Genomic DNA, 119,687 nt, shown 5'->3' on the forward strand with positions numbered 1-119,687 from the left:
TTATAAAAGTAAGCCGATAAAAAAATCAGTAGTAACACAGAAAAACAGACAGATGATAGACAGGTACATGAGAGAGAGAATATGTTTTTATTTGCAAAAATCCCCTATATGCAACTTTGCATTTGATCTGTAAAGCATGACAAGTATTATTATTATCCTGACCTTACATACATGACAATAGAAGCTTAGAGAGTCAAGATTTGACTAGAGTTCCCATACCTGGTCTCAGGATTATCCAGCCATCTCGCCTTAAGGAGGGACTCCTCATAGAACACAAGAGAAAACTTTGCAGCTTCTTCAGAAATATAAAAAGAAAGGACCATCTCATCAAAGCAATGGAAAGAAAGACATGGTTATAAAAATAATCATTTCGTGATTATATGACTATATCCCATATATTTATACCTACACATAAATTCCTCTTGTCGTAGTTTACTGATGATTAAATAATAAGAATTAAAAATTACTTCAACAGAATAAACAACAATGCTGTCACGGTAAGTCAAATTCTGCCAGTGTCTTAAAGTGTTTCGATGCTTTAAATTTTAATTGTAAAACATATTGCTCTCAGAATCCAAAAACAAAACATTGCTATAAGGAAGAAATCCCTTTAGCTGTTCTCCTGACTTTAAAAGTTCTTTAATATTGCTTGAGCAAATTGGACTTATATTTGCATGTCACAGTGAGTTAATTATCAAAAGGTTGCGGGGTAAAATTATCTTCTTATGACAAACATAGTTTACCATTTTAGGTCAGCTAACATAGCTCTTTAAAAATTTATTCTTTTTAGTTATACATGACAGTGAAATGTATTTTGGCAAATTATACATACATAGAGTATAACTTATTCTATTTAGAATCCCATTCTTGTAGTTGTGCATAATGTGGAGTTACCCTGCTGGTGTATTCAAATACAAGGCTAGGAAAGTTATGTCTGACTAATTCTACTGTCTTTCCTATTCCCCTCCTCCCTCCCTTGCCTTATTCCCCTTTGTCTAATCCAATGGATTTCTACTCTTTGCCTCCCCTTCCTCCCTTGTTTTGGATTAGCATCCACATATAAGAGAGAATATTCAGCTTTTGATATTTTGGGATTGGCTTATTTCACTTAGCCTGATATTCTCCAGTTCCATCCATTTACCAGCAAATGCCAATATTTCATTCTTCTTTATGGCTGAGTAATATTCCATTGTGTATGTATACCACGTTTTCCTTATCTATTCATCTGTTGAAGGATGCCTATGTTGGTTCCATAGCTTAGCTATTATGAATTGAGCTGCTATAAACATTGATGTGCCTACATCACTGTAGTATTCTGCTTTTAAGTCCTTTGTGTATAGACCAAGGAGCAGGATAAACGGTAGATCCATTCTAAATTTTTTGAGAAGTCTCCATACTGCTTTCCATAGTGGTTGCACTGATTTGCAGTACCACCAACAATGTGAGAATATTTCTCCCCACATCCTCGCCAACATTTATTGTTGTATGTGTTCTTTATAATTGCCATTCTGACTGGAGGCTAACACAGCTTTTTACAAATAATAACAAGAACAACAATATTTAAAAGTGTTCACATTTAACATGCATACTTTTTTCATAAAAAATATTTATAGCTTCAAGGTTAAAAGTCAACAGTTTTGGGAACTATTAAAACACATTTTTCAATATTGCAGGAAGTTGATTTGCTTGTCTTAACAAAGAGACATGGAGATATTAAACATCAGGTGAGAATGCAGAGTATTTGTTGATATTCCTTAAATTTTATGTAAAATGTGCTAATCTGTTTCTGTCTTCCTGCAAGATGTGAGGGCTAGCTGAGGACATCTGACCTTCTCAAACGTGCCTGAAGACATCTTTGATATCTTTTCAAAGCACCTCAATCAACAGGCTCTTATTTCTTCAAGACTTCTTTTGAACTGCCAAATGGAGACCTTTATTTCCATCGTCAATGATTATTTTTTGCTAGTGATGAATTAGAGATGATGAGGCTTAAAATGTTCTGATTTCATAACAGCTAACACACTTAGTGCACTGTGCCAAGTGTTTTATCTCCATTGTGTCCTTCAGTGGTCACACTGTTACAGTGGAGGAAGTGACAGAGGTTGTCAAAAGTTAAGTAATGTGGTCAGAGCTACAGGATAATAAATTTCAACAGTAAAACTAGAAACTTTAAGATCCATGTGAATCCAGAGCGCGACTCTTCCTCAGAAAACATGAAAATGAACACCTAAGTGTGGAATCTAATTTTTGAAAAGTAGTAATTCACATGTTTAACTTTGTGTTTTCTTCATCAGCATTCTAAGAAATATTTATTGTGTCCATCATGCTCTAGGAAATAACCTCGCTGCTCATCAAAAATGGTAGCAAACCAGATCTCTTAGACTTTGGTCCTAGAAAGAAGGGCAGACAATAAATTTACAGACAAGAATACAGACAAATAAAAGATATATTGGACAAGGGCTCTGTAGAGCACTAAGGAGGGTGAGGAGGAATTCTAGTTATTTGACTTGCTTGTTCTCTTTTTTTTAATTTACATATAACAGCGGAACGCATTACAATTCTTATTACGTATATAGAGCTCAATTTCTCATATCTCTGGTTGTATACATAGTATACTCACACCAATTTGTGTCTTCATACCTGTACTTTGGATAATAATGATAATCACATTCCACCATCATTAATTACCCCATGCCCCTCCCTTCCCCTCTCACTCCTCTGCCCTATCTAGAGTTCATCTGTTCTTCCCATGCTCCCTCTCCCTACCCCACTATGAATCAGCCTCCTTATTATCAAGGAAAACACTCGGCATTTGTTTTTTTGAGATTGGTTAACTTCACTTAGCATTATCTTCTCTGACTGCATCCATTTACCTGCAAATGCCATGATTTTATTCTCTTTTTATTGCTGAGTAATATTCCATTGTGTATATATGCCACATTTTTTTTATCCATTCATCTACTGAGGGACATCTAGGTTGGTTCCACATTTTAGCTATTGTGAATTGTGCTGCTATAAACATTGATGTGTTCTCATTTCTCTTCTGGGTTGTGAGCTTTCTGAAAATAGGAATACCTTTTGTATTCTCTGTTTTGTCTTAAATGATTTTCACGTAAGAGGATCAACATATCAGTGACACACTATGTAAAGAGCGAAGTATACTGCTCATTTGAATATAAATCATGGTCTTTTGGAAATTACAGGCATTTGTAGCTTTAGTTTATTTTACCTCGATTTAAAGGTGGGATGCAGGATTTTCCTTTTTTATTCTGTAGGGTGAAAGAGTGCAGACCATCTTCATTGTAGTAAGAATGTTTGGAAAACCCTGGAGTACTCTACATGGGAAGCTGTCCCTACAGGGGAAATTTTTTTTTAGTATAATTTGGTGAAGATATTTGTGTTTTTAAAATCTGAACTTCTGTCTTGTTTTTCAAAACTATTTCAAAAGACAAATCTCTAGCTGGATTCAGTCATTCAATGAGCCACAAGTGCATCATTTGTTAAATAATTGATGCTTTGGAGTAAATGGGGCCTTTGAAGGTAGTATTTATCTTCCAAAGGACTCTTTGAAGTTCTTTCCTAGAAATCATCAGACACTGAAAAATATAGTTGCACATTACTCAATATGTGGGCCTCAAAAGTTACATTTCTTTTTTTTTATTGTACTTATTTTTAGGGATCCAGACCATGGGTCAGGCACTGAGGCAGGATGGAGACACAATGGTGAGCTAAACTGGACCTACATTTGACTTCATGGAGTTTACCATGAATTCTCAGTTCTCTGAATTCTACCCTGTGTTATGTGAATCATAATTCTTAGGGGCGTGATTCTCAATCTTTAGTGCATATCAAAATCACAGATTGCTAGGTCTTATGCCTGGAGTTTCTGATTCAGTAGGTTGGGGATGGGACTGGATGATTTGCACTTCCCCCCACCCCCAGTTTCTTTTCTTTTCTTTTTTTGGCAGTACTGAATTAAAGAAGGGCCTCATGCATGCAAGGCAAGAGCTGTACCACTGAGCCATATCCCCAACAATAATTTGCATTTCTAACAAATTCACAAGTGATGCTGATGCTGGTGGTCTGGGGACCACACTTGGAGAACTGCTGGATGAGGACACAAAACTCAAGTGCCTGCAGGTGATTCTGATGTGCGTCTAGGGCTGAAGGCCACTGAAGCACCATGTGCCAATCACTGTGCTGGTTGCAGGTGAAGCAGAAAATTACAAAATAAGCACAACTCCAGAGCTTGCTTCCAAGGAAGTTACATTGAGGTAGTTCAGTGGAGACCAGAAAGCTGTGGAGTTTTAGAAAGTGAGCAGTCTTTGGACACGTTGTAGGAAAAAAGAAAGTTACCAGGGAAGATTAGCATAGAGTTTCTTTCTTTCTAATACAGTGTGGGCAACAAACTCAAGTACTAGCAGTATCTGTGATCCTGTCACTAAATTAGTTAGGGTTCTCCAGAGAAAAAGAATCAATAAGACATCAGAGAGAGAGAGTTGGCTGGGTTTTATAATCTTTATCCATGGACAAAGTCTTTTTGATGGCAAACTTTTGCTTATAGGTCCCGAGTAACTCAATCAACATCACAGTATTCAATTGAAGACAGTTCCCTGAAGTCTAATTCTCTTATTTCACCTAACTTAATTTATTTTTCTAAGTGCCAACTTAGATCAATTACTTTAGTAAGACCTTAGTGGAGAGGAGCTATCTAAACATGCAGTTACCCCATAATGAATCTGAGTCATTCAAGAAATACAGGTAGCTCTGCCATTCCTGTCCTTCTCCTAACTGCACAAGGCACTTTTTGTGAAGCACTTGCAAGTATTATTCAGCTTTTCGTTACTGTAACACATACTTGAGATAATCACCTGATTATGAGAAAAGGTTTGCTTTGGCTCAGTTTTGCACATTTCAGCCCCATGATCTGTTCTCCTTATCATTTGGGGGCCTGTGGTGAGGCCGCACGTTAAGCACATTCACTTCATGACAGGGGAGTGAAGGAAGAAAAGAGGAAGGGGCAAAGTCTCACTGTTCCTTTAGAGGGCAAGCCCCCAGTGACTGAAAGATCTCCCAGTAACATTAACTCTTAAAGGTTCCACCACATCCCAGTAGCACCATGTCGAGGGGAACATTTCAGATTCAAAATATGGTAGCATACATAGACACACGTGGCACCCACACATACACATCCAGGCATTTGATTTTCAATCCATTAGTTTTTCACATAATTTCTGCTTTGAAAAAAATTTCAGGATTGATTAACTAATATTTTCCCTCGAGGATATGCTATGTCTTTGGGGGTTTCAATGATTATTTATTTTCTTTTTGCTCAAAGAACATAGGGCTTGAGCCTCCCACAGAAAAATCAAAACAAAGCAAGATTGCCTATGTTCATTGATGGTTTATAAAAGGGAAAAGGAATTAGAAAAATCCTTGAAACCTGTTGCCAAGTTTTTAAGATGGTTCAGAAGAGTGACTGGGACTTAGCTTTTGGCTTTTTGAAGCTCGGCCTTTGGCTGTCTTCCAGTACATATCTAATCTCAGCTTTTGCTGAGGAATAGTGCTGTGGATGACATTGCCATCCTTTCCTTCAGGGAAAAAAAAAAAAAAAAAACTTCCATAAGACCTAAAAATACTCCTGTGCCTTGGAGTGCAGCCTTGTTTTCATCAGCTCCACTCCACTGGACCAGTTGCCTGACTCGAGACAAGCCAAAGCCACAAAGAAAAAGAAGCAGTTTTGAGAAAGATGATCCATATGTGAGTCTCCTTAAAATGTCCAGGTCACAGAAAGAACAAAAGTCCCCACCCCCAACTCACACTCCTTTTTTCTTTTCTTTTTTTTTGGGGAGGGGGGCATATAGATTTGGTTTTATTCCTTGTCTTGGGGGATATGATCTTGGCAGGATAAAATAAAAATTATTTTAATTGAGTTTTATTCTTGCAACTGAGATAAAAAATTGGGTTACTTAAAAACTTTTTCCAGTCCTCAAAACTGACTTTAAAAATTTCATCATAACAGTGATGTAGTCCCATCAATATTTATAGCAGCACAGTTCACAATAGCTAAGCTATGTGTCTAAGCTTGGTGTGCTCCAACAGATGAATGGATAAAGAAAATGTGGTATATATGCACCAGTGATTATTATTCAGCCACAAATAAGAATGATTTTGTGATATTTGCTGGGTAATGGATGGATGAATATGAAGACTATCATGCTAAGTAAAATAAACTAATCCCCCCAAAATCAAAGGTCGAGTGTTTGCTATGTGGAAGCTAACCCACAATAAGGATGGGGGAAGAACAGAGGTTCGGTGGAGTAGGCAAAGGGGAATGAAGGGAAGGGAGGGAGTTGGGACAAGGAAAGACAGCAGAATGAATCTGACAAACTTTCCTATGTACATATGTGAGTATACCACAGTGAATCTCAACATTGTGTATATCCACAAAAATTAATTGAACAATAATAATTGCAGGTAAATGGCAGAAAGATCGATAAAGAGAGGGGAATGGGTGGTAGGGAGAGGGAATGGGGTCTGAATTAAAACAAGATATATTCCATGCTTTTATAATTACATTAAAATAAAATCTATTGTCATGTATAACTAAAAGAAATAATTAAAAATTTAAAAAATCTCATCAGTCAATAAAAAATTTCTCAAATAAATATTAGGTTTTATTTTAAACCATTAAATTATTTCAGAGCTCAATGGTATACCATTCTAAATTTATGGCAGTGCTACTTTAGGATTAAATATGCTATTTAAGTCAAACTCTGTGTCTAGCATTCAAGGCCCTTTGTGGTCACCTTCTGTGAGTGGGATTGGCAGAGTCATATAGAAAATGGATAGAAGTTATGGTTATTTCTGTTTTCAGAAGCATCAGTGGAAGGAAGGATATTGGTCAAGGAAGAGGGTAAAGGGGTAGTTGCCCTGACAGAACAATCAAGTGTGGTTGAGAGAGGAAGTGAATAAGGGCAGAAGAAAAGTCCAATAAGGGGAGGCCTTTGTGCCTAGTGCACATCTAGAGGATGTAAAACCAACCTGAGAGTGCAGCACCAAGGGAAAAGTAAAGAACAGGTGGGGGCATAGTAGTCAGTGGTCTGAGGACAAAGGCAAAAAGCAGGTGCTCTGGTCAGCCTTGTGTCACTCTGGGATAGACATTTGTTCTTAATGAGTTAGTCATAGCAATAGCTTCTGACACATCTCAGCCTAATCTGTCCTTGGACTTCTCCCTTTTACTTTTGTTAGACTCTGAGTCAGACAAGACTGCTTCCTTTTCCTTAAACATACTTTTCTTCCTTTCACCTCTGTTCTTTCTGCTTCCATTCTTGCACCTAGGCCTTCTTTTTTCCTGAATCTCCATCTATCAAATCCTACCCATTCCTTCATGGGCCACCCTAGATTGATCCTTCAACAGATGCTACCTCTTCATTAAGGAAATCTGTATATATTGTCACAATGTACTGATTTTGAAAATACTGAGCAAATGGGGTAGCAAAAGGCTGGTGGGGAGTGGTTATTCCATCCCATCTCCTTTAAAACTTGACATTTAAAATCTTCTGCATTCCAGAATGACTATTGGTATACTTATTATCTTACCTTCCCCACAATATTGTAAGATTGCTAATTTATAATGTAATAGTCAACCTAAAGGAGTTAGAGCAATTATGAAATAAACACTAGTCCAAGTTACATCAAATAGGCATTAAAAGCAATGGAGAGTAGAGCAGGAAATCTTTGAGTTCCACTCTGATTAGGCATGCCATTTGATACTCTTCTGGATCATGGTTTTTGTCAAGGAAAAAGTGAGAATTCATCTGTTCTATCCATATCTCAGAGCTGTTGAAAGAAAAAGTGATTCCTAGAAGATATTTACAGTCTATAAAATGCTATGTAAATACTGGCATTATCAAAATAATGTTCATTTATGTTTTGGCCATTCAACCAACATGTATTAATGCCTACTATTTGATAGGCATGAGGATAATATAAACCATACACATACTGATTCTATCTCTTAATTGCATAATCAAATTAACCTAATATAAGCCAGTAAGTGAATACCTAGATCTGCAGAAGTGAATGCATTTTTTCCTATATTTACTATTAAGAAATAACTTGATCATACTGGAATGTAGCTTGGTGGTAAAGTATCTACCTAGCATACATGAAGCCCTGGGTTAGATTCCCAGCACTGGAAACACACAATCACACACACACACACACACACACACACACACACAAAGAAAAAAAAACCAAAAAAACCCCCAACTTCTTATCCTTACTTTCACTCTTTTGTTGTTTTCCCCCCCAAACTTCTAGAATATCTATATACCTATATTACTTTTATAGTAAGGAAAAAACTAACAAACATTGGTTTAGTCTTAAGGGGAATTAGCTTTTCTTTTCCACAATTAGTTTGTGTTTTTTTTTCACAGAGTTCTAACCTTCCTTAATTACATCCAGATTATGTGTTTTGTGCTGGCGAACTGCTGAGTGTGATGTCCTACGTAAGGTCCATTTTCCTTTCTCCTAAACATTTCACAGGATGATTTACATGCAAGCCTTTGGATTTTTGTAGGATTTGAATAGAGCACTTCTAGCAATTTTCTGTACAATTTTATTCATGAGTGCTCATGGATACAAACTTTCCCTCTTCCATACCTATTTCAAATTAGGACTAAATAATGTATTCTTTGAAAACTAAATCTGGAACTATTACAAAGTCATGTCATATATTATAAAACCAAATTATAAATGGTTTTTTAATGATCCCCATAATATCTCTTTAAATTTTGAATATTTACATAGTCCTCTTGCTACCTTTTTTTTTCTTTATAAGTCAAATCCTTAAAAAATTCTATGACTGGACAATTGGAAGCATAGATTTCTATTGGTGGTATTTTATATGTGTGGATTGCTGATGCAAAGGGACACAATTTGAATCAGAAAACCATCATATTTCCTAGAAAACAATATCAGACCACATGTGGACTGACAATGGAGCTAGGGTCTAGTTAATGGAAGACAGAAAAATGGCCACTGGAAAACTCACATCTTGAGTCCTGAATCCTCTAGGGCTTAATCTCACATCTCTTTAATTGTATGGTTACATTTCTTTCAGTCCCATCTGTTCTATTCTTTCGATTTGTAGAAGTGTCCATGTTTTGATGATTCATTACCTTTTATTTTTTAAAGTAATTATATATGCACCTAGCACAAAAAGTACAAAAAGGTATAGTAAGAAATGTCAGCCTGGGACTGGGGTTGTGGCTCAGTAGTGGGGCGCTTGCCTTGCATGTGTGGGGCACTGGGTTTAATCTTAAGCATCACATGAAAATAAACAAACAAAATAAAGGCATTGTGTCCAGCTACAGATAAGAAATTATATATATAATAATTGCTTATATATAACTAAGTATTCTAATATAATAAAAAATTTTATGTATAAGTTTTATATATATATAAGAAATGTCAGCTTCTCTTCCACCTTGTAATCAAGCATTCAGTTCCCTTCTTCAGAGATCACCAGTTAATCAATTTTCCATCACCCTTTCTTTTCCATTTCCACCACAAACTCCCTAAAATCAAGTACTAATTTCTTCACAGAATATATTCAAGTAACAGCTGAAACAAGTTTGTGTTTCTTTCTGGGTCAAACTAGCTTTCTTCTACCAGGTAGAATAACCCCAAATACAAAAATGTCTGGGAGAGAGAAGGGAAGTGCTGGAAAGTGACACTGGCCAAATTATATTGTTATATTGTGCTCATGTATCAATATGTAACAACAAATCCACCATTATGCACAACTATAATGCACCAAAAAATGTGGGAAAATGTCTGGGTAAGATCTGAAGTGGATTTAATGTACATAAGACAATTATAGAAAGATATTACATAATGTCAGTGGAAAGCTTATCTGAAGCCAACTATATAGCATAATATTCCGTAAATTTTTATTAAGTCATCGAAATGGTCAGTGAACAAACATGTCACATTGTAGGGATCAGAAAGGAAAATAGTTTCGTTGCAAAACAGAGTTCAGAATAAGAACTAACGAAATATGGGGGCCATAGTAATCCCACAATTGTTAATATCAAGTGAATAAGAAATATATGCCAGGTGTTGTCATAAACTTCTAAGTACTTTTATTATTTATTTCTCAATAACTCCTAAGAGGTAGCATTTTCTTATTTTATACAGCAGGAAACTGTATCTTGGGAAAGATTATAAATTTCCAAGGATATCCAGCTTATGTGTAGTCAAAAGTTAAATCCAGTTTCATCGTTGCGAACAAAGATAAAGAAATCTGAAGCATTTTGGAACTTGTAAACTAGAATTTGGGGGTGCTAACAATATGGTAGCACCATCCAAGGTGTTAATGAGGATCAAAGAAATGTATTAAATATGGCTCCTTCCCTGAAAAGGATTTATTTGCACACAATAGTTTTTCAAACTTGTTATCATTTTGTTTTGAAGGTGACTTGAGCCTTTTTATTAGTGCTTTCTTGATTTCTCATATTATAACCCTCCTGAAGTACACAGGTCAGTTGCTGCTATTTCCTTTGAATCTTCTTCCATAGACTAAGATTAACTCTTGAATTTTCTCTATTTCTGAATTATCACCAGTCTTAAATGTGACAGATATCCTAGGAGCGAGCAATGGAAAGTATAAGTCCCTGACTCATTAGAATAGTGGTAAAAATATTAGTAAAATCAAGAAAAAGTGAAAGCATATCTTTGACCTGTTTGCAGAATGGGAAAGTACATTATTCTGACTGATGTAGTCCTTGATCCCCAGTTCTTGGAAAACATTTACCAGTCACAAGTCATGAGCCAACTGGCATAAGGAAAAATTAAGGTGTGTCTCTCAACCACTAGAAATGAGACTTCACCTTTTCTTCTTTACATTCGAAAATAATACAATGAACTATTTCATCCTCTAGACTACAGTATTCCCTAAAGTAGTTTATAAACTGAAGAAACAGAATATATAACCAAGAGAGGATTTAAAAATGAATATAATTTCATAAACAACATAAAATAGGAATATTTAATAAAGCATAAGGAAAATTCTTGCAGGGAGCAGGCATGAATCAAGAGAATATAAAAAAAAATATCAGACTGGGCTCTAAAAAGGACTATTTTGTGGGGAAATAGCACCAGCGTTCACATCAAAAAACAGTTACAGATGTGCCACAAAATGATGATCCCTTTAATCTCAGAATGACTGGATAGGGCTGGATTCGGGGCAGAGCCTTATCTCCAGGTATGAGAAGGTTGAACAAGGGATTCCTCCAAGTGTAGTTTGGCCTATGTACCAAACTGCCCTTGACAGTTTATCTTCTAATCATCAAAAGAGGCAAGCACAATGGTGGCATTTGGCATGTGCTAAGTGGAACCAAGAAGGACTTCAGCAGCCAGCTGAGTGTGGTGCTGCTTTCTGTAGCCAAGAGACCCCTGGAGTTGCTAGGAAGGTGATGTTCCAGGATGCCTGGGGCTGGGCATGAAGCCCGGAGTGCAGCCAGCCAGAGGAAAGGTGCTGGACGGCTGAATAGTATGTCCCAGTGAAGGCAGCTCTGAGTGATAGCTCCAAATCTTGGACTTTGAATATTTCAAGCACTTCCGCATATCTGTGACTGATGTGCCCTCTGACCAACTTAGCAACTAGACTCTTTTTAGCACATGGATTTTTTGAAGATTAGACCTTCATCCTCTTTTGAAATATTTGGTATAAAAGTGTTCAAATAAATGGGTTAAAATTCTATTCTTATTACCCTAAAAAAAAAACAATATTATATTTTGTCAGTGAAGGAAACAGAAGAGCCAGCAAATTTTTGAAATATAATTTCAAATTATAAAAAAATGTCCTTTTACGTTTTTAGCAGCTTCTTGGGCAAAGATTGCCAGGATAATTATCAGTGATTATCAAAAATACAGATACTATATTATTAAAAACATTTGGATCTGGAAATATGTGTCATATTTCAAGTATAAAACCAGATATAAACAAGTTTAATTGTGGAATCTAGCTCCGGTTTCTCCCCAAAAGTTTCAAAAAGATATTACTTGGAAGTTTAAGATACATTCTGTATTTAACATTTTCCTTAATGCTGTGTATATATTTGCTATTTTGTGTTACACAAAGAAAAGTAAGAAAATGTAAAAGAAAAAAAACAACTCACCAAGTCATCTATATATACAGCCAAATCTCTAGAGTTCCATGTTCCTCTAGCATGCTATATTAATATTTGCATTATTTTCTTTGTGTGCAATGACATAAAAATACTGGGAAGTATTCTAAAAAAATCACCTTTTATTACTAGAAAATATTCAACCTTTCCTATTGCAGGCAATCCAATGAGGAAGGGAGAGGAAATGATGTGCTGCATGGAGGCAATAGACAAAAGCTGTTGTAATAAAAAACAAAAACAAAAACAAAACCCTGCTTTTTCACAAGAGCCAGGAAATTCCCAGAACTATAATAATACTGTGGAAAAAAAAAGAGGACTTTCTCTTTTTAAATTGTGGAAGGCACATAGCTTAATTTTGAGCTGTTGGGAAAAAAAAGATTAACAAGTGAAAAAGTAAGCCTCGTATAATTAAAATAAATATGTGTATTTTATTTGTATTATTTAACATGTGAGATATGCAAAAGTGATGCAAGGCAATGCTGAATGGTATGCCCAGTAAGGCCAAAAATCGGTTATGAGAGAAGCCAGGTAACCTGGCTGCCCAGCCAATGCTGTTATCCACGAGCCTGAATCTTCCTTTCAGATCATCTTCTCAAATTATCCATAGGAGATTTATCCACATACTCAATAAGAAAAATATTTCTAATTATATCCAACCATTCTTAATATGAATGAGAATTATGCAGGGACGCCAGATTGCCAAGAGGGTTTTTGCCAAACAATTCCTTTTGACTTAAGAAAGAAGAGGCAGCTGCATTGTTTCCATAACTATCCATATAAAAGAGCCCTCGGAATGAAGCTGACTCGTCCTGCTTTAAAAAGCTCCAAGGTAAGTGGGAGCAGGACTTTCAAGAGGGACACTGGGGACACTGACCACATCGCCTGAGCTTTGGCTGCTGGTTCTGGTGCTGCTGCCTTGCTACTTGGCCTTTTACACTTATGAATTCTGTTGCTTTCTGCTTATAATAGCAAGCAATTCAAATAGGACCCCCATCCCTCTTTGATTAACTAAGTGTTTTTCCTTTTTATTTTACAGAACTGCCTTACTTTCGGTTACATCTTCTCACTTGCTAATAAGGTAAGATTTGGACTAACCATTTCTTAGAGGTGAATGCAAAAGGCTCTTGGATGGGTTTGTGTCACTTAGCAACCTTTTGAGGAAATGCTTACCTCAGTAAATACCTTCCAGCAACAGTAAAGGGATGGAGAGGGAGAGAGAAGGAGGGCTTTCAAACTCTTGTTTATGACTCAGGTACTGGTGAGGTGACATTTGAGCTAGAGAATCATTTATAATAGAAGATTATTTTACCTCTGAAGAAGAAGAACACAGCACTCAAATTCCCTTGCTAAAATGCTCAGATTTGATTAAAATGTATCCTGCTACTAGCATTCATTCAGTAATCATGATGCCCAAGAAATAAGAAAAAAAGTATTCAGGAAGATGCTCCTTTAAACTTCTTTAAAGCCCTTATAAAAAGTTACTCTGTGCAATGCTGAGTGCTATATAAAATGAAAAAAAAAAAACTGTAGAATTTTAGTTTTCAGTAATAAAGGCATTAAGCGGCCCCATTACTACACTCTGCATTTCTAAAGAGAGAGACTGGAATAGCAGATTAAAATGATTTCAAGTAATTTGATCATGCAATGACTGTAGTGGCATTCTTTGCCAAACCAAGCATTCTACTGATGCCACTGGCAACCTGCAGACAGCACAGTCTAAAGCAACTAAGGCCTGCATTCTTTAGAAGGAAATTCATAACAGCAAGGAGAGCAGTGCTTTCGGTTTTATCATTAACTAGTTTAACTGGGTTAAACTGATTGACTGGATTTGCTATGCAAGGAAATTTTGTTAGAGTGACTCTATTAAGACTCCACTAAAATGGAAAACAAAGGTAAATAAAACTATAATCCCCCCAAATCCACTTTGAGCAAGTTTATCTATACATCTAAAGGAAAAAAATAAAGTTTTCTTTGTATGGTTAGACGTGGCATTTTTAGTGACATTATAGTAAATTGACATTTTATATGTCAATGGTAGCCTAAGCTATTTCAAATTACTACTTGTTCAGTAGTAACTTGTTTTTTCAAAGTATCATCATGATATCTCATGGGCTGTGAATTAAGAAAGAGATATTATAATCCCTAAAGACAATGAGATCAAGTGACTTATCCAAGGACACAAGCAACTTAGCAGCAGTTTTGAGACAATAACCCAGTTTCTTGATTGGAATGTGAGCCTTGGAGTATGAAAGAAGATAATGGATGTCAAGCTCTAAATACAGTATTGCATGCATAGAGATCTTTGATGCATTTCAGTTTTGGTGATTACGTTTGTTTCAATAACTCGCTGGTGTACAGTAGAACTGCCTAGTGGAAATTCCAAGTGGGCCCGTGGAATACAACCAATATGAATATCTACTGGTATAAGAGCCCTTCAGAGTCTACAGTGTGAAATGTTTTATCCCTTTAGGACCTCTGAGATCAGCAGCCATGAGTTCAGACTCAGAAATGGCTGTTTTTGGGGAGGCTGCTCCTTTCCTCCGAAAGTCTGAAAAGGAGCGCATTGAGGCCCAGAACAGGCCCTTTGATGCCAAGACCTCAGTGTTTGTGGCAGAGCCCAAGGAATCCTTTGTCAAAGGAACAATTCAGAGCCGAGAAGCTGGGAAAGTGACAGTAAAAACTGAGGCAGGGGCGGTGAGTAGAGACCCAGGAGCCTGCCATATTTCATTGAATTTGGGGAGGGAGGGTTTGGTCACTCCATTGATGTTAATGGTTATCCTTCTTATTTACTAGACTCTGACAGTGAAGGAAGATCAGGTTTTTCCCATGAACCCTCCCAAATACGACAAGATAGAGGACATGGCCATGATGACCCACCTGCATGAGCCTGCTGTGCTGTATAACCTCAAAGAGCGTTACGCAGCCTGGATGATCTATGTGAGTGTCCCCTACCAGGGGTCTTTATTACCATCACTGCGTACCTTATCAGCCCATGGCCTCCACTGCAGCATAAAGAGTCCCAAGTAGTGACATATTTTCATTTTCACTATTAGCATAACTAATTAAGTGTTTATACTATTATAATGAACTATATAATGAATATTACACTTTAGTAAGGCACAATGCAAACACCAGCACATCTTTTCATTCAAAGCCAAGGAAGGACATTATCTTTGTTGACTAGATTGACCACAGATCTATAATTAAATATTTGAGCAGTTACTGATTATATCTCAACTATCTGCCTACATCTTCCCCACCCCCCTCTCCACATTCCAGTTGCAGAATCATTCCAAGGAGGGAAAATATAAACTTATATTTTATCACTTAAAAATGATTTTTAGGGACAAATTTCACTCATTTTCACTCTGCCCAAATAACAGTAATTTGCATCTATGTGTTCTGGTTCCTTCTATTTGGAATGCCACCTCTTCTGTGAAACCTTTCCAACTTCCCCAGGCAGAGTCTGGTGGTGTGTCCCATTGTTTCGGTCCCTGCAATCATATTGGCCATGTTTTTCCTGCATCATTCATTATATCACTGTCTCCTGCGTTGACTGGGAATTCCTCAAGGGACACAATCTCATTTATGTTTTATTTCTACTGCCTGGCAGGGACCTGGAACATAATTCACTTTCCAATAAATATTTTAAATTCAATATATTATGTTACATTCATACTTTTTTTAACCAGTGCTGATATTTAGCTGGGCGACACCTATACAGGCGTATCTGGTGTTTGTGGTCAACTCTGTTTTAACTGGTTGTTCTGTTCTGGACTAGTTGTCAAATGTTTTAAAATTACTCGGTTGTAATCATAATATATTTACATCATTTTTTCTTGTTTCTTTATAATTTAAAATAGTTTGAAAAATATATTCCCAGTGTTGTTATATACTGTCACGTTTACCTTTTTTTTTAAAGGTTAAAAAAATAAAAAACAAAAACATGTTTTATGTTGCCTTAAGATTTACTACAGTTCACCTAATCACTTCCTCATTGTTAAACATTTAGCTAATATCTAAATTTATGTTGTTATAAATTTGAATTATCTTAATTCTGCAAAGGAAGTATATGACTTTCTTTAAAAGAGTACAAATGTCTCATAGAACACATTTAAAAACAAGCAAATAGACAAACATGTTTTTACAGTTCCTGCCACGTAAAAAAGCACTGTGACAATTTCTGAGGGGAGAAATAAGAATTCTGAATTATGGTCCCTTCCCTCAAGGATGTTGCTATCACATTGCTGAATCCACCAACTAGTTTTCATGTTGATGCCTTAAAGAAATGTAGAACATTCACTTTAATTCCTCCTTTTTGTTAAAACCCAATTAATATGGAACTGAGCAAATAACAGAAAAGGCCTTTGGGTAGTAATTCTTTCTTTCCTTGCAAAGACCTACTCAGGACTCTTCTGTGTCACTGTCAACCCCTACAAGTGGCTGCCAGTGTATAACCCTGAGGTGGTGGCTGCCTACAGAGGCAAAAAGCGCCAGGAGGCCCCACCCCACATCTTCTCCATCTCTGACAACGCCTATCAGTTCATGCTGACTGGTGAGTTGGTCAGATGTTTTGTGTGTACATAGTATTTCTAGAGTAGAACCATAGAGGAGAGGGTGGGGGAGAGAGGGAGAGAGAGAGATTCTATAACCAAACCAATTTCAACATACTTCAAAACTATCCCCTCGAGGTGATACAGGTATATTTATGAGATATTATATAATGGCTAATGATTTCTTAAATGTTTAAACTTCAGTAAAGGTTGTCCATGATTAAATAATTTACTTTTGAATGACTCAGAAATTCAAATAAATTTGAACAAAAATACAAACATATCTGTGTACATGTACACACATGCACATTTAGACACAGAATCACACATACAAACTTTGGATCTCCACTTATCCTAAGCCAAAAAACAGGAGAGTAAACCTTGCCTCTAGGGTTTTATTCTCAATAACATAAATTGTGACCAATGAACATAAATTAAACATGCCACAAATGCTATTTCTCTTTCCCCGGTGCCAATTTGAACAGTCCTAAAATTTTAAAGTATATAAGGTATTAAGACAGTTATGTTAATCTGTTTTTTACAATATTGTCTCAGATAGACTTATTGTAAGTACCAGAACTCCTCTGGAAAGAGCTTGAAGAATTCCTTGTTAGAATAAAACATCGAAACAAACTTTTATCCTCCCCTGAAAAATATGACTAAACCCATGAGTACTTTCACAGCAACCTCCTTTTACTATTTTTCTTACTTTTCCACATGCTAAAAATATCTCCAACATCCATTTTTCATTACTTCTTTCATCCACAAAAAATATGTAACTAACTAAAGTTGTCATCAATACTCAAATCATAATGTCAAGTCCGCTTTTGTTATTTATTTAATGGTAGAGTATTAAAAAGAAAGTCTGACGTTTCAGGAAAATAGAGCCATGTGATTATCAATTATACTCTGGCTTTCAAACATTTTCTTTCATCCCAGAATCTTCTCCTCAAATGAAATATTTCTTGAAAGACTTGAACATAAGACAGATAAAAGTGGCAGTGTTAATTTTAAATGGGTGCATGTGTGCAAAAGCAGGGGAGAGAGTAGAAAAGAGAGGTACTAGAAAGATGGTAGACCCAGTACCCACAAAGCCCAAAGGATTGCAAAACCCAGGCTTAAAAATATTAAGTTAATTCCATTTTATTTTGTCATTTACAAATGTATAAGAAAACAGTACTAAATGTCCACATTTTCTCTTTTGTAGACCGGGAGAATCAGTCAATCCTGATCACGTAAGTAGATTTTATGCTTTCTTTTCATGAATGTGATAGCTGCTAGCTTTGGGACCTCATTTGATTTTGTTGTGATTTGACAGTGGAGAATCTGGTGCAGGGAAGACTGTGAACACGAAACGTGTCATCCAGTACTTTGCAACAATTGCAGTTACTGGGGAGAAGAAGAAGGAGGAGGCAACCTCTGGCAAAATGCAGGTGGGTCTGATTGTCAGGATCAGAATCCAGGCTCTGTTAGGGTTCTCAGGTAAGAAATTCCTAAGCCTCAGATGTGAGGACTGCGCTCTCCTTTGCAGGGGACTCTGGAAGATCAAATCATCAGTGCCAACCCCCTACTGGAGGCCTTTGGCAATGCCAAGACCGTGAGGAATGACAACTCCTCTCGCTTTGTAAGTCTCTTGGACGCTATGATTGGCTCTGTTCACAGGTCAAAATTGATGGGATGCTTGTGAATACATTCTTTGAATCTTTTATTAACATTATATTACACTGACTTTTTTCTTCTGAACATGGATCAAAAATCCTGTCTTAAAAGATATGTGCCCTTTTCTGAGTTCATTCTTATCTGTCATTATATTATTATTCACAATTAAATTTTTCATTTATTTTCAATTGATGATAATTGATTACCTTTATGAGGCAGACAATGATGTTTTAATATATTTATACAGTATGAAATCAAACTAACGTATCACCTAGCATATGTATCAAATGTACAAATTTTAAAATAAAAGAAAATTCTTTCACTTACAAAATAGGAGGGTTTTTTTTGTTTTTTTTTTTTTTTTTTTTTAGTTCTAGACACAAATCGTCTCTAAATTGATTTAGTATTAAAGCCTTACCATCTCAAGTGTTTTGGAGTTTGCAAAGATTTGATATTATTGAAAAATAAGGGAATAATATTAGTTTTCCTTTCAAGGGTAAATTCATCAGAATCCACTTTGGCACTACAGGAAAACTGGCTTCAGCTGATATTGAAACATGTAAGTGCTCAAATATCCTCGAAAATAATTTCTGTTCCTCATGAGCTATAAAATTAACCAAAAATCAAATTTGTAAATCACAGGAATTTTTATACTTTACCCGTGTATTGTTTGTTTTCTTCTAGATCTGTTAGAGAAGTCTAGAGTTACCTTTCAGCTTAAGGCTGAAAGAAGTTACCATATTTTTTATCAGATCACATCAAACAAGAAACCAGAACTAATTGGTAAGAAATATCATATTTCCTTTTCAAAATTCCTATAATATTACCTCTGAATTTATGTCTGAATTTTGTTGAATTTATACATACTTTATTTTAATTTTTGTGATACTAGGATTGAACCCAGAACATTCTGCCACTGAGCTACATCCCCAGCCCTTTTTATGTTTTTATTTTGAGATAGGATCTCACCAATTTACCCAGGCTGGCCTCAGATTTGTGGTTCTTTTGCCTCAGTATCCTGAGTAGCTAGCTGGATAAAAAGCATGTGCCACTCCACCCAACTTGTTATTTAATTTTTAAAAGAACTTTGCAGGCTAAGGGTATAACTCCATGGTAGAATGCTTCCCTACTATATGCAAGGACCTGGGTTGGATTCTCAGCATGGCATAAATAGCTTGTAACTTTGTTAAAATGTGTATGTGCTCACTAAAAGAACTCATAAGAAAGAAAAAGGAAAACTGAAATAACACTTCCAATTTCTATCACTATAGTACTAAAATATTATTCTAGTCATTTTCAATACATAAATCATAACATGGATACACACATACAACTTACATAACTGAAATAATAGTTACATTCCCTTTTGTAATTTTTTTCTGAACCTATCATGGTTTTCTCTATGTCAATAAATATAGATTCACATTATTACTTTTAATGGTTGCATAGTGTTCCACTCTAGAAATAAGCATAATTTACTTAATCATATCATACCTTTTAATGATATTTAGGTTGTTTTCAAAATTAAATTGTAAATAGTCAACACTGTTATTACTACTTATAGATACAACTTTTTTCATATGTAATGATTTTTGGATTATAATGGTGTTTAAAAATAGGGAATGATAGGAGATACCCTGACAACAACTTTAAGGGATTTGAGATGGTGTTAAATATCCTTTAAGAGTCCCTTCACTGCCCATCAAGCATCTTTTAACCAAGCATCATAAAGTGATCTTAGAATTTGTCTAGAAATCTCTTGCTTTGATGAAGAAGATTATTATGCTTATCTTTGCTCTTTTCTATGTATTTAGAAATGCTTCTGATTACCACAAACCCATATGATTACCCATTTGTCAGTCAAGGGGAAATCAGTGTAGCCAGCATTGATGACCAGGAAGAGCTGATGGCCACAGATGTAAGTAGAACACACAAAAACTGGAATTACTACATTGGGTCAGAGCAATGGTCCATTTAGATAAATATTTAGTATCCCATGGAAATAGCAAAGACTGAAGTGTTAGGAGCATATGCATGCCTCCTGGAGTCTATGAAAATGTTAAGATCTGCCTCTACAACATTTTAATTTACCTTAATAGTCTAAAAATTTATTATTTTGGGATTTAAGCAATTTAACTATTTTTATATCTATTTTCTATGGACCAAACCACCTCTCAAAATAACAAGGGCCTTAAATTTACTATCCTTGTTCCCTAAGTTTACTTTTTGAACCCTCAGATGATACACACCTAAAATTAGATTGCTCTGTGCTGGTTTTTGGTTGACCAAACCTTTTATGCCCAATCTAAGGAATTTCTTGCCCCCTATTCATACTGGTAGTTTCAGTTTGACCAATAAGTCAGGAGTGGGAATGTGAACTATAAATAGCAAGTGTGTGGACTATAACCTAACAGTTACATTATTGATTATTTGACAGAGTGCTATTGATATTTTGGGCTTCACTAATGAAGAAAAGGTATCTATTTATAAGCTCACGGGGGGTGTGATGCATTATGGGAACATGAAATTCAAGCAAAAGCAGCGTGAAGAGCAAGCTGAGCCAGATGGCACTGAAGGTATCAGCTGAGTTGATGTCATATTTGTTTGACTCACATTTTTAACCTGTTTCCTGTGAGTTTTCCTAGAGAAGACAAATTCACTTTTAAGAATTGAGTGTTAATTTATACCAAAATAATATATTGTGTGAAACATGGGCATTAGATAGTTTCTATCATTTCCAAATTTCTTTAGGGCAAACTACCCATTACCAACGTCTTTAACTTAATGAAAAAATGGACAAGAAAGTTCAAAAAGTGATACATAAAAAACTGTACAAAACACACGTAGCTTAAAAAATTTAAGGAAGTGGGTATCTTTGGGCCATAATAAAATTGTTCTACCTTGTTTTCCTTTTAGTTGCTGACAAGGCAGCCTATCTCCAGGGTCTGAATTCTGCTGATCTGCTCAAAGCCCTCTGCAACCCCAGGGTCAAGGTCGGCAATGAGTATGTTACCAAAGGCCAGACTGTAGAGCAGGTAGGTACATAATTCAAATTCATCACCAGGACAAAGAACATTTTTATAGCTCTTACATAACTTTGAGAGCTCTGTCTTTGTCTTTCAAGGTGACCAACGCAGTGGGTGCTCTGGCCAAAGCAGTGTATGAGAAAATGTTCCTGTGGATGGTCGCCCGCATCAACCAGCAACTGGACACCAAGCAACCCAGACAGTACTTCATTGGGGTCTTGGACATTGCTGGCTTTGAGATTTTTGATGTGAGTATGTAGCTGGCTGGTGAAGAGATTTTTATAGTAGGACATGGGAATAGTAACAAGAAAGATTTTATGAATATCATGACCTTTTCTTACAACTGTCAGTTATATTAAGACTTAGATTTATTTGGCAGCTACAAATCATTTATTGTAGTGGCAATTCCACTTCTATGAGAAACAAAATGCTTAATGACGACCTGAATTGCTAAGTGATCCAAAGGGAGTCATGAATTAATCTGGTGTTGTGGAGGGAGGAGGATTCTAAAAATCCCACAAAACAAAATGAAGCTAATGTGAAAATATCAAAGTAAACCTTGTGATTAAGTATGCTCTGAAAATATAGTGGAGGAATCATTTGGAAATACTTAAACAGATAATAAAAGCTGAGAAAAATTTTATAATTTAGATTCAGTATTCATAAATGAAATTAGCTTTTAATGCTCATTAATGTGATATCATGAAATAAAAGTTCATATTTGATCATGAGATACATTTTTCCTGCTTATAGTTTTTAAGAAGTTTATCTTCTTCCTAATTATTAAAGTAAGATTTGGACATTACATAAAATATAAAAAAATCAAGGGAAAATATTCCACATAATTGGACTTTATATCTAGTTAATGTTAATGTTAACATTTTGGTGGAGTTTTAAAATATAAGTGTATGTTCTCATACTGCACGTGATTTTGGTATTATGATTTTTTTTCATTTCATATTAAAGAATAGAAGTGGTAATTATTGCTCACTTGAAGTGCTGACCAAAGTGAATTCCTCATAATGTAGACTCCTAGATAATTTCTCAGGGGTTGCAAGTTGGCTCATAAGTCCACTGAAAACTAGGAGCCCTCTAAAAGATGTAGAAGATAATGGGAATAAATATGGGATGATTAAGTAGGAACTCAATAAAACACCTGAGTAAACTTTAGCAAATGCAGGGGAAAATAATACTAATAGGATTTTCTATAAAATGGTAGTAGGAGAAATAGTAGATTCCACACATCTTCAAACCTTCCATACATTTTACTTTTTATTTCAAAGTAATCTCTTTGGTCCAGTGATTTTCACATCTGTCATCTAAAGGCTATTGGACAAAAAGTTTTAAATTTAAAAATACTGTATTTTTTTAAATGCTCAATTTTTTAAGAGAGAAGTAAACACATCTATTTATTTAGTTCAACAGCCTGGAGCAGCTGTGCATAAACTTCACCAATGAGAAACTGCAACAGTTCTTCAACCACCACATGTTCGTGCTAGAGCAGGAGGAGTACAAGAAGGAAGGCATCGAGTGGACCTTCATTGACTTTGGGATGGACCTGGCTGCCTGCATTGAGCTCATTGAGAAGGTAACCTCCTCTGTCTACTTGGTCTCTACTGCCCATGTATCTGCTTTTCACATTTACCCACATGCCTTTTACCTCGTCTTAAATTCAGCCTATGGGCATCTTCTCCATCCTGGAAGAAGAGTGCATGTTTCCCAAGGCAACAGACACCTCCTTCAAGAACAAGCTGTATGAGCAGCATCTTGGAAAGTCTGCCAACTTCCAGAAGCCTAAGGTGGTCAAAGGCAAGGCTGAGGCTCACTTCTCCCTGATCCATTATGCTGGTACTGTGGACTACAACATCACTGGCTGGCTGGACAAGAACAAGGACCCCCTGAATGAGACTGTGGTTGGACTGTACCAGAAGTCTTCATTGAAAACTCTAGCTCTCCTCTTCTCTGGGGCTCAAACTGCTGAAGCAGGTAATGCCCAAAAGTCTAACATTTTCTGTAGATATTACAAAATGTGATGTTAGATTGAGGCTGGAAAACTCATAGTCCTGGCAGAATGTTTGCTGGCCAAACCCATTATTCCCCTAAGCATTGAGTAGGCAGGCTGGTCTATAATTATACATGTGTGGCTCGAGTCACTACAAATAGGGGTCCTACTTGCAAAGAGTGAGAGAGGAGGAACTATCATACTCTCAACCAATGAAAAGCCTCAGCTTCTATGATTGCTTCTGCTTCTTCCACTACACTGAATATCTGGAGATATTTAAGATAATGTAGTTACCAACTTCTGCCTCTCTATACTTGCTTTATTGATGATTTCTGAAGTTAGTATATCCTAAATGTCCAAATATCGGGGTGTCCATTTCTATATGATAAAGGGAATGGCCTTCACATTATTTCCCAATGAAGAATGAATCACAGAAAAGTGGATGCAAACTTAGTTAAAAATACAATTCAAACAGAGGCACCAAGAGAGTGAGGAAATGCTCCATTTGATGAACACAGAAAAGCACAGACATCTGCAAATTGGCAAGGATAGCCCTGTTGATTCAGAACCACATTGAAATGATACTTCTTTTTCTCCAGAGGCAAGTGGAGCTGCCAAGAAAGGTGGCAAGAAGAAGGGCTCCTCTTTCCAGACTGTGTCTGCCCTTTTCAGGGTAAGGAAGAAATTGTTCTGGGAAATTACATTTCCCAGTTACTTTGGGAATTTTTTTTCTGGTACTAGGGAATGAATGCAGGGCCTTGCATGTGCTAGACACTGAGCTAAACCCCTAGCCCATAAATTCGTTTTCAGAAACATAAGATCTTCTTTTCAAGAGACATTAGGAAAGAACTGACATTAGCTAATGACTTCTATTGATTTAAATTTGGAGAAAAAGGATTTAAATTACTCAGAAATGGTTATCTCACCTTTCATGCTAAGTCAAATAGTGAAGAATATGTGATAGGAAATTTCATAAAACTTAATGCTCTATATTCATAATCTAGTGAGTCTGACAAGGAACAATGACATGTACACAGAGAGACTAACAGACATTGGCAAGACTAATGACATCTAGCAGATAACCTACAACAAAGCTCACATGGTGTCCTTGCTCTTAAATTAATTCTCAATTATAACTGGTAGATATGCTTACTTATAGATAATCTTATGTCCTAAAATTTTACAGAGCTGGAAAGAGGGAGCTGTATTTATGAGAAAAAGTTCAATTGTGTGCAGGCTTGCATTTTTGTTTTGAAGAACTATAGAGTTTAGTAGAAGAGAGTGTGATCATCTAGTATGGGTAGCAGTGGCCTTGTAAGTGTCTGTGGGTGGCCAAGAATGTAGGTAGAAAGAAGGACAGTGCTGGTATAAACTGAAAAGAAGCACATTTGGTTGCTGTGAGTAACTCCTGCCAACCTAAATTCAGAAAAAATGTACTGAGGAAGAAACTAATCTCAGGAGAAACATTTGAGTTATTCCTTTAAATGAAAACAGTCCATTCAGGTCATTTAACCCAGCCATAAAGACTGGCTTTATAAACACTGCCAACTGTTCATTACCATGTCCACAGTCTGAGATGACAGGATTTTTCCTGGTTTTACAGGAGAATTTGAACAAACTGATGACCAACCTCAGGAGCACCCACCCTCATTTTGTAAGGTGTATCATTCCCAATGAAACTAAAACTCCAGGTAAGAAGTTCTAGAATGAAAGAAGAAGACATGATTGCCACACCCCCTTATTCAGAACTCTGCAGTGAAATATATATGTATTTTTTAGGTGCCATGGAGCATGAACTTGTCCTGCACCAGCTGAGGTGTAATGGTGTGCTGGAAGGCATCCGCATCTGTAGGAAAGGATTCCCAAGCAGAATCCTTTATGCAGATTTCAAGCAGAGGTCAGACTGTCCTAATTATGGCATATCTTGAAGTTTTATACAAATAAATTTAGTACAAGCAGAACAATTTAGTGAAAAAATTTTAATTAGCCAAAAAAGAAAAACGTGTACACCTCAAAAATACCTTTAAGGTATTTAATAGGTATATTATATTTTAACTACTGTGTAGAATTTTCATTGAATTTACCAAGCTCCCAACTAGTTTACAGATGTGTGTGCATTAATTTCAATTTAGTTTTGAGAACTATCTTTTTGAATACTTAGTATGTTTGGATTATCTAATTTAATCATTATAAAAATATAGTATAGGTAGGCACTAACATGACTTCATTTTATAGATGAATAACCTGAGGTTTAGAGAGATAAGTTATTTGCCCAAAGCCAGACATTTAATAAGTGGCTGAGTTGGTAACTCTCCCATGCATGTACAACTTCAAATAATTCCTGTTCTGTTGCTTCCTTTAATTGTATCTATCTTCATTTTTCTCTCATACATAAGCTTCCAAGTGTTTTGCAGAAACAGAGGGGACATGTCACAATTCCTTAGATCCTTTTTCTCCTTCCTAGATAAGCCTGTCTTGTAAATCCAAGAATAAGCTTGGGTGGCAACTGCAGGGAGCAGGTCTCCTAAGTCTAGGCCTGGTGGAGTTGGACAGAGAGCTTCAGTGCTCAAGACTCGATGCACCCCTAAGTTTGATTTTAAGTGTTTAGGGCAGTTCTCCATACCTGAAGTATCTTCTACCAGATTTTTCAATAAAAAGCACTCTTGGACTCGGGATTTTAAACAGCAAATTCATCAAGCAGGGATAACGTTATATTTTATAGGTCATCTATAGCTTAATGTGAACAAGATTATAAAGTTCTTTTCTGAGAACAGGGTCTGATGAGGCAGAAAAGAAAATTGCAACTCTTTAAGAGATGGTAAAATGGAGTACAACTTGATAGCCAATAGGTTGACCATCCATGTAAGCAATGTCATCCCTCTTTGAACAAAGAATAATATTTTTAAGAACTTTTATTTTTAAATAAATCACTTAATATTTAGATATTATTTGTTTTATTAGTAAACCAAGCATTATTTTATTTTTTTAAACTGCATTTGCTTTACAGATATAAGGTACTAAACGCAAGTGCTATCCCTGAAGGACAGTATATCGACAGCAAGAAGGCTTCTGAGAAGCTCCTTGCGTCCATTGACATTGACCACACCCAGTATAAATTTGGTCACACTAAGGTAACATTCTCTAAATCCAATCTGATACTATTCCTGTTCTTTTGAATTTTATGCAACATTTCTAATCTGGAACACTGCCCCCACACAGGTCTTTTTCAAAGCTGGTCTTCTGGGGCTCCTAGAGGAGATGCGAGATGACAAGCTGGCCCAACTGATTACCCGCACCCAGGCCATGTGCAGAGGGTTCTTGGCAAGAGTGGAGTACCAGAAGATGGTGGAGAGACGGTATGAAAATGTACTGTTTATTCATGTCTTTCATCCTCAAAAACACCCTTGAGGTGACTTACAGTTAAGACTCAACTGTGCTGAGGACACTGAAGGAATGGTAAGAGTCCCATAGAGAAATGAAGGAAAACTTAAAGGATCATCACCATGAAATATATTCTGAGTGTTTGGGTAAAAAACTGAGAAGCATGAAGTGTTCATAGTTTTCATCTAACAAGAGAAAATACATCAGTGAGAAAGCAGAGACAATTTTTTACTGTAGCACTTGGTTCTAATATGATTTATTAGGCAGATGATTAAAGAGAGGACATTGAAATGTATAGCATTTTCAAGAATGGTTTTATACAGGATATAATCCTGTATTATCCTTCCTCCATCTGATCATTTCTATTATTGAACTATCATGATTTAAAATATTAAGGGCATTTGTCTATGAAAGACTTGTTGTAGTAAATTAATACAATGTCATCAAGGGATATGGCTTCCTGGTGATCTAATTTGTTGAAGGGACAGAATTCAAAGACTATAGTGCTAGGCTTCTCAGGCTGCAGGATATACATGACCAGGACCTATAGTGATATATGCATTTTACATTGCCATTCTATGTATATCCACACATATGTGTAAATATATAAACAATTTACATAAAACAAATTTTATTTTTACTATTTGAAATTATGCTTAAACTTCTGTGGCATTCTATTTTACTAAAAATAATAAATTTGGGTCCTAAATGCACACACACACACACACATATGTAAATAATTGTCTATATATGAGGGTAAATAATTTATTCAAATAACCTAAATTAAAGCAAATGTGATATTATAGAGTTAATGCAAAATTCACACCACATTAAAATATAATACTAGAGATTGTCAAATAAATTCTAGCATCTTTAATCAGATACCCCACAATCTTTAAAGGTCATGTTCACCTCCTGCTTCCCTTATGGTATTTTAGTAAGAATGTTTGAGAGGCACTGAGGCACAGCAGTACTTCTCAAAGTGTAGTCCTTGATTTGCATTATCACCATCCCTTGTTAACCTGTTAAAAGTGCACAATTTCAGGTCCCACCCCAAATCCTCTGAATCTGACTCTTTGGAGGTGGAGTTCAGGAATCAGTGTTTTATCAATCCCGTCAGGTCATTTTTATTCATTCCGAAGTTTGAGAAGCAATGAGGTAGAGGAATGAGTAGAGGAATGGCAAATCCTCAACTATCACCCCCAAAATATCACTTGCTTAATCTGTGCATTTCAAAGAAGGTGAGGATTAGAGTGGGGACAGAACCTCCAACTCTTGCTGCCTAAATTTCATCTCATTTCATCATCCACACAATACCTAATTTGCAGCCATTGAATTTTAGGGAGTCCATCTTCTGTATCCAATACAACATACGAGCCTTCATGAATGTCAAGCACTGGCCCTGGATGAAACTGTTCTTTAAGATCAAACCTCTGCTAAAGAGTGCAGAAACTGAGAAGGAGATGGCCACCATGAAGGAAGAATTCCAGAAAACCAAAGATGAACTTGCCAAGTCAGAGGCAAAAAGGAAGGAATTAGAAGAAAAGATGGTGTCACTGCTAAAAGAAAAAAATGACTTGCAGCTCCAAGTTCAGTCTGTAAGTTGGGGTAGCATGTTGGGTATTGCTAATCAGAATGCAGGTGCTAGAACTCTGACCATTATGGGCAATGGGCTGGATAGTCAGCAGAGCAGACAAGCATTGGAGAGAGAAAGTTGAAGCCCTCCATGTATCCCTTCATTGCCTGTTGAATCCCTTCCATACAGCACCACAACAATTAGGTAGAAATGTCCATCATCTTTCATTCTACAATTTTATTAAACTCCAGGATTTATGTCTTTTCCTTTTGAAGAAAGTCCTTGAAAGTGATTTTAAAATGAAGTAATCCCAGATAAAATATTAAGGGGAGGACATCACAGAGGGAGATTTTTTTCCTGAAGCTTCTTTGAACACTTTTTTAATGTCCATGAGTCTTAAATTACAATATTGACAGCTGGAAAATGGCAGCATTCAACACCAAATTTTATTGAATTATTGTTAATTATTGATATAAAAAATTCTTATCCACTCTTTACAATCTATCGCCATAGTCAGTACCCTATTACATCCACACCTAGATTGCTTCATCAGTATCTAAATTGCTCTGCCTACTTACAATTCTCTCCTATTCTGTCCAAGCTACTCACTGCTCGCTCTTGGGCCAATCATTTTAGAACTGCTTCCATCAACTTGGAAATGTAATTTATAGGACTGTTTTTCATTTAGAAAGAATTGAATTGGTCTGGTATAATTTACTCATCACAAAATCATATATTTTTTTCTGGTAAGATTAGTCTCTGCTGTCAAGTTTGGGCAGTATAATAACTCCTTCAAGATTACAGTAGGAAAAAAGAGCCTCCCCTTGCATTGTTTTTTCTTTATTGCCTCTACCCCCTTCAAATCTATTCCAAATTTTTTTCTGTTCTCCCCAAAGATTTACTCAGAATCTGTTCTACACCACTACATTCACTACATAGCTATACAGAGAATATATTCTTCTGTGTATTCAAAAGTTGATATGGAGGATCACTGGTGAATACAAATTTCATGTTTCTCTCATTTTCTGCCTGCTCTGTTCCCATTAATTGGAAACAGTGGGTTGCCAGGAATTTTTTGATTACTTTTTGCCTCAACTTGAATTTAAAGCATCATAACCAGGGTCATCTTTCAGTACTACAAAGAAATGTATTTCAATAGCAGTTGCAGGTGGAAATTTTCTGGCAGGAATGCTTCCCCATCCCCCACCATGATTTTCTTCCTAATAAGTTGATTTCTGCAAACCCAAATACTATCCATCTCTCAAGACTTAACTCAAATACCAATTCTTATATTAAGCCAAACTTGGCCCAACTTCTCTGTTCTCTGATGTCATTAATTGCTTTCTACATTAACGGTAGCCTTTGAGAGAGAGGTTTTCTAATCTATTGTGGAATATACTCTTCTAAAGGAACAGGTCAACTACCAATACTTTTTGGTTTTTCTACATATGAAAATGTACTGCTCTTTAGTAAGTGGTCATGAAACAAAATCTGTGAAGACATAAACAAGTGAATACAGGAAATCCAAGAAAAAAAACTGTAAACATTTATACTTTTATCAGTGTAAAGTATTTATTCTTTCTTCTCAATTGTAATTTCAAGGAAGCTGAAGGGTTGGCTGATGCAGAGGAAAGATGTGACCAGCTGATCAAAACCAAAATCCAGCTTGAGGCCAAGATCAAAGAGGTGACCGAGAGAGCTGAGGATGAGGAAGAGATCAACGCTGAGCTGACTGCCAAGAAGAGGAAACTGGAAGATGAATGCTCAGAACTGAAGAAAGACATTGATGACCTTGAGCTGACACTGGCCAAGGTTGAAAAGGAGAAGCATGCCACAGAGAACAAGGTATGAAACATACTCTGTTGTACTGTATCCAGGTTCTTCTCAGTCAGTAGCAGAGGTCACCTCTTTCTTAACCCCTATAGGTGAAAAACCTCACAGAAGAGATGGCAGGCCTGGATGAAACCATTGCTAAGCTGACCAAGGAGAAGAAGGCCCTCCAAGAGGCCCACCAGCAGACCCTGGATGACCTGCAGGCAGAGGAGGACAAAGTCAACACCCTGACCAAAGCTAAAATTAAGCTTGAACAGCAAGTGGATGATGTAAGTCCAGCATTATCAAGGAAATTATTTCTTCTAAAGGAAACTGGGAATTCCTAGTTCCTACTCAACATAATTTATATTTAGCTTGAAGGGTCCTTGGAGCAAGAAAAGAAACTTCGTATGGACCTAGAAAGGGCTAAGAGGAAACTTGAAGGTGACTTGAAGTTGGCCCAAGAGTCTATAATGGACATTGAAAATGAGAAACAGCAACTTGATGAAAAGCTCAAAAAGTAAGTATGAAAGAATAGCTCAGGAATTTGCTTCCACTGCTGGGTATGAACTAAATTATTGCCATTTGCTGCTTTTCCAAAAGGAAAGAGTTTGAAATGAGCAATCTGCAAAGCAAGATTGAAGATGAACAGGCACTTGGTATTCAATTGCAGAAGAAGATCAAGGAGTTACAGGTAAGTACATGATCTCCATCACTTTAATTCAACAAGAAAAATAAATGACTGGCACAAGAAACTGAGTTTGTATTTTCCACCATTTCCAGGCTCGCATTGAGGAGCTGGAGGAGGAAATTGAGGCAGAGCGGGCTTCCAGGGCCAAAGCAGAGAAGCAGCGCTCTGACCTCTCTCGGGAACTGGAGGAGATCAGTGAGCGGCTGGAAGAAGCTGGAGGAGCCACTTCAGCCCAGATTGAGATGAACAAGAAGCGGGAGGCTGAATTCCAGAAAATGCGCAGGGACCTGGAGGAGGCCACCCTGCAACATGAAGCCACAGCTGCCACCCTGAGGAAGAAGCATGCAGACAGTGTGGCTGAACTTGGGGAACAGATTGACAACCTGCAGCGGGTCAAGCAGAAGCTGGAGAAAGAGAAGAGTGAGATGAAGATGGAGATTGATGACCTTGCTAGTAATGTAGAGACCATCTCTAAAGCTAAGGTACAACAGATATGGGAAAACTGACATTAATGACACTAACCCATATGGACACATCATAGTTCAAAAAGGACACATTATACACATTAAGTCATTTATTATTTGCAGTTATCCAGGAAGGTAAGCATAAAATAAATAAAGCCTTTTTAATTATTTTCATTTAACATATAAATAAACAGAAAACCAAAGCACAGCAGAGTATCACCCCATTTATAATAACAGTGCTAGCTTTGGAAAATAGGTCATTTGTGTTCTTCAGTCCCCCAACTTGAGAGTACAACTCTCCCATGTTTTCAATTATCCAATAGCAAGGTTTCAGTGTATACAAAGGCAATGCAGTAGTTTTTAATATGCCTTTAGAGTATGTACCATATAATTCTTGTGGAATCTTAAAATTGAAACCTACTATTTAACTTTTATATTAATACTGCACATAGCTTCATGACTAGCTTTTGTAAAATAAAAATAAACAAATTCTTCTATATCACAGTGCATATTAGATAATTTGACTTATGAATCAAAACAATTATTAGATATTTCATTTGGGGAGAATTCTTAGCTGCTGCAAAGATCACTATCTTGAAGGGTCTCCACTTCCTTCTTTCGCTTTTTATCCTGTAGGGAAACCTAGAGAAAATGTGCCGCACTCTAGAGGACCAAGTGAGTGAACTGAAATCCAAAGAAGAAGAGCAGCAGCGGCTCATCAATGACCTGACAACCCAGAGGGGACGCCTGCAGACTGAATCTGGTAAACCTCCCCTCTTGTTTGGTGCCTAAGAGTGGTGGTGATGATGATATGGTTAAGAACAAATGATTTAGGGCTGGGGATGTGGCTCAAGCGGTAGCGCGCTCGCCTGGCATGCGTGCGGCCTGGGTTCGATCCTCAGCACCACATACAAAGATGTTGTGTCCGCCAAAAAAAAAAACTTAAAATATTAAAAAAATTCTCTCTCTCTCTCTCTCTCTCTCTCTAAAAAAAAAAAAAAAAAAAAAAAAGAACAAATGATTTGGTGGCAGTCTAATAAAAGCAACTGAGATCATGTGTGATTCATTGAAAGGCTCAGACTCTTCATCTAAGTGCAAGGTCATTTGGGGACAACTCTGGAATAAATATTTTCATATAACTAAACTAAGCTCTGCTCCAGAAAGGCCTTGAATATTTATTTTTCACAAAGGGGATGTTGGAATAGAGGTCATTCCAGCATGGGTTCAGGACTTCTTTGTCAAGACACATTTTTTAAAAAAAGTTTGTATCAACATTAAATTAACGACTAGGGTAATGGATAGGCCTATCTCTCAAAAGTCTATGGAAGTGGAACTATGTAGAATTGGACATTTTATCTCCCTTTTTGACAGCCTTCAAAAGGTTTTGCAACATATAAAAGGCTAAAATAATTAGTTATGGAGAGGACAAAAAATTTGAGCTATATTTATTCATATGGATTGATATGGAAGTTCCACCATAAATACCCAAATTTAGCGTTGACTATGAAGATGCCAATATAGAATTCAATAATCTGAGTATTCATTTTGGGGGGATAAGGATAAAATTTATTTTTAACATGGGTTTGCAGAATATTTTCTTCATTTAAAAAACAATGTGCTATTTCTTTGTCTAGGTGAATTTTCACGCCAGCTTGATGAAAAAGAAGCTCTGGTGTCTCAGTTATCAAGGGGAAAACAAGCATTTACTCAACAGATTGAGGAATTAAAGAGGCAGCTTGAAGAAGAAGTAAAGGTAACAATTATTCTGAGTTGACCATAAACAGATACAGTTATACCAACTTTTAGACGGTTTTGAATTGAAACTTAAAAATTAAACAATTAAACATCCAATAAAATGAAGGCATAACTATCTCCACAGGCCAAGAATGCCCTGGCCCACGCCCTGCAGTCCTCCCGCCATGACTGTGACCTGCTGCGGGAGCAGTATGAGGAGGAGCAAGAATCCAAGGCGGAGCTGCAGAGGGCGCTGTCCAAGGCCAACAGTGAGGTTGCCCAGTGGAGGACCAAGTATGAGACCGATGCCATCCAGCGCACAGAGGAGCTGGAGGAGGCTAAGTATGTGCACAGCACTGAAAGAATGTGCTGAAAACTTGGCACAGTCAGTGAATTAGTTTGACAATGCTTAATTAACTAGTTTCTATTTGCCAGTCACTACCAAGTCCTGAGAATGATTCATGAATATAGCAAACAGTAGTCCCTACTGCACAAGACTAAAATCCAGTTAAGAAATCAAAAATGGCAAATGATTACTAATTACAGAGCTTAAGCCATATGCCAAGCACACCAAGCTCATCACTGCTTTAGGGTTTTGTGCAGTTCCCTCTGTTTAGAATACATTCCATACTGGTCTCCCTCTAGCTCATTGTGACTTCTTTCAGATGTTGTGACTTGACTCAGATGTTATCTCCCAAGGGAGGCCTTTCCTGAATACCTGAAGTAGTTGCCCATAATGTACCCTACTTTACTTCTCTTTGTCATACTTATATCTGAAAGTGTGGTCATGGATTTTTCTGACTTGCTTATTGTTTATCTCTCCCACTAGTTTGTAAGCTTTATGGCAGGGAACATTTTTGTCTTATTCATTGTTGTCTCAATGACTGGTTTATAAAAAAAGCTTGCTGGTGTTTGTTGATTGAACTAATAGATCACGTTAGTGTGAAGTTTCCAATATGCTTCAGTATGCTAACAATTTGTGATTGTTATTATGTTTATTTCTCCCTAAAATTTTATATAATTTTTCAGGAAGAAGCTGGCTCAGAGGTTACAGGCTGCTGAGGAACACGTGGAAGCTGTGAATGCCAAATGTGCATCCTTGGAGAAGACAAAGCAGAGGCTGCAGAATGAGGTTGAGGACCTCATGCTTGATGTGGAGAGGACCAATGCTGCCTGTGCAGCCCTAGACAAGAAGCAAAGGAACTTTGATAAGGTGATGTCTGTAGCATTCACTGCTCTCTGTCACTTTTTTCTGCCCTATACAGCAGGTAACCACTCTGGATTTTTCAGATCCTGGCTGAATGGAAGCAGAAATATGAGGAAACACATGCTGAGCTGGAAGCATCCCAGAAGGAGGCCCGCTCCCTTGGTACTGAGCTGTTCAAGATGAAGAATGCCTATGAGGAATCCTTGGATCAGCTAGAAACCCTGAAGCGAGAGAACAAAAACTTGCAGCGTGAGTCCCTTTCACTTTCAATAATATTCATGACTTGGAGGAATCTCTCTCTCATGCATGTGTTTGACCAAGTCCTTACCTGTCTTTTACCCAAACAACAGAGGAGATTTCTGACCTCACGGAGCAGATTGCAGAGGGAGGAAAACGTATCCATGAACTGGAGAAAATAAAGAAACAAGTAGAACAAGAGAAGTGTGAACTTCAGGCTGCTTTAGAAGAAGCTGAGGTACAGATTGAATTGTATCTTATACACAAACAAATCAGAAAAAATTAAATACATCTTTGTAGGTTGTAAAAAGATAGACAGAATAAAATTAATGCCTTGCAGAAAAACTTCAAAATGCTTCTTGCTAATGTCATCTTTTGTGGTCTTTAAGGCATCTCTTGAACATGAAGAGGGGAAAATCCTGCGCATCCAGCTTGAACTGAACCAAGTCAAGTCTGAAATTGACAGGAAAATTGCTGAGAAGGATGAGGAAATTGACCAGCTGAAGAGAAACCACATTAGAATCGTGGAGTCAATGCAGAGCACACTGGATGCTGAGATCAGGAGCAGGAATGATGCCATCAGGATCAAGAAGAAGATGGAGGGAGACCTCAATGAAATGGAAATCCAGCTGAACCATGCCAACCGCATGGCTGCTGAGGCCCTGAGGAACTATAGGAACACTCAAGGCATACTCAAGGTAAATGGCTTCAAAAGATGGACCCGGGGGGCTGGGGATATAGCTCAGTTGGTAGAGTGCTTGTCTTGCATGCACAGACCCTGGGTTCAATCCCCAGCGCTGCCAAAAAACAAAAAGATGATTCCAGGACAATTGGAATGACTGCAGCCTGAGAACATGATATCTCAATGATCTCTCATTGCACAGGATACCCAGCTGCACCTGGATGATGCTCTCCGGGGCCAGGAGGACCTGAAGGAACAGCTGGCCATGGTTGAGCGCAGAGCCAACCTGCTTCAGGCTGAGATTGAGGAGCTGCGGGCCACACTGGAGCAGACCGAGAGGAGCAGGAAAATCGCAGAACAGGAGCTCCTGGATGCCAGTGAGCGTGTCCAGCTCCTCCACACCCAGGTGGGATTTAGAACAAAGAACTCCCCTGTTGGTTGATGTTTACATGCCCAGAATATACAGGCCTGAATTTTTTATATGACGGCCAGGTTTTATACTTTCATCATTTTTTTTACTGTATTATTGAGAAAACTTCCACTATTTTATGTTAAACAAATATTATTGACTCACTTCCTATAATAATCTAAGGCTAACTCATTGTCTATTATTTTTTAAGTTTTACTGACTCTTCTTATTAATATTGACATTTTATTGTGCAGAAATCGAATCTTGTGAACATTATTATTTTATCCCTGTGAATGGTTTCACTGGCAAATGATAATTTTAATATTATACAGCTATTTCGTCTGCTTATGAAGTATGTTCTTGAAGATGTTCAATATTCTATAACATTTCTATTTTATTTATTTGCACTACATAACAAGATTCCTTAATACTGAAAGCATTTCTTGTATTTTTTAACCTAATTTTTTTTTCAAAAAATGGTACTTTAATAGCATAATAAGAAGATGTATATGTTATTTTAAAATAGAACACTAGCCTGATCAACGCCAAGAAGAAGCTGGAAACAGATATTTCCCAAATGCAAGGAGAGATGGAGGACATCATCCAGGAAGCCCGCAATGCAGAAGAGAAGGCCAAGAAGGCCATAACTGATGTGAGTAGCAGGCATAGTTCTCCATTAATTTAGCAGTACGACTGCCTACAGCAATAGTTTTCTTGATTTTTTTTGGTTTATTTGCCAACAAGGCTGCCATGATGGCTGAGGAGCTGAAGAAGGAGCAGGACACCAGCGCCCACCTGGAGCGGATGAAGAAGAACATGGAGCAGACAGTGAAGGACCTGCAGCTCCGTCTGGATGAGGCTGAGCAGCTGGCATTGAAGGGTGGCAAGAAGCAGATCCAGAAGCTGGAGGCCAGGGTGGGTCTCCCAATATCTATTTCCTTCTGCTTCCAGTGCCTGATTTGATTAAAGTTCTTTCTAAGAGCCTACCTATTTGCAGGTGCGTGAGCTGGAAGGGGAGGTTGAGAGCGAGCAAAAGCGTAATGTTGAAGCTGTCAAAGGTCTGCGCAAACATGAGAGGCGAGTGAAGGAACTCACTTACCAGGTACAGCATTAACTTTTATCACCTAAGCATTCTTCCAAATCAATGTGAAATGCTCATATACAATGATACAATAGCGCTTTAGAAATAAGGTCCTATGGTTTTTATGATCTTTCAGACGGAAGAAGATCGGAAAAATATTCTCAGGCTTCAGGATTTGGTAGATAAACTTCAGGCAAAAGTGAAATCTTACAAGAGACAAGCAGAAGAGGCTGTAAGTATCTTTAAAGTAGAAGGGAAGAATGAAGTCCTTGGGTTAAGAAAAGCTAATAGGTATTTACATTCATTATCCTGTTCATTTTTGTAGTTTTATTTCTTATCATTTGTAATATCAAAAGCTTGGTTTTAAAAGTTAACTTTCACTTAACAAAGAAACAAAAATTTAAAAGCAGAAATAACACAGGCCATAATCTCTGGTCATTGTCTGCTAAAATTGCCAAGTGATGAGAAAATATAAACAAAAATCCCTATATTTAAATGCTAAAGAAGAAACTTTCCTTTATATTTCTTTGGATAAATTTAAAATAAAAATCATAATTACTGAATAATTAATTATAAATAAAACTACAAGGAAGATGCTACTTTTACAAACCTACATAATGAAGTCAAAGCTATTGACTGAAAGTTACTTCATTGTATGTGCTTTCATTATGAGTTAAAAATAAAAATAAATTAATAAGTGGACAGTGTAATCCAGAAATTATGAATAACAAAACAATGGAAATAAGAAGCACTATTAAAAAAGGTAGAAATTGATAAATTGATTAACTAGAGTGTAATATTTTCTAATTTGACTATTTTAGTTATATCTAATAACTTTGGGGAATTGATATACTTTTGAGTAGTTTAATCAAGGGGAAAGTGAGAGAAAATATAAACTCACAACATTATAAATAAGAAAAGAAATAAACCATGGACATAAAAAAATTTTGGTGTAATTACTATGTAAACCTACCAAAAAAATTGAAATCCTGAGGAAATTTATGATTTTTCTAGGAGAATATACATTACCAATTTGGCTGGATAAGTTATTTCAGAATTACTTCTGAAAATGGACCCAGGACCGGACAGGTCTTTCAAAATTTCAAGGGACAGATAATCCCCCAGCTATGTAAGCTGTTCAAGATCATGGGAAAAGACAGAGAGCTTTCTAATTCATGTTAAGAAGCCTGCATAACCCTCATACCAGAACCTGTCCAAGAGAGAACAGGGGGAAGAAAATACAGGCCATTTTATTCATGAGTGTAGTTGTAGCATGGGTAAATTACTAAGTTGTAAGACCCTTACTTTATTAAAGAAAATTTCTATTGGTATTTAAATAGGCTTAGTTCCTACAATGTAAGGATTACTTTATAAATAGGGAGTCTGTCAGTACAATTTTTACATCCAAAGCAGGAAGAAAAAAGTGAATGTATTGTGCCAAAACATTCATAGTAAAATACATCATTTATTTCAATTTTAAAAACTATTATTAAATTCATCCTTAATATGATAAAGAATACTTAATTTTAGGGAACAGTCATCATCTAACATCAAGTATTAACAACTTTGACTTTAATATTCTTTCCTTCTCCTCTGATCTTAACATTTTTTATTGTTCTATTTGTGGTACACATCTTTTAATATGCTTTGGTTTAAAAATTAAGTTTGTGATTATTTATGAGGCACCAAGCCCCAGTTAAATCACAATATTAATTTCAATGATAAGCAAAATCTTGGAGATGGTAAGATTCTGCTTATCTATAGATGCCAAATCCTTTCATCCCTTAAGTCTTTAGTCTAGAAAGATGTGCAGTATGGGCTTCTTACAATTCCATTTTTATTCTCAGGAGGAACAATCCAACACAAATCTATCTAAATTCCGCAAGATCCAGCATGAATTGGAGGAAGCAGAGGAAAGGGCTGACATTGCAGAGTCTCAGGTCAACAAATTGCGGGTAAAGAGTCGGGAAGTTCATACAAAAATTATAAGTGAAGAGTGATCAAGTCCGGATGCAATGGAATGACTGAAGAGAGGCACAAAATGTGAAGTCTTTGGTCATTTTCCTCTGTAATTTTGTCTATTCTACCCTATTGTGAAGGAAATAAAAAGTACAGAATATTTTGCAAACCATATCCTTAGGCTTTGTTTGTTTTCTCTCCTAAAATGATGTGAAAGTTTAAATAATCTCAAGCCTCTTGAGCAATCACATTTAACCTGCCACTATGATAATACTTGAAAACTATGAAGCTGTCACTTATCAGAGAAGCCAGTTCTGGTGAACAGAAATCTGGATATAATTTTTCTTTCTAACCTTTCCTGATATTTGGGGTATAGTAAAATCCTAGAAAGTTCCTGCTTCCTCTAATTTTTCAGGTCTACGCAAAGAATGGCACTAGCTGTATTTTCACATGGGCAATTCAGACGGAACCACATCATTAATTCTCCTTGCTTAATAACTGATAAAGAACACAAATGAAAAGTATTAATTAGTTGGTACATGAAGATTTCCAATATTAATACTAATATGCTATGCACATAGTGTGGGTACGGTTTGATATGATGAATGAGATGTGACCTTTCTCCCTACGAAAGACACAGGGTAGCAATCAAGACTGGAGCCATAGAGATTATTACTTTATATATTATAATATTTCCAGACTTCATGGCCTCCTAGATAATCATGTAAAGAATCAAAATCAACTACAAGAATATCAATAAAATGTATACACACATAGTGATGAACATGAATTTGGTACAAAAAGTAGATATGGTAGCTATCTAAATTACTGAGAGAAAAATTCTTGGAAGATTAAGATTTTTAAACTAGATACAGCTGAGATACATAAGCCAAAAATATAAACTTCCTGGACAGTATGAAAGAAAAGCTAAATGCTAACTTCCTGTAAAAATAGAAAGCAAGAATATCTTGGCTTCAAAGGCACAATGTGAGAATGATTTAAATTAGACCCGTGGAGGCAATTTAACAGGTAAGTTGGATTCATGCTATAACACCAGATTTAGGAAGGGTGTGGGATTGCTCTTCTCACTGTATCCGTCCCTTTTTCACTTTGTTCCTATATCACCTGTGAATGCTGAAGTGCCTCTTAACTTGGCAGTAATTACCAAAAAAAAAAAAATAATAATAAAATAAAATAAAGTCTTGCTTTCCATTTACTGAATAGTTTTTCTAAAGTAGAACAAAAGTCTGTCTAAAATTCCCATCAAATCCTACTGAGAGCATTATTAAAATGTTCTCTCTTCCTGAGAATTATTACCTACATTTTACAGATGCCTAATAAAGAAACAGACATTTAATAAAACAAAATGATGTACCTGTAGTAACAAAGCGAGTTAACAGTTGACTACAAAAGCCCCTCTTGGACCCACATCCTTTGCAAGACTCTTCCTGATGGCTTTAATTGACTCCAGATAGAAGAATTTCACCAGGAAGTGTTTGGGACTGCAAGTCAGATGACTGGGGTCTGGACTGCTGTGTGATTTGTAGAAAGTTTCTTCTATTTTTTGAATTTCAATTGCTTTATTAGTAAAATGACTAGATGGTATCTTAAAATAATAAAATAAAATGAGGATTACTACCAGCATCTCCAGAAATCTTTTTCACAAGGCAATCCACCTACTTCCATTACAACAATTTTAGTATAAGGACAATAGTACAGATATGGGTGCAAACGGGATACAGTGGGTCTCAGGACCAGTCAAACAATGTTGACAGAGATGCAAAGTCACAGATACAATAAAACAAACATGTTTTAAAATCAAAAGTTAAAATAGAAAGCAATGTCAAGATATTATTTTCAAGCAAAATGTTAAATATATATTTTAGGTATCTGATGGAAAAGAATTCATACACACTCATATTTACAGGGAGAAATGCTCCGTTTTAAATATTTTTCCTATGTTCAGTTTCATAGAGGAAAAAGGATTTAACAAACAATTTGCATTTTTAAATATGAGAAAAACAGGACATTTCTGCTCAGTAAGGCAGTTCAATTTTGGAACAAGTCTGAAGTGGGAATGGAATGATTTCACGATGAATAAAAGGTGAATGACTGGAGGAAACAAAAAAGCTGTCTATCTTTGGCTGCTCCTTGTGAAGCAAGTTTTAAAATAAGTTCTGAGGCATAATTGGAAAAGCACAATGCATTGCAAACAAAAAAAAAAAAAGTCTTCTTGGGAGGAAACAGCAAACTCCTTCTGATATTCTGCTAAAGAGCAGAAACTTTCCTCCCTGGTCTAATATTACAATTGTAAGGCAGTTGAAAAGACTTTACTCAGGCTGCTCAGTGAAATAGAAGAGCAGTAGGCAACAAAGTCCAGGCATTCCAGAACTTGGCTGTCTTTGAAACAACACCTTACATTATTCCAAGGGCAGATCACTTTCAGATTGCCAACAACTCAAATTATTTATAGGAGATTGGTTCATATACTTAACCCAATATGAGAGGAAATATTTCTAATTATATCCAGACATCTTTAATATGAGGGGAATTAGACTTGGAGACCTTCTTTGCCAAAAACATGTTTTGCCAAATATGTTTTAAGAAAGAGGAGGAGGTTACATGTTTTCCATATTTGAGCCTATAAAAGTACTCTTGGAATGAGTTGACATGTCTTTCCTCATAAAGCTTCAAGGTAAGAGTGTGTGAGGACAGAGCCGTGTCTGGAGGACGTGAAGGGATGCTGGCTGCTTGCATGCATGCCACACATCCTGGTTCCCACTGTCCCTGGCAGCCTTGCCAGTGAAGCATCAACCTACCCCACAGCAATTTTAATTAGATGTTGTAGTCTTCCCAGTAACTTCCTGGTTCCAAATTAAGAATTATAATAATATTATTAGTAATTATTAGAATTTAATCAGAAGAATTTTATTCTTTTTCTTACAGTTCTGACCCAGTTCAAGGTTGCATATCTAAAGGTAAGAGCCTTCCCCCCCCCCCCATTCCTCACAGAGTGCAAAAGATTTTCTGCAATGGTTTGGATGGGGCATGGAGTGGGTGCTAAAAAATGAAAGTGTTTCAGTTTCATGACTGATCATGCTTCTTTTGAAAAACTCTAAGGGGGACTTTATAAATCATTTCTAATTAACTCAGATCCTTTGCAATATATGAAAATGTTTTTTCAGTCTTTGAGAGTTTCATGTAGAGTTTTTTTTCTATTTCTAGCATTGTAGTTTGTCTTTTAAATGATTATACCATGCAATGCAATACTTCAGAGGGGTATTAATTTATAGGGAAAATGTGAACTTTCCATGCTACAGTTTTTACTCAGAACTATATGATATAAAAACTGAGATAATATCTAAATGGGTGCGCAGAATGGTCTAAATCCTTGCCTTGGAAAAGCTGCTTAACTCCATGTTGTTTCACAATGTGTAAAATGGAAATTTTAAAAAATATAGTATTAAAATGGTTTTCAGCAAGAAAAATCATTTTAATGTGTTAGCTGAGTCATTAAAATTTGAATGAAAAAATGTGAAATAGTTTATTCAAGTGAGCTTTCCTGGAAAAGGTATCTTTGTTATTACAAAATATATATGATGATCAAGGACAGTATTTATTAATGTTAGTTAAAGCAGCAAAAGATGAATTTGAAAGGAAAATGTTTGTAAAATTTTTACGAGAATATTAGTAATAAGGTAAGAAAACATGTGTAATATATTTTATAATAAATCTGAGAAAATACTAAAGACTGATGAAGAAGCTGGGTTTGTCAGAATTAAGGGGACAAGATAAATTGATGTATAATAATTTTTTTCCCCAACAGAACAATGTGAAGCATAGCTCTTCACAATTCCACTTTCTTATATATTAATCTTTGTAACTCCCAACTTTATAATAATAACATTTTTACTATGTACAAAATAGTTCCTAAAATTTTGCAACATATACTTCTCATTCTTTTACCTCAGAAAGCCAGCCCTGAGCCCTTCTCTGCATCCAGCATGTATTTTTAGAGGTACAAAGGATGTATAAAGAGAAGAATGCTCCCTGCCTGCAAATTGCTTATAATCCAATAGGGAAAATAAAAATCATGCCTGAAAGACCCCACAGCATCCTGCTCTCATCTTGGCTTTGGGTTCTGCATAAACCAGTGATAGGCAGCTTATAAATATCAATATATAACAAATGAAACACAGACAGCAGTCAGGATAGATCTCCCAGTAGGTGAGCCAGAAACAAGCGTCTCTTTCCAAATGCATGATTGAGTAGCTGTCAGCACTGGCGCAGAACAAGGAGACTGATATTCCACCTACAACCAAGCCAGGGAGGTGGTGATACCCAATGCAGTGCTAAGCATCCCACGGTCAGTGAATTTAAAACAAACAAAAAAACTCTTTTAAAATGTGATGAATCTAATGGTCTAGTTTATGAATTTCTATAATTTCCTTTCTTCCTTTGCCAGGAGGCAGGGTCCTTAATTGGGCTGCCATCAATAACCTGCAGCCATGAGTTCCGACGCTGAGATGGCCATTTTTGGGGAGGCTGCTCCTTACCTCCGAAAGTCTGAAAAGGAGCGCATTGAAGCCCAGAACAAACCTTTCGATGCCAAGACATCAGTCTTTGTGGCGGACCCTAAGGAGTCCTTTGTAAAAGCAATAGTGCAGAGCAGGGAAGGCGGGAAGGTGACAGCAAAGACCGAAGCTGGAGCTGTGAGTAAAACATCTGCAGTTGATTAGACTGTTTGAACTACGCCTTATTTGGGGTTAGGTTAGCTGACCATTATTTTCTCATCTGGTTTCTCCTGTTTTACTGGGTAGACTGTAACAGTGAAAGATGACCAAGTCTTTCCCATGAACCCTCCCAAATATGACAAGATCGAGGACATGGCCATGATGACCCACCTGCACGAGCCTGCTGTGCTGTACAACCTCAAAGAGCGTTATGCAGCCTGGATGATCTACGTGAGTTCTTATGGCCTTCTACTTATAGGGAGCTAATATATATATTTTTTTAAAGAATAAATGATTAAAGTTCTTGACAAATAATTATACTTCTTTAAAATATGTATTTTCTTTACTTTTTTGGTGCAGACCTACTCAGGCCTATTCTGTGTCACTGTCAACCCCTACAAGTGGTTGCCAGTGTATAATGCAGAGGTGGTAACAGCCTACCGAGGCAAAAAGCGCCAGGAGGCCCCGCCCCACATCTTCTCCATCTCTGACAATGCCTATCAGTTCATGCTGACTGGTGAGTGGCTCGATTGGTTTTCATGTAAATTATTTTATCACAAAATGTTAGTGTTAAGAAGACATTTAGAAATAATCCAACCCAATCCTCTGATTGTTAAGAAGAGGTGACCAAAGCCCAGAGAGGTATATGCTATCAACACTGGGACTAAATCTCAACTATCTATTCCCATGAATTTACCAGAACTTGCTAATGCTTCATCCCTGTTTCATTTGTTTATAGGCTTCTTGCTTAGAAACTAACAGATTTTATATATTTAAATAACAAGAGCAAGTCTAAGTAATATCTGAATCATATCCTGTCTGAATAGAAAAGCAAAATACATTTTAAATCCTTTTATTCCCTTTTTTATTGTTGATTATCAATTATATACTTTTAGAAGTATTAATTATCTTTTAAAAGCCATCAGAGTATATCTCAGGGGTGATAGCCTCTCCTTGAATGAAGATGATGTTTTGGGGTCACATGCATACACACAGAAGTTGTTCTATTCCCTCATAAAAAGATTTCTTTTTGATTGAGACACCCTTTCTCACCTGATCTTTCTTTAACACAATGGTACACTTTTGGGAAGGCCAATCATATTAAGGTTCTAATCTGTGCCATAAGGGAAAAAAAAAAAGGTTTTTCTTTGTGAGGCCAATTGACCCATTTAGAAACTAAATCTCAACACTGGCTTGAAGAATGCTATTTCAGCCTGTCAGATCATAGTTCAAACCCATAATATAAAATGAATTTTTCAGTATCATGCATTAATCAATAGACAGCAGGCCATTGAAATCTACAGATGGCAACTCTGGTAGTGTCTGGCTTTGGGGTATGGGGCTCTTAATATTAAATCAACAGGATATACTTCTTGTATTGACTTAAAGAATCTAAGATATGACAACATTTTATGTTTCTCTTTCCCAACTTAATTGGCTTAAGAGTAATATCATGTATAACATGACAATAACATTTTGGAAATACCATTGAAAATATGACACTTATATACTCACATGCCATGTTTCCCTATAGAAAATTTTATTTATGTAACTAATACATATGCTGATTGCTCACTATTTTTCTTTTAGATCGGGAAAATCAGTCTATCTTAATCACGTACGTATTCCTATTCTGAGACTTATTGGTATTTTTTTCTCACTAGAAAAATGACAAAAAAATAGTGAATACCCTCATACTAAAGCAATGGCAGGATCAGTAAGAAACTAGATATCAGTTTAGCTTTATTGTAGGATGTAGACTGAGTCCAAATGTAAAATAAAAATGTTCCAAATTATCTCATTTGCTAGTTTAGTCCTGAAAATCCCACAGGACTTCCCTGGAAGTTGGATATATAAATTACCTTCTATGATCTTGACTAGATCCTAATACAGGGCAGAGAAGAGCCCACAGCCTTATGGGAGGAAGAGTTGTTTGGAAATATACCAGTGACACATTTGCAAGTCCTACTTAGGGAAAATCTGTCTCTTCAAAGATATAACTTTCACTTCATCTGTAGTCTAAGGAAGCTGAAGAACACATGCACATTCCATACAGTTTTTTACTTAATGTTTTATTTACTATGTAGTTGTTGAGTGGCTGCTTTGTGTATCCCTCATAACCAGATCTAAACACCTAGAAATGAATAAGGAACATTTTTAAGCACTCAAGCAATATGTGTTAAAATGAATAATGAATGGATTTCTCTATTTGTCAGTGCAAAGCAAGAGAAATAATACGAGCTATTTGTAGGCTGCAAAAAGATCTATAAGATTCTCTGACAGAAACATAAAAACATCTAGATGCATGAGGTAGTAAATGCTAATGGTAGAAATTATTTCATTTGTCACAATGCATATTTTCTCATGTATGTTGGTCCTTGTGGACAGTGGAGAATCTGGTGCAGGGAAGACTGTGAACACCAAGCGTGTCATCCAGTACTTTGCAACAATTGCAGTTACTGGGGAGAAGAAGAAGGAGGAGGCAACCTCTGGAAAAATGCAGGTGGGTCTGGCTGCCATGGTCAGAATCCAGGCTCTGTTAGGCCTCTCAGGTATGAAATTCTTGAGCCCCAGATGCAAGAACTGCTCTCTCCTTTGCAGGGGACTCTGGAAGATCAAATCATCAGTGCCAACCCCCTACTGGAGGCCTTTGGCAATGCCAAGACCGTGAGGAATGACAACTCCTCTCGCTTTGTAAGTCTTTTGGTCATAGAAGGGTATTCTCTGTCTTTAGATACCAGAGGAAGCATATTTAATTTATTTAAAACACATTTCTCTTGTCTACCTCCAAGTTTAGTATATAACATCATCTTTTTTTAACTTACAAGGGTAAATTCATCAGGATCCACTTTGGCACTACAGGGAAACTGGCTTCTGCTGATATTGAAACATGTGAGTAACAGGACCTTCTAAACAGAATTCAAGAATGATAAATGATGATTTGGAAGAACACTGCAGCTCCTGCTGAGAGTAAAGCCTATAAAACCCTAGTCTTCTGCCAAACATGCCTGTGATTAGTGCCAGTCTTATCTTGAGCCCACATGTACTTTACCCACTCCAGGCATGAGCTAATGATTCTGTTGAAATCATTGGGAACTAATGGGATTGTCTAAAGTATCCTGTTATCAAACTATTTTCAGATTTTGCCAGGAAAAAAAGTAACATTAAGGGTAAACGAATTGCCTATGGGTGGAAGACAGGTTATTTTTTCCTCATCTGAGCCTTGATTACTACTGCTCTTAGTAGCCCCTCTGGCACAGAATGACAAGAGACCTTGGGGAAGGAGCAGTCTTGAGACTCAGTTCATTCCAAATGTCAAGGTTCTTCTGTATGAGAAGTGAATGATGTCTTCTGCCAAGTATGTATCACTGCCTTTCTGGAGATGATAGGAGAAACTGCAGTGGTATTTGTAGAGACATTGTATGTGGTACCTCATGGGAACACTCAGCTGAAATCTTAAGGGGCCAATAAGATTTAACTGATGACCTCAAGCTCTAAAAATCACTCCAGAGCACTTTTTAATTTTCCCCAAATTCAATGTTTATTATCCATTGCAGATCTTCTAGAAAAGTCCAGAGTTACTTTTCAGCTAAAGGCAGAAAGAAGCTACCATATTTTTTATCAAATCATGTCTAATAAGAAGCCAGATCTAATTGGTAAGAAAAAACTTAAATATATAGCCTAGAAGTTAATTGTTGTACTAATATTATCTAAAATAAAACTTATATCCTCAATTCTGTGTGCTCAGAAATGCTCCTGATCACTACCAACCCATATGACTATGCCTTCGTCAGTCAGGGGGAGATCACAGTGCCCAGCATAGATGATCAAGAAGAGTTGATAGCCACAGATGTAAGTTACACATTATGTATAAGAATGACAATAATATCCCACTGTAGGTGTGGTTAAGAATAAAATTCTCCTAAATAAGTTAGTGTCTTTCTAACTTTTATCCTTTCATCTCTCCTGGTAGAGTGCCATTGACATTCTGGGTTTCACTTCTGAGGAAAGAGTATCCATCTATAAGCTCACAGGGGGTGTCATGCATTATGGGAACATGAAATTCAAGCAAAAGCAGCGTGAGGAACAAGCTGAGCCAGATGGCACTGAAGGTACCAAACCAACCTCCATCTGAGTTTAATGAAAGAATATAGGGCAAAAAGCTGAATCCAAACTTGTCTCCTTTACAGATGATCTTTGGATGAACATATACAAATTTACCCTCACACAGACCTTTTATAATACAATATACTCACTACTCTCTCCCTATGAATTGTGGGGCCCAAGAGTAGGTCATATTTGGTACCTGAATTATGTTTCTGCAGTTGCTGACAAGGCAGCCTATCTCCAGAGTCTGAACTCTGCTGACCTGCTCAAAGCCCTCTGCTACCCCAGGGTCAAGGTCGGCAATGAATATGTCACCAAAGGCCAGACTGTGCAACAGGTAAGTGCATGATCTCAATGAATCACACCCATCCCAGGCCTCCGTGACATGTTTTTGATAATATTAACAAACATTACTGTTTGTGAAGGTGTACAATGCAGTGGGTGCTCTCGCTAAAGCTGTCTATGAGAAGATGTTCTTATGGATGGTCACCCGAATCAACCAGCAGTTGGACACCAAGCAGCCCAGGCAGTACTTCATTGGGGTCTTGGACATCGCTGGCTTTGAAATCTTTGATGTGAGTTAGCAGAAAGTTTGTAGCAGAAAAGTTTACAAATTTTGTTGCTGTAGTCATACATGGAAAAGATCTATAAAAAATATCTGCACTATAAACTTAATTCACACATGAAAAAGGTTCAAAAGATCATAAAAGAGCAAAAACTTTGAAATAATACAGAACTAAATTTAAACTCCAACTCTGCAATTCCTAACTATGTGATAAGGGGAATGGTATTTAATTGATCACTGAGCAATTTCAGTGAAGACTCATAGGTAAAGCATCTTGCATTTCAGATAATACATTCATTTCTGAGATCTTTTTGCCAGTAACATGATTTCTGAATTTAAAGCTACTAGACAGTCCCAAGCACATAGTGTTTAAGATGATTGTGATTGAGAAGATGGTGAAGGCAAAGATGGCATCAAAGAGATGGTAGAAACACAATGAAAAAATTCAAAGAAAGACTTTAAGATTCCTATCTGACTAATTAAGGGAAGTGATGTTTAAATACCAAGGTATAGAGAATGGAAATGGCATCGTAAATAAATTCAAATTTGTCTGCCTAGGAAAGAATACTACATAGCATAGGAAATAAGGCTACTCTTTGTCCTCTACCTGACATCAGTATTTTCTAAGGTACTATCTCATCTAGAGGACACATTTCTAAACTTTTTCTATATGTGGACTGATAGAAACTGGATGAAATTTCAGTCAGGGCTTACCACAGGAGGACAAAACCTATCACCCTAAGAGGGAAGTCAGCCTACTCAACTGAGAAAGCCCCTTTCAAAGATAAAACTTTTGTTATAAATTTAACTTTAATTTGTTTTTTCCACTTACTTAGTTCAACAGCCTGGAGCAGCTGTGCATCAACTTCACCAATGAGAAACTGCAACAGTTCTTCAACCACCACATGTTCGTGCTGGAGCAGGAGGAGTACAAGAAGGAAGGCATCGAGTGGGAGTTCATTGACTTTGGGATGGACCTGGCTGCCTGCATTGAGCTCATCGAGAAGGTTCGTTTGCTTTTTTTTCAGACCACAGATTATACCACTGTACAGTGTGTAAAAGAAACTCATAAAAACTTGGTATGTTCTATGATAAAATATTTTTCTTTGTACCATGCTAAAATATTTTTATTGGATTCTGATAAAGCTAATTTTCAAGTCATGCTTGGACAAATATTGTTCTAAGGCCCTTGGCATAAAGACACAAACTCCCCCAAAGCACAGCCCTCATCTCTCTTATTCTGTCATGTTCCAAAACCTGATATAACACCTTATTCTTCATAGACACTCAATAAATATTTGTTAAATTAGTGACATCTGACCAAAGAGATAAGAGTTCATTAACTCTGTGGAATTAAAGAATGAATTAGTCAAATGGATTATTAATGTCCCATGTTGTTTCTCTAAGCACACAGAATTCATGCGGCATTTGTTTCTTTTCATTCTCCCAGCCCATGGGCATCTTCTCCATCCTAGAAGAGGAGTGCATGTTCCCCAAGGCAACAGACACCTCCTTTAAGAACAAGCTGTATGAACAGCACCTGGGCAAGTCTGCCAACTTCCAGAAGCCCAAGCCTGCCAAGGGGAAGGTTGAGGCCCACTTCTCACTGGTGCACTATGCAGGCACTGTGGACTACAACATTGCTGGCTGGCTGGATAAGAACAAGGACCCCCTGAATGAGACTGTGGTTGGGTTGTATCAGAAGTCTTCAATGAAAACTCTAGCTTATCTCTTTTCTGGAGCTGCAGCTGCTGCTGAAGCAGGTAATTTTCAATAAGTCAATCTTTTACATAAAACATAAGCAAAGAAAATGTGTATTATGATTGCTTGTGCTTTCTTTGCCCCACAGAGGCTGGTGGAAAGAAAGCTGGCAAGAAGAAGGGTTCTTCTTTCCAGACCGTGTCTGCTCTCTTCAGGGTAAAAACTTCATTTTCTCTCTAACTGAATATAGGACATTAAATTTTACTCTTCTGTGTGGAGAAAGGGATATAAATCTTGCAAGAATTTTAGAACTGAGTATGACTCAGGGAAGCTGGTCAGTCAACAGTGGTAGAACTGAGTTTTAGGGAGCATCTGGATAGTTTGGAAGAGAAGCCTCAATAAATAAGAAAGGAGAGCCAAGAAGTGATGCAAGCAAATGACAAAAATATCAGGTGGCAAAATTCAACTTTGGGGTTTGGGAAGGTCCCCAAGGGAATAGGATTTAGTGTAGCATGAGACTTGCTTGAGCCTCTGGGAGCCTCCAAGTGATTCAGGTACTTAAGCTTATATTAGGATAGCACTGAAATGAATAGATTTTGAAAGCCAAAGACAGATGAATAGTGATGGGAACTGGAAGGTGAGTCAAAAGAAAGAAATAAAATAAAACAGACATGATAAGAAATGGCTCTTTAGGGAAACTTTACTCTTCTTTTGGCAATTCCATCCCAAATAACTGAAGCTCTGTTATTCCAACTGGAGGATTTCTATAGAATGGAAAACTTTTTACCCTGGGTAACATGGCCTTTGGTTTTCTGTCAATTCCCAGAATGAGATATTAAAAAGGCTACTTTCTACAGAACCAATAGGGGGACACAACTCTGTATCTACAACATAATATATGATAAAGGAATAAACATGTGATAGAGAGGTAGACAAAACTGAAAGCTGGGTAAAGAGAGAAATGGGAGAGCTGGAGGAAGACAATGAATTATTATTAAAACCAGACCATATATCTAGGCAGAAGACTAGGTGGAGTATATTTCCATATGTTTAAAATGTCATACTAAATTTACAGCATAAGCTAGAAAATTCAACGGCATTGAACAACCACTTCGAAAGCTAATAGGAAACATATATAATGTACAAAAGTACCAAATCAGATCACATGTTGGGAAAGTGGAAATTCCAGAGATAACTCTTTTGAAAACTCTAATCTAAACACTATTCATTAGAACTGAACCAATGCCAAGAATGGGATCATTATGTCTGTACATATAAAGGTACAAAACACTGCATTTTAAAATCAAATATTCATGACTCTACAGGAGAATTTAAATAAGCTGATGACCAATCTGAGGAGTACTCACCCCCACTTTGTAAGGTGCATCATCCCCAATGAAACCAAAACTCCTGGTAAGAGATTTCCAATATCTATCCAGACAAGCTCCAACATGTTTGCTGTAGTCCATGAGATATGGCACATGCATTCTTTCTTTTAGGTGCCATGGAGCATGAACTTGTCTTGCACCAGCTGAGGTGTAATGGTGTGCTGGAAGGCATCCGCATCTGTAGAAAAGGATTCCCAAGCAGAATCGTCTATGCAGACTTCAAACAGAGGTCAGATGTTTTCATGTGAATAATTTAAGAAATTTCTTTAATTTTTCAATGAAGAATCCTTTTTGCCTTCTATTAAAATTGAATAGAAGAGAAAAACTAAGACTATTTATGGACATATAAAAAGTATAAAATCCTTTGAATATACAGAGAATAGATATAAAAGTAGATATGATTTCTTGTTTAAGTTAGACCACCCAATGGCTATGTTGTTCCTATGCTAGGAAGATTTCTTGTTGGTGACAACAGCTATCATATATTTGATATTATTTATTTATTTGGATTAAACAGATACAAGGTATTGAATGCAAGTGCTATCCCTGAAGGACAATTCATTGATAGCAAGAAGGCTTCTGAGAAGCTCCTTGGGTCCATTGACATTGACCACACCCAGTATAAATTTGGTCACACTAAGGTAACATTCTCTAAATCCAATCTGATACTATTCCTGTTCTTTTGAATTTTATGCAACATTTCTAATCTGGAACACTGCCCCCACACAGGTCTTTTTCAAAGCTGGTCTTCTGGGGCTCCTAGAGGAGATGCGAGATGACAAGCTGGCCCAACTGATTACCCGCACCCAGGCCATGTGCAGAGGGTTCTTGGCAAGAGTGGAATACCAGAAGATGGTGGAGAGACGGTATTAGCAAAGATAATGTTACCTAACCTATCATCCTAGCATTTTAAATTCTGATTCATGTTATAATCTAATTTTGAACATTTCTTTTCCTATCATAGAGAGTCTATCTTCTGTATCCAGTACAATGTCCGTGCTTTCATGAATGTCAAGCACTGGCCCTGGATGAAGCTATATTTCAAGATCAAGCCCCTTCTCAAGAGTGCAGAGACAGAGAAGGAGATGGCCAACATGAAAGAGGAATTTGAAAAAACTAAAGAAAGCCTCGCAAAGGCTGAGGCCAAAAGAAAAGAACTAGAAGAAAAAATGGTTGCTCTGATGCAAGAGAAAAATGACCTGCAACTCCAGGTTCAATCTGTGAGTATCAGAACTCATTTTCCCCCAATATCATGCTAAAATTTCAGTTCAGTGATCACTAAGGAAAGATCTAGATTCCACATAGCAGAGTGACTTGTTATCAGTCTTTTCTAACTCACAATTTCTTTGAATGTTCTATAAGATTTCATGTACAACATTGCTAAAAATCAATGTGGTAGGATTCCTTGTTGTTCAGGAAGCAAAAATAAACAAAAAAAATCTTTCCTTTCCTCTAGTTGTCCTTCCTGGAAGAATCCTGGATAGGAAATAAAATCTTGGCTACCTAAAATTTTCCCTACTGAAAAAAATGCAAATAAAACAGAAAAATTGACCAATATAGTCAATGAAGAGAATTTGTAATGAAAACACATGAACTTGAAAACAGTGTTCTGAGCTTTTATATCTCCTGTCCCCTACAAACTTTCTGCTCAGTTTTATTTTTAGAAACTTTTTACTGCCTGAAAGAGTAGGAGTGTATCAAGGATAATGGCAAGGCTTTCTAGAGATAATGTCAATTTTTATACAAAGCATGAGACACAGAGCTGATAGTCTCTTTCTAAAGACCCAATAAATATTCAGAGGCTTGAGGAAAAATATTTGATGAAGGGCCATTGTCTAATCTACTATTAGGCCCCAAACTGGCATCAAAATCAATAAGAGAAACATTAAAGTTTACACCCCAGTTCTCTGAATTCAGAAGAGGAATCTATTGGGCCCTTGGGTCTATAGATTTTCTACACATAGTTTAAAAATTGAAAGAAAGATGAATTACAAAACAACTAGGTTGGTCTATAATTTTCTTGCACTTTGAATAAACTAGAATTTTCTAAATTGAGAAGAGGGTCATCATACTTTCAAGAATCAAGAGATAATTAAAGGGAATATGTAAGTGTGATTCATGTATTCTCTTCTTCTTTGGGTACAGTATGACCTCTTTTCAACAATACTCCATCAAATACCAATTCAGTAAATATTTTATGTATTAAAAATACTAGGGATACAACTTTGAGCAAGAAATATTTTCCATGATGTCACAGATTTTATTTTTAAACTCTTCTTTTTTCTCTTGAGCAGCACACCTATTACTTACCAAATATCACCTTTGAACATGTCCCCTTCTCCTTCGTTCTTCCATGTGTTCTCTTTAATTCCAAACTATTCTGTCACTGGAGGACAAATCTTCTCTTTAAGTCACTTTTCTGTTATCACCCTTTCCTCTCAGCTACTTCCTAAATACTCAAGCCTTTTGTTTACTGGTTCTTCATATTCTAAAGTTTCTTAAAATAAACATTAAACAAAGAAAACTGATCTGAAATTATATGCCCCACATTAAACATATGTCATAGCAAATATAACAATATCAAAATTTAATCAGGAACCATGATTTAAATTTCTTTTTAATCTCCAATTAATAATTAATGGCCAATTAGTGTTTTCTTAATGGTGAAAAGCTAAAAAACAATGCAATGCCTTAAAACATAATTTGCTTATTTGGGTTTATCTAAGAAACCCAAATCTAAAAGTGTCTATTGTCTCTCCATAGGAAGCAGATAGCTTGGCTGATGCAGAGGAAAGATGTGACCAGCTGATCAAAACCAAAATCCAGCTTGAGGCCAAGATCAAAGAGGTGACCGAGAGAGCTGAGGATGAGGAAGAGATCAACGCTGAGCTGACTGCCAAGAAGAGGAAACTGGAAGATGAATGCTCAGAACTGAAGAAAGACATTGATGACCTTGAGTTGACACTGGCCAAGGTTGAAAAGGAGAAGCATGCCACAGAGAACAAGGTATGAAACATACTCTGTTGTACTGTATCCAGGTTCTTCTCAGTCAGTAGCAGAGGTCACCTCTTTCTTAACCCCTATAGGTGAAAAACCTCACAGAAGAGATGGCAGGCCTGGATGAAACCATTGCTAAGCTGACCAAGGAGAAGAAGGCCCTCCAAGAGGCCCACCAGCAGACCCTGGATGACCTGCAGGCAGAGGAGGACAAAGTCAACACCCTGACGAAAGCTAAAACCAAGCTTGAACAGCAAGTGGATGATGTAAGCCTAGCAGCATGTAAAAATAATTTTTCATTTTATAACTAAGCACACATGAATTTTCATTCTTATGATTCAATGAGTACTCACCAAGTGCTTCCTATGAATAAGAAGTATAGAACATAATCCTCACTGCAAGGGCCAAGATATACACTCAAGTAATTTTACAAAGTCAGTAACGATACTTAGCTATGAGTAACATATAATATGGTTAAAAAGAGTTAAGGGGAAGAAAGGTTAGTATGTTCATCAAGAAAATCTGTACAAACAAAAACAGATATTTGGCTAAGATTTAAAGGCTAATGACTATGGGAGGATAAGGAACAGGATTGTATTCTAAGCAGGGAACACAGTAAAGAAGAAATAATGGTCATTAAAGTTTAGACTATTAAGAACAAAGGGAACTCTAAATAAGGAATTTGGAAGATAAATTTGGCTTTAAGTGTGATCTGATATCTAATAAAGAACCAATTGAAAAGGCATGAGTAAGGGAAACATTAACAAGAATCACTGTTTGAAATATATTGTCATGGTCTCCATCCCATGTGGTGAGGTATTGATTACAAGGGATTCGAATGGGGAGAGAGATACAGAAGACATGATGTCTCACTAGTAGTTTGTTGTATAGTTCAGCACATTTCACCTTTTAAATGCTGAATCCTTGGACTAGGTAAATATCAACAAGCATGGAATTTATGGGATAATTTTCCTAATTCATATAACAACCAAAATAATTTGCTGATAAGATATGAATTAATATTTAAAAGTTCAACCTGAGACAAAAAGTGATGTATTCTAGGAACTATATTCATATATTACTAACTTTTAGCTTGAAGGCTCTTTGGAACAAGAAAAGAAAATCCGGATGGACCTAGAAAGGGCAAAGAGAAAACTGGAGGGAGACCTAAAATTGGCCCAAGAATCCACAATGGATATAGAAAACGACAAGCAACAACTAGATGAAAAGCTTAAAAAGTAAGAAGCAAGTGACAAAAGTTTCAGGAGCTGAAATTACTATTAGTATTTCTGTGATTGACATAAAGTGTTCTTCTAATAGGAAAGAGTTTGAAATGAGCAATCTGCAAAGCAAGATTGAAGATGAACAGGCACTTGGTATGCAGCTGCAGAAGAAGATCAAGGAGTTACAGGTAAGTACATGATCTCCATCACTTTAATTCAACAAGAAAAATAAATGACTGGCACAAGAAACTGAGTTTGTATTTTCCACCATTTCCAGGCTCGCATTGAGGAGCTGGAGGAGGAAATTGAGGCAGAGCGGGCTTCCAGGGCCAAAGCAGAGAAGCAGCGCTCTGACCTCTCTCGGGAACTGGAGGAGATCAGTGAGCGGCTGGAAGAAGCTGGAGGAGCCACTTCAGCCCAGATTGAGATGAACAAGAAGCGGGAGGCTGAATTCCAGAAAATGCGCAGGGACCTGGAGGAGGCCACCCTGCAACATGAAGCCACAGCTGCCACCCTGAGGAAGAAGCATGCAGACAGTGTGGCTGAACTTGGGGAGCAGATTGACAACCTGCAGCGGGTCAAGCAGAAGCTAGAGAAAGAAAAGAGTGAGATGAAGATGGAGATTGATGACCTTGCTAGTAACATGGAGACAATCTCCAAATCCAAGGTATAATTATGATTTAAGTCTCAAGGAGGTTTTTGTAGGACAGAAACTTTCAATAATTGGCAAGAAGAGACTTGGGTGTTAAACTTTCAATAATTGGCAAGAAGAGACTCGAGTAATACAAGCTGGGGCACTTGGAGTAGGGAATTAACCCCAGCTTGCTCACTCTTTACTCAACAGTAGACATACCCAAATAATATGGAGGCTGAAAACTTAGCCTATTTCAAATAAAAAAAAAATACATCCAACTTGAGATTTTTAAAACCCTTCATATTGATTACTGAGCTTTTATTTTCCCCTTAGACACAATATAATTTGCTATTCACAAACATCTCATGAGCTGACTTAGTTGTTATTAATCTCATATCAGTGAATACAATTTACTAAAGATGTTAAATTCTTTTTTAAATTTTTTAAATACTTTTTTGGTTGTAGATGGACATAATACCTTTATTTTATTTATTTTTATGTGGTACTAAGGATCCAGCCCTGTGCCTCACATGTGCTAGGCAAGTGCTCTACCAGTGAGCCACAACCCCAACTCAAGATGTTAAATTCTCAAAGCAATGTTTCCCCTCCTCCTCCTCCTCCTCCTCCTCCTTCTCCTCCATCTCCTCCATCTAAGGTCCTTGTTGTTTTATTTGTTTATAACAATAGTTTATTCTCAAAGTAAATGATTATTGCAGCTATGTAAGTTTCAGATTACTGAAATTTTCTTGGGGGCAAATACTTGCTTGAGATGCCTTCTACTACTTTTTGAATGCAGGGAAACCTTGAAAAGATGTGCCGTACATTAGAAGATCAAGTCAGTGAGCTCAAGACTAAGGAAGAGGAGCAACAGAGGCTGATCAATGAGCTGACGGCACAGAGGGCACGCTTGCAAACAGAATCAGGTGGGCCATTTACTGTTGCTTATCTAGAATGCAGATTTACCCTGGCTATGTTACTCTAGATCATATATTACTGCTCCTGGAGGTATTTACTAACATAAACAAATTATTGACCACTGGCATGTAGCTGCTTTCTTTCATAGATTGATGAATCAATTGATGGTTCAATCATTTCAGGTCCTTTGGTTTGGGAACATTTTAAAGCAGATTTGGTTTTAATCAAAAAGTTATCAAATACCAAATATCAAATACCAAATATCAAAAAGTTATCAAATACCAAATATCAAAAAGTTATCAAATACCAAATATCAAATACCAAAATACCAAATACCAAATATCAAAAAGTTATCAAATACCAAATATCAAATATCACCTTTTCAAAATGCTTTCACAAACTACTTGTTTGTTTTCCGATGAGCCGATGAGCCACATCCTCAGTCCTATTTTGTATTTTATTTAGAGACAGGGTCTCACTGAGTTGCTTATCGCCTCACTTTTACTAAGGCTGGCATTGAACTTGTGATCCTCCTGCCTCAGCCTCCCAAGCTGCGGGGACTATCATGCCCGTCTTAAATGTTTTTTATAACAAGATTCAAAGTAAAGTTTTTAGTTATAAAGGCAGGAAGTACATTTCCTGAAAATAAAAACTATATTCTCAAAGAGTCAAAAAGCTCCTTGTGTTTTTTTCATTCTTATACATGTTTATTCCTAGTAATAATTAATTGCTTATTAGTAAGTCAATACTATGAAAGAAATAAAACTTGTGATTCTTATTAAAGTCAAATGAGATGTTTTCCAAGTAACTAGGTTAAAAAAAAATGGTGCTGAAGGTTTTCCTCCTCTTCTAATATAATCTAGTGTATATTCTGAATTACAGCATTTAAAGAATTGAAGACAAATTTAAATGCCATTTCATTTAGGAACTGATTAGTTATTCAGAACTAACTCATCCTGGGCTTAGGAGGACCACTAATCATTTATTAATATAAAAATGCTTCCAAACTTTTCTTTTGAGCATCACTTCTACTTATAGAATCAATTGTTTAGAGCCTCCTACATTTCATAGAATAATTTTTGTTTGTTTGTTTCAATAAACTTTCAGTGGTCAGAAAACCAACACCACTGCCTCAGGTAAAAAGCACTGAATGTTTCGTTGGTTTGATTTACATTTCTTTTCACAGGTTTCTTCATCACTTTCTACTGTGATCATATAATCTTAAATGTCATCTGAAATCTTTGGGGTTGTTCATAAGCATGTAATATACTTTGAAGGTCTCCATACTTCTTATTTTTCCATAGATTTGCTCATCAGGGTTGAAGCAGATATTGGTGTTTTTTGTATTCAGTCTCTCCAGCATGTAAGTCAGGTTGAGTTTTCTGGATCTTGGTGTTCACAGGTGAATATTCACGTCAGCTGGATGAAAAGGACTCATTAGTTTCTCAACTCTCAAGGGGCAAACAAGCATTCACACAGCAGATTGAGGAACTGAAAAGGCAGCTTGAAGAGGAAGTAAAGGTAAATCCTACTTGTCATCAGTATAGTTGTTTTTTGGTTGTTTTTAACTTACTTTCACAAATTTTTCTACTGGTGATCTATAGGAGCTTGGGGAATAAACACTACTTTAAAGATATAAAATTAGGTTGCCAATCTGTATATTCTCAGGCAAAGAGTGCCCTGGCTCACGCTCTCCAGTCCTCCCGTCATGACTGTGACCTGCTTCGGGAACAGTATGAAGAGGAGCAGGAAGCCAAGGCTGAGCTGCAGAGGGCCATGTCCAAGGCCAACAGTGAGGTTGCTCAGTGGAGGACTAAATATGAGACTGATGCCATCCAGCGCACAGAGGAGCTGGAGGAGGCCAAGTATGTTCTAGATTTAATTAAAATGGAAATACTTCTGTTAACAAAGTACATCTGTTATGAGTTCTAAATGGGCAAAGAGGATCCCTGCTCCCTCCCACCAAAACTAAAAAAGTAGGGGAAAAAACATAAATACAACCCTAAGCAAGAAATACAAGCGCCCTTGGATAGGGAAAGAAATGACAGTAGCGATTTGGAAGAGAAAAGGATAAAAGACAAGAGGAAGCTGAATAATTCATTTTTAAAGGGGGAACTTTGGACCTCATTTCACCTACACAGGGACTAATTGAATACAAGTTACTTGCATTCTGCCAATTCTCTTCCCTCTCAACCACTAATGGAATAATTGGTCCAGGGTAATGGGTGTAAAACTTTAAAGCTCAGTTCTTTCTTTTTAGATGTAAAAATGTGATTATATGTACATTTATTTTTTGTAGGGGAAAAGTAGAGATATGTTGTTAAAGACCAAAATGTATAAGAAAATTCTATAATAAGAAAGAAAATACAGTATTTAAAAAGGAGTAAATATTCAAAATAATTAAAAACTAAATTGTAGTAAGAAGAATATGGACAAGAAAGGACCAACAGATTTGACAAAAGTTTAAGATGACATTGAGTCATTTTTTCTTCTGGAATGAATGTTTTGGTAAATGCTTAGGAGAGATTCTGAGATGAGTTTTCAAAGCAAAATATATATTGAGTTGGGAAAGCTTCTTTTAATTAGTGGATTAATAAAAAGCCAGTAAAAAATAAGGGATATAATTAAACATACAAAATCGAGTGTATTTCATTTGAATTCAATATACCCAACACTTGAGTCCTTAATATATATGACAGCTCACAAGAATACAAAGATTGGTATGATACAGACTCCACCTGCTTGGGATTAAAATTAAGTAGAGGCAGGCATGAATAACATTAATTCAAGGTAGATGTGAATATTCTACAAAGGAAGAATAAACCAGCTACCTTGAAGATGCCTCAGACTTGTCATGGATAGCCTTAATGGCAGACTCTGTGTCCAACAAAATTGAAATTTGAAAGTTTTCAGTATTTGTTGTAGGGTAGTAGCAATGGGTTAATATAGAAGTGGAAGCACAAACCAAGCCTGAGAAGTGAAGTGTTAAAGAGGTCTGCCCATGGGAGTTGCTCACTTGTCCCCACTTGAAACACCCAAATCTGTTGGTAGTGAATCACTATCAATAGTGATTCACTTCTATCATTTGTATTTCACTGTTTAGGAAGAAGCTGGCTCAGCGTCTGCAGGATGCTGAGGAACACGTGGAAGCTGTGAATGCCAAATGTGCTTCCCTGGAGAAGACAAAGCAGCGGCTGCAGAATGAGGTGGAGGACCTCATGATTGATGTGGAGAGAACAAATGCTGCCTGTGCAGCCCTGGACAAGAAGCAAAGGAACTTCGATAAGGTATTCTATCCCATCTCTGCTTCCATATTCAACACATGATTAACCAGAGCCTGTGACCTTCCGTGTGCCTCATTCAAACCACCTGAGGGTTGTTCTCAGTAGCTTGCTTCTCTGGTAGGTGGGTGTGAAGGAGATGTTCCTGTGCTTCCTATTCTTCTCGGTCACAATTAGTTTTCAGTCCCAGATCACTTCAACTCTGGCTGGGAGCTGCCAGAATAGATGGCTTTCATTCCATCAAACTTTCTCCTTAAGTTTCTGGACCATTTCTTGCCCTTTAGATCCTGGCAGAATGGAAACAGAAGTATGAAGAAACTCATGCTGAACTGGAAGCTTCTCAAAAGGAGTCCCGTTCCCTCAGCACAGAACTGTTCAAGATTAAGAATGCTTATGAGGAATCCTTAGACCAACTTGAAACCTTGAAGCGGGAAAATAAGAATTTGCAACGTGAGCATATTTTACCTGTTCTTTAATAAAAGATTTGAAAGAATGTTTCCCCTCTCAACGAAATTCTCTATTTGTTCACCAACAGAGGAGATTTCTGATCTCACTGAACAGATTGCAGAAGGAGGGAAACGTATCCATGAACTGGAAAAAATAAAGAAGCAAATTGAGCAAGAAAAGACTGAACTTCAGGCTGCTTTAGAGGAGGCAGAGGTAGACATTTTATTTTACGCTCTAAAAGGAGTTAATTCATTTCTTTTACACTCTAAAACAATTACAAGAGGAATTAACGTCTAGTGAATGCAAGGGTTATTGAATCATGAGAAATGAAAAATGATTTTTACTCTGTGTACTATAAAGATGAAGATGAAGAATTAAATATGTATAAGAATAAAATAACTATACATTAAGAACTGTGCTAGAGAATGAGAAAACAAAGATAAGTAAGTTAAGTAATGGTCCTGCACTCAAGGGCATGATCTAGCTGTGGAGATAGAGGCATACAAAACAATAACACATTTGTAGACATTTCTTGAACAATGGAATAAAGATGTATCATGGCAGCACAAATATAGGAAACTAATTCCTATTTCTAGAATGTTACACACTTCTATACCCCTGCTAATGTTACTTTTTGCGGACTTTAAGGCATCTCTTGAACATGAAGAGGGAAAGATCCTGCGCATCCAGCTTGAACTGAACCAAGTCAAGTCTGAAATTGACAGGAAAATTGCTGAGAAGGATGAGGAAATTGACCAGCTGAAGAGAAACCACATTAGAGTCGTGGAGTCAATGCAGAGCACACTGGATGCTGAGATCAGGAGCAGGAATGATGCTATCAGGATCAAGAAGAAGATGGAGGGAGACCTCAATGAAATGGAAATCCAGCTGAACCATGCCAACCGCATGGCTGCTGAGGCCCTGAGGAACTATAGGAACACTCAAGGCATACTCAAGGTAAATGGCTTCAAAAGATGGTCCTAGGACAATTGGAATGACTGCAGCCTGAGAACATGATATCTCAATGATCTCTCATTGCACAGGATACCCAGCTACACCTGGATGATGCTCTCCGGGGCCAGGAGGACCTGAAGGAACAGCTGGCCATGGTTGAGCGCAGAGCCAACCTGCTTCAGGCTGAGATTGAGGAGCTGCGGGCCACACTGGAGCAGACCGAGAGGAGCAGGAAAATCGCAGAACAGGAGCTCCTGGATGCCAGTGAGCGTGTCCAGCTCCTCCACACCCAGGTGATTATAATACTAGAATGGTAAATAAAGTACAAAGGAGGGGCTTAGGGTATAGCCCAGTGGTAGAGCACTTGTCTAGCATGCATGAGGCCCTTGATTCCATCCCCAGCACCACCAAACAAAAAATAAAGGAATGAAGATGAAATTCTTGCTCAGATCTTAGTGCTACTTAGAAATTCATTCATAATGTGTTATGGAGAATTAAATTTAAAACTTTCAATATTTTTGCATAACAATATTTTTGCTAATCTGAACTAAGACATACAGAATTATCTTTTAAAAATATATTTAAAAATTATCTTTTAAAAATATATCAGATCCTTTATGGAACAACAAAGGATACTAGTTAACTAAGAGTTCATTAGAGCACTGGACATGCTAATTTTGCTCTCATGTACTTAATATTTCTAAATTTGATATTTTAACCAGAACACTAGCCTGATCAACACCAAGAAGAAACTGGAGACAGACATTTCCCAAATCCAGGGAGAGATGGAGGACATTGTCCAGGAAGCCCGAAATGCAGAAGAGAAGGCCAAGAAGGCCATCACTGATGTGAGCAGAGGACAACACATTGGTGGGTAAACTTGAATCCCACTGTGCTCTCTCAGCTATTAACTGATTCTGTTTTACTACTAACCAGGCCGCCATGATGGCTGAGGAGCTGAAGAAGGAGCAGGACACCAGCGCCCATCTGGAGCGGATGAAGAAGAATCTGGAACAGACAGTGAAGGACCTGCAGCACCGGCTGGATGAGGCTGAGCAACTGGCACTGAAGGGTGGCAAGAAGCAGATTCAGAAACTTGAAGCCAGGGTAGGTCTTTTCAACATGTATTCCTATCACATTCCCAACCAGCTTATAACTCTGAATAACTAGTATTGCTAGATGATGAGGGCATCCTAAGATAAAGGAGAGCTATTCCCTACAGTCTGAGAGCTCATAATGGGGCAGTTGGATGAGGACATCAAAATCTGCACATGAAGGTGATAAAAGAAATATGTGGATCATTTGAAGAAGTAGAAATTCATTGAGTATATGGATGATAGTAAGTTTTTCTTTTCTTTTTTTTTTTAATGTCCACTTTCTTTCAGGTACGTGAACTTGAAGGAGAAGTTGAAAATGAACAGAAACGCAATGTTGAGGCTGTCAAGGGCCTGCGCAAACATGAGAGAAGAGTGAAGGAACTCACTTACCAAGTAAGGAAAATGGCCTATCTCGGTTCTTACCCAACTACAATAGATTAAAAACTGTGTACAACAAAAGGTGATGATATTGATACTTTCAAGAAATTCACTCCTTAAAATATTATTTCAGACTGAGGAAGACCGCAAGAATGTTCTCAGACTCCAGGACCTTGTAGACAAACTACAAGCAAAGGTGAAAGCGTACAAGAGACAAGCTGAGGAAGCGGTGAGTTTAGAAGCCCTGAGCAAGAGTGACTGGGCAGCCTCTAGTTCTCAGATGTTACCAGGCTGATTTAGTCAAAGGATAAAATAAAGGATGAGTAAAATGAGGGAAAAAAAAATCAAAGAAAAATGATTGAGTGAAGGCCTGACAATGAGATGAAACCAAACATTTGACAAGTCAGAGAAAATGTTCTATGGAATATGTAACTCAGTGGTGGAGTGTGGGCTTGACACATGGGAGGCCCCAAGTTCTATTCCAAGTATATGCAAGGACCCATACACATATGCACAGAACATTTCTAGGAAGGGGAAAGAGCAAATGCAAAACTTTTTTTTTTTTTTTGTACCAGGTATTGAACTCAGGGGCACTCAGCCACTGAGTCACATCCCCAGCCCTATTTTATATTTTATTTAGAGACAGGGTCTAACTGAGTTGCTTAGTGCCTCACTTTTGCTGAGGCTGGCTTTGAACTCGCAATCCTCCTGCCTCAAGCCGCTGGGATTACAGGTGTGCACCACCACACATCAAATTCTTTTGAATGTAAAAGAGTTTGATTCAAGAAGCAGAAAGATAAGGAAGAGAGCAGCCTTAGAGGGGGCTGGAGAACTAGGCAGAAGGCAGATCACAGTGTCTTCCAGACCATAGCAAGACATCTGGATTTTATTCTAAGTACAGTGGGGTACTGGTTTTCACCTGGGTCAGTCATGACTTGATTTATATTTTTTTGAAGAATATGTGGAGAATGCCACATATCCTTGAGTAACATCAGTGGGCACAGGGAGACATATCAGGAGGTTTTCCAGGTGGTTTTGTGGCTTGGATAATATAGTAATAGAGCAGAAAGAAAGAAGTAGAAAGATTCAAAATATGTTCTGGAGGAAACACAACACAAGATATGGTAACATGTTGCACTTGTGATGGTGAAAGAAAGGCAATCGAGGGAACTCATCAAGTTTACAGTATAAGTAACCAGGTGGATAGCGTTAACAATGGCTAAAATGAGGAACTAGGGAAAACCAGATTTGCAGGGCAAGAAGGAAACATGAATTCTGTTTTAGATACATTAAATGTGAAATGCCATTATATATTCAAGTCATGCCAACTATAGAGTTGAATGTAAGAGTCTGGAGCTCAGAGGTCTCAGTTATGTTCAAACCAGTAGATTCTTGGGGCTCCACCTTCTCTCATTTTCCCATCCCATAATTAATCTAAAATAATAATTAAATAATGCCAATTTCCTAAATACAAATATACATATCTATATATCACAAATGAGTTCTTCTGGTTGTTGATTGTTTTTATTTTTTTTCCCTGGCCTCTAATGTCTGAGAGAAGAGAGAGGGTGGGGAAGTGTGTGTGGTGGGGAGACAGGAAGGGAGAGAGAATAAAGAAAGACCCACGTGTGCACATTCACACTCATACCTTGGACAAATTGCTTAATTTTTAGTTCCTCTTTCCTCATCTGTAAAAGGATGATTGAGGTGTTGTGGTTTTTTTTTTTTTAAGGTATGCTATTTAGTGATTCTAAGTTTTATGAATGTTCCAAATCTGAATGTCACATCTGGGGAGGATTCTTAAAGAGACTTTTAGAAAAACAATGAATTATGGAGAATAAACTAGAAGTGGTCTTCTCAAATTCTCTGCTATATACTTAAGCATAATCAGAGACCACTCAGACTTTTTAAGGAAATTATATACTTGTTTAATTTGTAAACCTAATTAAGTGGCAACAATTTATATTCAAGACTAGTATTTTGGTTTAAAATAGATTGCCTTCGTGCAATCTATTAAATCTTTTTAAAAGGTTTGGTGTTCCATTCTCAAGATCCTGGGGAAAAAGAAAGAAAGAAAAAGATTGAAAACCTGGCATATTTAGTTATAGTTCTAACATGTTTAGCTTTTCTTAAAGTTCAGAGAAAAAATATCATTTGCCTTTCCATATTATCTGAGTTTAGGAGCATAAAAGTAACTAATACAACAAAAAAAATAAAAAGCATTTCTCTAGATTTCTTTAAAAATTTTACTAGTGAATCACTTTTAAGTAAAAAGAAGTTCAAATCACATTGACCTAAAAATCTAGAAATTTGAACATTTCTTCCTCATAAATGCATTCCCATTCACAGGAGGAACAATCCAATGTCAACCTTGCGAAATATCGCAAGATCCAGCACGAGCTGGAGGAGGCCGAGGAACGGGCTGACATTGCTGAGTCCCAGGTCAACAAACTACGGGTGAAGAGCCGGGAAGTTCACACAAAAATCATAAGTGAAGAGTAATTCATTCAAATGGTGTAAGTGACCAAAGAGGCACAAAATGTGAAAATCTTTGTCACTCTGTTTTGTACTTATTACTTTTGGAGATAAAAAATTTATCTGCCAAGAACTTGTGAGTCAGTCTCTCTCTCTCTCTCTCTCTCTCTTTTTACTTCCTGTCAATTATCTTTTTTTGTGACCTATTTTTTAAAATTTATTTATTTATTCTAATTAGGTATGTATAACAGTAGAATGCATTTTGATGCATTATACACAAGTGCAGCACAAATTTTCCTTTCTCTGATTGTACACAATGTAGCGTTACACCACATGTGCAGTCATACATATGCCTAGGGTAATAATGTCCATCTCATTCTACCATCTTTCCTGCTTCCATACCCCCTCCCCTCCCCTTCCTCCACTTTGCCAAATCAAATTTCCTCCATTTTTTCCCATGCTCCACCCCCTATTATGGAGCAGTATCCACTTATCAGAGAGAACATTTGGCCTGTGGTTTTTTGGGGGATTGGCTTCCTTAGCTTAGCATGATATTCTCCAACTTCATCCATTTACCTGCAGATGCCATATTTATTCTCTTTTAATGCTGAGTAATATTCCATTTGTGTATGTGTGTGTGTGTGTATATATATATATATATATATATATATATATATATATATATGACAGTTTTCTTTATCCATTCATCTATTGAAGGGCATCTAGGTTGCCTCCAGTTTAGAAATTATGAAATGACCTTCTATAAACATTGATGTGGCTGCATTACTATAATATGCTGGTTTTTAAGTCCTTTGGGTATAGATTGAGGAGTAGGATAGCTGGGTCAAATGGTAGTTCCATTCCAGATTTTCTAAGGAATCTCGATACTGCTTTCCAGAGTGGTTGCACCAATTTTCAGTCCCACCAGCAATGTATGAGTGTGCCTTTCCCCAGACATCCTTGCCAACACTTATTGTTGTTTGTATTCTTGATAGCTGCCATTCTGACTGGCATGAGCTGAAATTTTAGTCAATTATTTTTTTATACACCAAGAAAAGAAAAAAAATATTTTGCTTAAATTTTATGGAAAAGTGCTTAAGTAAAACATGATAGAGAGTGGTTATGCCAAGCCCAGTAATTATCACCATGACAGTATTAAGTACTGTTAAAATATTTAAAACTCCGCACTATAACTACATGAATTATTAAGCTAAAATTAGGATTCCTGGAGAGGGACCATGCTCTGAATATTTACTGGTTCTCTTTAAATACACTAGACTTGAGGGGTTTTGTTAACTACAGATGTTCAATTGTTTTATTGCATCTTCTCCCTAGTTATCATGTTAGAATAGTAAAGAGGGAATAAGAATGAATGTTCCTAATATTAATTGTTCTCTTTAGAAATTTCTATATTTTATAAGTTTTTTCCTAGTAGTTTTGATAGCAACAGGTTAATTAACATATATATGTAATATATAAAGCATGTATTTTTGAAATTCAGTCCCATACTCTCATTATATTTAGAGTTTGATATTGTGCTTTTCTAGAGTTCAATGACAATTATTATCATCATTATTGTAACTACTACAGGTTTATATGTGCTATGGTTAGCACAGGCCTTCTATTTTTGTCAACTTTAATAGATAATATAAAAATTACAGGTATGATACCTATTAGAAATATAACAAAGGTCTTGTGAGAATAATAACCTATTGAAAGGAACCATATATAATTAAATATTTTTTATATTACCATCCAGTAGGTTAAACTATTCAGACCTCCTCTCCTATGGAAAATTCCCCTCTGGTTGTTATGTGCTTCATATCATTTCTGTTAATCACTGAAGTCAACTAATTATTATAATGCTATATCTTTTTTTTTTTTTTCATGATGCTGGGGATTGAACCCAGGTCCTCGTGCATGCAAGGCAACCACTCTACCAACTGAGCTATATCCCTAGCCCTGGAATGCTATATCTTGAGCTAGATTTTAAAATAATTTACAAATCAATTTTTTGACAGTTTTTAATATCCTATTTTCTACCAAAGGTTTCTACCTAAAAATTCCAATTCCACATTGCCATTTCATTTAGTTGTTGACTTAATGAGTACAATGGATATATAAATGGACAAATGTTAGGTAAAGAGGCAGGAAGAGAAGGACCTGATTATGGTAGCAATTCTTAGCTGTATCTTCTCTTATTATTGACCTTCGTGGAAAACACAAGATCCCTGTGTCCCTGAGAACACCTACCCAAGCCCTTGGTTTAAATTGAAATCTGCCTCCCCTGATTACAATGCTTACCTCTTAGGAGAGACCATTATCCTCTCATGTTTTAAGAACTCCTCAGTTCTTATCAGAAATAACCTCTCTCTCAATCCCACTACTGCTTATCCTCTGGTAGAAAGATCTTCCTTCTTTGAGGTTTATGCTAGTTAGCTCTTCCACATAATTATTTTTGCTATCTACTGAATTTTTATTCATTAAAGATTTTAGCACCTGCCTCCCCTCTCCACCCAACGCTTAGCACATTCCTAGCAGATTTCAATGTCCACATGCATGATTCATCCAATGCACTGACTCCCACCTCCATCACCTTCTCTTCTACTCTATCTCACCCTCAATAGTTCTCTATAAAATATCCTCAAAACTGCCCAACCTCCAAAGTCACAAAAATAAATATCTCTGTCCTGATTTTCTAGCTTTCTTTTTGGACTACTCCCAACATAAAACTTCTTCAACTCCGCTGGCACCTCCAACAGAATTGGACTCTCTTGCTTCTTCTATATTTATCAACCCTTATTTTCTTTTTCTTTCCAATTAAGCAAAAATTCATAGCCTAGCTTTATGGCCACTTTCTTGATAAATCCTTAAATTTCTTTGTCACTCTCTACCCTCTTGTCTCACCTAAGTGGAAATTGTACAATTATTGGTTCCCATTTATTCCCACTTATTAAACCTACTGGTTTCTCAGGGATAAAGTTATATAATCAAGTATCTTAGTCACTCTTTTTATTTCTATTTTAATTTTTCTCCACTCTCTTTAAAACTTATTCCCCTTTTGGTCTCAGCAAATGATCTCACATCCTGCCTAAAAGAAAAACAGATCAGCAAGTTGGTGGAATAGAAAGTCCCCCAGTCTTATCTCTCCACAGCAATAATAATTCTGCAGCCATCTATGGATAAAAGTGTCTTTTTGAGAGCTGTGGGACTCAGGTAGGAGAATGTGAAACCCTGGTTAACCCAAGACTTGGGAGGGGGTTTTGAGAAGCCAGACTCACATTCAGGAAGCAGACTCACTGATCATGGTCCCAGCTGCAGACTTGTGAACTGGTATATGGTCCCATGTGGCTGTGACACTGCTACCAGAACCATCTGCCAAAGGACTCAGGAGGGATAGACTCACCAATCTCATGGATCCTTAAATAGAACTGCAATTTGGCTTCATTAGCTCTCAGCTATAGTCTAAGAGTTGTCCTGCCTATCCAGTGACTCATCTATAGATGTCTGAAGACCTCAAGCTCTGTTGTAGAATCCAAAGTAGCCTGTGACTCAGTTCTAGCTCTTCTTAACCACTATCCAGAGCCAGCACTGAATGTTCAGGGAACCTCACAGTGACCCAGCAGGAGTACTTACAAGAACTCAAAGAAAGCCATATTTGTCCACATACCTGGTAACAGGCCCATTATTTGTGAACCCTGCAGTAGACCTTCATCCCAGTACTAGCCTGGCTTACCAAGGATCCCAGAGGCAATCAGTCTATCCAGGGACTAGATAGACCCATGCTGCTTGAAACCCTCATAACAGACTCTCCAACCACAGATCCCACTGCAGACCTTAATGCAGTCTTGTTATCAGTTCCAACCCCACTCAACCACAAACCCAGAGGTAACCCCATGAACTTGGGAAGCCCAACAGGTGAAGGTTTTTACTTGCTGAAGTGCATCTATAAAGACTGGAAGATGTATTTGCCCCTTCATATGCATAGATACCAATGTGAAGCTACAAAGATAACAAAGAATAATATAAAAACAAAAAGAAACTAATAAAGCTTCAGTAATGACCCCCTTCCCCAAATACAGATGAATGAATTGTCTGAAAAAGAATTCAAAGTAATTTTTATAGGAATTCAATGAGATGCAGGAAAACAGAGATAAATGACTACACAAAATTAGGAAAATAATATATAAACAAAACGAGAAGTCAACAAAAAAAGTAGAAACCATGAAAAAGAACAAAATAGAAACACTGGAGATGAACAGTACAGTGACAGAATTGAAAAATTCATGGGAGAACTTCAACAGCAAACTCAATCATACAAAAGAATTAGTGAACTCAAAGGTTTGTCATTTAAAATTATTTACTGAGGAATGAAAAGAAAAAAGAATGAAGATGACATAGATACTATGGGAGACCACCAAGCATACAAACACATGAATTATGAGAATGCTAGAAGTAGAGAGAAAGTGGAACCAAAAGCTTATTTAAAGAAATGATGGCTGCACGGAAGATGGAAGGAGACCCTCATCGTTATACAAAATTACATATAAGAGGATGTGAGGGAAAAGGGGGAAAAAAGAGAGAGATAGAAATGAGTTACAGTAGATGGGGTAGAGAGAGATGATGGGAGGGGAGGGGGGATAGGAAAGGGATAGGAAAGGCAGCAGAATACAACAGACACTAGTATGGCAGTATGTATAAACGTGGCTGTATAACCAGTGTGATCCTACAATCTGTACACGTGGTAAAAATAAGAATTCATACCCCATGTGAATCAAATGTATGATATATGATATGTCATAGTTAATTGTAATGTTTTGAGCAACCAATAAAAAAAAAAAAAGAAATAATGGCTGAATTTTTTTCAAATCCTGGAAAGCATATGGACATCCAAATTCTTGAAGGATCCCAAGAAATATTAGACCAAAGAGTAATACTTCAAAATATATTATAAGCAGATTGCCAAAAGTTAAAGATAAGGCAATGACTGTGAAAGAAGCAAGAGAAACGTCATTTGACACATAAGGGAACATACATAAGGCTAATACTGGATCTCACAATAGAAACCAGCAATGACATCCTTCAGAAATGAAGAAGAGAGAAAGGCATTTCCAGACCTACAAAAGCTCAGAGAGTTAATCACTATACAAGCTAGCTACCATACAGGAAGTGCTAAAGAGAATTCTTCAGGTTGAAATTAAAGGACTCTAAATAACAGAGTGAAAGCATATGGCAGTATAAACTTACTGTTTCATTTCCAACCCAAATGGTAAGAAACTAGAAATAAATAATAGGGAATTTTGAAAAATTCACAAATATGTGGAATATTAAACAACACATTCCAGAATAACCAATGTGTCCAAGAAGAAAACTTTAAAGAGTGTCTTGATAATGAAATGATAATGAAAACATAACATAAAAAACATGGGATGCAGTAAAAGCAGTTCTAAAAGGGCAATTTATAGCAACAAATATTTATAATTAGAAAAAATAAATGATTTCATATATGCTACACCTCAATGAGTTAGCCCAAAGTCATAATAAATAAGTAAATAATAAAGATTAGAGAAAAATAAATGAAAGAGCTAGAAAGACAATAGAATAGATTGACAAAACTAAGAGCTTTTATTTTTGGAAAATATAAACAACACTGACAAATCTTTAGCTGGATTAACCAAAGAATAAAAGGACTCAAATACTTAAAATTATAAATGAAGGATATCACAGAAATAAAAAAAGGACTTCTATGAGCAATTATACACAAACTGAATAATCCAGGAGAAACAGGTAATTTCCTAAACATATACAACTTCCCAAGACTTAATCATGAAAAAAAAAATAGAAAATCTGAACAGACACATTTGTGACAACATAGAGGAACCTGGAGGATATTGTGTTAAATGAAATAAGTCAGGCACAGAGAAAAAAACACCATATGTAATTTATGTGTGAAATTAAAAAAAAAATAGAACTCATAGAAGCAGAGAGTAGAGTGGTAGTTACCAAAGGCTGGTGAGAGGTGGAGTAGACAGAGAAAAGGGAGACCTTTGACAAAAGGTACAACATTTCATTTAGATAGGAAAATGGTGACTACAGTTAATAACAATTTGTTACATGTTTCAAAACAGCTAAAAGAAAGGAATTTTTTCACCACAAAGAAATGACAAAAACTTGAGGTAATTAATGAATGTGCTAACTAGTTTGATTTGATCATTCCACAGTGCATACATAGAAATGGCCACCAGGTATATAAAATAGTGCTCAACACCATTATTATTCAGAAAACGCAAATTAAAATCACAATGAGAGATCACTTCATGAATGTTAAGATGGTTATTATAAAAAAGACAAGAAGAAACACGTGTTTACAAGGATGTGAAGAAAAGGGAATTCTTGTACACAGTTGGTAGGAATATAAATTGGTATACTCATTATTGAAAACAATATTGAGATTCCTCAAAAAATTAAAAACAGTACTACTACACAATTCAGTAATATCACTTCAGGGTATATATCCAAAAGAAATAAAATCAGTACCTTGAACATATATTTGCACCCCCATGTTTACTGCAGAATAACTCACAATGGACAAGATATTAAAATAACCCATGTCCATTAAAGGATAAGTTAATAAAGAAAGTGTGAACACACCCAATTGAATATTATTAAAAAGGAGATCCTATTATTTGTAACAACATGGTTAAACATAGAGGACATTATTCTAAGTAAAACAAGACAGACCCATAAAGACAAATATCACGTGATTTCACCTAACGTGGAATCTAAAAAAGTCCAACTCATAGAAGCAGAGAGCATAATGGTGGTTGCCAGGAGCTGAGATTTGGAAGAAATGAGGAGATGTTAGTCAAAGGATATAAACTTTCACTTATGAGATAAATAAATCTAGTGTGCCATATATGTGGTGATAAATGTGTTAACCTGATTGTGTTAATCATTAGAGAATGATATGTATATATAGCAGATAATCATGCTGTATACTTTGAATATATGCAATTTTTTATTTGTAAATTAACTTTGTTAAAATTTAAGAGAAAGATATAAGTACTCAAATGGAAATGGCCTCACATTTTTACCAAGCAAACTTCTTTCCAGTGAGGAGGCAACTATCTCTATTTTAGGGCCACCTCTTCTGCTTGGCATTAAATCTCATCCCTTCCAACCTTCTTGGAAAGTCATACAATGGAGTATCTTTCTCTTTCATTTACATTTCTGATCTCTCCCATCCTAACTAGATCCTTTATTAAACTCTCCCTTGATCTTATTTTCTCCAGCTATTATCTTTTTCTTGACTTTCCTTTATAACTGTATATAAACATATACACATACTGTCTCCATTTCCTCATCGCCCAACTCTTCTCTCACTATAATCTGTTTTTTCTCCCTCTACTCCCCTTAAATGGATCTCACTATGATCCTCTGATTTCTTTGTTGCTAAATAAAATGGACATTTCTTGATCTTTAATTAACTTCCCCCTGCATATTATAATCTGACCATCTTTCTTTTTGGAAATGTTTTTTTTTTTTTTCTTGATTTCCAGAACTCTGCCCTTCCCTGACTCTCCATTCTTTTCTTTCTCCTTTATCAGTTAATTTTCAATTGGTGACTTCCCCTACTTTTCTCAAAATCTATGTATATTCTGATCCTGTTTCCTATCATAGTGGATGGCAACACTATCCACTCAGTTGCTCAAGCCAAAAATCTAGAATCTGCCTTGTCATCTACATATTCTTTATTCCCCCATATCCAGTCCATCATTAAGTTCCTTTCTTACTACTCCTAAACATCTTTCAAAACCACCAACTTCTCTCTTATTTTTTCTGCTATCTTTCTCATCCAAACTACCATCATTGTCTGGTCTCTCACATACCTATGCTTCCATCCCACACCTAAGACATTCTTAGCTACAGCCAGAAAGAACTAAAAACATTCTCTAGCCAAAATTCCAAAGATGACCCTTGCTCACTCTATAAGCTTCACCTTGTGAAACTGTCCTCTTTCCTCTATTTTGTTTGAGCTGCACTTGGCCTCCTTTCAGTTATATGAATCAGAGACATAGCATGTGATAGTCCCTCAGCCTCAAGATCTCTGCTTCACCTCTTACCTCCATATCTTGATTAGCTAAGGCCTGTTCTTCCTCCATACCTCATTTTAAATTACACTTCTTTAAGAAGTATAATTTTCAGTAACTACATACTCCAATAAGTATGAAGTATATAGACAGTATGTATATTTTCCTCATCCCCACCCCCAACTCTTCATCTCACTATAATCCGGTTTTTGTTCCTTCCACTCCCCTTAAATGGATTTCATTATGCTCCTCACTGATTTCTTTGCTGTTAAGTCAAATGGACACTTCTTAATCCTTAATTAACTCTACCTTACAACTGTATACTATACATCTAAACATATTCCTAGACCCTTCAGAATAGCTCAGGTTTCCCTGTGATCTGTTCTCTTCACCTATCACTTACCATAACTACAATAAATCATTTTTTCCCTCATTAAAGTGTAAACTACATGAATACAGGTTTGGGATCTTGTTTATTCTTCCCTATAGAAAGAAAAACCTTTCTAGAACAATTACCTGATATTTTCTCCTGTCTTATCTTTCTGGTTTAATTACTCCATCCTGATTATCTCTTCCATTCAGTAACTGCTTCCTGTCTTAACTTTACAGTTCTGATATTGCATTATTATCTTATCTCTCAGTTTTATTTATTGTATCCAGTCTTATCTCCCATGTTCAGTTTTCTATTCTGTCTTATATTTCCCTACATTTATTCCATTTCACCTTATCTCTCTCATTCATTTTTATCCTGTCGTATCTTGCCTGCTCATTCATCATATCCTCTTTTATCTCTGTAGTTCAGTTATCCCATCCTGTCCTGCCTCTCATGTTCATTTAGCTCATCCTGTGTTACCTCTTCTTCTTGTTTTTTACATTGTCTCCTCCTCTCCCCCTCCCCTGCCCCTCTCTCTCTCATATCTTTTCTTATCATTCATCCTCAATCACTGCATCTTGACTTCTCTGTTTCACTCAAGTGAAATGCTCTTTTCTCTCCTGTCAATTATTCCATACTGTCTCATGTTTTACCTTCAGTTATTGCAGCCCACCTTACTTCTCCTCTTTGATTACTGCATCCTGTCTGACCTCTCCTGTTACTCAAGGCAAGTCCAGATTCTAGGCCAATGTTTGTTTTACTTGCTTAAAGAAAAACAGCTGTATTTATTCAAATTTTTCCTCTGAATTTTCCACAACCACAACATATATTTAAGAAAATTTTTATTTTTCCTGTCTTTTAATTTTAATGCCTTCAAAATCAAGAGGCTATGTTTAAACAGCAAATTTATAGAAATACAAAGTACCCACAAAGAATTTGTAGATTAAAAATGAAAAATATTTATTTTCCATCACAGCTGCCTCTTACGTCTTTATAGTCACCTCTTTTTGATATCCTGCCATTGGGAAGATCATGTATTCTCCTACTTCTAGTTTCAATACTGTAGGAGATGTTAGCTGTCAACAGAGACAGCAGCAATTTTCCAGATTTCTTTTCTAGATTAAAGATACATTAGTTTAGCCACTCTATTTCGTTCTTCAGAGTCTCATTGAATAGGCCTATATCTATTAAAGGAATTAAAAAATGATTAATCATTTTCTAATAAAAAATCAGGCTCACAATATTTCACTGGTAAATTCTTCCAAACATTTAATAAAGAAACTATACGGATTCTTCAAGATATCTTCAAGAAAACGGAAGCAGAGAGAACATTTTCTAACTCATTCTATGAGCATGACCCTATACCAAAACCCAAGTAAAAGACATTACAAGAGAAAAGAAAACTACATATCAATATCTCTCATGAACACAGATTTTTTAAATCCTTAACAAAATAGCAAATCAAATACAACAGAATGTAGGAATTACACACCACAACGGAGTGGCATTTATGTTAATCATTCTCTATCCAATACTTCCTCTTCTTACAGCTTGCAGACTCAAAATTTCCTAAATTGTGGTTCTTTGACAACATCAAGAACTTCTATCGATTGACCTCCAGGATTTCCTCATTTTTCTTATATGCCCATTCTCTTTATTCTCACCTCCTTAAAACTTCATGGTCCAATATATAATTATCACTTTGTCTTAGTTATATTGCATTTGGCTAACAAAATTGTACCTCTGTTAAAACCCAACTATTCCCCTTTTCTGTGGCCATACCTAAGCAATTAAAATTGATTGAGAAAAACACAACTTTGCCAAACTGATTTCACTATAACTTCATGATTTTGACTCAGTATTTTGGACAGGTGTGGGACACATCTTTCTCTGCAAAATGAACGCTTTACATCTTCTCTCTGTGTATACACTACATCCACTCCATCAATGATCTTACCCCATACTTCAAGGAGAAAACAGAAGCAAGCAAATAGGGACTCATGCATCCTCTTTCCATCAAATCTGCCTACTATCCTGAGTCTTGCCTTCGCTCTCAGTCTTCTTTTCTAAAACACAAAATGTCCCTGCCCTCATTACAGTCCAATTCTTCCATTTGGCCTCTGAATTCCATCCCTTTTGCCTTGTCTTCCACAATTTGCCCTCCCTATCTCATGTCTTCAATTAAATCTAACTATAGGATCCTTGTCATTAATAATAACACACCTTGTCTCACTCTTCTTTCAACAATATGTCTGGTCTCTACCATCTTGATTCCTTATCTGCCTCCAGATACCACTTCATTTATTGGCTTCCCTTCTCAACAATTTTTTTTTCTCTGACCTTTCTTAAGGGACAAAGTATTTGCTGCTAGCTGTTTAATCACTCCTAGGTTTTGGGTTTTCAGGATCCTCAGATATTCCAGAACCAGGATTGCTGTGGTTTTTGTTTTATTCAGATTCCAAATTCCTAACTCACAGAATCCAGGTACATAATAAAATGATGGTTTTTAGTCAGTATATTTGAGATATGTGGTTACATGTCACAGTAACTGAAACATGGTCCAAGCCATCATTACATTCCATAAGCACTGTTGCAATATCTACCTTCCCTAACCCTGCTACCTACCCTGGGCCTAGCCTTGCTGCCTACAATCTACACTCAACACCAAGATCAGAGTGGTTCTTTTTAACCTTCAGATTACATTGCTCCTTTCCTAAAACTTCACTGGCTCCCCACATCACTCAGATTAAAAGCCCAAGTCCCTACATTATCCCATAAGGTCCTACATTAATCTGGTCCTCCACTTCATCTTTTGCTACTAACTGCTTAGTAGTAGATCATGGGGTACAATATGATGTTTTAAAATATTCATACATTTTGAAATGGCTAAATCAAGCTAACTAACATATATGTTACCTTTTTTGTGGTAAGAATACTTAAAATTTACTCTTTTGGTAACTTCAAAATATATAACACATTGTTATTAACTAGCAGCCATGTTGTATAATAAATCTCTTGAACTTATTCCTCTTAACTGAAATTTCATATCCTTTGACTAATATTTATTCAAGCTCCACGCCCACCTCTCAACCCTTGGAAAACACCATTGTATTCTGTGCTTCTATGAGTTCAACATTTTTAGATTCCACTATAAAAATGATAACATGAATTATTTGTCTATCTATTCCTGGTTTATTTCACTTAACATCATGTCATCCAATTTCACTCATATTGTCACAAGTTGAACATATTGAGTGTATTCTTATTTCTGGACCTCTGCACTTCCTATTCCCTCTATCTTAAATATTCTTCTAGACTTCCATGTGGCTTGCTCCTTCACTTCTATGAAACTTCTGCTCAACTGCCACCTTAATATAGAAGTCCTCAGATCTTCCACTCAGTGTAATTTCATTTCCTTTCCCTCTTACTCTACTTTTTTTCCCTTTTAGTGCTTAATACTCTCTGATATACTATAAATTTACTTATTCATTCATTTATATATGTCCACCCCCATTGACTATTATTGCCAGGAGGGCATGAACTTTGCCAGTATGCCCTATGCTACAACAGTACCTGACACACAGTGGACAGTTGATAAATATGTTTTAAAAGACAAATGAGTGAATAAGCTCCCCACAAGATGTAAGGAGAGATATGTAGAACACAACAAATAGTTGACTTGAAAATGAATCTACAATATCTTTTCAGTAGTGATGACTCTTTGGAACTCAGAGAAATTTAAAATAAAAGAGCAGTTTGGTTCACTGAATGTCAGGGGTTTTATTGATATTCTGTGTTGCTGGACATCATAGAAGTTAGAACATGAATATCTCCTGCCTGCATCCCAATTTTAATTTCTTAACAAAAATTATATAAATAAAAAAGTAACAAACAACCAAAATAATCTTGTTCCTTGGATATTTCCCAACCATCACCTAACTTCAGCCTTTTACTATCACTTTAACTCCTTGGGAGAAGGGGAGAAGTAGCATTCCATTGTGATCTTTCACAATTATTAAGAAGTGCTTACCTTGGCGCCCCCTGGTGATACTGTCTAAGCAATTTACACATAAATGTGTGTATGAATAAAATAAGATTATATATAAAATCCCATACATATTATAGTAATCTAAAATATATATAATATCATTCAATTCATACAATCATGTAATATTAAAGTATATTATATTTCTACCAGATTTATACTTTTGATAGAAAAAGAAGTTCAAGATCACAGAAACCTGTATTTCCTAATTTGTGAGGACAATAGGGGGGAAATGCCAGAGAGAAACTTTTATACAGACTGCTTAAATATAGTATTCATAATAACTCTCCTAATCTCGATGAATGTTGTTCTTCCCTCTCATATCTAATCATAAAGTACCACACAAATACAAGAAAGCTTATTACTCATTTCCTGTATTTTCTACTTAGACAACCCTAAGAGAAGCAAATATAAGGGAATTGTCTCCTTCCTCATTCAGTGTTACTTCTCTTCTTTCATCTAAAGCTCTGCAAGGTTCTCTGATAAGCTCCTGGTGGTCCACACTAGTTGCCACTAGAACGTCATTGTCTTGTTTCAGACTTTTAAGATCTGAACGATTGGTCTATGTGCATCTCATCAAAGATCTGACTTTCAGGTAGAGAATCCTTGTTAGCTATATTTCTGTAATTCACCCTTTGGGTCTTGGTCTCATTCAAATATTCCTCTTTCATCTTTCAGTACAAATGTAGTATATTTAGTAAACAGTCATGTCTATGACTATATATCAAGTTCCAAAAGAAGTAAAAATAAATGAATTATGAAAATCTTAGCAAAAATCTAAACAATTTTCTTTAGGGAAGTCAATAGATTTATGTGAGTCATTTCCATGAAGATTTTAAAAAAAATAGGCTGACCACCTCTTTCACAATATTGTATCAAAAGAAACTTAAAGAACATAAAAGATTCAATCTATCAATGTGTTAAAGAGAAATCCTAAGTCAATAAGACTATAAAATCAGTGATCTCATTAATCAGTAATTTAAGCTAGCAGATGATATCACGCCAGACCTCAGGGACACACTTAAGAGTATGTAGATTTCCTGTCATATTCAGCAAGACTGTCAAAACTATCAAACCCAATTTATGAGTATTGTGGGCATATGTGATGATCCACCCATTCTCTCAGTCCACAGGAAGTTTTGTGGAGAGCATGTTCTTCCCCCAACCAAATAAAAATATGCAGTACCCACCTCATTAGAGCTACATTTAGTCAAGAGGGTTTGCCCATGACCTAGGAATGCATGTTTGGGTCTCCCTCCATTATGCAGTAGAAACACACATGGAACTTCACACCGCATCCAGTTATCCCTTCAGTGAAAACAAACGAGCTGGAAATATCCATGGTAAGTCTTCCAGAAAAGGTACAGAAGTGTTTATATCTATTCTAAATCCCCCAGGCCTCCCTCACTGGTCTATCACCACTGCCTAATCTAAGAATTCACTTTCTACTTCATGTGTAGACTTTCAGACTTTAAAAGAATCTATCACCAGTCTTTCTAAAATCCAGACCTTGGCTAGGAATTTTCTCTCTTAATATCCATCACTCACTGCTTCCAATCATAGTGTCAGATCCAAAATAATTTAAGACTCCTTAATGGCTCTAAGCACTAACAAATCAATTAGTCCTAAACTCCTCATGTCGAGCCATACTGTTGGACCAATTTTACAGGCAGGAGAGTGAGCGGGGACCTGGCTTTAAATTCTGTGATGAATGATGCAACAGCCAAGCTGGAGAAACAGTCTCAGAAGCCCTGAATCCCCATCCCCTATCAAATGCCTAAAAAGAACCCTAGATCATCCTCCATCAAATTATTTATAGGTGTCAAGAAATATTTCTAATTATATCCATTCACAGCCACAGTCAGTGAATATTGTGCAAACAGATTGCCAAAAAAGGTTTTGCCAAGTAGGTTCCCAACTAGGACAGCTGAGGTAGCTGCTGTGTTTGCAGAACGGCCTCTATAAAAGTGGAGCTGAGATGCCTCTGTCCTGTCCTTCCTCAAAATTCTTAAAGGTATGTATATGTGAAAGAACATGGTTAATTTTACATTCCTGATATTGATTTTTCATTTAAGGGAAAAGACTACTATTTACCAATCCAAATTTTTCTTTACATATCTCTAAGGATGACATTGCGCACAATATAGTTACTGAGTTTTGTGATTAAACACAAACAAACAAAAAAAAACAAAACAAAACAAAATCCTGCATTCTCTGTTTTTTCTTTCAACAGTAGTTGTCTGCTTTGAGCCTGCCACCTTCTTCATCTGGTAACATAAGAGGTAAGAGGAATTTATTATTACACTCTAAAGGACAAAGGGATCTTTATATTGCTACATCTTAATGAGCTACCATTTAACTTCCTAGATTAGAATTGGATATAGGACACAAGAGCAGCTGCTCTTGAAAATGACCTCTCATAAAATTTTGACTTTTCAGGCCATTGGTCCAAACAAAATTTAATTAAACTGTTCTTTTACATTTTGTTGTAACTTTAGAAAGAATGAATCCATCATATGTACTATTTAATGTGAATTACTACTCCCATTTAACCAATTATACAGGTCACATGGTAAAATAAAAAATGTGTCAACTTGCAGTCAAAATCTCGAGGTGCCAATCCAGGCTTTTCTAGTTGCCTGGGCAAAAGCCAGTTATCTTTTATATATCTTCCAACACGGTGTATTGCAGTGGAATTAACAATGAACTCAGGTTTAGGAGAACAGCTCTTATATCTCATCATTGCCACTTACCACCTCTGTGACACTGAATGACTCTTCACCTTTCTGAGCTTTAGTTTCCTCATCAGTAAAATGAAGAGTTTGAATTCTGCTAAGGTCCTTCCAATTCTTGCTCTATATGATCCCAATCAGTGGTATTAAGGATCCCTGTACAGAATGACAACATCTAATGATCTTCCCAAATATTCAAGTTGAGACATGTACTTTTAGTATTATGTTAAGAATATAAATAATGATGAAAACCTAGTATGCATTTAACAATGATTTTAAATGAGTTTCTATTTAATATAATAGCCATATTCATTTAAAAATTTAAAAACATGTTGATGTGGAATCATTGCTTGCTTAAATTTAAGGCAGTTATAACTGTGTGGATTCAAGGATTCCCTACAACAAACATGAGGCTCCTTGGGGGCTTGTGACCACAACTGATCTAAGATATGAGATAGAAAGATTGCATCTTCCCTCTGTTTCATAGATAGACTGTACCACAGTAATTTCTGGATGGTATTATATTATAAATTCAAAATTATTTAATGTAAAAACAAACACAGACACTTGATGTAATACAATTACATTTCTCCTCTGAAGAAAAAAAATTAAATGTTCCAGTATCTGTCCCCTGGAAATACATTTAAATTTCACTGAATCACCTGGAGACTTTGTAGAAATGATTGATTTTGAGACAGAGTTTGTGGTAAATTCCATATCTAACATTCTAAGTCGAGAGGAAGTTTAATGTTGATGACACAGAAGACTAAGCCTCTTTCTGCAAAGCCTACAGAAGGTTGAAGGTATTATTGTTGTTATCATTGTTGACATTGGCAACCAATGCACATCTCCCTATAAACCATCTCCTCTTCCACTTAACAGAGATCCCTTTCTTTGAATCTATTCAGAACAAATTGATTTATTTTATATTCTCATAATTTATTAGTGGGAAAAAATTAAGTTCATTCTGACTTGAAACTGTATACTGGCTATCAATTTCTAAAATATTTATTTTGTTTTTTAAAAAAAGAGAGGGAAAGAGACAAATATGTAACCTAAAGTAATAAGAATTAGATTTAAAGAAACTGATATGCTAAAATCTAGTGAAAAACTAAAAAAAAAAAATACAAATGGAAAATACACAACCACTGTAAAGTTTTAGTAAAAATTTAGATGTTGTTTTTCTCCAAGAATATTTTAAAGTTACTGACTTTCACACAAAATAAAAGCTGATAAAAGAGGCTTAATTTTGATTTAAGACAAAATCATCTATTGGATTTTTAGCTTTCATTGGACTTATTTTTCCCTTTACATACCTAATACCTGTCAGTTAACCATCAGAATATTTATGTTTAGTAGGTATCTTAAACCTGGACTTATGTCCTGAAAGAAAAGATGAACATTTTAACATCCAAATTTAACTTTTACATTCAAGTTTAGTAATTTGGGGAAGGAGGAAAGTATGCCTAAATCTTTGAGCTTTTAAAATAATTTCATTTAGATGTTTATACCACTTCTCTGTATCATCACAATGTTAAAAAGAAAAAAAAAGAGTGGTTGAAAAAAGGAAAGGAAAAAGAGCAAGTAGAAAAGATTCCTAACACACAGGAACATAACAAATGCTGCTGGTTGAATATCAACCCTACATATTTCTCAACTAAGGTTCACATACAGAGGAAAGAAGGGAGGCTTAAAATGTTATTGTCACAAAAATTAAGCTGCCAACATAGGGCTTTCACCTTCATGAGTTGATCTCAGCACCTTGACAGAGTAGACAGCAGTAATCTCAAAGGCAGAGGCAGAAAACAAGTGTGGAAATGCAGCATGTTAAAGTGCAATTAGCTCCCACTCCGGCCCTCAGTAGTCACCTCATTCTGTTTTTTCCTCCAGGTGCACCTTGCCCTGAGCTGCCATCAATAACCTGCAGCCATGAGTACCGACGCTGAGATGGCCGTGTTTGGGGAAGCTGCTCCTTACCTCTGAAAGTCTGAAAAGGAGCGCATTGAAGCCCAGAACAAACCTTTCGATGCCAAGACATCAGTCTTTGTGGCGGACCCTAAGGAGTCCTTTGTAAAAGCAATAGTGCAGAGCAGGGAAGGGGGGAAGGTGACAGCAAAGACCGAAGCTGGAGCTGTGAGTAAAACATCTGCAGTTGATTAGACTGTTTGAACTACGCCTTATTTGGGGTTAGGTTAGCTGACCATTATTTTCTCATCTGGTTTCTCCTGTTTTACTGGGTAGACTGTAACAGTGAAAGATGACCAAGTCTTTCCCATGAACCCTCCCAAATATGACAAGATCGAGGACATGGCCATGATGACCCACCTGCACGAGCCTGCTGTGCTGTACAACCTCAAAGAGCGTTATGCAGCCTGGATGATCTACGTGAGTGTCCCCTGTGACATCATTCTCACCAACTCCACATACTTGATGTGTTTGTTGATTCAAATTGAGGACTTCATTTTCAGATTTTGCCATTCTATTGCAATATTCTCTTAAGACCACTCATTTGGTTAGTGTAAATTCTGATTGATTTGAAATTGTACGTGTTGGGAAGCCATCTGCTCAACTGCATTAGTTGGAAAACTAAAGCAATCTGTGCAATAGCAATGACAGAGAGAAGCAACAAATGAACCCAAACCATTAAGCTTCTTGAGAACCAACCCAGTTCTTAGGTCTCTCTCCCCTAGCCCTTAAGCAGTATTTCCAATGTACAATCATGAGGTAATTGCTGACTAAGCAGCCCTATCCTTTCCCACAGACCTACTCAGGCCTATTCTGTGTCACTGTCAACCCCTACAAGTGGCTGCCAGTGTATAACCCTGAGGTGGTGGCTGCCTACAGAGGCAAAAAGCGCCAGGAGGCCCCGCCCCACATCTTCTCCATCTCTGACAACGCCTATCAGTTCATGCTGACTGGTGAGTGAATCCATCACAATTCTATAGGTATTGGAAAATATTTGTGAACTGTTAACAAAGAAAATATCTGGCCAATACTTTAAGAATAAAACATTCAATACAAACATGATAATATCAATAACAACAGTGGTAAAAATGGATTTAGAATAATATGCACTGGTTTCAAAAATGTAGAAAAAAATGCTTATATTTCTACACTGAAATCCAAATTAATTAAAACTAATTATAGATCAAAATTAACCAAATGGAGGTATCAGCTCTGCCTTTTAATTATAGCTAATACACTCTCTCTTCTAAAAAGTAAGCTCTGAAGTTTCATAGTGACAAGTTATCACAAGCATTATAAGAAAATGTGGATTAGACATTAATGTAAAGAGATTTTTAAACTATGAACCAGGTGACTGAATGGCACATGAAATAGTTATTCATCTGACATTGGCTGATTATTCTGATGAATAAAATGGTGAAATAATGCATTCCATAACTATCACATTATGGCAATGGGAGTGTTAATGGATTAATGAACATATCTTTGCCACTTATTTTGAAAAGACTTGTAAAAGTAAAGCATACATTTATATAGTTCTTATTTTGCCAATGGAAAATTTTAAAAGGCAACTTGGAGTTTACAGGTACTGTGTTCATCTAGGTGGTAAGTGTGTTATTTTTTCTTGTTCGTTCATTAATTTTACACAATCTTTGGTTTCTCTTTCACAGATCGTGAGAATCAGTCAATCCTGATTACGTAAGTAGATATCATGCCTTTCTTTCTGTTGAGTTCTGATCTTTGTAGTGGTTATTACCACCTTACATTCTGATTTCCTTCTATTTGGTCTTGACAGTGGAGAATCTGGTGCAGGGAAGACTGTGAACACGAAACGTGTCATCCAGTACTTTGCAACAATTGCAGTTACTGGGGAGAAGAAGAAGGAGGAGGCACCTACTGGCAAAATGCAGGTAGGTATGATAATCATCTGAGAAAGAAAGAAAGAACAAACAGGTTTTTAAAGATGTGATCATAGTACTCCAAAACCACAGTGATAAACTGTATTGGATACCAGAATTTGGAAAATAAATCTTGAATGGGCTTGTGAGAATGAGATGAACAAAGCAATGAATCAGCAGCTTAATTAGGCAAGAGTTCCTACAAACATTTAGTAGGAGCAAAAGATGGGCCTGAGAGACACAGAAATCAAGGCCACATCATTGGAACATCTCATTCCTGGATTTGTCATCCATTCCACTCTCTTTACAAAACCTTACCTCAAATTTCAGAATGCTATGAAGGGGCAAGGTGAAAGGGAAGGAGGTCAAAGGGAAGTTATTTTAGTACATTGCATCTCAGCTTTCCTAAATTTCTTTATCCATCTTATTCATCTTTCTTAAGGGGACCCTTGAAGATCAAATCATCAGTGCCAACCCCCTACTGGAGGCCTTTGGCAATGCCAAGACCGTGAGGAATGACAACTCCTCTCGCTTTGTGAGTTTTTTGATCTTCCTTTTCCGTGTGAGAATCGGCACTGGCATTCTATACCTGCAGTGTCGATATTTCTTTCATTTATTTGGTCCATGGCTAACAAAAAGTTTCTGCCTTTTAATCAGTGCTCCTTTGCCTTCTTAAGGGTAAATTTATCAGGATCCATTTTGGTGCCACAGGCAAACTGGCTTCTGCAGATATTGAAACATGTAAGTCAATAAATACTATTGATTGAGAATCTTTGAGGGGTGGGTGTGGAAACTCTTTTTATGTATGTTGTGTAAAATTTTCAATGCTTAATTTTTCACTGTGGCTCTTTATTTTAAATTTTCTTAATCTGACTTTCCAGATCTGCTAGAGAAGTCCCGAGTCACTTTCCAGCTGAAGGCTGAAAGAAGCTATCACATATTCTATCAAATTATGTCCAATAAGAAACCAGAGCTTATTGGTAAGGCACATCTTGATTTATTTCTACCAAAGAAGAATAACAGCTTGTCTATAACATCCCTTTGAAATGTTTTTGATGACCAAAGTAACTCTTTCTGTATATGGTTCTTTTCCCTGTGTTCAGAAATGTTGCTGATCACCACCAACCCATATGACTTCGCCTTTGTCAGTCAAGGTGAAATTACTGTGCCCAGTATTGATGACCAGGAAGAGTTGATGGCCACAGATGTAAGTAATTGGAAGAAAGTAGGAAAAAGCAAAGTAATATTCCAGTATATATCATTCTCCTTCCTATATTAGGGTGAAAAGCATTAGCAGAAAATCTATGACTAGGCAATACTACTATCTTTTAGGCTTTCTTGCCTCTTGAAGAAAATTACAGTATATTTCAATGTCCTTCCACACTTGTTAAAAAAGCTTTAAATGCCTGTGATAAACGTTAGTTCTTTGATACCCCTTACTTAATTGTTTTTTTTAATTCTTTCTTATCATTTTTGGTCAATATTTCTACCACAACATTGTTGTTGTTGTTGTTGTTTTTCTATTTTATACCAGATCCTTTACCCAAGAATCTGGGGAAGAGCTACAATATTTTCATGTTTTAAAATAACAAAACATGGAATTTCTAGTCACAGATGTAAACACAAAACTTTGTTTTGAATAAATGTCTGTGGCCTAACAGTACAGTCCCTTGCCTTCCCTATGTAGCATTAGAAAAATATGGGTTGTCTATCTCAAAAATATTCTTTGGGGGACTCTTTGAGCCTTGCTATTTATTTTTGAAACTATAAATTCCTTCTTTCTCCACATCTTTTTTCTAAGGATTATTACTTTGGGGCTTATTTTCTTTACATATAAATTTTATACATATTTTGTATTTTCCTTTGAATTTCTGGATAACTTTTGATTGCAACATTTTTAAACTTTAACATCCCAACACCCCCAAAATAAGGTTGACAGTTGCTTATGAAAATACCTTCTTTCAAAAAGTTTAAAATCTACTTGTGTGCCTTTATCTTATAAATGTCAGACTTTATTCCTTATCTATAACTTATTATGTTCATATGTCCAAAAGTGATAGGGAGTTGAAAAATACCCACTAGTTTAGGAAGTTAAAAGAATGTAACAGTCTTATTCTAGGACTTCTGGATGTTCCCTATTCGTGCGTGTAAGGACATGAGAAAGTTACTTAGCCTCTCTGAACCTGGGTTATCGGTGTGCCCCATGGACATGCAATACTACTGAGTTAGAACTGGAAGACACTAATTCTGTGAAAGAGTCTTGGAAAATAAGAATGGTACATAAACATACTTTCCTCGACCTTCTCTAATCTCTGCCCACATTTATAAATCTTTGCAAAGCCTAGCATGGTAATCAAATGTGATAAGAAAAAAAATAATTCACTGAAATGAGAAACTTCTTTTCATAAATGTCTCTTCCCTGCATGAATAGTGAACAACCAGATTAATTTCACTGCCAAGCATCTCATGATCAGTTGAGCTATGACTTTATATCAGAGAGACATATGGAGAAATACTTGGCACAATTGTTGTTTTCATATCCTCTTTCTAATTGAATCATCCATGCCCATTAGGATGGGAAGATAGACAGTGATCGCATATTAATTTAGGAAAATATAGGAGAAGAAGAAGCAAAAGAGATTTAGGAGCCTGGAGATGAGAAACAAGAACCAAAACCATAAGAAGCATGTGCCTGTGCAGCAAGGGCAGGCTGAAATAGATGGTGAATGCCCTGGTCTTGGCATCAGTGGTTATGGGTCTGAGTCTAGTTGAGTGAGTGTAGAGAAGTCATACAACATCCTTACAGTTCACATAACTCAAACAGAAAGACTGATACATGCCTGTTGGTGTTGCTATGTGGATCAAAGAGTTAAGAAAATGAGTGCCTTCTGAAGTATAGGCAAAGTGTTAGTGAAATACAAGTCAAGGCATAATGAAGAAAAAGTATGTAGGCAGACCCTCAGTGGCCTGAGTACATCAGCATAGTGATAATTGGAAGGTGAGTAAATTCAACTCTTCCAACAGAGCGCTGTGGACATCCTGGGTTTCACTTCTGATGAAAAGGTGGCCATTTACAAGCTCACTGGGGCTGTGATGCACTATGGGAACATGAAATTCAAGCAAAAGCAAAGGGAAGAGCAAGCTGAGCCAGATGGCACTGAAGGTACCACTGCTGTGGATAGCTTTCATTTGAAAGTACACATGTCAGGAGCTTTGCAGAGACAGAGTCCATGTTTTTTACTTTCTTTGACCTATCTCATGAGAGGCAAAATTATATGGAAAGGGAAATGACACAGTGTCTGATGTTTGTAATTTCTGTCCAAAATTCATTCTTCACTGACTTTTTAAAAGTTTTTTAATTTTTTTATTTGTTCCTTTTAGATATACATGACAAAAGAGTGTATTTTGACATATCATACATACACGAAGTATAATTTCCCATTCTTGTGGTTGAACCTGTTGTGGAGCTTCACTGGTCGTGTATTCATGTATGAACATGGGAAAGTAATGTCCAATTCATTCCTGTCCCTTCACTCCCCTTTGTGCAAACCAATGAAATTCTACTCTTCCCTCCCAACTGATCTAATTGTGTGTTCGCATCCATACATCAGAGGATTCATTGACTTTTTGTAAACTACTTGGTTAAAAGATGTTTTATTTAGTGAATAATGTTTGCCCACATGCACTGGGGGAAAAATTGAGATCTGAATTTCCTTGTCACTACTAGGTTAGGTTTTTAAAATTATTTCTATGTGTGATATAATTTTGCCATATTTTAAATATTACATAGATTATCTGATTCCTCAAGCTCCAATGTATTCTTACAAAAATAACAAATGAACATGAACAGTGGCAATGATTTTGAAACCATATAAATAAATGAATAGATTTCACGACATTTGCACATATTACTATCTAAGCAAAATTCTTTTTTTTTCCCCATCATCATCCTTCACTTCTTAAATTGTGTAAGCCATGTTTGGTTTCACCATCTTCACTTTGTTCATGCAGTTGCTGACAAAGCTGCCTATCTCCAGAGTCTGAACTCTGCTGACCTGCTCAAAGCCCTCTGCTACCCCAGAGTCAAGGTTGGCAATGAATATGTCACCAAAGGCCAGACTGTGCAGCAGGTAAATATGATTTCACTTGAACCACAGGAGACTCAAGAATTCATTATTGTGTTCAGTTCAAAAAACTAACATCACAACTCTTCTTGAAGGTATACAACGCAGTGGGTGCTCTGGCCAAAGCTATCTATGAGAAGATGTTCTTGTGGATGGTCACCCGCATCAACCAGCAACTGGACACCAAGCAGCCCAGACAGTATTTCATTGGGGTCTTGGACATTGCTGGCTTTGAGATTTTTGATGTGAGTAGTGAATTGACAAAAATCACCAAATGCAAATCATTAATAATTTGACCAATCTTATTAAAGAATTCAAAATTATAAATGTACTTTACAAAAAGTACAAACTATAATTCTTGCTGAAAAGAGTCTTTGAAGAAATGTGAATTTAAGTAAATAGGTAAGACTAGAAAAAGAATTCTATTCTTTCACATCTAGAAGTCTTGAAATATGGTCCATGAAGGGTTAAAATATTCAAAATCTATCCTGGACCAAATCAGAGGAGTATAAAAATACTTTTTAAAATTATTCAAAGGGAGTAGCATCCCCATGTAACAGCATTTTGCCTAGTATGCATGATTTCATGCAGTCACTTGGAAAGTGTATGAGGAGTCAATTCTTTGTTAAGAATTATATCATACTTTAAGAAAATAATATGAAGGTTTATAATGTAATTGACCAAAATACTTTAAATTCAGAAGAAAATATTAGTAACTACACTGTAGATACAAATACTTAAGTTATGACTAATTTCCTATATTTATCCCTTCCTATAGTTCAACACCTTGGAGCAGCTGTGCATCAACTTCACCAATGAGAAACTGCAACAGTTCTTCAACCACCACATGTTTGTGCTGGAGCAGGAGGAGTACAAGAAGGAAGGCATTGAGTGGGAGTTCATTGATTTTGGGATGGACCTGGCTGCCTGTATTGAGCTTATCGAGAAGGTTGGCATGACTTTTTAAGTCTTCAAAACAAGAAAAACAAATTGCCCACCTACCTATGTTTAATTACAATCCCAATTCTCAAAGAACAAGCAATGCTGTTCCCATGACACAGTTGTGCAGTCTTAACAGTTGTGAGATGTGTGACAAGTGATTCATTATTAATCAATAAAGTACAGTAGTTTATAGAAAAATGACAATAATACACACAGGTTCACATTTAAAACTCTATAAACTTCTTCTCCTTCACTTTTATTCCTACATGATTTTATAATTATAGGAGAAAGGAATAAAATTACAGTTAGTCCTCTGAGTACTGTAATTAACATTGGTGTACCCATGACAGTGTATTATGCTTATATTATCCCTCATGTATAATAAGGCAAGATATATCAAGATTTCTTAAGCCAGGTGCAGTGGTGCATGTCTATAATTCCAGTTGCTCAGGAGGCTGAGGCAGGAAGATCGCAAGTTCAAAGTCAAAGCCTCAGCAGCTTGGTGAGCCCCTGAGCAACTCAGTGAGACCCTATCTCTAAATACAATATAGAAAAGGACTTGGGATGTGACTCAGTGGTTAAGTGTCCTTGGGTTCAATCCCAATACAAAAAATATATATATATATCAAATGTCGGATAATTAGCCCTTCAACTGTTGAAGTCATCAATTTACTCTCTACTCAAAATGACTACTGAATAAACACCAGACTTCTAAATGACCTCACCTAGAAATAAGCTCTGAATTCCAAATTATTAAGTGGGTATAACAATAGTTATATCAGATTTGGATATATTAAAACTTATTGAGCAAAAAAAATTATCAAGCAATTTTTAAACACTTTCAAAACAATTGAGTTCATCATTTAGCTCCCTACTGATACCAATGAAGTATATGTGTGAACTCTACCCTAAGCAGTGTAAAGGAAGAAAAAAAATGAAATTGCTCTCCAGGAAACCTTCAAATACTCAGTTCAAAATTCACAGAAATGTGAAAAAAGAAGCACATAAAAGCAGACTAGAACTGCACAGTTTTAAAAAAAATGTTAATTTAGTGACATAAAATCTCCATTATTCATGAGAACTGTACAGAAAGGCACTCATTTTCTTCTCTAGTATTTGAGTTTCTGCCTCATCAAAATGGTTTTTGGGAAATAATTTGTGAATTTGTGATATCATCAAAGTGAATTTACTTTCAGTCTTTCATATCAAATTTACTACTGAAAAGCGTCAAACTGCTTAGAAAGCAAAACCAAATTACCATTACTTAACTCCATTGTGGTGGAGGACATAGTTTAAAGTACACAATTTTAATGATATAAAACAAGATGCATTTTTCTAGTCATTAGTTCATTTTTAGTCATCGACATAATCTTTTCTCTTCATACATTTGTCATGTCTAGATTTGGGGTAAAGGAAGTTCCACTGCCAGTAGAAAAGAAAGTATGAAATAAGAATTATTTTTAAATGATACTTGTAGAATTTAATTTTATATACTTAACATGAAGTTTGCCAAATGGCACATATAAGATTTTTTTTTAACTCATTCTTTCTAGTAAATATATTTACCTTACATCCTTTGACACATAATGATTGTTACACATTTTGGCAATTGAGAAGCATCATTAAAATAGGATCATGCCTATTTAACATGTCATTCCAAGTCTTTGAAACATTATATTTTTATGTTTCCACCAACTGCATTAACTTCTGGAACACAATTTTCTCTCGGGGATTCATCATTAACATCCTTTTTTTTTTTTTTCTATTGTTAGCCCATGGGCATCTTCTCCATCCTAGAAGAGGAGTGCATGTTCCCCAAGGCAACAGACACCTCCTTCAAGAACAAGCTTTATGAACAGCACCTTGGAAAATGCAACAACTTCCAGAAGCCCAAGCCTGCCAAGGGCAAGGCCGAGGCCCACTTCTCGCTGGTGCACTATGCAGGCACTGTGGACTATAACATTATTGGCTGGCTGGACAAGAACAAGGACCCCCTGAATGAGACTGTGGTCGGGCTGTACCAGAAGTCTGGACTGAAGACTTTGGCTTTCCTCTTTGCTGGGGGACAGGGTGCTGAAGCAGGTAATTTTTCAATATTATATGTTCTAAGAGTCACAAAATAGAAATACACCATTTCAGAACACATAGGAAAATCTAACATGAAAATACTAGCCAATATGGGTCTAATGAAAGGAAGAATATTTAATAACTGTAGTTCACAGTTAAGACTTGCAGAACTCACATTAGCACTATGGATCATTTAGTCTACAGCCTCATTTTATCAATGGGAAAACAGAGACACAGATAGGTTAAGTGACTTGCTCAGAATTATACAACTCACTTTTACCACTTTTTCAGTAATGTTCCTTTAAGGATCCAGCTAAATTGGAGATAAGGAAATCCTTTGTCAGTCCTAGCACTTGGGGAATTAAGGTTTTGTTCTCTTAAGTACCACAAGACCAGATGTGCAAGTAACAACATGTAAGCACAGGCAAATAGAAAATAAGACTTCCCTGCAGATAAGCAGAGGCTCACCAACAGGCAACTTGCCTGTCCTGGGGGAATGTGTGCATTAACAAGGCCTTCCTATTCTGTCTCCTGGCTACCTCCTTCTGGACAGGCATTGCTGATTTAGAGTTAGGGAGTCCCATCCCCTTTACATATCTAACTTTTTAACTCACATCTTTTTTTTCCCTGAGTGCCTATAATGTGAGTCAATGATTGTATCTTCTTAGTCTACAATTGAAGGAGGAGAGACATGGAAATAAAAGGAATAAGTGCAAATTTAAATTCCATAGGGGATTTTGGCAATGTAATGTCTGTGGACTGTACTTCAAAGACTATTACAAATAATTTTTTATTTTATTTTTCAGAGGGTGGCGGTGGTGGAAAGAAAGGTGGCAAGAAGAAGGGTTCTTCTTTCCAGACAGTGTCAGCTCTTTTCAGGGTACAGTATAAGCATGAATTCCAGAGTAATACTTTTATTAAAAAATTAAATTATTATAACAGGAACTTCTAAAAAGTTATCTTAAGGTAAAAATTAAAAAAGTAGTGGTGTACTAAAGAAAAAAATCTGAGAAATACCTCAGGAAAAATTTAACAAAAAGAAGACATATTGTGTATCTCTTCACATCAAACATTCTAATAAATGAGTCATTTTCCCAAAGCCCCAAATCTAAGAGATCTGGTATTAAAAAATTTCATATGAAATCAAACATTCTCCTAAAAGCATCCATTATATTCAATTACACCTGCTCCATAAGATCAAAGTCTCCATATAAATTTTGTCTGTCCAGCAGTGCTTGAGAAAAACTGAAACTGACTGATTTTGTATAATCAGGAATTTCCTATGTATATTCCATATGGATGATCATTCTTGGTGATCATGATTAATTAGAAACAGCTTATTAGAATGTGAAATGGAGGTTAAATGAATTACAGAGCATTGACCAGGGACTCTCATATAGATTCATCTACAATTACTTTAAAAATTTTCATATGGTTTTATAGGAGAATTTAAATAAGCTGATGACCAATCTCAGGAGCACTCACCCCCACTTTGTACGGTGCATCATCCCCAATGAAACCAAAACTCCTGGTAAGACACTTCTGATATCAAAACAAGACTCCAATGTGAATTCTATTTAGACTATTATATTGAAAATATACCCTTTCTTAGGTGCCATGGAGCATGAACTTGTCCTGCACCAGCTGAGGTGTAATGGTGTGCTGGAAGGCATCCGCATCTGTAGGAAAGGATTCCCAAGCAGAATCATTTATGCAGACTTCAAACAGAGGTTTGTGTCTCATCTTCTCAAGTGTTACATGAAGAAATGTTTGGTTTTTAAATGACATTTTGTTCTCCAAAACTTAATCTATCCATGTTTTCAATGCTACCTACTGAGTGTTTTTTTTTTTTTAATGAAGAAAAACCACCTTTTTATATTGCTTTTATTTTGACAGATACAAAGTTCTAAATGCAAGTGCTACCCCAGAGGGTCAGTTCATTGACAGCAAGAAGGCTTCTGAGAAACTTCTAGGGTCTATTGACATCGATCACACCCAGTACAAATTCGGTCATACCAAGGTACCACCCAACCCAAATTTCTATCATAATTTCATCACTTTTGGACTTTCTCAGGAGTGAAAACCAAATATTTAACTTTTCCTTGGCAAGGTTTTCTTTAAAGCTGGCCTGCTGGGGACTCTAGAGGAGATGCGAGATGAAAAGCTGGCTGAGCTCATCACACGCACCCAAGCCATCTGTAGAGGGTACCTGATGAGGGTGGAGTTCAGAAAGATGATGGAGAGGAGGTGAGGGACAAAGCAAAAGTTTCTTCCTTTTCCACACCTTATAACTGAATTCAGTGAAGTCACTACTTTTGCTGATGCTGACTTTCCACATTCTTCTCCATTTTCATCTGTTTTTTCTTTTCAACAGAGAATCCATCTTCTGCATCCAGTACAATGTCCGTGCTTTCATGAATGTCAAGCACTGGCCATGGATGAAGCTATATTTCAAGATAAAGCCCCTCCTCAAGAGTGCAGAGACAGAGAAGGAGATGGCCAACATGAAGGAAGAATTTGAGAAGACTAAGGAGGAGCTGGCAAAGTCAGAGGCAAAACGGAAAGAACTGGAAGAGAAAATGGTAGCTCTGATGCAAGAGAAAAATGACTTACAACTCCAAGTTCAATCTGTGAGTATTATGCATTGCACAGTTCAGCCATATCTGACTAAGTATAAGAGTTTGTTTTCTATTGTGGGGTAGGGAGTACCAGGAATTGAATTCAGGGGCACTAGACCATTGAGCCACATCCCCAGCCCTGTTTTGTATTTTATTTAGAGACAGTCTCACTGAGTTGCTCAGCGCCTTGCTTTTGCTGAGGCTGGCTTTGAACTTGATATCCTCCTGCCTCAGCCTCCTAAGCCACCAGGATGACAGGAGTGTACCACCATGCCCAACAAGATTTTTTTTCCTTAAAAATGAAAAGGTTTCCATTGAAACATTTGTTATGATTGCTCATCCTTTAAAAATATTAAGACTCGGACCGAAAGAAGCAATAGATGCAAAGCCACATGTGCTACATATTATACATAATTTGGTTACCAGTGAAGAAAGTCCTAAAATATCCCTAGACATGTTCCTTTCTTTATGAGTTTAATCTCTTAGTTTATATCATTCTCTACTTAGCAAATATTTTTGTGCATAAAATATAAGTTACATTGTTTCTTCTAGGCAGAAAAAAAAAAAGACTGGGTTAACTCCTCACCCTTAAATGTGAAAAAATAATCCTGGAATGAATAAGTGACTTTTTCAAAAATAGCAATTTTTGTAGATTTTTTTTTTTAATTAAAGGGATAGTTTTCCTGATTTGACCTTCCACACATATATTTGCAAGAAATGTGTTACTATTAACCAGTAGAATGGTTAAAACAATGTTAACAATATTTTGTCTACTAATTTTTTTAAAGTTGACAATTTTATTGGCATATCTGTTGACAAAATTGGTAGTCACTGAAGTTTCTACCTTTTAATAAATTGTTGTGTGTTTGTAGATACAGCTTAGACAAATGAAAATGTTTAATTTCTTCCTTTAGGAAGCAGATGGCTTGGCTGATGCAGAGGAAAGATGTGATCAGTTGATTAAAACCAAAATCCAGCTTGAAGCCAAAATCAAAGAGCTAACTGAGAGAGCTGAGGATGAGGAAGAGATCAATGCTGAGCTGACCGCCAAGAAGAGGAAACTGGAAGATGAATGCTCAGAACTGAAGAAAGACATTGATGACCTTGAGCTGACACTAGCCAAGGTTGAAAAGGAGAAGCATGCCACAGAGAACAAGGTACAAATTGTTATCTATTTTAGAGTACTTACAAGCATTAACTTGTTACTGATGTATTTTAATTGAAAGTTTAATTTTAAAATTATTGAGTATGAAAGAAAAACACAATTATGTCTTCTCTTTAGTCTTCACCACCTCTATCATATTTGCCTTTGCCTTTATCTCCTATTGTATTAAGCCACATAAGCCTAGGTTAAGCTTCTGGTTTCTATTTTCCTTGTCAGGCTAACATTGTCCTAAGACACTACCATCCTTTTCAAGACAACAGATTGTCATTAGCATTCCTATTACCTGTTCAAATCTATAGGTGAAAAATCTCACAGAAGAGATGGCAGGCCTGGATGAAAACATTGCTAAGCTGACCAAGGAGAAGAAGGCCCTCCAAGAGGCCCACCAGCAGACCCTGGATGACCTGCAGGCAGAGGAGGACAAAGTCAACACCCTGACCAAAGCTAAAACCAAGCTTGAACAGCAAGTGGATGATGTAAGTGTGAAAATAAAATGTTTCCCCTTCAGATGAATAAAATAAACAACTATGACATGCAACCATCAGTGATGTCCATAGCCTTTAACTGCTGGTTTGTAAATAAAATTCTCAAGATATTCGTTTTATCTTTTTAAATTTTCCTGAGTATCAGGTCAGTGGCATGGGTTAAGTGCTAACAAACTTAATAATACCATTATGAATTTAGCTTGAAGGATCTCTGGAACAAGAAAAGAAACTTCGCATGGACTTAGAAAGAGCCAAGAGAAAATTGGAGGGTGACCTAAAACTGGCCCAAGAATCCACAATGGATATAGAAAATGATAAACAGCAACTTGATGAGAAACTCAAAAAGTAAGTTTAGTTCAGCAATTAACCTGCTCAATGTATATCAATGCATATGAAATGTATGTTTAAAAGGTCTCCAAAACATTAATTCATGGCATGTAGAAAAAAAGGAATAATGGCATCTTTGATTTTTTTTTAATTAAATGAAAATGGCACATTATAGATATGTAAAACTGTCCTACTTTCTCAACACTAGTGGTATAAAGAAGTTTAATTATACATGGAAAAATAAAGATTGGTAAGAGAATTGCCTACAAGCTAATGTGCTGCTCTTCTACTAGAAAAGAGTTTGAAATGAGCAATCTGCAAAGCAAGATTGAAGATGAACAGGCACTTGGTATGCAGCTGCAGAAGAAGATCAAGGAGTTACAGGTAAGTACATGATCTCCATCACTTTAATTCAACAAGAAAAATAAATGACTGACACAAGAAAATGAGTTTGTATTTTTCACCATTTCCAGGCTCGCATTGAGGAGCTGGAGGAGGAAATTGAGGCAGAGCGGGCTTCCAGGGCCAAAGCAGAGAAGCAGCGCTCTGACCTCTCTCGGGAACTGGAGGAGATCAGTGAGCGGCTGGAAGAAGCTGGAGGAGCCACTTCAGCCCAGATTGAGATGAACAAGAAGCGGGAGGCTGAATTCCAGAAAATGCGCAGGGACCTGGAGGAGGCCACCCTGCAGCATGAAGCCAATGCAGCTGCTCTTCGGAAGAAGCATGCAGACAGTGTGGCTGAACTTGGGGAGCAGATTGACAACCTGCAGCGGGTCAAGCAGAAGCTGGAGAAAGAGAAGAGTGAGCTGAAGATGGAGATCGATGACCTTGCTGGAAACATGGAAACTGTCTCCAAAGCCAAGGTCTTTCTTAATTTGTTACCTTTTTAATCTTTATTTGCAATAATTCAAAATGGCTGACTTTACATCTGTGTATATGTAGCCAATTTGCATAAATATTAGATGTTACCTGAATTTCAGTTTTTTTCTTAATAGATATCATAGTATTAAACTGAATCACTTTAGTTTCATATCTTATTTGTAGAAATCACTTTAAACTTTGTAGCTATTATCAAGAAAGATGCAATTACAAAAAACGACATCTAAAAGTTATATTCTACATGATGTAGGATATAAATGATGTTCATGCTTTCCAAAAGAAAATAATCTAATTTTGACAATCATATGTTCATTTGTTTAACCAAAATTATGTTCACCTACTGTTTCTTCTAAGCCCCTGCCTCACAAGATTCTAATAGAAAAGTAAATACAATTCAGCCCCTTTCCACAGTAGTTTGGATCTTCAAATCCCAGCTTTCTAAGTAGAAATGTATTGTCTTATTTTCTATTTCCCACCACAGGGGAACCTTGAGAAAATGTGCCGCACCCTGGAAGACCAGCTTAGTGAGGTGAAAACGAAGGAAGAGGAGCAGCAACGCTTAATAAATGAGTTGTCAGCCCAGAAGGCACGTTTACACACAGAATCAGGTCAGTAAATGGGTATCCTTGGCTCTTGGAGAGATATAAAATGAAAGCAAGCCTCCATCCCTGAAACACAAATCATGCTTTGAATGATGGACACCCATTTGCTATTTCATCCATTTACTCCTTCACCTTTTTACCAAGAATTGATAAAACACGGAGGTTCTAAGCTATAACTGGAGAAAAAAATTAAGTTCCCTGGGTTCAGGAGATTTTTGTTGCCTCAGCATTACTCAAAAATCCCACATACTAAAATGTCAAAGAAAGCTCATACACCTTAGAGGAATCAAGAAATCACCTTCTCAATATCACTAAAATTAAGTCTTGAGGTTTTGTTTGTTTGTTTTCATCATATGAAATAAAAAGGTTCACGTGTTATTCCATTGTTTAAATTATTCTTCGCCTCGACAACAAAGCCAAATCACTCATGTTGTCTTCCACAGGTGAGTTTTCACGACAGCTAGATGAGAAAGATGCTTTGGTTTCTCAGCTATCCCGAGGCAAGCAAGCATTTACACAACAGATTGAGGAATTAAAGAGGCAGCTAGAAGAGGAAACGAAGGTGAGAATTCTCCACTTGCTTTTTTTCAATCACTTGAACTGTACAACATGACACACACATAGAACTTAATATACTATACATTTTTTTGCTCGGTCTAGGCCAAGAATGCCCTTGCCCACGCCCTTCAGTCAGCCCGCCATGACTGCGACCTGCTTCGGGAACAATATGAGGAGGAGCAGGAAGCCAAAGCTGAGCTTCAAAGGGCTATGTCCAAGGCCAACAGTGAGGTTTCCCAGTGGAGGACCAAATATGAGACAGATGCCATCCAGCGCACAGAGGAGCTGGAGGAGGCCAAGTAAGGGTTTTTTGGTGAGGGCAGCAAAAAGAAATGAAAGTAAAAATAGTGAAAAAAAATCAAAGAGAATATTTCAGGCATGCAGCTAGGTGAAGAATTTTATTATTGGGAGGTAGATTCTACCACATCCTCCTCCTTATAGCTTGGTGTATGCCCCCACCTCCCCTCAGGCTTCTGTTACAGAGCATATTACATTTCTTTCCACCAAAATGGGTTGTTATTAGCTTACTCTGTATAAATTTAATTTCCTTTAAAATAAGAAAAATGCAGATTATCTAGCAAATTATTATGAATATTATAATTAATAATGGTCAGATTTTCCTTAGCTAGAGTGTTGAATGTTCAGAACAAGATTATCATAACCACCAGTGTGGAAGGACTTATTCATGAATTACATATACTGTTTGTGGAATAAAACTCATGGAAGGGAAAAATCATCATACTCTTAGTGAAGGAAGCCTTCCTACATTTCATTTATCTCACAGTAGTTAGAATTAAACCAAATGAGAGGGTCTGGCACACACTTTCAGAGAAAGTATTCTAGATAAGAATGTATATGACTAGAAGAGGTCATGAATTGGGGGAGCTGGTAAAGGGAGCAGTAAATATGACTTTGAAGGCTATTTGAGAAAAGTATTAATGGAAGAATACTTATTTTCTGGCATCATCAAATCCAGAAAATTACTGATTAATCACACTACTTTGAACATGTCACTCTGGATCAGTTTCCTTGTCTGTATAGTAAAGAGGACCATACTAGAAACTGTCTAAAAATTCTATTCAATGCTAACATTCTTTGATGAATGTTACCATTTCTTCCTTATCCTCACATTTTTCACACTGCTTACTCAGCTTAAGTGCTTATTCATATCCTCTCTGTCTCTCAAAATGGCTTAATAAATATGTGTAACAACTGAGATGACGAACCCAGGAGATAAAAGAGTTCTAGGAGAGATAAAATGGATACTAAGAAGCTACTTGAGAAAACTTAACAACTTGTGGACATAGGGGTAAAAAATGTTGGAGAAAATATGCTTTCCTAGTCAACATATTTATAGTTTCTTGTGGTCACTTTGATTCTTCTCTTGGTTACTCACATGGACCATTTTTTCAGGAAGAAGCTGGCTCAGCGTCTCCAGGATGCTGAGGAACATGTGGAGGCTGTGAATTCGAAATGTGCTTCCCTGGAGAAGACAAAGCAGCGACTCCAGAATGAAGTGGAAGACCTCATGATTGATGTAGAAAGATCCAATGCTGCCTGTGCAGCTCTCGATAAGAAGCAAAGGAACTTTGACAAGGTGGCTCATCATTCCCAAGGGGACATCAGCATAATTCTTGTTTTCAGAAGCTAACTATTGATGCACTTCTAGGTTCTGGCAGAATGGAAACAGAAGTATGAGGAAACTCAGGCTGAACTTGAGGCCTCCCAGAAGGAGTCCCATTCTCTCAGTACGGAGCTGTTCAAGGTGAAGAACGCCTACAAGGAATCTCTGGATCAACTTGAAACACTAAAGAGGGAAAATAAGAACTTGCAACGTGAGTCATTGTAATCATTCTATTTCAAATATGGGAGAGATCTTCTCAGTTTTTCTCCTCAACTGAATTTTTCTCTTTTATTATTAAACTACAGAGGAGATTTCTGACCTGACTGAGCAGATTGCAGAGGGTGGAAAACATATCCATGAACTGGAGAAAATAAAGAAACAAATTGATCAAGAGAAGAGTGAATTGCAGGCTGCCCTAGAGGAAGCAGAGGTATATTTCATTTGCTCACCTATGTATTATAAATACATTGAAAAATAATATAACTGAGATCTATTATGTTTCAAGTCTTGAGAGGATAATGCATATAATTCAATGAAAAATGCTGAATAATACATTGGTAATTAAAAAGACTAATTGTCAAAATTAAGATTTATGGAAGTTTGTAAAGTTTTTTTAGATGTCTCCTTAGAGAGATCATCATAATGTGGGGTAAGAAAAAAAGCTCTTTAGTTAACCTAAATGTTATTTTTCTTAAGGCCTCTCTGGAGCATGAAGAAGGCAAAATTCTTCGAATTCAACTTGAGTTAAATCAGGTGAAATCTGAGATTGACCGAAAAATTGCTGAAAAAGATGAAGAAATTGATCAGCTAAAGAGAAACCATCTCAGAGTCGTGGAATCAATGCAGAGCACGTTGGACGCTGAGATCCGGAGCAGAAATGATGCACTGAGGATCAAGAAGAAGATGGAGGGGGACCTCAACGAGATGGAAATCCAGCTGAACCATGCCAACCGCCAGGCTACTGAGGCAATAAGGAATCTTAGGAACACACAAGGCATACTTAAGGTACATTGGGGTAAACACACCTGGGGTCATACAATCTGGTGCCATTACAAAACTCCAATTTTAATAGCTTATGAGGATTATGGGTAATACATCACCTAAAGGATATGGTAATCAATTAAACTTTCTAGTCACATCACTGGGAAAAAAAAACCTACTTTTTGTCTGAAAGGCCCAGGACAGTTTGCTTTGTTATTTGCAGAGAAGACAAAGTGGTGAGGGTTAGGGAGACAGAGAGAGTGATGAGAGAGTTTAGCCATATGCTAGTGCATTTATCTGGACTTTGCTTATTTCATATATATAAAATAACACAATTAGACTAGCTGATCTTTAAGGTTACTTTTCTGATTCCAAATTTTGTAGATTTACCATGGTGCTTTTTATGATTCAGGATTGAAAATAATATGTCTTTTGAGTGCTACCTTAGGCTTCCAAGAATTTGTCATTAAAGGTTCTTGTAGATTGTTCCTATCTAATAATGCTCTAAGTTATTAAGATCCAAGTATATTCATGACCCTAAATTTGTATCCACTTTAATTGGAACATGACTAAGAGTCTTTTTTTCTTTCTGTATAGGACACTCAGCTACATTTGGATGATGCCATCAGAGGGCAAGATGACCTTAAAGAACAACTGGCAATGGTTGAGCGCAGAGCTAACCTGATGCAGGCTGAGATTGAAGAGCTCAGGGCATCCCTGGAGCAGACTGAGAGGAGCAGGAGAGTGGCAGAGCAAGAACTTCTGGATGCTAGTGAGCGTGTGCAACTTCTGCACACTCAGGTGAGGTTCAGGACTATTGTTTAGCAGACATGCTTCCGAAGCTAAAGACAATTTGAGAGGATAAGTTTGTTTATGAAATAGGGAATTATCTTGTTATGGATCCATTCCTGAATTTCTAGTACTGAGATCTAGCTGGTTTACAAGAATTTTCATAGATTGGCATATTCATGTTGACTTGAAATATTCCAGAGTTTTAAACTTATATAATTAAACACAGGTACCAATCTATGAACAGTGTTGGTGATCATCTTGTCTTTTACAACTCTAATCTGTAAACAAATAGGCACACAAAGTAAAGACTAAACTATCAGATATTATTTGTGCATTACATATGCACATAAAGTTAATCTCATGGGATATAAAAAGGAGTTCTTGAGTTCAAATTCATGGCAGTCATCCTTCCTCCTAGTTAGCATTGGTTGTTGATAGTGGATTTATTAAATAAATGGTGGTATATCCTCACAATGACAAATATGTAGTAATTATAGCACACATTTATTGCAATGGAAAGAGGTTCGTAATATAATAAGTGAAAGAGCAACTTCAAAGTGATATGGACACATGATCTTCTTTTGTTAAAAATATACAGAAAATATTCAAGAGGATTAACAAAAGTGTTATGAATGGTTATCTCTTGTTAGTGAGAGTACAATAATTATTTTTCATCTCTTTTTGGCTAATTTTTATGTTCTATTCTTTTTTACAATAAACATATTATTTACTTATGAAGTTGCAGTATGTAGAAAATCATTACAGAAAAGTTAAAACTGCATTCTATTTTTTTAAGAGAGAGAGAGAGAGAATTTTTTGATACTTATTTTTTTAGTTTTTGGCGGACACAACATCCTTGTTTGTATGTGGTAGCTGAGGATCGAACCTGGGCTGCACGCATGCCAGGCAAGTTCGATACTGCCTGAGCCACATCCCCAGCCCAAAAAAACTGCATTCTAAAAATAACTTTAAAGTCAAGTTAATAGGCAACATTTTTCTTACTCATTATGAGTACCTTGAATTGATTGGGTATTTCAAATACTATCAATTTTCCAAAAACAAAAGAGATTCTTGATTCAATTTCTGTACCAATAATGATGCTATTTATGCACTTGTGATATGGAGCTAACAATATGAATGGCTAAAAATTAATAATTCATTTTTCATCAGCTGTGTGGTGTAAATACTACATAGCACATTAAATTTGGAGGGTTTAACTTTATGTTTACAGACAGCCACTGATAACAGTTGAATATGTTTGGTATTAGAAAAAAAATTTTACCTAGAATAAGTCAGGATAAGTTTTATGAACAGAGATACAGGTAGATAGAAGGAAAGGCAAAAACTTAGACTTCTAATTTTTTTTATTCTGAATATTTCTGATGTTTAGCAACTTATGTCTGTGTATGCTAGTTCAAACAATAATGTAAGTGGTATCATATAAGTTAATGTGATTTTCCTCTTATTAATTTGCTACAGAACACCAGCCTAATCAACACCAAAAAGAAGCTGGAGACAGACATTTCCCAAATCCAGGGAGAAATGGAGGACATTGTCCAGGAAGCCCGAAATGCAGAAGAGAAGGCCAAGAAGGCCATCACTGATGTAAGCAGAGGACAACACATTGTCACATTCAAACTTGAATGCCCTTGCACTCTCTCAGCTCTTAATTGACTCTACTACTAACCAGGCCACCATGATGGCTGAGGAGCTAAAGAAGGAGCAGGACACCAGCGCCCACCTGGAGCGGATGAAGAAGAACATGGAGCAGACAGTGAAGGACCTGCAACACCGCCTGGATGAGGCTGAACAGCTGGCACTAAAGGGTGGCAAGAAGCAGATCCAGAAATTGGAGGCCAGGGTGGGTGTCCACACGTTCATTTGATTCCCAACCTGTTCATGTAGCTAGTTACAGCCAAACTGTTAAGTGCCTTTGTTCTCTTCCAGGTGAGGGAACTTGAAAATGAAGTTGAAAACGAACAGAAGCGCAATGTTGAGGCTGTCAAGGGTCTTCGAAAACATGAGAGGAGAGTGAAAGAACTCACCTACCAGGTGACTGGCCTTTTCATATTTTCCAGAGCTATGGCTTTCAAGAAAAATTTTTAAAAATAAGATGTTTTCAAATAATGGCACTATCTATTTACTAACTCTTTCAGACTGAGGAGGACAGAAAGAATGTTCTCAGGCTGCAGGACTTGGTGGACAAATTACAAACTAAAGTTAAAGCTTACAAGAGACAAGCTGAAGAGGCTGTGAGTATCTCCACAGTGAAAGAGAAAGGTTTAGGGGTGTAGCTCGTGCCTTAAAGTCTCTAGAACTTGAGGAGCTTTCTTTATGGCAAAGAACACAAAATTGGGAATGCAAAATTTGGTAGAAAAATAAGTATTAATTTAAAATGAAGTTGGGTGCAGTGGTGCATGTCTGTAATCCCAGCAATTCAGGAGGCTTAGGCAGGAGGACTGCAAGTTCAAAACCAGCTTCAACAATTTAGTGAGATCCTAAGCAATTTAGAAAGACCCTAAATAAAAATAAAATAAAATATAAAAATAAAAAGATCTGAGGATGTAGCACAATGGAAAAGCACCCCTGAGTTAAACCCCTAGCACCAAAAGTAAATAGATAAAATGAGAAAAACTTGACACAAATTACTACAGCTTTGGAGTTTCTGGTTCATTTCTTCTGAGACCAACAAATTTCCCTTCCTATCCAAATTCCAGCATTCATATGCAAATGAGGATCTGAATTGTAAGCCTTATTTAAAGTCATGATAAATCCATCTAGGGAATTTTTTTTTTCTTTTCAATTTGTCTTATCTTGTTAATTCTGAAATCTTCCTTAATTTCTCTGCACCCACACCACTACACCTATTTTTCAAAATTTTGTTTTACAGAATCAAGATTCAATCGGATCCCCCCACTATTTTGATCTCTCTGTTGTCATTGTAGCATTTTACTTTGCCAGGGAGAGTCAAATGAAAGACAGTGAAGAGGGGGGTTGTAAGCACAATTATGTATATAGGCAAGTTTTCATGATGCCCTGTCCTCATATAAGTGTGTCATAAATATCGGAATTTTTTGTGTTTGCATTAATGAAGCAAACCCTGTAGCTGCTTTTAGTAACAAAGCAGTAACAATCAGCAAATGTCAAACTTTCTTGTTCTCTCAAATGCAATTCTATTCACAGGAGGAACAATCCAATGTCAACCTTGCCAAATTCCGCAAGATCCAGCACGAGCTGGAGGAGGCTGAGGAACGGGCTGACATTGCAGAGTCCCAGGTCAACAAACTAAGGGTGAAAAGCCGGGAAGTTCACACAAAAGTCATAAGTGAAGAGTAATTCATTCTACTGCTAAAAGGTGACCAAAGAAAATGCACAAAATGTGACATTCTTTGTCACTGTTCTGTATATCAGTGAAATAAAATCTGCAGAGAATTTTGCAAATCTAAACATGCATTTGTCTGTTAATTATAAGGTTTACAATGTTATTAAAACGAATTCATTTATTCAACATTTGTTGAGATACTACTGTGCACAGAGATGAAAAAATTATTATGGGCAGTGACCCAACTTTAATAGAAGACCAATGACTTAAAGTACTCTGAGGGTATGCCAGAGTGATACATGTACCCTTAATTCATTCAACCAATCTTATAGAGTATCAAGTTATGCGTCTGGTATAAAATGGGCACCGAGGAAATGACGATCATCCCTATCTGTGAGGAGCTCAGTTCAGTGAGGGGGACAACAATTCAAACAAGTATGATACAGCACACACAGTCTCATAAAAATATAAAAACCAAGTGTGGCAATGATTAAGTGAGCTGCTAACCTGCGTAGTCCAGAAAGCTCTTCAGGAGACTAGAAGCTTATTACTCAAAGATAAGTAGATAGATGATAGAGAAAAGAGGACCGTCGTTCTAAGAAGACAAAACAAACATGAGAATTCAGAGCCATTTAAGCATAGGCTTCATCAGCAAAGTGTAGTAGATGAGCCCAGATGTGACTGTGAAGGGTGGCTTCATATGCGATACTCAGGAGTTAGGACGTGCATGAAACAAATCCAAATTTCATGAGGAGAGGCGATGCAACTCTGGCAGTGGTATGTAGGACTATATGAGTAGGACAAAAAGACAGGGCCTGGGAAGACTGTTAGAAAAGATGATTCTAAAATTAGAGGCAATGGTGATGCAAATAATAATAATGAGTGAAAGCAGGGTTCTAAAACCATGTAAAGAATGGGCTCCACAGCCAAGAACACTCTGAAGAGGCTAAACAGTTTAAGAGCAATTTAAAGCTTCCAGTTACTTTGTAATTACAGAGTCTATTTCCTTTAGGGAGAAATTCTTTCCCTCTGAATATTTTCCCCTCCAAGAAAAATGGACAGAACAGTTTAGATAAATCTTCCTGTTGACTTTCTACTTTCTACAGACAATTCTGCTCATCAAGAAATTTGACTTTTCTCTGTACATTACATATTTTAAGGAGGAACCAGAAAGGAAATCAACTTCTTTTTTAAGACATTTTTAAAAAATTTTTTTTAGTTGTAATTTGGACACTCGATTTCTTATTTTCATAAAAGAATATGACTGAAATTTTATCAGAGCTCTTGCCAGAGTGATTTTCTTTTGATATTTTCTTGGAACTTCAAATTTGGCTTCATTATATAGATACAAAAAATAAGATAGTAGAATACCAAGTTATTACTTTACAATGGTGGATATCCCTTTCTAATGAGGAGGCTGCTTTGAGAAATCTCCTTCCTCAGTGTGGAAATCCTAATTAGTAATGAGGAGCTTGCTTCAGGAGAAGAGAATGTCAGAGGGATAGAAAATAATTATGAGGAATATTTCACCTAAGCCATAAAGACTAATGAAATATCCTGCTTAGAGTAGGCATTTATTATCAAATTTTAATTAAGCTCTGTAGAGTTAACCTATTAACCTCAGAAGCACTGAGCAACTGCTTTTTTATTCTGTCTCCTAACTATTTAAATAATTGCTTATATAGAGAGTTGAGAGTGGATTCCATTATATATGGGTCAATTATTCTTTGTTCCCTGATTAAAACAATAAGCATACTGTGTCACAGGTATTCTGATTAATATTCTTCCTCATCTTCCTAACAGATTAGGGATTTGTAGATTTATATTCTTATCTACTAGAACAAAGCCATGCACAACAATCTCAGATGGCTTATAGAATTCTTTGCTTTTTCTTTAATTGATATGAGTTACTATTAAGAAATGTTTCTAACCTACTAATGCTGGATATGAGAGCCTAAACAGGATGCAGACAAGGGGAAGAATGAAAAAATTTAGGAGTAATGGAGATAGTTTAAGTCTAATTTCTACCTGATCACAGCCCTAACACTATGATGGAAAGAAATTGAGACTGGGAAGAAGACTGTGAAATGTTATTAAAAATAAGGAACTTTTTCTCTACTTATAAAATTATTTAAAATGTATGCACACAGATGACTAAGCTCTAAGCAGAGATGACCATGCTCTGGTGTCTTTGGTAACCAGGTATCATGGCACTAATAAAACTTCATAAGAATCTCTTATAATAAGATCAGTTTCTTTTTTTCTCTATGTTCTGAGGATTTAAAGATCATGGTTAGTAGAAGCCAATTCTGAGACTACTGCCATTCTGATTCTTGGAAATATCATGAATCCATCCATCCCTCCCTGCCTTCCTCCCCTCCCCCACTTTTTTTTTTTTTTTTTTTTTTTGCACCAGAGATTGAACCTAGGGGCACTTTACCATTGAGCCACATCCCCAATCCTTTTTTTTTAAAATTATTATTTCTTTATATTTTGAGACAGGGTCTTGTTAAGTTGCTTAAAGCCTCACTAAATTGCTGATGATGACCTCAATCTTGCAATCCTACTTCCTCAGCTTCTTGAGCCCCTGATATTACAGGTGTGCACCATCACGCCCAGCATCAATCTTTTTCTTGTAATTCAATTCACAAGTGTTCAAATAATCCATCAGATATAAATAACAAGAAAAAAATCCCAACATCACCCCCACTTGAAAACATTACTCTCCTTCTATCTTCTATCCAAATCTTTTGTGATTACAAACTGAATTTTTGGGACTTGGAAGTATATTCACTTTAATTAATTTCTTTATAAATTGAATTGCACTAATTTCAACTAATACCCTAACTGGGATTATTGGCTAATCAACAATGAAAGCATCTAAAGAAACAGGTTTCTTGAGATGTGCCTGCAGGGAAGGTAGCTCTCAGGCGGAACAGGATGGAGGAAACAGAGAAAACGCATCTATAAAGGTCACTTGCTCATATTTTTGTTGAAGGCTGAGCCTGAGCATTAAGTTTTCCTGTGTTAGTATTAAAGAGTCAAGGGATTAGTGAAATCTCCCCATCAGTGCTTCTCAAATTCAGCATGCATTAGAATCACCTGGAGGGCTTTTTAAAACACAGACTGCTGGGCCCCATCTCTAGAGTTTCTGATTCAGAAGTTCTGACTTGGGCCCAGAGAATTTGCATTTCTAACAAATTTCCAAGTGATAACTACACTACAGTTCAGGGATTACATTCTGCAAATCACACCCTTATATAAAATCGCCAAATCTTTCACAAAAAATTTTGCAAACTATAGGGTATAGCCCTACATTAACACCTAGAAATTAAGCCACGACTACTCTAGGCCTCAGTTTCCTCATCTGTCAAATGAAGAGGTTGCACTGAGTAATCTCTAAAATATAACCTAAATGTTTTTGATTCCAAGCAGATTCCAAGCACTGTCGGTACCAGTGATAATAAATGCAGCATTTTATATCTACAGCACCATTTGTTTTATTTGAAAAATGCTTTCATTTGCAATTTGTCAGTCTGGATTCTCACAACCATGTGAGATGGACAGAATCCTTTTTGAAACTGAGATACAAAATGTACAGTATACCTAAATAAGCGATAGAACCAGACTTAAGTAAGATCATCTAATTCTTCCTCTAGGAAGTTAGACAGTGTTCTGGATTTTCCACCCTACCTTGACCCATGAAAGGTTGTGATGACATTCGTCCCTTAGAAATAAGATCAGCAATCTAATCATTTCACCAAATCAGGGGAAGAGTCTCTGCTCTTCAACTGGATGTCCATTTGAGTACTTCCATAATATCTGGAGGATTCTAGTCAAATTGCACCTTATTGTATTCCATGACTACCCAGTATCAAAAGATAACTATTTTGCCCTGCCCTGCTCTACCAATTATACTTCTTAACTCCTTTATTTGCTTTATTTCTGTCTATGCACTTATCACCACTTGGTTATTAAGTTTTTAAAATATGTCCCCCTCTGCTAAAGTATCAGTTCTACAATAGCACAGAGTTTGTTTTGTTCACTGTTGAGTATCTGAGGAACGTTAGAGCGTGCCTGGTGTTCAAAAAAGTATTTGTGCAATGAATGAAAAAGCTTAGTAAAAACAATTTGTGCTATGTACCATGCTAGGTTAATTTAGATGCATTATCCTAAAATAAACCTTAAATGAGAGATTATTATGGCATCTCTTTCTCAATAACTGATAGAACTACCAAATAATAATAATAATAATAATAATAATAATAATAATAATAATCAGTAGGGAGTCTTTTACTTCTAGGAAGACATAGTAGTTGTGCTTTTACCTAATCTTCCCATTAGGTACAAATAAAGACCTTGGACATTATATATAAAACTAACAAAAGAGACTTTGAAAGATGGAGAGAAGAAGATGGACCAGCTAGGTACCTCAAGACCCAAGGAACAATGTGGTGGTAAGTTCCCTCGGTTTTCTTTTTGCATTACATGCCCAAGACATGAAGCTGAAGCAGCAGACAATATGGAAATGCTAATGAATACAGACAAAATTAAAATAAAATACAAAATCCTTTATCTCTATGCAGAAGTCAAAGAAATGGGCAACGTACTAATATAGAAAACTTTAATCAATAACTGCTCTATGCAAACCAAACAACACAGAAAAAAATGTGGCCCCAACAAAAGCTGACTGGAAAACTATACTTCCACCTTTATGAAGCTATACTGAAGTGCTCAAAATCACACTAAAAGGGTGTCAAGGGAGGCCAAGTAGAAGATGGATTTTTACCCCTGCTAGTCAGTAACGAGCTCTCACCAGTGTTACCAGTAGAAATAACATGGGCATCCTTGACTCTTTCCCACCTGGGAGTAGTACAACACCTCTTGTCTTTTCCACTGTTAGAAGACACCTAAAATAAAGTAATCTCTTTTATCGATGCCCAGTGGTAATAAGATCACCACACCCAGTATTAATAAGGAGACCCCCCTTGAGATTCAGCAGAAGAGAATCTGGACTTAACCTCTACCTGGAAGTAACAAGGTAGAACTACCCTCTTTCTCTTTCCAGGGCAGTGTTACAAAAATAAGATCCGAAGCCCAAGTACATGATGCAAAAATTATTCAGGTTTCAATTGGAGTCATTTATCATATTAAAAAAATATTACACTGAATGAAGAACAGATAATTTATATCCACAAAAAAATCACAGGTGACTATGTAATTTAAATAGTCTAACATAAATTCATATTTCTCTTTCTTACTTTATTTCAAAGCAATTGTGTAAAATAACACATAATATATTATTGGACCTATAACATAAGTAATGTCAAACGTGTAATATATTTGCACACAAGAGGTATATGGGAACAGAGTTGTATTGGGCTAAGAAAATGACCACAGTTAGGAAAATAAGTTTAATACTGTAGTCTTGGGTTTGTAACATTAAGAGACATACTATATATAAAAATTAAATGTAAATATCTTAACAAAGTTTGGCAAATCAAATCCAAAAATATCTAACAATATATGAAAACAACAATGATGACAATTTAATAATAATAAATCATGACCAAATGGATTTATCATAGGAATGCAAGGTAGATTTACTATTCAAAAATCAAGTAACTCATCATAGAATAGAAGATATCATATGATCACCTCAACAGATGCAGTAAAGCACATTACAATATCAAACACTCATAATAAAAAATAAATAAAAACTCAGCAAATTATCAATAAAAGAGAATTTTCTCAACCTAATAAGAGTCATATACCAAAAAAAGCAGAAACAAAAAATACCTGCTTAATGCTGAACTAGTAAACACTTTCTGCTTAAAATTAGGACTAAAACAAGGATGTCCACTTTCCCCACTTCTAACTGCACTAGAGGTCCTAGCTAATGCAATAAGTCAAGAAAATAAAATAAAAGGTATAAAGATGGAAAAAAATAAGTATTACTATCTTTATTTGCAGAGGACAAAAATATATATAAAAACATTTAAACAAATCTATAACAAACCAAATTGAGCATGTCTAAAATTGCAAGGTCAATAAATTTTTAAAATTCTATTTGTATTGGCAAGTGGAAAATGAAATTTTAAAATAAACACCATTTACATAAAAAACCCACAAAATTTTCTAAGATAGTCTAAGAATAAACTTAAAAAAGTATAAAAAAATCTATTGCTGAAAGAAAATTAAGAAAAAACTAAAAATCATTGCTGAAAGAAAATTAAGAAGATATATTAGACAGAAAAGTTGGAGAAGTAGGTAAGAAGAGAGAGAGAGAGAGAGAGAGAGGCAAAGACTAATATACTCTGCTCTTGGACTGGAAAATTCAATATTGTGAATCTGTCTGTTCTCCACAAATTGATCTTTGGATTTAATGTACCCCACTCAAAATCCCATCAGATTTGATGGCATGGGGTTGGGGGAGTAGAAATGAAGATGTTATTAGAATGCACATGGGAATATAAAAAATCTCAAGTAACCAAAGCAATTTTGAAAATGTAGAAATTATTCAATAGACCTTAAAACTTAGTATAAACCGACAGTAAATAGGATAGTGTAGTACTAGTATAAGGGTAGAAAAATACATACAGTGTAACAGAATAGAGAGGAATATAGAGTTTGACAATAGATCCACTATAAATATAGTCAAATGACTTTTTACTAATTTGCTGATGTAATTCAATGTGGCAAGAAAAGCTTTTGTAAAAATTATGCTGGGTCAATTAGATATCTATATGGAAAAATAACAGGTAATATATAATAATTAATCCAAGATGAATATAAATACTCAAATTACAAATTTCCAAGAAGAAAACATGGGAGATAAACTTTGTGATCCTAGGTAAAAATTCTTAAACAGAACATAACAAGCACTAAATATGACATAAAAAATGATAAACTGGTCCCATTCAGAAAATAACGTTTCGTCATTTCTCATAAATTAAATATAGCCACCTTTTCATCTAACAATTTCACTCCTTGTTATTTAGCCAAAAATATTAAGGTGTGTCCACAAAAAAATAAGAAAAATATCCATCAGCAAGAGAATAGATGAACAAAATGTAGTATATTCTCATAATGGAATATTATTCACCAATATAAAGAAATAAATAATAGATACATGCAAAAATATAGATGAATCTAAATAAACATTCATCTTTGGCATGAGTCACATGTAAGTCAAGTTGTTTTCCTTTGGTTGAAGAAAAGATAATTACAGAGTTTCATAACAGAAAAAGTAAAGCTGTCTTAAGTGGTTGTAATTCATGTACTTTTACTCACTGGAGAGAGAAAATAGAGGAACTCTTATGGCAGAGAGAATCTGAGGAATTGCAAGCTAATTTCTGGTAGTGACTCTTAGAGCAGAAGGATCATTAGAAATCGTAACTTAATGCTTCCCTGGACTTAGTTGTAAGGGGATACTAGCAAGTAGAGCAAGGACAAGGGATATATGCCAGACCTCGGAAGAGTCTTTAAACTTAAAAGAAATGAACTGTCACACAAGAGTTGTGTAAGAAATATCTGTATGATGGAGAAGGGTTAGAATATAACGATACTTCAGCATTAGCAAATATACCTTGCAGTTTAGTTTTCTTATATACTACTCACTAAAACTCCTTACTTCATTGTTTAATGCTATTTGAAATAAGCGTTTCAGTATTACATCTCAAAGAGAACCAGTGGAAAATGCCTTACACCGATCCAAATCTCAGATTAAAGTGAGTGCCAAGTTCCAACCACTAACCGAATCATCAGATCACCATCACTTAACAGGTGGTCATCTAATTAAACTACAAAGTAACTGAATGGACATTTAATCTGTTTCCAAAATTTTGCTATTAGAAGGAATGCTAATTTCACAGTCTTGAACATACCTTCCTAATTTATGTATTTCTGTAGGAAAGAGGGTGAGAAATGAAATGATGAGATTTTTAATTTCAAAGCTACAACAAATTGCCCTGGAAATTTTACACACTTCCTCATAGTGTATTTATTTCCCCACACTACTGCCATTTGCTATCAACAAAAACTTTTCTTTTTATTTTTGTGAACCTGATGGGCAAAAGGCATTAGCTCTGTTATTTGATCTTATACCTCTTGAGGCTGAATATGTTTTCAAGTTTATGGCCATTTATATTCTTATAAATCTTTTTTATTTTTTCTATTTGCACATATCTCTTTTTTGATTTACTTCTGAATATAACTTCTTTGTGATATATGTTGCTAGTAGTTTTTTTCCCAGCCTTCCACTTATCTTTTGATTTGTTTATGAAGTGTTTTTTAACTCATTGAGAAATATTAAATCTTGATGTACTCGATCTTATGAACATTTGCTCTTTTCGCCATATTAAAGACCTCTCCTACCCATAGGACATAGACATACTCTCTCATATATTCTTCAGTTACTTTTATAGTTTAGTTTTGTTTTCATGGATAAAACTTGAGTTCATCTAGAACTTACTTTTATCAATGGCTTCAGGCAAAGAAGTAATTGAATTTTTCTTTCAAATGGTTATGTCTCAACCCAGTTCATTGAATTGCTGTCCTTTTACTAATAATATGAAATGCCATCTTTACAATGTATTACCTTATTATACACACAAAGTCCATTTCTGGACTGTGTTATATTCTACCTGTCTTCATACTAATTTTACACTGTTTAAATTTCATATTTTAAAATGTGTTTTGATGTGGCAAAGCTTTTCATTTCTGAAAATTTGCTCTGTTTTACTAGGAATTCTACTGTTGCAATTCTCCACCCAGGGAAATAGCTCTATCCCTTGTTTGTTACTTCCAAGTCAATTCCCTTCCATGACAAACATTAGCTGCAATCATAGGAAATTCCATTTATTTCTAATTATCTTACTGTATAACCAATTTAACTAGATCCTTAATACGAAAAGTTATTTTCATTTCACCAACAGCAAAGGCAGTCAAGTCTCCAACGTATCTCTTGATTCTTCTCCTTCCTTTTCCAAAAGCTATTGGCTTAGTTCCGGTCCTTGATTCTTTCCTAAAATAGCATGACAACTGCTTAAGGAGGTTCTGCATCTCTGTTTCACTCCTCCAATCCATCTTTCATGCTGCTATCATGATTGTGTTTAAAACAAATCTTAAGGTCAGTTCTTTATTTAAAACACTGCTATGATATCCCTTCACTCACAAGATATAAACCCTGCCTTTTACATTATTTTAAGCACAGGGATAATAGACAATATTTAGTAAATATGATCGATGTTGCCAGGTACATGCTAAATGCTTTACATATCTTACACTAAATATATGAGGTGAGAAGAAATTATGATTGTTCCCCTCAACAGATTTTTTTTTAATTGCTACTTGGTCTTTAAAAGTTACAGAAATATGGGGAAAGAGGAAGAGAGGGAAAGATGAAGTACTAGGAACTAAAACAAAGCAAATTATATTCCATACAGGCTTGATTGTGCTAACATGAACCTATTTTGTAGGATTATAATGCACTAATAAAAACATTTTTAAAAAATTTTTTAGTTGTTGATGGACCTTTATTTTATTTGTTTATATGTGGTGCTGAGAATCGAACCCTGTGTCTCACACATGTCAGGCAAGCACTCTACCACTGAGCCACGACCCAAGCCCAATAAAAACATTTTTAAGAAAGTTAGATGCAATAAAATAACTCAGAAAGACTGAAAACTATGGTAGGGGAAAAGATAATTCATATATATGCTACCCAAAAGTAAAAGCAAATATAGCATTGACATTAGATGAAGTAGAATTCAAGGCAAAAATGGTACTAAAAGAAGTAGGGTAGTTCATATTGTATTTTTAGAAGATACTACTCACCAGAAAGATATAATGGTCACAGATTTTTGTGGGGTTAGCAATTATCTTTTGATTTATACAAACCTAGTAAATCTGTTTGTATAAATCAAAAATTTAAAGAATTCAAGTGTGGCACTTGTACATAGTGGACTACTACTCAGAAAAGAAAGAATAAAGGAAGGAAGAAGGAGGGAGGAAAGGAAAAAAGGAAGAAAAGGATAAATGACTGATACATACAACAACAACATGGATGAAACTTAAAAACATGTTAAGGTAAAGAAGTCAGACACAAAAGGCAGCACATCAGCAGAATTCTATTTATGTGAAATTTCCAGAAAAGACAAAAAACTATGGAGTCAAAAAGATCAGGGGTTTGGGGGTTGAAGTGGGAACTGATTGGAAAAAAAAAAAAGCACAAGGGAACTTTTTGGGTAGATCAAAGTGTTCTAAAACTGGGTTGTGAAGAAGGTTATACAACTATATTAAAAATGTGCTAAAACTCCACTGTATTCTTGAAATGGATAACTTTTTCCCTTTATTTGTTTGTTTATTTCAGTACCAGGCAATTAGATCACAGATGCTCTATCTCTGAGCTACATTCCCAGTCTTTTTTTTTTTTTTTTTTGTACCAGGAATTTAACTCAGGGGCACTGCACCATTGAGCCACATTCCCAGCCCTATTTTAGAGACAGGGTCTCACTGAGTTGCTTAGCACCTCACTTTTACTTAGGCTGGCTTTGAACTAGCAACATTCCTGCCTCAGCCTCCCAAGCCACTGAGATTACAGGCATGTGCCACCGTGCCTGCCTCCCCGACCCCAGTCTTTTTTTTTTATTTTTTATTTTTAGACAGGGTCTTGCTAAATTGGCCAGCCTGGTCTTAAACTTGTGATCTTCCTGCTTTGGACTCCCAAGTCGCTGAGTTTACAGGCATGCACCACTACACCAACTCCCTTGGATGACTAAATTCCATCTAAATAAAGATATTAAGAAAAGAAAAAGGAACTTACCCATACACAAAGCCATGAAAGAAATCTCCACTAATTTGCAAACAAAATATCATACATGTGACAATTATAATGTAAAAGATAAATGTAATTAAATTAAATTTAAAACCATAGCTGGGCATGTGGCACATGCCTGTAATTCCAGTGGGAGGATAAGGCAGGAGTATTTCAAGTTCAAAGCCAGCCTTAGCAATTTATCGAGACCCTAATCAATTTAGTGAAACCCTATCACAAAATGAAAAAGGACTGAGGGTGTGGCTCAGTGGTTAAGTGCCCCTGGGTTCAATCCCTGGTACAAAAAAAAAAAAAAAACTATAGAAAACAAACTAAGAAAACTGAAAAATTGTTCTATAGTAGAATGAATTAATAAATGATCATATCGTCATATAATATAGTACTGTACAGCAATGAAAATATAGTTACAAGAAACTTCATGGGAAAATCCTCACACCAATAATTTGGGTCAGAAGAAGAGAGATACTAAAGAATAAATAAAGATGTATTCAGGACTGGGGTTGTGGCTCAGTGGTAGAGTGATTGCCTCTCATGTGTGAGGCACTGGGTTAGATTCTCAGCATCCCATATAAATAAATGAATAACATTAAGGTCCATCAACAACTAAAAAAAATACTAAACAAAAAATATGTATTCATATGAAGCTCAAAAGCAGGCAAAACTAAATAACATTACTTAGGGATACATATTTAAATATTAAAATTATAAAGAAAAGTAGAGAAATGATTATGATTTCTAATTATCTTTGGAGGGAAGGGAAATCAGAATTATAATAAAAAGGATTACAAGAGGTTTGTATGATGCTGATAATGTTCTTACCTAGATAATATCACACACAAACACAAACACAAGAACTAAATCCCTCATTCCTAGTGGGCTTACTAGGATATAAACTGTACCCCCCCGACCCTCCACCTACCCACTACAAAGATTTTTAACAGCTAAAACAGATATCCCTCCCAACATCCAATTTTATACATATGGAAGTTTAAAATTCAAATGTGATTTAAATAATTCTAGGATTAAAATGAAAATCAAAAATTTGAATTAATTATTAAGAAAGAAAGCCCAATAAAACAGAATAAAGGAAATATTTAAATTGAAAGCAGAAAATAATAAGTTAGAAAACAAAGTTATTCAATAATGGTAAATTAAAAAGACAACACTTTGGCACATATGGGAAGCTGAGGTAGGAGGGTTGCAAGATCAAAGCCAGCCTCAACAACTTAGTGAGGCCCTAAGCAACTTAGGGACCCTGTCTCAAAATAAAAAATAAAAAAGGGCTAGGATGTAGCTCAGTGGTTAAGTACCCCTGGGTCCAACCTCTGGTGCAAAATAAAATAAAATTAAAATAACAAATTAAACAATAAAAAGAATAAAAAAGACTAAGATGACTACAAGGATTTTTTTAATTGTTATTATAAAAAGGTGCACAAGGGCTGGGGCTGGGGCTCAGTGATAAAGCGCTTGCCTCGCACCTGTGAGGCCCTAGGTTCGATCCTCAGCACCACATAAAAGTAAATAAATAAAAATAAAGATATTGTGTGCATCTACAACTAAAGCATCAAACATCTAAAAGTTCACATGAAATGAGTAATTTTCCAGGAAAGTATGTTATAAGTTATCCAAATGAGCCAAGAAAGAAGTAGAAACTCTAAAACAAAAGATTTATGCTTCAAAAAGCTTACAGGCCAATATAGTTTCACAAAAAAACTCTATCAAATCTTTCAGGAACAGACAATTCACACCCCAAACATACTAAATGGGAAACCACTTTATTTACCTTTACAAGACTAACATGATGCTGATATAAAAACCCAAAAATGATAGCACAGGAAAAGAAAACTGACTATGTCATACATGAACTCAGAAAGAAAAATCCCAATAAAAATTGGTTGACTGAAAAGAACAGGGAATTTCTATCATATCAATAGGTTTATTTCATGAGTTCCAAGATAGCAAAGGTGAGAAAAATCTACCATACACTTCACTACAATAACAGGTTAGCGATAAAAACCAATAACCTCAAAAGATAAAGAAAAACTGATAAAATCAATGTATTCTTCTTAGATGCAATTCACATGCCATAAAATTCACTATTTAAATTATAAAATTAAGTGATTTTTAGTAGATTCACAAAGTTATTCAATTATTACAGAAATTCCAGAATACTTTAAAAATCATCCTAAAAAGAAACTCCATGTCCATTTTTAGTCACTCCCCATCACTCCCCACCCTCTGGCAATCACTTGTCCACTTTCTGTCTCTATGTGTTTGCCTATTTGGGACATTTTATATACATAGAAACATGAGAGATGGATCTTTTGATTTGAGCACTTTGTATCTGGCTTCTTCCACTTAGCATTATATCTTTTGGGTTCATCCATTTTATATTATCTACCAGCATTTCATCCCTTCTTATGGCTGAATAATGTTCCACTGTATAAAACAGATTTTGTTTATCTATCTGTCAAATAATGAATATAAAATTGTTTTCCACTTTTTGAGTATTATGATAATGTTTCTAAGAACTTCATGTACAAGTTTTTGTATAAACATGTTTTTTATTCTCCTGAGCATATACCTAAAAATAGTACTATTTAACTCACTTTCATGAGCAAAATTACCATAAAACTAGATATAAAGTATACAGAAAATATCACACATAATGAAACATTTCATATAATCCACTATATACATCAAAATATCACATTATTTCCCTTATAAAACGGCACAAGTAGTATGTCAATCAAAAATAAAATAAATTTTTAAAGGGCAAAAACAGGTAAGGATGTCTTATCTTATATAAAATAGATAAATGAATACCACAGTATCAGTACTATAGTAATACTATATTACTACATTAATATGTTAGTAACATGTTCATACTAATCTACATTTTCCTAAATTCCACAAATAAATAAAAGAAGAAAAAAATAACACATGTTAGAAGGAAAAAAAAAAACAAAATTGTGATTATCTATATATAATATATTGAAATTTCAAGAGAATCAAATAAATTACGACAAGTGACAAAAGAGTTTCGTAAGGGGACCATATAAGATGACACAGAAAAATCAGTAACTTTCTGAAATGTCATGTATCTTGTTAGGGATTGTTTGTGTGTGACAGAAAATCTGAATAAACAGTGTCTAAAAACAAATTAATGGAAGCCAGGCACAGTGATGTACACCAGTAACTCTGGCAACTTGGAAAGCTGAGGCAGAGGAACATAAGTTGGAGGCTGACCTGAGAAACTAAGTGAGACCCTGTCTCAAAAATAAAAAAGTCTGCAGATGTAGCTTATGATAAGTGTGCCTCTAGGTTCAATCTCAAGTACCAGAAAAAAAAAAAAATCATATTGTCAAGGAGGCTTTCCCTAACTCAAAGACTGCAGGTCATACATAAATTTTATATATTCTCAATCAACCTAATGATTTTAAGAAAATATTGATATTTTTAACCAAGTGTGTATGTGATTGGTTTCTGGATTCCAAATTTTGTACCATATTTCCGTGTCAATAGCACATGGGATTTGATGTCTAATAGGGCAAATTTTCTCTCATTATTCATCTACTTCAAAGTCATCCTGACAATTCCTACAGTCTACTATATGAGTTTTAAAATTAGTTTCTTAGAATATGTGGGAAATTCTATTGGGATTTCAATTTTGATTAATTTAGTAGGTTGATTTGA

At 36.2% G+C, this 119,687-nt stretch overlaps 3 protein-coding genes across 3 annotated transcripts; all 3 read left to right on the plus strand.

Moving 5' to 3' along the window:
* The first annotated feature begins 14,675 nt into the window (after positions 1-14,675).
* LOC124077640 (myosin-2) lies at positions 14,676-38,830 on the plus strand. The gene is made up of 38 exons (XM_046422096.2): positions 14,676-14,891; positions 14,991-15,134; positions 16,596-16,752; positions 17,958-17,985; positions 18,069-18,183; positions 18,282-18,374; positions 18,905-18,968; positions 19,094-19,192; positions 20,224-20,327; positions 20,847-20,985; positions 21,326-21,444; positions 21,534-21,683; positions 22,853-23,023; positions 23,112-23,421; positions 24,037-24,110; positions 25,041-25,128; positions 25,217-25,334; positions 26,445-26,568; positions 26,657-26,793; positions 28,161-28,416; positions 29,997-30,239; positions 30,320-30,496; positions 30,581-30,726; positions 30,810-30,900; positions 30,990-31,379; positions 31,998-32,124; positions 32,996-33,114; positions 33,241-33,437; positions 34,125-34,308; positions 34,386-34,551; positions 34,653-34,777; positions 34,929-35,237; positions 35,424-35,627; positions 36,157-36,282; positions 36,375-36,545; positions 36,628-36,732; positions 36,848-36,943; positions 38,559-38,830. The coding sequence occupies exons 1-38, from the start codon at positions 14,688-14,690 to the stop codon at positions 38,709-38,711; spliced, it is 5,823 nt and encodes a 1,940-aa protein (XP_046278052.1). The 5' UTR covers positions 14,676-14,687; the 3' UTR covers positions 38,712-38,830.
* A 4,348-nt stretch (positions 38,831-43,178) lies between these two features.
* On the plus strand, positions 43,179-65,698 carry LOC124077641 (myosin-1). The gene is made up of 38 exons (XM_046422097.1): positions 43,179-43,382; positions 43,491-43,634; positions 43,764-43,920; positions 44,994-45,021; positions 45,792-45,906; positions 46,005-46,097; positions 46,232-46,295; positions 46,961-47,059; positions 47,152-47,255; positions 47,377-47,515; positions 47,729-47,847; positions 47,936-48,085; positions 48,912-49,082; positions 49,526-49,838; positions 49,925-49,992; positions 51,102-51,189; positions 51,276-51,393; positions 51,682-51,805; positions 51,894-52,030; positions 52,129-52,384; positions 53,928-54,170; positions 54,251-54,427; positions 55,254-55,399; positions 55,482-55,572; positions 55,662-56,051; positions 56,815-56,941; positions 58,336-58,454; positions 58,602-58,798; positions 60,037-60,220; positions 60,499-60,664; positions 60,750-60,874; positions 61,310-61,618; positions 61,705-61,908; positions 62,338-62,463; positions 62,552-62,722; positions 63,001-63,105; positions 63,224-63,319; positions 65,440-65,698. Exons 1-38 carry the CDS (start codon positions 43,179-43,181, stop codon positions 65,590-65,592), a joined length of 5,820 nt encoding a protein of 1,939 aa, XP_046278053.1. The 3' UTR covers positions 65,593-65,698.
* Positions 65,699-82,734: 17,036 nt separating this feature from the next.
* LOC124077642 (myosin-4-like) lies at positions 82,735-105,168 on the plus strand. The gene is given in 38 exon segments (XM_046422098.1): positions 82,735-82,938; positions 83,047-83,190; positions 83,567-83,723; positions 84,441-84,468; positions 84,566-84,680; positions 85,111-85,203; positions 85,346-85,409; positions 85,550-85,648; positions 85,772-85,875; positions 87,693-87,831; positions 88,680-88,798; positions 88,888-89,037; positions 89,571-89,741; positions 91,507-91,816; positions 92,608-92,681; positions 93,245-93,332; positions 93,414-93,531; positions 93,698-93,821; positions 93,912-94,048; positions 94,176-94,431; positions 95,334-95,576; positions 95,884-96,060; positions 96,269-96,414; positions 96,690-96,780; positions 96,870-97,259; positions 97,757-97,883; positions 98,321-98,439; positions 98,538-98,734; positions 99,849-100,032; positions 100,105-100,270; positions 100,365-100,489; positions 100,756-101,064; positions 101,638-101,841; positions 103,312-103,437; positions 103,523-103,693; positions 103,780-103,884; positions 103,989-104,084; positions 105,016-105,168. Coding segments are annotated over 38 exon segments (5,823 nt in total).
* Positions 105,169-119,687: the final 14,519 nt, after the last annotated feature.

The sequence above is a fragment of the Marmota monax genome, unplaced genomic scaffold, assembly GCF_021218885.2.
Source record: "Marmota monax isolate L192 unplaced genomic scaffold, Marmota_monax_Labrador192_F-V1.1 WCK01_AAM20220418_F8-fsc00521, whole genome shotgun sequence".
In the NCBI taxonomy this organism is placed as follows: domain Eukaryota; kingdom Metazoa; phylum Chordata; class Mammalia; order Rodentia; family Sciuridae; genus Marmota; species Marmota monax.

Bases quoted from the DNA above. Each gene is read 5' to 3' on its own strand.
- LOC124077640 (XM_046422096.2), top strand. From the start codon at position 14,688: ATGAGTTCAGACTCAGAAATGGCTGTTTTTGGGGAGGCTGCTCCTTTC. The intron at 32,125-32,995 runs GTAAACCTCCCC...TTCTTTGTCTAG, and splicing joins ACGCCTGCAGACTGAATCTG to GTGAATTTTCACGCCAGCTT. The intron at 33,115-33,240 runs GTAACAATTATT...CTATCTCCACAG, and splicing joins AGCTTGAAGAAGAAGTAAAG to GCCAAGAATGCCCTGGCCCA.
- LOC124077641 (XM_046422097.1), top strand. From the start codon at position 43,179: ATGAGTTCCGACGCTGAGATGGCCATTTTTGGGGAGGCTGCTCCTTAC. The intron at 43,635-43,763 runs GTGAGTTCTTAT...TTTTTGGTGCAG, and splicing joins ATGCAGCCTGGATGATCTAC to ACCTACTCAGGCCTATTCTG. The intron at 47,848-47,935 runs GTAAGTGCATGA...CTGTTTGTGAAG, and splicing joins AAGGCCAGACTGTGCAACAG to GTGTACAATGCAGTGGGTGC.